Raw genomic sequence first — 144,179 nt, 5'->3', positions numbered from 1 at the left:
ATATGTGAATTTTTCACAAAATAACTCCCAAATTATGAATACCCATCAAAAGCCCTGCATTTTTCAAAGACTTTCTGGCACCAGGAAGAAATTGCTAAAATTAGTCGTTGCTACCTTTTAGAAGAAATATAGGACACATATATGGTGAGCATTTAGGCCAGATAGATGACAGCATTTTAACTGCCACAGCTGGATGCTATGAGATCCTGGGATTTGTTGTTTGGCAAGACACAGAGGAACCCTTTGGCAGAGATGGGAAAAGACCTTCTCAAACTCCAGCTTCCATGATTTCATAGCATTGAGCCATGTAAGTTAAAGTGGTATTAAACTGCATTAATTTTGTAGTGTAGCTGGACCTTGAGAGTCTAACACAGTAGTGAACAGCTGCCACTGGTATAGGTTAAATTTCTAAAGCAATAAGCATTTATTCTAAGCATGTTCTCCAAATGTAAGCAACTGTTTGTTCTCTTCCATATTGCATTACAATGCCGTATTGTATTGAAATGCTTTTAATGTGCCTCCTTTTGAGCCTCCTTTGTGGAGAGAAAAAATGGGGTATAAATGAACTTAATAATAATATTAAAACTCCTTAAAGTCATAGCCAAACATCACTTTGATTATGAGATCCCTTTGGGGAATAGGTCATATTGACAATGGTGCAAACATGTCATGGGCACATCAGATTCAGTTGTTCCTGAAGAACATAAATGCTTGGCTTGTTAAATATTGCTAGTTGCAAAAAACACTCACCACCTATTTCCCGAAAATAAATTGGTGAAGCTAAAATAGAAAACAACAAGTTGCTGAAAAATCATCTGCACAACAGAGGAAGACGATGAGTTCCAAAAGACAAATCTGCATATTTTTGCACTTATACATTTCTACACATTGCTTCTTTTGGATGTTTCCTTATTTATTGCTATGTTTTCTCTGTTTTGGAGATAGATTTGTGGACACCCGACTTGGAAGCCTGGAAGAAACTTCTGTGTGACAATTCCAAAGTGCTTCCCTTGATATTATCATGGAGAGGCCCATGAATGTGAGCAATTTGGTGGCTGTATGAATCTGGTGGAAGGCAAAAGGAAGAGAGGCCGACCAAGGGCAAGATGGATGGATGGCATCCTTGAAGTGACTGGACTGACCTTGAGGGAGCTGGGGGTGGTGACGGCCGACAGGGAGCTCTGGCGTGGGCTGGTCCATGAGGTCACGAAGAGTCGGAGACGACTGAACGAATGAACAACAACATGAATCTGGTTTGGTTTTGAAGCCATGAAAGCTTTTTGAAAGCTCTAGACACAGTGATGTTTTTTGGATTTTATTTCATTGTTTAGCTATCTGTCATCCAGAAGTGCGATGTTTACTTAAGTGCTGCAAGTTCAATGTTGCAAATTAACAAGCACTGTCGTAAATTAGAAGCTTTGGTTTTAAATGGTTGAGTTGAATGTTATAATTAGAAAAAGCTCAACAAATTTTTGCTCTCTGGGATTGGATTCATACACGTATCTACATTCTCAACATACCAGGGTCCTCAAAGATATAACAAATGTGTACAATGATAAACCACAAAATGTGTTTCCAAAAATTGTATTGTTTGTAGTGGAGAGGATAAAAAAGTGATAGCAATATTGAGTAGCCTGAAGAAATGAGACCAATGTTGCAACTATTGTCCTGCATTTTTCTTTGAATGGTAGAAAATAGGGGATTTTACAAGAAGTGTTATTATCAACTATTTTACTGTCCAATCAAACAATCACATATATGAGGGGCATTCAATAAAGATTTTCCCTGACCCACTTCTATTTATCACAGGATGCTGAAATTGCACATGTGTAATGATATAAGTCTCTATAGGTTACGTGGCAATGTACAACTCAGAACTGATGAGGGTCTTGATTTTACAGGTGCTGAAGTGGTGTGAGGTTTGATAATGGATCCAGCGGAATACAGAGCAGCCATCAAGTTCCTTTACTTGAAAGTCCACACACCAAAGGAGATGTTTGATGAGACAAAAGAAGTTTATGATGATGATTCACCATCATATGATGTAACCAAGAACTGCCACCATCAGTTCAGATGACTTCAGACTTCTATGCAAACAGCCCAAATTCCAGGGCAACCCCACTCTGTTATTGATGAAATTTGTGTTAGATTTTAGTTTGTTCTTGTAAGCCGCTCCGAGCCCTAGGGGAGTGGCGGCATATATGTTTGAAATATAAATATATAAAAAAACAAGTAGGGTTGCCATTTTGGAAAATTATCCTGTAACCATTCGCCACCTAGCCCAAAATGTCAACATTAATGTAGGGTCCATGGAAAAAATCATCCAAGACCATCTTCACATGCATAAGGTTTCTGCTCACTTAGTCCCCCAGCTGCTCACACCTTTCCAGAAGCAGGAATGAGTTGAATGCTCTCAGGCTCTATTAGCAATGTACCATGGAAACTAGGAGGACTTTTTCAACAGATTTATCACAGAGGATGAAAGCTGGGTCCATCACTACAATCCTCAGACTAAAGTCCAGTTGATACAATGGAAGCATCATGACTCACAACCTCCAAAGAAGGCATGTGCAAAACTTTCAGCAGGCAAGGTCATGCTCACAGTATTTTGGGACCATCACAGAGTAGTATTGATGGATTCCCTAGCAAAGGATACCATGATCTCTGGGGCAAACTATACCTCACTGCTGCAGAAATTGTGGGAGGCCATCAAAACCAAGAGATGTGACATGCTCACCAAAGGTGCCTGCCTTCTGCAAGATAATGCACCAGTTCACAACCCTCTAGTTACCCAAATGGAAGCATGCTCCTGTGGCTTTGAAATTCTACCACATCTCCCTTATTAACCTGACCTCGCACCGTTGGACTTCCAACTCTTTCCAACAATGAAGTTATTTTTGAAGGGCAATCATTTTTTAGATGATGAGATTTCCAAAGTCACAATGTGGCTTTTTGAGTAACCTATCAACTTCTACAAGCAAGGTGTTTACAGTTGCTTTAAAAGATGAAAGAAATGTGTGTCCCTAGGTAGCACCTATGTAGAGAAGGATTAATAACTATGCCAAGCTTCATTGCGCTCAGTCCACAGGAAATGGGTCAGGAGAAATCTTTAATGAATACCCCTTGTATCAGTTCTTTTGAACCCTGATCAAAGAAAAAAATGTACTGTGACACAGATGATCTGTAAGGTAACATATTGCTATCAGCATTGAGAGGTATGTGAGAATATACCCTTTTACCTATAATGTGTGTTGCACTATATGGAATATTTACATACTCTCTTCATAGCAGTCCAGAGTATATCTACATTGAAGAATCATTACAGTTTGAAACCACTTTAATTGGATCAGGAAGGTGTCCACGGACAATAGGCTCTTTGGCATGGAAAATGGAACAACAGCACATCCCCGTGGCCGGAGCTGAGCAAAGCCATTGCCTCCGTCTATGTACTGTCTGCCTTTGTTCTTAATTGTATAACAGCATTGAATGTTTGCCATATATGTATTCTGTAATCCACTCAGTGTCCCCTCAGGGACATAGAGCGGAATATAAGTAAAGTATATTGTTATATTATATTATATTATATTATATTATATTATATTATATTATATTATGCCATGGCTCAATGTTATGGAATACTGTAATTTGTAGCTTGCTGGGGAACCAGCACTCTTTGGCAGAGGGGGTTAAAAACCTTGTAAAACTAAAACTCCCATAGTTCCATAGCATTGAACCATGGTAGTTAAAGAGATGTCAAGCTGCAATCATTCTACAATGTAGATGAACCCTAAGAGGGCTGCAGGAAAGAGTAAGTCTTGGGTTTGGATCAGACATATGTGAAAAAATCATTGAAACATTTCACCAACTAGTGCCCCATGATGTCTAGGAAACATCTAGAATATTAAATAAAATAAGCAAGGATATGCATTTTCTTCTTCACTTACAAATTGTGTTACATGTTTGAGACTGTGTATATTTTTAACTTTTATTTGGTGCACTTAAATTTAATGGGTGGTAAAATCCATGGTCATTCTCACTCAGCTCCTGAAGAAATGAATTCCATACTCAGATTCTCCAATTACCACACTTCAAGTTAGCTATAAATTATTATGGCAAAATTCTTGGTTTTGGTGGATGAAACAGCAGTAATTGGCTTCAGTTAACTGATAATACTCAGCTTAAGAGCCAAGTTATTAAATTAAATGTGATTTTGAAAAAGCACACACTGCATTGACATTCCAAAAGGTTGGCTTGACACAAAGGGTTATGGCAAAAGGATATTAAAGCTTTTGCCACTCTGAGAAATATGGACTGCATATTCCAGCAGGTTTACATTTTCACCATAATCTTTTAAAAAAATCAGTAACACAAACAATTTGGAACCCAGAACCAGTATTAGAGACAGTCAGGTATTTGCCACTGTCTTATCAGAAAACATTTGGATGGTGCAACCATGTCTATTACACTATATCCCTCCAGGGCATCTGTAATCTCAGACCTTCATACATTAAGCAGAAAGTATGAAGGGAAAACATTTAGCTAAAGAAGCTTATTAGTGTTCTCTAGATAACAAAGCACTGTGATCCCACTGAGTTCTCTTTGAAAGACTTTCCAACATTTGCAGATCAATAGATGGTTATTTTCCCTTGAACTATTTCATAAATGTGCTTCTAAAGGTGTGATCACCTAAAGGTGTGGGAATCTAGGATGAGACTATTGCATGCAATTTTACTGCTGTGTCTCTGTGTCCTTGGTAACTGTTTTATCAAGGAATTCCCAACTTCACATAGCTCCCTTGGATAAATAAATACTCCAGACTAGCTATACATTTTTGTTTTGTTTTATTAAGGAGTTCCCTTTTGTGACAAAATGTCTGATTCAAGTACTGTAGGATTAAAGATAATATTAAGTCAGAGAATATTTGAGTCTACAGACCTTAATAGAGCATTTATTTTCCATTTACTGGATTATTTATGCATATTATACATGATAGGATATCTGCTGGTATCTGCTGCAAGTTGGTTCTAGGACTCAGTCTGGGTACCAAAATCTGTGGATGCACAAATTTCATTATATACAATGTTATAATATAGTGGTGTCCCTCATATAAAATGGCAACATCAAATTTGTTTTATAGGTGTTTAAAAATGTTTTCAAGTCATGGATGATAGAATCTGAGGCCACATAGGATTTCTATCTTATTGGTAAAACCCTACAGTTATGTTAGAGCATATACTTTAACAGATGTTGTGCAAGGAGGTATAACATACTTCCCTGTGTAACATTGTTGCCTTCATCTCACAAGGGCAGACAGTAGGCTCAACTACTAAATGGGTTTGCCCGGTTTGGGATAGTGCCAGGGCATGTTATGGCTGCCATTGAGCATCCAATGGAGACAAAACATCCTTACATTGGTATAGAACAATGGTTCTCAACCTGTGGGTTCCTAGGTGTTTTGGCCTACAACTCCCAGAAATCTCAGCCAGTTTACCAGCTGTCAGGATTTCTGGGAGTTGAAGGCCAAAACATCTGGGGACCAACAGGTTGAGAACCACTGGTATAGAAGCCACACCTTTCTTGCTGGATGTTCCTAATCAACCTGAACATGCACAAACACAGTCCTGAACTTGATCAGAAGCAAGGACAATAACTGTAACTGGTCATTCTTACATGTTGAGGAGAAAATAGTAATAGAGCAACTGTTTCTACTCCTTATGGTAATGGCGTGAGTATGCTAGCACATTCTCCATCAGGATTCTCACAGGCTGTAAACCACTGGGAAACAAAGATGGGTTTTAGGGTAGTTTTCAACAATTTCATCAATAGTATCATGCTTTGAAAAAGGAGCTTATTATTGTAGTACTATCACTGCTCAGATTCACCTCTTAAAATGGAAGAAAATGAAATGTGTAACAATTACATGAAGGGCGTCATTCTTCTTCAGTTTTCTGTTTAAGGTTCATCTTGTCTTGGTAGGAAGTAATCGCTTTTAACTAGAGTTTGGAACTTTTTTTTATCGTGTCAGGAGCGAACCAAACAGTTGTATTGCATTAAAACAAACAAACAAACAAACAAAACACATCAGCTCAAGGGGATGCAGGGCTTTGAACAAAAACACATTTTTGGGAAAGGGAAACATGGGGCTCCAAAAACATAAGGTTAGCAAACAGTACATACAATATCATGGGGACACAGGAAGCATGCAGGAGAGACAACATGGGGAGTCTTGAGAAGTCTGATACACATTTAGGAGATATAATTTTCCCAAGCATGTACAGATATCCAAGCCAGGCTCTCTTGTAGGTAGATCGAGGCACAAGAAATCGGTTGCTGAATCTCGCCAAAACTTATTTTTATGAAACATATAACCACAAAGACATGTTAATTATACACAAACAAAAGGGAGAACATATAAGTCCCAGGTTCCAATAGTTATGAGGAAGGGAAAATACATAGAAATATTACAATTCTATATTGGGGAAATGGAAGCATGCCGAATGAGCTTTTGGGGGTCTTTGGAACAGAAAGGCAAGAAGGTTACATATTGCAAGGATGGGAACAGATAAGGAAAACAACTTTAGAACATATGATTATTCAGCAGGTAAAGAGTTCTGGGTGACACAGTTTCTCAGGCTTGGAAAACATGGTCTTCAGAATCCCTGGGTTGAGTTAGGTCTCAAAAGAGGCCAGAGAGTGTGCTCTGAGACAGGGAGGGTGAGTACTTTAGATAGTGCTAATGGAAATTTAAATTAAAAAATACAAGGGACAAAATCTAAGTAAAATTATTAACTCTCCAGGATTTGAGGATTTAATTAATTGGAGGTTCCAATTAATTAAATCCTCAACTTAAATCTATCAATATACGAGTTTAACCTAGCTGGCATCATGCAATATTTTTCTATCTCAGTGTTTCTTTTTCTATCTATTTGTCTCTTGGCTGGATCGCGCCATATGTCTGAAACATCTGCTTCAACTGTTTTGAACAAGAGGTCAATAGGAAATACAATGTTTCCTGATTTGGGGTATTGGACTGACTAGTATTTTGGCATCTGCATGAGCTTACATCATTTCATCAAGAAAGACTAGCAAAATTCTATTTTGGGTAATATGAAAATGAAGTATGATGGGATTTCCTCTTTCTTTTGCATCCTATTAGATACAAAAGCTCTCCTAATTCAGAAGTTGTTATGCTCTGATTGTGACCTTTTCCTGTTCTTTTTCTGGGAGTCTTTCTCAAATCTTCCAGCTTTTCGTTTCTCCTCTGGGCAACAGATGATACCCAGCTGTCATGGAAGACTTAGAGGATACACAAGTCAGGAAGCTAGATGAGAACATAATTGTCTCCTTTAAACAGGAAAAGAACAACAAAAGAATACTCCAAACCCCAGCCATCTACAACTAATTATTGTGCCACCTCGTGGCTGAAGGATATAATGATACTATCTATTCACCAGTGAAATCAATTTACACCTGATCCTTCCACTGGAGCAGCTTTCCTAACTATCAGTAGTACTGCAAATTAGTATAAAACCCATCCCTATTAAGACAGCTTTTGTCTTGATTTTGTCTTGAATGTCTCAAACCTCAAGTTCTAACCCAACCTGAAGGATTTTGTGATTCAAAAATAACAATAAAGTGAAACGAAACTCCCCTCTCTTCACATTGGCTGCATTCAGTGGGTATAGCTATTCTCAAGACTACAGAGAATTGCTATACCTACCTTACACGCAATCACTCAGTTTAATTCAGAGATAAAGAGGTAGTAACCCTAATTTGATTTGAGCATTGGTCTATGACTCTCGAGGTGAAGGTTCCAATGCTAAATCAGTCATGGAAACCCACTGGATGACACTGGGTAAACACTTTTTCTCAGCCTCAAACGCAGGCAAACTCCCGCTGAACCAACCTTGTTCATGTTTGGGTGGATGATTAGAGGAGGTAAGTGTTTCTTTTATGTTCTCCTATAAAAGACTTAGCTCTTGTCATTCACTACTCTAGTCAGAGATGGTTCATTTTTTTATAAGAGCTAAGGTAGAGTACTTATATCAGTGGTTCTCAACCTGTAGGTCCCCAGATGTTTTGGCCTTCAGCTCCCAGAAATCCTAACAACTGGTAAACTGGCCAGGATATCTGGGAGTTGTAGGCCAAAACACCTAGAGATCCATAGGTTGAGAATCACTGACTTACATTGACATATGGATAAGTTGACTCAGGTTTTTGATGTTGATTTTTTTCTAACATTGCTAGACTTATGTATGAGTATATACACTACAGTTTTGCTTCACTCACATTTTATGTTTCTTATTTAAAAAACCAAGTTCTGTCCATCCAAAATATTTTTTTAATTGTGATTTCAGTAAATTATCCACTTATGAAAATGGAAATGTAATTCTTAACCACCACTTGTCCTATCTGTCTGTGAATGCAGGACAATGAGAACGAAGGACAATGGGAACTATAAAATATTATTGTCTATAGTATACATATCGACTTTGGCTATTGTATTACAGGATGTATGAGTGTTTTGTGTCTTGTCTTAAAGAAGAATTGGATCCCTGGAGGCTTCTGAATTTTTGACTACAATTTCTAGACTTATACATGAGTATATAGGGTAATAGAATTTGTTGGTATTCTTCAGATGCAGGTTATTCCTAAAAAACCTGGGCAGACTCAATTTGAGTACTGTACTTTGAGAACCTTATCACAAAGGGAAATAACCAGTCTCTGACACTCTTTGCATATGAGTGCCTAAGACTATGATCATATGACACACTGCCTATCTTGTCTGAAACCTGTAGGGATTTTTATGCAAAGAATATTAATCTAGTAGCTTTGTAAAGATGGGTTGGAAATTGTCTTCACCAGTCCTTTTTGTTTCTGAGTGCATCAGAGGTGTGACTTTTGCTGTGTGGGCAGACTCATAGGAAACTGGATGACGACAGATTGTGTGGTTGGGCAAATCCAAGCACCAGTTACATAAGCAAATATTTCCCAGACAACAGAAGAGTCAAACAAAGTCCCAGTATATTAACAGAAAAAGCTCCAAATGCTAGAGTCCAAGGTATGAAAACACACAAGTCATTGAGGATGAGATAAAACCAAAGTCCTGAGTCCAAGTTGTCATGATCATGTTGAAAGAGTTTCAGAGTCCATGCAGGAACAAACATAAGTCAGAAATTCCAGCGCAAAGTCCACAAAGCTGGCAGTCCAAAAACTTCAGAGCCAGAAATTCAAATCAGGAACCAAAACTAATAATCCAAAGAGCATCAGAGCCCAAATTCACACCCCAAAGCGAATACATTGTCTCCCACATTCTCTCCCTTTTCTTCTATGCTCTCAGATATTACGTGTGTTGAGTCTTTCTCTGATAATTGTACAGACCTATGGGTCTCTGTATGCAGTTGTCTGTGTTCTAAAAGGGACAGTGCATTTAGCCCTTCACCCGCCTGCCCTGGTGTTCTAGGTTCTGCTTGCTGTGCTTGCTGGGAAGTGGTGGCTACTGCTGAAGGCTCTTCTGCAATAACTAAGCGGGGTGCTGCTGGTCTCCCAACTTTACCACTGGTCCTTCCAGCAACCCCACATCTTCATTCTCAGAGCTAACCAGGGCAGAAGCTGAATGAAAGGAGAGAGTGGAGCTGCTGGGGAGGCTGAATGAGAGATTACTTTGTGGGGAGAAGCTAGATAACAGTGGATGTGGGGAAGGTGGATGAGAGGGGAACTGTGCCATGTTAGTGCTTATATCTATGGTCTATGTTTGAATTTGGCTCAGAGGCTGCAAAGTTTCATGTGACTCACCCCCCCCCCCCCAAAGGAAAGGATAGTGACGTAAGTGCACATCCTACAGATTGGGAGGAGTCATCTATCTGCAGTGTGATGAAACAAGACACATTATTTTATTTACCTTGGGAAAGAATGTGATCTGGCTCACCTGTATCCTGCATGTATCCAGTCCTAAAAAGGCATGGGTTGCCCACTTTGAGTGTAATAAGATCCTAACTCTTATTTTAATAAAGGAAACTTTCCCTTCCCTTGGAGGAGTGGCAAAATGCAAAAATTTAGTTCATCCTGGGAGAATTTAGCAGAAGCATGGTCATCCACTTCTCTCTCTGCTGTGATGCCACTTTTGGCCTTTGTGAGTACTTGGCCGGGAAAATGGCAGAGGTTGAAATAGCTGGCCCCTGAGGCAATATTGGCACTTCCCCTTCTCCATGGAATGATCTTTGGACATCCATGGGTTATATTAAAATCCATACATTTGGTCCCCAAATGTGTCCTCAATGTATGCATGAAGTTGACTTATACACGAGTATATACATTACATAAGGAAAGTACTGCAGAATTTGTCCCTTATGTTTAAGTTATCAATGTGAGCTTGATTTGAGACAGACAGCAAATGAGAAACATGCATACCATGTTGTGGTGGATGTGGTGTATATTAAAATGCCATCACTGGTGAGACTTCAAAGATAACAATTCATTCCCAGCTCACAAAAGCATTACTACGAAATGGCACTGAAATCCCACTAAGGCAGTCACTATTTTGGAGGCGGAGGGTGAGACTGGGGAACATGAAATGGCTCTTCTGGCAAAGTTTTCTTAAACAGCTCGTCATCCCTCTGTTGCAGTTAAAGACTGTTTTTGGACAATGTAATCTTGGTTCAATGAGTGAAGTGTGTGAATGAGACCTATTGGCTGCCCTTTTTATGCCAGGAGAAAATAAATTAAGAAATCCTTATCGAAACTTAGGTTTCCACTTCATCTGAACTGTAGCAATGCAGAATATTAAACCATGGGGTGAATACAATTTGAGGTCACTTTGATGGCTTGCTTAGAAAACACCAAAGTATCTTGAGGAAAGCACTATTGAGAATCAAATCAATTTAATTCTATAGTAGTGATGGGCACCTTGGAAACTTTAATTCAGAAGATGTAGTAGAGCTCTCTTTCAGAATATTGCAAATATCCAGTCCAATTTCAAATTATGAGAAAGGCATGACTGAGTGACTGATACAGCTTTGTAATGCAGGCAGAGTTATGTTCCATATTGTACTGGACCAAAACCAGAAAATATGGTCATCCAAGTCAGATTTGGGGTTCTAATTTCATGCCACAAATGGTGCTTTGTGTGTGGGCAGAAATCTCATGGTTATTAAGGCTATGATCATAAAAACTAGCTCGTTTGTTACTTGCTAATTTTGTTTGCTTAGATGGCATAATCCTCCAGCTGTATGCCATACACTGTCCAGATTTGATAAGGATAGTTCTTGAATTTGTCATCTCACTTTCCAGCTGTGTTTGTCCCAGTTTTTATTTCCCTCATTGTCCTCAAGGTATTTCCACTACTTTTGTCTGTGTCAGGAGTGACTTGAGAAACTGCAAGTCACTTCTCATCTGAGAGAATTGTCTGTCTGCAAGAACGTTGCCCAGGGGACGCCTGGATGTTTGATATTTTACCATCCTTGTGGGAGGCTTCTTTCATGACCCTGTATGGGAAGCTAGAGCTGACAGAGGAAGCTCATCCACCCTCTCTCTAGATTTGAACCTCTGTCCTCTCAATCTTCAGTCCTGCCTGCACAAGGGTTTAACCCATGGTGCCACTGGGGCCACCATTTCCACTACTGCAAACTATTCAAAGGGCAATGTAATTTGCACTCAATTAACTCAGCAGGAAGGAAATGAGAGGTAGGACATTGCCCTACCATGGATTCTGGGGAAGAATCAAACTGCTGCAGCCTCTCTTAGGTTGGCTGCTCTTCCTCATTGGTAACTTTTGCCATCTTGATTAGACTACGATATTGTTTGACTACTTTGTCCCAATTTGCATCTGTGAAATGTTGGAGATTGTGACCTTCCTTACAATTGCTCAGGCTATCCAATAGCATCTGTAAGGTCACAAGAAACAAGAAATGAAATCAAACATGAACTCTCCAAAGAAGCCCACAAGGCTACTGCAAATTGAAATTTGCATTGCTATGACAGTGGGCTTTGTTACTTTGAATGCTTTAATCATTCTTTTAATATTTCAGTATTCTACCTGCTCTGCCTAATAGAAGGGCTAGTCTGAGATTTAGATACAATTACTACAATATGATTTAAATAACAGTGCACTACAGCACAGTTAGAAAGACTGTGACCAGATGACAGCGTGTCTGCTCAGATTGTTCTCCCTATGCTGACTGTTGATGTTTTGCTTGTAGGCACAATGTTCAATTCAATGTGCTGCCAAAGGAGTACTTCTGTGAATTTCAGTTGCCCATGCAGTGGGTGATAATGCATGGGCAATAGCATCAAATACACAGTTCTGCTTTTGTGACTTTGAACTGATTCCAGACATTGTTCATTTAGGAAAAAAAATCTGACTGCTTCCATTGGGGAAGCCATGCACACTTAAGAGTCTAACAAGATTTTGGCCTTTCTTTTGAAACCAGACTTGGACTAGGTACCCTTCAAACAGAAGAGAGATACAGAGGCCTCTCCTGTGAGTGGCACACAGCCACTCAACCAATGCAGTTAGATGCTCTGAGATCTGAATCTGCTATTGAGCACATGAACCACATTATGCCACTAGTGGCTTCAGTGTGTCTCCAGCTGTTAGGGTGTTTAAAACTAAGGTTGCGTTCTTACTTCAATCCAGTGAAGTTGAAAGTTTCACAAGTTTATTTACACAGAAGTCTGTGCCAGAGAAGAAAAGCAATGAAAATCACCTCGAGAAAGATGTGAGAAAACTTTCCCACCACAACTCCTTCACCAATCAATGACTTTTAAAGACAGAGTGAAGCTGTGTCTGAAGGTACAATTAATGTGGTTTGACGCCACTTTAACTGCCACAGCTCAATGCTGTGGTATTACAAGGTCTTCTCTGCTAAAGAGTGGCTGTGCCTCACCAAACTACGAATCCCATGGCAGTTAAAGTGGTGTCAAATTGCATTAATGTTTGACACCATTTTACAGTACAGTGAAGTTGAACCCTGAGTCCATCCAGAGGTTTTAGTGCTGTCAAGCTTACCGCTATGCAAAATTTGGATAATTTTAATTCTACATTTGGCCTTCCCTTAGTTTTAATTGTGTGTTGTCTTATTGTTATGTTTTGTTATTTTATTGTCCATGTTTTATTTTAATTGCTTGTGTTGTTGTTGTTGTTATTGCTTGTATTGTTGTCTTTGGGCTCGGCCTCATGTAAGCCGCACCGAGTCCCTTGGGAGATGGTAGCGGGGTACAAATAAAGCATTATTATTATTATGTAATATAAATCAACATGAGGATTCTAACCATAGACAAGGGAGGCACGGTGGTGCAGTGGGTTAAACCCTTGTGCCTTCTGAACTGCTGACCTGAAGGTCAGTGGTTTGAATCCGTGAGATGGGGTGAGCTCCTGTCTGTCAGCCACAACTTCCCATGCAGGGACATGAGGAAAGCCTTCCACAGGATGGTAACCCATCCAGGCATCCACTGGGCAATGTCTTTCTATATGGCCGATTCACTCAGAACAGAAGCAATTTGCAGTATATTCTCAATTCACTTGTGACATGATAAAACAAAAACCAGAGACAGCAATCATATGGATACTTACTTGGCGTAAGCTGCTTTGAAATAAGCGAGCCCCTTGGCTCCATTGTAGTCCAAATATCCCCTTATGGAGAGGAGTGAGAAATCATGTTCTACAAAACGTTGTTGTTGTTTATTTTTTTTAAAAAACACATTGGTGCATTTAAATATGTAGGATGTGTGCTTAGATGCAAATCATAAAATTCTGGTGTCATTTTCCTTCTTCTTTAAGGACATTTACATTTTTGAAACACTATTCTGGGTTTTTTTTTATGGTAGGGGCTGGGGGCAAAAACTCATGTTTTTAATTGCAGTGTGGCTATTCAGTACTCCATATGTGGACAATGGATAACAATCGCTCCCAAACCCATAACAAACAGGCATTTTGAATAATGTTTTCTTTACATGAACATTACCAAAAAAATATAGTTGTCCAGGAGGCATTTACAGCCCTCAGAGCTGAAATTATGTTTGACAAATGGGTAAGGAGAGACAAAGGACGAGGGCTTTTGAAAACAACCCCAGAAAATGTAGACACAGAAAGATCAAAGCTCAAGAAATATATCCATTGCACAAGCATCAGGAGTTTGTGTTCTTTTTTCAGAACTTGAACATGTGTGGCAGAATGCGGTTAGGCTTCTAAGAAAAAAACAGAGGACTGTTTCCAAATACTACATCTACCGTGGAAGACAATCACACAGAGTTCATTTTGAAGAAATACAGACCTAGCAGGGTCAAAGTAATGCAATCCTCAGTTGTGTATAGTCTCCCTGTGCGTGCCTTCAAGTTGTCTGTTGTCTTATGACAATCCCATGAATTTCAGAAGTGATCTGGCCAATTCCTTGGTCTCAAATATCGTCTATAGCACCTAGTATACGTTGACATTCTCCCATTCAAGTACTAACCAGGGCTGACTCTGCTTAGCTTCCAAGATCAGACAAAATGTGGTGCCTTCATCCCTTGATATTTGCACTTTTTGTCTTATCTTTCTTCTATATTGGAATAGGCTACATCTGCAAAGGAATTCTGGAGCTTGGGGACAAGAGCCCTTAAAATGTTCCTCTTAGGTGGGTCTTTTGCTAAATCATCCATAGTAAAATGGACTCTCAATAAACTGGAACTCAAGTAATCAGAACTCTCAAATAACTGGCAGACAAATCAAAGAAATAATACTTTAAATAAAAAGCTTTTGTTATGATGCCATAAAACAACATAACTGAGATGCATTAAGTTTGTTTCTATTTGTCTTAATTTACTTTTAATTACTGTACTTCAATATTATTACCACATTAATTGATATTAATATAGTGTGGAGTATAGCTTTAGGCTTGTTTTTAAATAGTAACTCTCAAGCAACCAGAAACTACATTTATCCAACAGCTATCAATCCCCATGGGTGCAGATTAGATGAGAATCTACTGTATTTATAGTAACACTAAGGTTGGACTCCTTTTGAGGTATTACACTAACACAAAATTAATTTTACTAGTGGTTGTGCTTTTTTTAAACCTTGTATAAGTGTGGTCTTCATTGCAGTCAAACATTTCACAAATGCACACATATTTTACCCAGTCTTGACTTAATGGGTGAGATGCCATTGACCATTCCGCAAAGATGAGTTCAAGAACTTGGTATCCATTGTGTGCTCAGTTTTACAGCTATGGGGTGCAGTTGAACTACACTGGTGTAAATTGATACAATGTTAACAAGGTATACAGCATTGCCCTGTAACCTGGCTTTCAGGATAATTTTCCTTTTGACTCATAGAGGAAAATATCTTGCCTTTTCCATCATCCTCAGTTTTAGATGGCACAAGCACCTGTGGAAATAATTGGTGTTCTACTATAGACTGCAGTCTCCATAGCCATGCTGTTTTCTTTTGATTGTAAGAAAGTGCTCACTGGATGGAAGAACCACAAGCACTCAAGTGCCTTAAGCATTGAGCCCCTCAATGATTCTCCCCTTGAATTTTAAATATAGTGTCTGAAGAGAGTAGATTTTTGAGAATAGAACTGTGACAGGGAGAGAAACTGAATGAGTCCATATCATTGCACCTATCCACAATTCCCTGGATAATAGACAGGAAAGAAGGGAGGATATGGAATGGTTCAAATGACCTTAGCTGCATCCTTCTTGGGTTACTGTGACATGAAATACAAGTACACATTTCATGTATTGTTTGAAATGCAATTGCAAATTTCACCTAATTACATGCCGTTCATATTACTGTAACATCCTGTACATGGAGCTGCTCTTGAAGGATGTTCGGAAATTTCAGCTGGTCCAAAGAGCTGCAGCCAGATTGCTAATTGGGGCTGGTTACAGGGACCCTACAACGTCATTACAACAGCAGTTCTAGCCATCAGCCAGCTCCTGCATATTCAAATGATGTCCAGTAACTTCTGGTCCTTAATGTGGAGTAAGCCAGCTTACTTTGGACAGAGAGTAGTAAGCAGACTGGCTTCAACATGAAGTAGTCTGCTGTCTACATGGACATTGTCAACACAGGGAAAAAGGAATGGATGAGGGCCATGTTCTCCCTAATGCCATGGAAAAATATCTAGAGAGCTCTGGCCATTCCTGGCCATTGTAGGGTGCCTTTGCTGGCATCCAAAATGTATTTGGTGACAGCCAGGAGCTCTACAGAGCTCTCTTGCCATCTGCCACAGTAACATGGGTGATACAAAAGATAAGGATGACAATCCTACCAGGTTGTAACAGTTTTGACCCAGTTGTCCCAGGCCCCACTGTTGCTGCTGGTTATGGCCAAAGCATCTGAACACTCTGATTCTTCTAAAGCTGGTCTAGAGAATTTCTGCCCTGGACTAGCCACAAATTTTGGTAGGTGTACATGAACACAGTCAAATATGGTAGAATGACTGTGATCTTGGACAAATGAGATTATCTAGGATTGTAGATCTTTCCTTATTTCATAAATTTCATTATTAAAGATCATAAAATAATTTAATTTTCTTCCTGGTTCAAGAAAGTTTTCAGAATAGTACAATTTTTGAAAACTATTTGCTGTTCATATCATAACACATTTAAGAGCATTTCTGCACAGAGTATCATGTTTCTCTGTAGGAAACACAAATTATACTGTAGAAAACAATATTCCGGTACAGGAAATGCTGTTGTGCATGTAATAGCCATGGAACACTTCTCACACAATAAACTCCAAACTGCAAATAATCTCTCCTGCAGGGTTTTCTGACACTCAAAACCCTTGCAAAGACCCATCCTTTCTTAAAATGGAGTAGTTCAGATTGCATTGGTTGGATGTGCTTGAAAATTGTAGTTCTGTTACCCAGAGCAAGAACTTTCCCACCAAATCGCATATGATATGACTTCTGTATTTATAGAATCAGGCTTTCAGCTATTTATAAATTAGTAGGTGGATAAGGTGGATAAGGATCATTCTTGGTTTTGTACTGCAGTGCTAATCGTTTGACTCTATGCACAAGCCAATTTCTAAGAAGTCAACAGCAAGAGTGTCTCTAGACTCCAGCAGTCCCATTCAGCACAATACAAAAAGCAACTTAAGGTAAGGAAATTACAAAGAGATGTTCTTTGCAAACACATAGTGCCAAAATCACACCGCCAGCTAAGCAAATGGCTGCAATAGATTTTGGCATCAAGGCTACTCAATCATGGTTTCCAAACATGCATAGTTCACACTGTTGAGACTGAAGATAGGTAAAGAAACATTATTCTATGTTGTTGTAAAAAAAAAAAATCAGAATGGGAACCATTGCATGTTACTTGAGATGTTCTCATTCTTCTACATAAAAGTGAGGCTGGGAGCCCCACACTGCTGACATGTTTATGGCTCTTCATTCACACATGTGTGGATTTTGGCCCATAAAGGGAAGCTGTGTGTGTGTGTGTGTGTGTGTGTGTGCGCAATTAATCTGGCTTCTGGTAAACAAACAAATAGCTGTTCCTGTGGTTTTATCCCTTGGCTGCAATCCACAGGTGCAGTGGACAATGAGGGAGCCATATCGGCTATATAATGGATTATTGACTTTCCCCTGTTGATAAATAGATCTCTGACTGCATTCACTATGGAGACAAGCAGGAGTTGGAAGACAAATTCATTATGTCAAAAGCATGTGAGAAATGGAGAGTGTTGAACTATTAGGCCATCCATTTCTGTTGTAACAACTTGCTCAGGGCTCAGGTACAAATGAGTCATACAAGTTCAGGGACTTGTGTTAGATATGAATTGCCACATGGAGCATTTTTAGCAGAAAATAAGACAAAGCTTGGTTCCTTCTCTTTCTTTTTTCTCCCTTGCTCACATTTTATTTCTTTCTTGTTTGGCTCCTCAGGTTGATTACCCTTTCAAGAGCCATTCCTGCTGGAAAAAGAGACGTCACCCCATAGATTTACAGAGGAAAAGGTGGAGCTTAAACAATGTTTAAAGGTTTCCCTTGAAAATGGGCCATTTGACCTGAAATGTAGCAGTAACATTTTCAAGTGTGAGGTAATGGAGTTATTTTCATTCAGGCCTGAACCTTTCAGCAGTACAGCTGGGTTTTGTACAGCATATCTCCCAGGCAACCTCCTTCTCCAAAGGGGATAGTCCCTGCCAGTTTAGTAGCTCAAGGCCTCTTGTTTCCATCCAAACTGATGAGATGAATAGTAAAGGGAGAAGGACTGGTGGAGTCAACCTATGAACTCCCCTAAGTTGAGTCAGATCACAGACCCACTTCATCCAATATTGTCGACTCCAGTGGTTCTCAGTGGTTGGTCCAGCACATGTTTTAGACTTAAGCTCCTAGAATTCCCAACATGCAAGCTTGACACTTTGGGGAAACAAAGTTCAAAACATTTAGAATGTGAAAAGTTGAAAACTAAAGTTCTCCTCTAATTGGCAAGAATGTTTCAAGGTCTTGGGCAGAGTAGTCCAGTTCAGCTTTTTTCTTTGGTAATCTTTTCATTGAAGAAGATGAAAAGCAAACTGTAAAACCCTACTTGCTCTGCCACTGATCTCTGGATTTCTATCCTGCTCAGGATACTGTCATTTCTGTTGAAGATGGTTGACCACCCGTCTTTGAGATATAATATCCACTTGAAATGATTGCTTCCATGTAAATGGTAGAATAATAGTTGTAAGGAACAAACGACATTTTGGATCCCAGTGCATGACTGATAGGTGAGCTTCCAACAAAACAATATTGAAATTGCTTTCTGAAATTCTACGTTTTGGTGCCTTCCTTGATAGGAAATTAGATGGCATATCACAGGACTCTCAAGTCTGGGAAATGGCATTTTGTACTGGAAATGCAATATTTGACATTTAAAGGAAATCCACATGGAAAACAAATGTTCGGAGCCCAGACACACGCCTACTGATTATTATCATATTGGACTAGTCATCTACAGTTTGTTTATTTTAGGGGGAAGGTACAAAGAGTCAGTCACATGTTATTGTCACACAGTAAAGCCAGAGCAGAATAAGTTCAATGTGTCTAAAATTGAGTGAAAACCACACTGGCCAACAATAACAGCAGAAAGAAATTAGAACTGATCTAGGACAGCAGAATGGGGAAAGTGGCTGTCTTAGAAAGGCGCCCTTGTGGTGCTTTCATTATCAAAAGCAAAATGTACCTTCAGTGGGAGAATTGAATCTAATCCAGCCCCCTGCTGCCTCAATAGACTTGAACAAAGGAGGATTAGACTGCTATGTTGCCCCATACAGTTTTGGAAAAAAGACAAACGTATCAGACATGTTTTAAAAGGAATATACCCAGCAAACAATACTGTGGCCAAATGAGAAGTGGCGATGGTGTAAATTATTTATTTATTTAATATATATCCTTCTTATCTTCCAGTGCGGGATCCAAAGGTCACAACACCAATTAAAATGAAGCATTGTTAAAACAATGGGAAAATACAAAAGTTTATAAACAATTAATCAAACTGTTCTGTAAAGATGCTGAAAGCATGAATTATTATTGATAGAAAAACTAGCATACCTATTCAAAGATCTTCTGCAATGGGCATTTAGCAGTCAAAGGCCTGAATAACAAAAGGACTCTGCTGCTGGCAAAAAGTGAGCAGAACAGGGTTCTGCCTAGCTTCCCATGGGAGGGAATTCCATAGCCTGAGAGGACACACCGAGAATTATTTTCCTTGTGTTGACACAAAATGTACTTGAAATGGCAAAAGGACTGAAAAGGCACTTTCCCCTGAGGGCTTTATTACCTAGACAGGCTTATATTCACTTAGCAGCTGTCATGACATTAGAACACATAGGCTAAGCAATGTGCTGTGCAACTGCAGAGTGACCGATGTGCCATGGCATGATGTGCCATGGCCTACTCTACATCTAGATGCAAGTTAGGAAGTGCCTGAACTCAACAGATGCATATATTTGTATACCGAGGGCGACTCAAGGCAGTTTACAGAGGCAATATTAAATGCCTAACAACATAAAACATTTAAAAACATTTAATATTAACATATAATATATAATCATAGTAAAAAATCAATAAAACATAAAATATTTCTTTCTCCTAGTTAAAAACAAAGTCCAGTCTCATCATCCAATCATTCCATATTCCTATGTCTGTTACACTGCCTTAAAGACTTCCAAATGCCTGCTCAAACAGCCAGGTCTTAACTTTCCTCCGGAATGTTAGAAGTGAGGGGGCCGAGCTAATGTCCTTGGGGAGGGCGTTCCATAGCCGAGGGACCACTACTGAGAAGGCCCTGTCTCTCGTCCCCACCAAACATATTTGTGACGCAGGCAGGATCGAGACCAGGGCCTCCCTGGAGGATCTTAATCTCTGCAATGGTTCATAGAGGGAGATACATTCAGACAGGTAAATTGGGCTGGGGCTATTTAGGGTGTTATAGGCCAAAATCATCACTTTGGATTGTGCTTGGTAGCAATCTGGCAACCAATGGAGCTGGCGTAACATGGGAGTTGTGCACTCCCAGTATGCTGCTCCAGTTATTAACCTGACTGCCTCTCATTGGATTATCAGAAGTTTCTGATGCACACCAAAGGTGTGCATCAGAAACTTCTTTCTCCTAGTTAAAAACAAAGTCCAGTCTCATCATCCAATCATTCCATATTCCTATGTCTGTTACACTGCCTTAAAGATTTCCAAATGCCTGCTCAAACAGCCAGGTCTTAACTTTCCTCCGGAATGTTAGAAGTGAGAGGGCCGAGCTAATGTCCTTAGGGAGGGCGTTCCATAGCCGAGGGACCACTACTGAGAAGGCCCTGTCTCTCGTCCCCACCAAACATATTTGTGACGCAGGCAGGATCGAGACCAGGGCCTCCCTGGAGGATCTTAATCTCTGCAATGGTTCATAGAGGGAGATGCATTCAGACAGGTAAATTGGGCTGGGGCTATTTAGGGTGTTATAGGCCAAAATCATCACTTTGGATTGTGCTTGGTAGCAATCTGGCAACCAATGGAGCTGGCGTAACATGGGAGTTGTGCACTCCCAGTATGCTGCTCCAGTTATTAACCTGACTGCCTCTCATTGGATTATCAGAAGTTTCTGATGCACACCAAAGGTGATGTACATCAGAATAACTCAATGTGCATCAAAAGTGCCCAATGTATATAAAAAGTGCTTAGTGTGCATTAGAAATGCCCAATGGCCATCAGAAATGCCTGATGTGCATTGGAGTATTTTTGCCACTACTAAGATTCACAATTTCCTAACAGGGTTTTGTTGAGTTTCTGAAATGCAGTTATGAATTCATAAAGTCAGAATCATAAATTATGATGGAGGATCTCAGGTATGATCTTTGAAATAATTTGGACCCAAACTATGTCTGGATACAAAACCAAAAGTATTCCTCCTTCTCATTGCCACTGCTCAAAGAGACGTGTCTAGTCAATGGAAACATTTAAATAATTTAGCTATTAGAAGATGGTGAAACATAATGTTATGCATCCCACTAATGGAAAGTCTAACCTGTGTAAACAAAACTGTAGAGGTTTTTTTTTTAAATTGATTTGTTTGTGTTTGTGTTTTGTCCTATTAAGTCAAGAAAGAGCATTTTAAAAATTGTCCCAATCAGCAGACAATTGAAAAGGTATGCTGGTGAGAAGTACAGAATCTTCCCCATGGTGTGATATTTCTGGAGACAACAATCCATGATGGCTTTCATTCCAAACTTTAAAGAATTTGCCTGGAGTGATGAACCTGTTTAAGAGAATCACACCTTGAATATGTCCTTTAAAATCTGGCATAGATGTACTGCCTCATTGACACAGATGTCACCAGCCCCCATTGCAGGATAATGTGTCAAGTTTTTATCCTGCATGTCTGATCTTACCTGCAGATTTCTTTTATTGTTAAAATTGGTCCATATCTTCCTGTTTCTACATAACCCAGGCCATTTTCATATTGAAATGCAAGAAACTCTGGCCATCACATCTGCTGAAGTGTTTGGAATCACTAAAGAGTTCTAAGATCTTTGGCAATGAACATGTATCACATGTAGATTGATGACCATTGTTGATTGGTTAGACTATCTCATTTGTCTGAAAGTCCATGTAAATTATGTGCCTGGAATATGGTTTTCTGAATGACAGCGCATTTATAAGGCAGTTAACAGTGATATATGACTTCTGCAAACAAAATCTCAATAGCGTTACATTGGTGCTTTCCTCAAACATGCCTTGTCAAAGATGTTAGGAAACTGGTCTTTTTCTAGTAACTTTCCACAGCAGCTCAAGCATAGGTTGTAGATAGATAATTTTTCAGAAACATGTGATGTAACAACAAGAAGCAACATTCCAGAGAACTGGTAAGGATTTTCCCAGGGTCCCATACCTCAAATCTTGGATGGGATCCAGCACCATAGACTTATCTTTAATGTTCAGACTTGAGCATTTACATCATCTTACTGACCTGTAAGAACTTTCAAAGGAGCGGGGTAATTTCATTCTCCTAGATAATTTCAGTTGCGAGAAATACTACTTGTAGTCCGGGGTGCTCTCTGCAAATTTCATGCCTCTTTGTGCAGTAACATTTTTAAAATAGTTTTCTGTGCAGAAAATTTCATACCTCTTTGTGCGGTAAGTAGCACTTTCTGTATAATTTTCTGTGCAGAAAATATTGCAGTTGGCGACATATTCTCAAACATCTCACACATAATTTTTTTAAAGAAATATTTTCTGGACAGAAAAGGCTGTTTTCTGCACACAGATGCACTCACAACACATGCACAATATAGTCTTGAACTGCAAAGATTGTCATCAGTCCAGTTCTTTTTAGACTTTCCCAACATTTATTGAATGTTGAGAAAGGTGTGCATATGCCACACCTATTTTGGTTGTTGTGGAAATTGAAATTTTCTATTGACCTCTTGCCACAACCAACATTCTCCTAAGAATCTCATTTTAATTGTCACAGGTCCACCATCTCCAAAGATCCTGGCAAATGTGGCCACCATTCTGTGTCTATAGGGCTACAGTCAGATGTGCCATGTATGTATCTTCTGGGGTGATTTGAGAATTTGGAAGTGTCTGCACATTTCTCCTTCTTAAACAAGGCTTGGCAATAGCCCTTGAAATGTGGAGACCAAAGAGAGCCCGAATCCTAGAACAGTGGGGTGTCACAATTTTTCCAAGTCTGGCTTTCAACAATTGCATCTTCTGTGACTAAATATGATCAGGCTACTGCCTAATCAGTTCCAACACTCCTCATGCTACATTTCTTTCTTGGGCGTGAATGAACAAGCCTTGAGCAGATGGTTGCTAAATTTTATTTTTTCCAAGACTTAAGGAATCAACCTTTCCTGTTTCAAGTCACTAATGAAGGCATACAACATCACTGGACCTTGAAGGAAAGAATGGGGGGATTCAATGGAAAAGGGCTATTTTGATGTACAGATTTAACTGTGTTTTCTTGAGATCATCACTTTAAAAAACATTCTAGCTTCAACTAAGCAAATATTTTTTCCAGTTCCCTATTATGGTTTATAAAGTTGCCAGACTGAGATTAACCACACTCTGACAATCCCTTGGATACTTTATCTTGGAATCCATTGTTTCCACATTTGTCACAAACATTTCAAGTAAGCAGGTTTTGTTTTTCCAATGAAACCTAACGTTTTCTGTTGGAAGTCAGAACTGATACAAGTAGCCATCCAGATGTTGCTGGGCTGCAAAGTCCAATGTTTCTCATCATTGGCTATGCTGGATCGCACTGCTGGTAGTCACATTCAATCAGCATCAGGTATAATTTATGTGAGGTTGCATTTGAAGACTGTTCAGAAGCTTCAAGTGGTCCAATGGGTGGCAGCCAGACTTCTCACTGGAGCAGTGTACAGAAAGCATACAACGTTAGCTCCACTGGTTGCCTGCTGCTACTGAGCACAATTCAAAATGCTGACTTTAGCCTATAAAGCTTTAAACAGTTCCAGCCCAGATTACCTGTCTGAACACATCTCCCTCTATGAACCACCTCAGAGGTTAAGATCATCTGGGGAGGCCCTGTTCTCAGTCCCACCTCCTTCGCAGGTACGGTTGGTGGGGATAAGATTCTATGCCTTCTCAGTAGTGGCCCCTCCACTATGGAACTCCCTCCCCCTTGATCTTCAAAAAGAAAGTAAAAACATGGTCTGAGACAAAGCCTTTGGCAAGTAGTATAATGCAATAAGTGAGCTTGGAATATATACAATAACGACCAGAATGGCTTTTGACTATTACTTGGGATTGCATGATTTTAGTAATGGTTTTAATGTTTATATTGCTTTTTAATTTATGTTTTTAATGTATGTATGTATTTATTATATGTTTGTTGATATGGCATCAAATTGCTGCTAATTGCAAGGCTGCTCTGAGTCCTCTTCAGGGTGAGAAGGGTGGGATATAAATACAGTAAAGAAAAAAAATAAACAAACAAATTATTATTGTTGTTGTATTTTTTACCCGCCTCACCTCATGGCTCGAGGTGAGTTACATCACTGTTAAGACACATAATCAAAACACATACCCATTTAAAAACACTCCATAAAACACACATATTAAAACATATTTCCATAAAATACATATTAAAGTACACAAAATAAAAGTTATTCAAAGAGTGGAAGTTGATAATTCATCATTAAAACTGCCTAGGTAGGCCTTTCCTTTTGTCTTAAAATCCCAAAGATGATACATAATACTTGATTTATACTTTTTTAATACTACAGCAGACCCACTGAAACAATGAGAAGTTTATAAGTCAGCCATCACTTGGAAATCGTCCCAGGACACACATACACCCGATATCAAAATCCATAGATGCTCAATTTCCCACACTGACAAACAGAGGCGAAGGGGACACTTACCCACCTACCCTCATTATGCATTAAACACCATAGGAAGAAACTCAAGAGTGGCTCCCAGGCCTCTACCAAGCTGCAACTAATTGAGGATCCTTTCTTCCTCTTTTTTGACCTCTATCCCACTCAATCTCAGCTGCTGCTTCACCGTGAGCAGAAGAGTGTTGCAGAACAACTTTCACCATGTATTGTCGAAGGCTTTCATGGCCAGAATCACTGGGTTGTTGTAGGTTTTTTGGGTCCCTTTTGGGGAGATAGATCGGAATATAAATAAAGTTTTTTTATTATTTATTATTGTATGGCCATGTTCTAGAAGCATTCACTCCTGATGTAAACCTCACAAACTCTGAGGATGCTTGCCACAGATGCAGGCAAAACATCAGGAGAGAATGCTTCTAGAACATGGCCAAACAACCTGAAAATCCTACAACAACTCAACTTTCACCATGGTCCCCTTGCATAGCCACCATAGAATGGGTGAGGCAGGGAGAGAAGAGACACCCCCCACTGTTTTTTCTTTGTTTTAAATGATGTACAGTTGATTGATTTATGGATATGAAACCTATAGATATGGAAAGCCGACTGCAATAGAATTCAGAACTAAGTACTGGATGTAGGACTGCATCAACCAGCTGTCAACCAGCTTCTGAACGGTTTTAAAGAGCAGTTCAAGCATACCAATAAAACAAATAAAATGAATCCCAATTTCATTCCTTCTCATAAATGCTTCATAAATAACTGTTTTGTGCAATGCACTAGATGTTGTTTTATCATACAGCCACCAAACATTCATGGGTAGAGCTATATAACATGAAGGCATTGACTCCTTAGCAAGAATTCTGTCCTCCTAAACCAGAAATGGGCAAACTAAGGCCCGGGGGCCAGATGCAACCCCCTGGGTGCTTAACTCAGGCCCTCCTCATTTTCCCTGTCCTCTCAGCATAAGGATGCAGGGGCCTGTCACATCCTTATGCAGAAAAGGCAAGGGGAGGAAGGCACCCAGCAGTTGAGTGCCCTCTGGAGCGCTCTCAGGAACTGCATGTCTTGCCCTCCTCCGGGCATAATGCCGAGAGGACAGCCCCAAAGGTTGGGAGAAGAGGATCAGGGCAGTTGCCACATGACTTGTTTTCCTCCTAGCATAAGGATGGGGCAAATAGCCCCATTCTTATGCCAGGAGAGCAACCTGTGGATGAGGCAGCCCCACCCTTTCCCAGGCCCATCCCACCCATCTCAGCCACCCTCTCTCCCTGCCCGGCCCTTCTGGCCAAGGCCACAATGCGGCCCCAAGGCAAAAAGTTTGCCCATTTCTGTCCTAAATGAAGGTTCATTTAGTTCCCAGTAACTTCGCACTTTAGTTGAGAATTTAGAAATGTTTTCTAGGCATCCAAAAGAAAGGAGAGGGGGCAAGCAACGTATCTGAGGCAATGTGAACACAGCAAAGAGAGGTTCTAGGTATGAATGGTTTTCAGCATCTCTTTCTTCACGATGCTAGAAATTGAGGATCAAAGAAAATTTCATTGGGGGCAGAATTCTTACTTTGGGGCAATGTCTTCATTTTGTTCTCCATAGTTATACCTCTTGCAAAGATTTCAGTGGTACTTAGTATAATATTCTGCTGTGTGGAGGAGGGAAAACATCTGTATTCCACATCAACAAGCTTTCTATGGCAGAGAAATGGAGAAACAAAGGGGTTCTCATTAGCTTCCTTCAACCTCTTAGCAAATCTAACTGCATGGTATATATTTGGAGAAGGAGGTTATTTTATTTTAAAGGAGAATATAGCTTCCTTTTTCAATACCAGAAAGCCTCCACTCGGTCTGATATTAACGTTTGATGGTGGTTTAAGATCACACAATAAAAGTCAGGGTGGGCTCCATCAGAAAAAGTTGCATTTCGCAGAACATTTGCTATTGATATGTTGGGAAAGTGGCAGACTGGGCGGGGAAGGGGAGTTGGGAAGTGCTTGCATGATCCATTAATAAGAAACAGTTTGGCACAGTAGATTACTCAAGCATGGCTAATCTTCAAGCCAAAACCCACACGTTTCTTGTTTTTGTTTCCCAGCCTTTTAGAAATGGTAAATGCGTACAGTATAGAGGGACTGGATAATTAAATCATTGAAAGGAAAGTTAGCATTTAGACATTCTGAAATGGGATAAAAGCACAGCAGACTGGATCTGTACAGGCTCTTCTTTCAAATTGGCAGGGAAATAATCTAACACTTGCCTTTATTGCAACAATATTTTCTAGTAAAAATATTATGGTATATTGGTGTACATACATTCAGTCTATTAGCTATCTATCTATCTATCTATCTATCTATCTACCTACCTACCTACCTACCTACCTACCATCTACTTACCTACCTACATGTATATCAGTGGTTCTAAACCTTCTTAATGCCACAAGCCCTTAATGCAATTCTTCATATTGTGGTGATTATTTTCATTGCTACTTCATAACTGTAATTTTGATACTGTTATGGATTGTAATGTACATATCTGATATGCAGGATGTATTTTCATTCACTGAACCAAATTTGGCACAAATACCTGATATGTCCAAATTTGAATACTGATAGGATTGGGGGGGGGGGGTTGATTTTGTCATTTGGGAGTTGTAGTTGCTGGGATTTATAATTAATCTACAATCAAAGAGCATTCTGAACTCCACCAACAATAGAATTGAACCAAACTTGACACACAGAACTGCCATGACCAACAAAAAATACTGGAAGGGTTTGGTGGGCACTGACCTTGTGTTTTGGAGTTGTAGTTCACCTGCATCCAGAGAGCACTGTGGACTCAAACAATGATGGATCTGGACCAAACTTGGCATGAAAATTCAATATGCCCAAATGTGAACACTGGTGGAGTTTGGGGAAAATAGACCTTGACATTTGGGAGTTGTAGCTGCAGGGATTTAAAATTCACCTACAATCAAACTGCATTCTGAACCCCAGCAATGATAGAACCGGGCCAAACTTCCCACACAGATCCCCCATGTCTTGAAGGGACTTGCTGGCACAAGACTCTCTCCAGCCTCACATGCTCTTCCTTGCCTGCACATGCACACCATACTGCCATATGCCTGTTCTCCTCTTCCTGCTTAGAGTCTCAGAAACAGCCCTCCCCTTGGCTGAGAGGCCAGCTGAGAGGCTGCCCAATCACAGAAGGAGGAGGTCTTTTGGTGGAAAGATTCACTGCAAAAAGGAAGAGAAGGACAGGTGGAGAGGTATTCAGTCTTCTCTGTCAAAGGGAAGGGTCTTTGATGACCCTTCTGAACCCCCCAGGGGTCCTGCCCCCCCCCCCCAGGTTGAGAAACACTGATCTATAGCATGTGTACATATGTCTATTATCTCCATGCCTCACATGTCGCATGTTGACCCATGCAACATTTCACCAATTTCCACTGAGTCTTCTTGAGCACTGAATCACAGTCAGTCCTCAAGTGTTTTAGCAATATTACATTAGTTAAACATTAGAGTGATTTTGTTTTGGTACAAATATTCCACTTCCTTTTGCTTGATATCTGGTGAATCAGCATCCTAGTTACTATGTTTACTGGAGGTAAGCATCATAGCTTCTTCTTCTATTATACAAACAGACCGCCAAGTAGAGATACATTACATTTTGGAAAAACACTGGGGATTGATCTGGGAAGCCAAAAATGAAAAGTCTCTGCCAATGCCAGGGGTTTATAGGAAACATTTTGGGATGAAGAAAACATCATGTGGATCTTCAAAATAAAATTGGGTTGCGTGGAAACAAAACCAGTGACTTCCGGAGACTTTTACTTCTTGTCTGAATGGCCTCTTAGTCATATATATTTGCCACCTATTCTCTATTTACATCTGTCTTTTTCCTGCAATATGTTCTTTCTATCCAGTCAGACTGCATCTATTGTCTCTTCAAAAGACTGGAATTACTGAATGAATTTATTTGCCTCAGGAAGTTGAGATTCCAAGAAGCAGCCTTCAAATATTTCCAGAAGCTTAGTTCTGTTTCACTGCCGAACCAAAAATGACCATGTCTTTTGGCACCTTAAAGACTAACAAATTCTTGAAGGCATAATGTTTTGCTGATTAAAGCTCTCTTGGTCAGACTCCATGAGACTCTGGCTTATGGTTGTTAGTTTTGTAAAAGGTGAGAGCATATCTTGGTTTTTCTTGTGGGTCAGAATTTGAGATATGTGTTAAATTGGAGAGAATTCTGGTAGGCCCAAATCAGATAGCTTTGTGGGAAACTGCTCTGGCTCTTCACTGCCTCTCCCATTTATATTTCCTGAAATATTAAATCATGGAGCTCATGGATTGCTTGTGGCAGAAAGTGTGGCTCATGAACAGACTGCAACATTGTCCTGCTGAGGTGGTGATGTAATATATTTTCCAAATACAATTTTGGATAATTTAAGGCTTTCTTCTCTTCTTTTGTGTATGTGTGTTTTTGGAGAAATTTGGCTTTTCTTTTTTCAGGGTCTGGGGATAAGAAGCACAGCATTTTAAGGCCAGGGAGATAAGTTGCCACAAAATTACTCCTTGCGACTACATTAGATGGTAGATGGTTGGTAGATAAATAGATGATTGATAGATAGATAGATAGATAGATAGATAGATAGACAGACAGACAGACAGACAGACAGACAGGCAATAAATAGAATGGGTGGATTGTGCTAGGAGCTGGAGAGGTCCACACTTAAGGGTCTCAATGACCACATGGAGCCTACAAAACACACTTTGCCCTAGTAGAAGCCTCTAAGAAAAGCAGCTCAGTGTTTAAATGGGCTCTAGCCCACCTCCTTCTTGAGTGTTTATAATAAAAGTACCAGTTTTTCAAAACCCATCATGGATTTTGATTGGAGAAAGTGGGATTTAGGTTCCTGGTCAGAAATATTAACTTAAGCAAAAAGCTCTCACTTCTCCTCAATGCCATATCTCCTATGCCCCACACAAAGAGAATCTGCTCTATATCCCTAGGTTGTGCCTAGTTTGATAAGGATAGAATGTAGAGAACTGATAGCACCAGCATTAGCTGGAATTGAACTGGCATAGTGAAGCCACAGATAAAATTCTAAACTTCGATATGGTTTTGTTCATTTCCTTAGTAAAATAAAAGCTTACATCCAGATATAGGGCTACCACGCTAATAATGCAGAGATAATTAAATAAAGGAGAAGTATGGGATGTGCCTAGGTTGCTTACCAAGTATGCATGTGCTAAGAAACATGATCTGCGTATTATAGAATCATAAAATTGGAAGAGAGACCACAAGGGCCACCCAATCCAACTCTCCTCCATGCAAGAAAATACAGTCAGTTAATGATATAGCTGTCATCTACTAGGATAGTGAAGGTAAAGGTTTCCCCTGACATTAAGTCTACTAGTGTCCAACTCTGGGGGGTGGTGCTCGTCTTCATTTCTAAGCTGAAGAGCTGGCGTTGTCTGTAGACACCTCCAAGGACATGTGGCCAGAATGACTGTATGGAGCGCCATTACCTTCCCACAAAAGTGGTACCTATTGATGTACTCACATTTGCATGTTTTCAAACTGCTAGGTTGGCAGAAGATGGTGCTAACAGTGGGAGCTCACCCCACTCCCTGGATTTGAACCATCAGCCTGTCAGCAAGTTCAGCAGCTCAGCGGTTTAACCCACTGAGCCTTATAATTACAAGGGTATACCTTGTAATTTCCATACAGAAATGAATAAATGATTCATCCTTCGTCTTGCTCGGAGTGTCTGTCTGTTTTGTGGTTTTCAAACCCTAGACACATTTTGCTGAAGCTAAAACAAACCTTTGTGACCCCTCACTCAATTTTCTGATTTGGGTGAAAGTGTACTGAGAACTGAACACTGTTTTCAGGGGCAACAGTTTTCCAGCTACTTCTGGTCCTTTCCCACTTGGGGTTTAACATTTTGGCCAGTCCATGCAGTCCCTGAAATATCTCAGGTGCAGAAATCCCCAAATCCACCAATTGTACAGCTTTCGATTGACACCACCTGAAGTACTTAACCATGTCTGCCTTTTAAAAAAGAAATCATGACTAGTCTGATGGTTTTCTCCTAGTTTAGCACAACAATTAGTATGCATACTGAAAGATCACACATAAGTACTACATATTGAAGTATAGGATCTTAATATTCTTATATAACTGTATTGCAAAGAATACAAACAATTCATTTTGCTTCACATTAATGCTTTAGTGGTCTACTAGTCCCACATATTTTCTGGCGTGTCTCCTTCTGTGAACATGCTTTAATTTTTTTCCTTATTGTTCATTTTTATGTCTTTTTTAAGCTGGTTACAACAAAAATTCCCTCTTGACCAAGTTTATTATAAGTTTCTTGTTTAGTTTTTTTTTTCATTTAACCTGCCAGAGTTTATGCTTCCTTCTGTTTTCCTCATTTGGACCTGGCTTCCAGGTTGTTTTTTAATTTGCTCTAAAATTTCTAGTAACACTTCAATTTTCCTGCTAAATGACATCTTTCTAGACTGACATAAATTGGTCCCTCTCTCCCCACTCATATAGGTCATTTCCCCAAACAGGCCATTCACTCAGCCTTCCCTAATGTTTCATTTGTTTTATTCCTTGAGAGGACTGCAAAGAGCAATAAGCAAGAAAACATAGGGAGAAGCACAGACACACACAGAAAAGGTGAAGAGGGGTAAAGGGGGCAGACATGTGAGTTCTTGCAATGCTATGGTCTTCTGGGGACCAAAGTCAATACCTGGGTTTTCTTGATTCAGAAAATTGTTAAGATGTTGTTAGGACTTGGGGCCTTGTGTCTCCTTACATTGAACGTTTTAATGTAAACTGGAGTTTAGGTATTTAGTATATGAAGGTCTCACAGATATGATCCATTTGTCATGAAGGTCATAGTTTGAGGGATCTCCCCATCTTGGTCAGAACTTGTTAATTGTACTCCATTCTATGCAAATGACCACACAATACATTTTGATATCCTCTGTGGTTTGGTTCTCGGACAGTGGTTCCCAACCTGTGGGTCCCCAGATGTTTTGGCCTACAACTCCCAGAAATCCCAGCCAGTTTACCAGATGTTAGGATTTCTGGGGCCCCACAGGTTGAGAGCCATTGTACTAAGACATCCACACGTACCTGTGGATACCAAAATCCATAGGTGCTTAAGTCCCATTACATACAAAAGGAAATTAAATAAACTACCAAAGAAGCCCAATAGGGGAAATACTAAACAGGATAATCTCCTACTATGTTTGTCTTGCAAGAGAAGCTGCACAAAGAGGCAGAAATTCATTGCAGCTGGTTGGAACCATAAAAAGATTCACCTTTATTTTGATGCATCTTTCATTCAGACATTGTCTTAAAAACTTAACACAAAATTAAAAACAGATTCTTCTTGGTTCAAATTCATCTCTCTACCTCTCTTTGCACTACACTAACTTTTGATGGATTTTAAAAGAAAACAAATTATGAACATTTCCTAGTTTTAAAAAAGAGGAAAAAAGCAATCAATTCCTTGTAAGGAGAAATCTAGCTTGTCAAGGAGCAGTGTGGTGAAATGTTTGTGCAGAAGAGAATTCAGTAGGGCTGTTTCTGATGGACCATCTGGTGCCCTCTTCAGCACTTATTTCTTTCTGCAACCAAATCTAAATTATACAGTGGCTCAAGCTGTTTAACTAGAATTCTGGAGCCTTAACATTCCTCTTCCAGAATAGGATTTCCTGACCTGGAGGGTGAATTCCACAGAATAACACCACAGCATCTGTTTTAAAAAAAACTTTGCAAGGTATTATTTCTTACATATATTTGAAGAAAAGATGGCATTCCATATTCCCAGCAGTGCAGCGAGATTAGATCAGAACAAATACAGACATGATTACCTTCTAACGGGAACAGCTGGAAACGTTAGCAGGAGATCCTACCCAGATGCAGACAAACCTCATACCAGTGAAGATGGAAGAGTTTTGAGAGAGGGAGGGAGAGAGATCTACTGTAGCAGACCACAGGAAGAATTACCTGTATTAAGTATAAGTTGTTAGTTATTCTGTCCATTTTGCTTTACCTGTACTGATACTCAACAAGCAGATTGCCAAGGCTTTCTAACTTCCAGTTAATGAATGATAATAGTCTATGTATGCATGCATGCCTTCATAGAATCATAAGATTTGGAAGGGACCACAAGGACATCAAGTCCACCCACTGTCATGCAGAAATACATATTCAAAGCACTCCTGATGGATGGACAACCAGGCTCTGTTTAAAAATCTCCATTGAAGAAGACACCACCATGCTTCAAGGCAACATATTTCACTGTCAAACAACTCTAACCATCAGGACATTCTTCCTAATGTTCAGGTGGAATCTCTTTTTATGCAATTTGAATCAACTGAATTGTGATCTAGCAACAGAAAACAAGCTTCCCCCTCTCCTCAATATGACATCCTTTCAAATAATGTATATTATTGAGTATAAACAAAGTTTTTCAGTCCTTTTTTAGGCTAAAAAAGCACCCCTTGGCTCATACTTGAGTCAAAGTTATTTATTATTTTACTTTGTTATTATTATTAATTACATTTATTAGTTTACTCTTATTATTATTATTATTCTTGTTACATTATACTCTAGTATACTCAGTATTTAAATATGGTTATACTCAGTATTTAAATATGGTTATCATATCCCCTCTCAGCCTTCTTTCTCCCAGGCTACACATACCCAGTTCCCCAAGTCATTCCTCGTATAGGGATTTGCTTCCAGACCCTTGGCTATTGTAGTCACCCTTCTCTGGACACTTTTCATCTTGTCAGGATCCCAATATTGTGGTGCCAGAACTGAACACAGTATTCCAGCTGAAGTCTGATCAAAACAAACTAAAGTGGCACTATTACTTTCCTCAATCTAGACACTATATTCCTATTGTTACAGTCTGGAATGGCATTGGCTTATTTAGCTGTTGACTACGTTTAGCTTGTGGTCTACTGAGACTCATTCAATTTACCTGTCAATTTACAGTGACCACAGATTATATAGTATTTCTTAGGCAAGGAATCCTCAGAGGTGGTTTTGACAATTCCTTCTCCTGAAATATTGCATATATTATTTGTTGGTAATCTCCCATGCACATACTAACCAGTAGAGGTGACCCTACATCACTTTCAGGGTAAGACAGGATCTTGTACCTTTGGGGCATTTAGGCCCTTCCATTTAAGTACTGAAGTACAAATTCAGGCAATCCATTGCTTGGATAAACATATGATTCTCATATTCCTTCCATAAATCTTACACATTATGACTGGGGATGTGTAAGGAATCCACCATATCACATTTTTAAAAACGTTCTGTTCCAATATGAACTACCAAGAAATGAAAATGGACCAAAAACACTTTACATTCAGAAATATACACATTCCAGGAAAAGCATGCTTTGAAAAGCATGCTTGGTTAAGTATTTATACTATGAAAGTGGACATAGAAAAATGTACACATTTAAAAGATGATCACAAAAATAAGTCAGTGTGTAGATGCATGCATGCAAAGCATATAAAAATACATTGAAAATCCACTCATGAAAAATGTGATTTGGGCTATCTCACAGCCTATTTCAGAAGACATGGTTTGTGAGCTCCAGGCATCTCCGAAAGTGCAGTTTTCCACATCTCCAAGCATCAAGTCTTCCAAGTACCAAATAATTTTTTTCACAAAAGTTTTTGGCTAGCATCTTGTTAGTCCATTAGGACTGTTGTATTTCACTTATCCAGGCACTGAAGAGGTCAGAATTCTGTACTGACTACACATTGACCACAATCCCCCCCCCCAAAAAAAACCCTTCATTTTCTCTGCTACAGCCCCTCCTTAAATATGACTATTTCCTTGCTTATCTGTTTGGTCTTGAAACCAGTTTGGTTGATGAGGTTTAGTAAAAAAAAGTTTCTGCTCCAAGTCAAGCAGCAAATATTTGTTCTTTTCTGTCTTTATTGATTTCCTTTTGTAAAGTTGCATTTGAATAATGTATTCTTTGCCTTTGAGATGTCTTTGATTTTCCCATTCTTGGAATCCAAATGTTCTGTAAATTGAATTCCCAATTACAAAAAGATCCAGCCAGTTGCATCTATGAGATGGTTTCACTGAGACTAGATTAAATTAAATAAACTAATATACTTCTTAGCATTCACCAAAATAGGCTGTAAGTCTCCAGTTTTCATTAATGCCAATGAACAGCAAATTCACTGCGTATGAATTTCCACATACACAGATAGTGCAAAAAAATAATATTGTTCTTATTTAATTGTAGTGTTATTGTTATTTACAATAATATCTTTAAATCACATTTTGTTAAATAACACTTTAATTATACAGTTATTTAACTAATAGCTGTTATCAGCTTGCGTACTACAAACTGGTGGTAGCTTGTAGGTTCCATGTCCATGTGGTTGAAAATTTGCACTGGAGCTATCCAAGGTGCTGAATCCTCCTCTAAAAATATTGAGCACCCTGAACAACTCCTTCAACATTTGGACTCATTTACTGCATCACAGTTGTGCATATTACTTACCATCACTTGTCCATGTAGGTTCGTGGTATTTTGGAAGGTATGCAGAATTAGCTCTACTTGGTACGTGGATAGGAGACAACCAACAAGTGCCATGTGTTCTAGACTATATTTCAGGCAAAGGAAATACACTTCTAAGTATTTTTTTTAACCTATGCAAATCTGAAGGCATTGGAACATGATGTTGCCTTTGTACATCTGACCACATAGCTAGATGTGTTGCAGCCATCTTCCACTCTCCACCAACTAAGAACTTGTTCTCTGGCATACTCCGAATTCATATGTGACATTGGGCTTAGATCCTGCTTAGCCAAAGTCCTGCCATGCCAAAACTATGACATAGTTTTCTCCCCCTGCTCTTGCAGGACTCATATTCATATAGATGCCTGAATAAAACATAATATCAGTATGAGGCCTTGCAGAAGAGAAAGAAAACTGTTTAAGACAAAGAGGAATGGATTTGGGACTCAGGTTCTTCCTGCAGCTACTCCACATGGCCATGCAATAGTTGGTGGAAAACATCTAGCTATGTGGTCAGATGTACAAAGACAAAACTATGCTCCAATATCTCCAGATATGCGGAGGTAAGAAATATTCAGAAGCGTTTTGCCAATTCCTTTCCCTGAAATATAGTCTACAGCACATGGGACTTGTTGGTCATCTCCCATCCAAGTACCAAGTGGAGCTGATTCTGCATACCTTCCAAAATCTGGCTGGATCTGATGCCATTGACTCTTTTCTAACTAAATTATACTGCTGAAATGAAGAAAGATGTCTGAAGTGTCTCATTTTGTTCTGGAACTAAAAAATAAATCCCTGTGCTTCTTAAAGGGCTGATGTTATTTAATTTTAAAGATGTTATCAATGCTATATAGTTACACTACTTTAATTAACTTTGGTTCTCTTGGATTGGGTATTGCAATACTTTAATTCTGTCATGTTGGCTACCAATCAGAATATATTTTGAATTGCAGTATAAGAGTATAAATTAGAGAAGTAGTTCTCAACTTTTGGTCCTACATATTTTGGACTCCAAGAAATCTTGGGAATGTTGAGAATGATCAGAAATCTAAAGCTCGACGTATCTGGATGATCAAAGATTCAGATCTACTGAATTACAACTGTTTATCAAAGAACATCAAATGAATACAAGTCCCAGGATTCCTTTAGATCAGGCATGGGCAAACTTTGGCCCTCTGGGTGTTTTGGACTCTACCTCTCAGAAATCTATCCAACTTACTAGCTATTAGAAATTGGTTGTACTCCAAAAAAACCTGAAGAGCCGAAGTTTTCCCACACCTGCTTTAGATGGAACCATAAAAATTAAAGTAGTATGAAAACCAGGATTTGAATCTCTACTTGGCCTTCAACAAGTCACATTCTCTCAAAGGACGGCAAGAGCAAAATCCCTCTGAACAAAACATGACAATAAAACCCATGACAAGTTTGTTTTAGGGTCACTATAAGTTGGAAACAACTTGAAGGCACACAACAATAGCAATAGTCCAAATCTCTGAACACCCTAGAATGGAACTACAATAAGAATGGAAATATTCTTTTACTGACTCTATTTTACCTTAGGCTCCATTCAAAGATCTCAAGGATTTAGTAACATTCCAAGCCAACAAAACTGAGCAGATCCCAAAGCTCTAAAATCTATCAATCCCTGTGTACACAATCCACCAAAGACTCTTTGCACTTCAAGTTTTACCAACACATTTCCATGTACCCTTCATTCCATTGCAAATCTGGGTACAATTTCCAGATGCCTGGATGACCTAGGTGCAAATACCATGCAAGAAAGCATTTCTGATCTGAGAACCCAGGGCCCTTTCTTCCCAAATGTGTTACATTCTTCAACAAAGCTGTAAAATCTGCTCTCCTGCTTAGAAAAACAAGGATACATTTTCCCTGCCTTCAACACTTTTTTCTGTCAGTCAGACTCCTTTCCACTCATTCCCAACACTACAGGGCAACTTTGAAGTAAACATCAAAGACTTCAAGGAAAGTTTGTTCCAATCTCAATCAGAAACACATCAGAGCATCCTTTGGAACTTTTCTTCAGGCCCATTCACACTACACAATTGTAGCAATTGATCCCACTTGAACTGCCATAATTGTATCCTGTGGTTTGTAGTTTGTTGAGGCACTAGACTCTGTGGCTGGGAATTTCAAACACTCCTCCATAAACTGTAAATGCTGGGATTCTGTAGGATGGAAACATGGCAGTCAAAGTCCAATCATGGTGCTATAATTATGTAGTGTGAAAGGACACGGGAGCTTTCCAACTCCAAAAGGGTCCATCATCCTTGCTTTGTATTTTTTCCCCTATCTCATGTCCTCACCAAGGGCACATTTGGATGCCATGAAGGCAAATTTTGCCTTCCCCAATTTATAGTGTCCATGTAGATATACCATAAGTGAACCTATGTCTCTGGGCACTCTGGCAGTCTAATAGTGGGAGAGACAGCAGTCCAGATACTCTGAACTCAAGACTTATACTTTATAGGGAATGAACAGCATTTTGAATTGTGCTGGAAACAAACTGGTGGCCAGAAAAACTGTTTTAGCATGGAAGTTGTATGTTCCCTTGCTAAAACAGCTTCACATTAAAGTTCAAGCTAAAACCTAAAGTGGATTAACCAGCCAAATAACCATGGGGCTACCAGACATCACTGGATCACTGACATGAAGTAAAATGATGTTCTTTTGCTACTAATAGAAAACATTGTCCCCTTCTTTCTGCCTTTCCCTTCATAATGGATTTCCCAGATGCTCCCATGCAAGGCTTTTACTGGGGAAGTCATCCTGCCTCAGTCACAGAATGTTAAACCAGCCTTGTATTTCCTAATCTTTTTTCACACTTTTTTTCTGCGAAGAAAATCCAATGAGGAAGGAGAGACAGAAAATAGATAGCTCCAGGAGCTAATCATCTAAACATCTTCTATGGTGAGAGAAAGATGAAAAGAACCAGAGTGGGCAGCATGAAAAGGTGACAAGCCAAAGATGCTGTTCTGTGAACTCTTGAGAAATGCTCTTTAAAAATGTCAGAAGCATGACTTGAGAAACTACAAGTCGCTTCTGGTGTGAGAGAATTGGCTGTCTGCAGAGACATTGCTCAGGGGATACCCGGATCTTGTGGGAGGCTTCTCTCATGTCCCTGCTTGGGAAGCCGGAATGGACAGATGGGAGCTCACCCTTTCTCATGGATTCAAACCACTGACCTTAAGGTCAGCAGTTCAGCCTGCACAAAAGTTAAGACCATTGTGCCACCACGGCTCCTATGCTGTGAATATGCAATTACAGAAAGTCCCCAAGTTACGAACGAGATAGGTTCTGTAGGTTTGTTCTTAAGTTGAATTTGTTTGTAAATCAGAACTGGTACATTTTTAAGTGTAACTTTAGCCTATATATATATATATATAGCTTTGGATAGCATAGGCAAGGGTGAACATGAACACCCCTGTGTTTTGCTGCCTGTTCAAATGATTTCAACTCAATTTCTGTCTCTGTGATAATTGGATTTTGAAAAATGTGGCTTGTTGTGGGAACAACAATTGGTGAGAAAGCTTTAGTTGAGGTAGATTTTCCCCATGATAACTCTTTCAGGAGTGAATTTTCCTTCCGAGGTATAGAGTTCTCTCACTTCTTGTTGTCTCACCTCCATTTTTAACTATGAGTCATTTTTAAAGTCAGATGTTTGTAACTCAGGGACTGCCTCTACGCCATTGCTTGGAAGTTGTCAGCATGCATATATACATTTTAAGAAATGTTCAGAATGCAAATCTCTTGAAACAGTAACTTGGTCTTTTGTACTCAATACAATCCTCAGGGCCCCTGGCAAACCAAGCAAATCAATGAAGTGCTTCCCATAAAGACCACAGTTTCTTGGATGTAAGACTATTATCATAATACAATTCAGCTGACTCTGGTAATCTGTGCTAAGTATTATTTTTTGCTTGTTTGTTTGTTTATATCCTACTTTTCCCTCACAGGTGGGACTCAAAGTGGAAAACAAATGGTTAAAAATCAGAAATGACATAACACAAGAGCACAACATCACCCCTCCAACCCAACCAAGTAAACAATAAACAAACACATTGCATAAACACATGACATAAACCATGTGAAATAAGCATAAAAATTAACATTTATTATTATCATTCAAAATCCCCGGGCTTCTGGCCACTGAGGCTGTCTTTAAAACATTATATAAAAAATCTTGAAGCTCTGAATCTTTGGCCATGTGAATCTTACCAGACCAAGATAGCCTTCAGTGATGAATCTTGGCAATAATCACTGGCTGCATAGTCACAGCTTATTATGGGTTGTTGGGGAAGGCCTGCTTGCATAGAAAGGTTTTAACCTGGGAGCGAAAGGCCAGTAACAAGGAGGCTGACCACAACTCTTTGGGGAGGGAGTTTAGGAGCCATGGGGCCACCACCAAGAAGGCCCGCTCTATCATTTCCACCAACCATACTTGTGACGGTGGTGGGATTGAGAGAAGGGTTTCTCCTGATATCTCAGGATTCGTGTGGGCTGATGTGAGGTACATACAAATCACTAGGTCAATGAGACTGATCAGGATTTTGGTATGACTGTTATTTATTAATATTTATTTATTTTCTTGAAATATTTCTACTCTGCCCCATATCAAAAGATCTAAGAGTGGCCTACACATATAATGAAAGCAGCAGCTTTAAAAGTTTTTAAAAAACAATAAAAGAAATTAACTAAGCTAAAAGCAGGTTAAGCATAATAATGAGCTAAAACAGACTTAAAAGGTTTAACAAGCTGTTTAAAATTATGTACATCAGGATTGGAGATGAGTGAATGAGGCCCAAAGGCCTTGATAAACAGCCAAGTTTTCACTTGGCACCGAAATGAAATAAGTGTTGGTGCCAGTCAGGATTTTGCGTAGAGCATAATACTCCCTTTTGCAACAGCTCCACTGGCTGCTGGTTGGTTCCTGGACATACTTCAACATGTTGTTTATGACCTATTAAGCCCTATGTGGCTCAGGTCCAGGCTATCTGATACACCATGGGTATATTTGCACTGTAATGTATGCAGTTTAGCAACACTTTAACTGCCATGGGATAATGCTATAGAATCCAGGGGTTTGTAGTTTACAATGGTTTTTGCCTTCTTTGCCAAAGAATGCTAGTGCATCACCAAACTACAATTTTCATGGAGCCATAGCATTGAATCATGTACTCAAAGTGTTGCCAAACTTCACACTATATCTTCCATCCATGAACCTTCTCAAATGAGATCTTCTGGGGAAGTCCTTCCCTCGGTTCTGTAACTTCCAGGTTCACCTCATGGAAATAACAGGATGGACCTTCTTGGTGGAGGCTCCCAAATGCTGAAACTCCCTTCTTAGGAAGGCTAACTTGGCAACTTCTTTATGATCCTTCCATAGGCAAGTGTTCCAGTATATATTTGAGAATTGATGAGGTAATGGATTGAAGAATGTGCAATGTTGTCCTTATTTGTTGTTTTCTTTCTTTAGTGGCCATGCTTTTATTGCTTTTGATTTGATGGATAGTTGAATTTAGTTTTAACTTTTGTATTAGGGATACTTTTGTTGTTTCTGTTTTAACTTTTGCAAGCTGGCTTAAGTCCCAGGGCTGGGAACAAGGTTAGATATCAACACAACATGCAATATACAACTTGCTGACACTCTCAAATTGGGTCAAGTGCCATGGAGAGATTATTTGAAGTTGAGATTAAATCCGAAAGCAGATTCACCCTCCATCCCTCCATACATGGGAGCCACTAGCTGACTCCATGAAGAGGGATAGAAGAAATGTAGATCTAATTTAAATCTAGCTAATTATATCAGAAAGTAAATTAAGATCTACTATTTTGTTGGAAGGGGAAGGAGTGTCACAATAGATAAGTACTGCAAACCTTCCTATTTGTTTAAGAAATGAAGAAAAGATGGGACGTGGGAAGGGACAACATCAGACATGGGGTTTCGAGTGTGGAGGGGCCATGAGCTCTAGTCTGTTCTGTTTGTTGTTACTGAGTGTCTTTAAATCATTTTACAGCTTATAAATATATATAACTATACAGCTAAAATGAACCTATCACAGGATTTTCTTGGCAAGATTTGTTTGGAAGAGGTATACCATTGCCTTCGTCTGAAGCTGAGAGAGTGTAATTTCCCTAAAGTCACCAGGGTTCAATTTCTCACTCGGCCTTCAAAATCCACTGGATTATTTTGGGGGAGTTACATACTCTCAGCCCCAGAAAATTTCATGCTGGGGTTACCTTAGGAGTGCCATAGGTTTGAAATGACTTAAAGCTCACAACAACAAAACTAAGCTGCCCACCTGAATCAAATGTTAAGTGGCAAGACAACACTTATGAAGAAACACAATCTACAAACTATCTACAGACCCACTAAGAGAGTCCAACAAATGCTACATTCAGCAAAAGACAAGAGGGATCCTCTCACTTCTGCAGGAGTCTACCGTATTCCATGCAGCTGTGGACAAGTCTACAAAGGGACCACCAAATGCAGTATTGCCATAATAAGAATCAAGGAACATGAAAGGCACTGCAGACTAATTCAACCAGAGAAGTCAGCCATAGCAGAGCATCTGATGAACCAACCTGGACACAGCATATTATTTGAGAATACAGAAATGCTGGACCACTCTAATAACCACTATGTCAGACTACACAGAGAAGCCATTGAAATCCACAAACATGTGGACAATTTCAACAGAAAGAAGGAAGCCATGAAAATGAACAAAAACTGGCTACCAGTATTAAAAAACCCCTCTAAAATCAGGGAAATAAATAATGAACAACACTAAAAAAAGCAGGGGGATACCAGACAAGAATCAGTCAGGGTCAGCTAACACCTCCCAACAAAAGATTCCCCCAGGCAGCAACCAGCCAGACTCTGAAGCTTCAAGCGATTAAATGCTAATCAAGGTGGCCAATTGCAAAATTCACACTTGTTTCAAACAGACAAGAGTTCTGTCTCCCACTCTGGACATTCCACAGATATAAACCCCACTTGCTTTTCCCCCAACAGACCCCTCTGAGGATGCCTGCCACAGGTGTGGGCAAAACTTCAGGAGAGAATGCTTCTGGAACATTGTCATACAGCCCGGAAAACTCACAGCAACACAGTGATTCCAGCCATGAAAGCCTTCGACAACACATTGAACAACAAATCAAGTTGACCAACAAATCAAGTGTTCAGTCCCTTCGCAGGCATGGTTGATGGGGACGAGAGACAGGGCCTTTTCAGTGGTGGCTCCTTGGCTATGGAACTCCCTCCCAAGTGATATTAGATCAGCCCTTTCCCTCCTGACTTTCAGAAAAAAACTGAAAACATGGCTTTGTGACCAAGTCTTCAGCAACTAATACATAAATTACTTGGATTTATGTATAACAGTCATTGGAATGCCCCGATCTTGATTGTGGATAACATGATTTTATAGCTGTAACTGGTATTGTTTATGTTTTAATTGATTTAAACCTTGTTTTGATGATTAACTAAATGTTATTTAATTGTTGAATTGTTTAAGGCATTGATTTTTGCCTCCTCTGTAAGCCGCCTTGAGTCCCCTTCAGGGTCGAGAAGGGTGGGATATAAATATAGTAAATAAGTAAGTAAGTAAATAAATAAATATGTAAATAATATTTATTCTGTATCTACTCTAGTTAGGGCTAAAATAGGAATCAGGGTGTTGCCTGCTGAGTCAACAGTTATGTAACTTGTATTTATTTTGTGGGTCTACCCCAGTGGTTCTCAGCATGTGGGTCCCCAGGTGTTTTGGCCTACAACTCCCAGAAATCCCAGCTAGTTTACCAGCTGTTAGGATTTCTGGGAGTTGAAGGCCAAAACATCTGGGGACCCACAAGTTGAGAACCACTGGTCTACTCTATTTCGGGCTAATAATAGGATCCAGGGCATTACCTGTGCCTTCAAGTTGATTCTGGCGAATGGTAACCCTTTCTGAGGAATTTTCTTGCAGGATTTGTTCAAAGGAGGTGGAGGAAATTGGTCTTCCCGAGGTCACCAAGTGGGCTTCCATGACTGAGGGCCCACAACCATATAACCCAGAATATCAAGGAAGAATAACCCACAATATCTGCTTTGAACTGGGTTATCTGAGTCCACACTGCCATATATTCCAGTTCAAAGAATATAATATGGGATTTTATTCAGCTGTGGGCCTCTATGGGGATGTGAACCCTGGTCTCCCAGGTCCCAGAGCAATAGTTAGACAAGCACAACAGATGGAAACGGGTGTCTCTGGGGAAGAGCCTCTCCCCAACAGATGTGTCCATCAATTCTGTCGTCGTTTGCCTTTCTTCTCCCAAGTCTTTCACCTGCAACTGCTCTCTTAAGAACAAGTCGGAGAGAAGGAAAAAGAAGGCACGAAGAAATGGGAGACGGGGAAGAGGAGGAAGAGGATCTTGTCCGGCAGAGTGGGAGAGGACACGTTCGGATGAGATCTCCATTGAAAGCAGGGATTCCTAAACTCCAGGTATTTTGGACTTCAACTCCCAGAAGCCTCAGCTGCCTTGACTATGTCCAGGGATTCTGGGAGATGAAGTCCGACACACCTGGAAAACCAGTTTGGGGAACTGTTCGAAAGCAAGCGAATCCAAAACCCAGGGAAAACACCTGGGTGAAAAGTTTGCAGCCTGTGCTCTTATGGGCTCCTTCCTCGGCTTCCCATCCGACATCGCAAGATCAGGAATGACTGATATCAATCTAGAGACGATAATCCGCTCTTCTTAATTGTCTTCCTTCACGTCGGTTCCTATGTATGGATTGGGTTGGTTAGAGCGGGGTTTGCGTTTGTCTCCTTCCAAAGCTGAGAGAGAAGTAGTTCCCTACGGTCACCCAGTGAGTTTCCATAGCCGAGCGAGCGATGCGAATCCTGGTCTCAGGGGCCGTCTACACTGTAGAATGAGTACAGTTTGGCACCACGTTAACGCCATGACCCATTGCTATGGAACAGGCATGGGCAAACATTCTAACTTGGGGGCCACATGGTGGGAAAAGACAAGAAACGTTTGGATCCCAAAAAGATTGGTCAGGATGAGATGGTGGACGGGAGATAAAATGTGTATCCATTAGACCCCGCATTACCTACTCCTGATATAGAATCCTAGAATTGGAAGAGATCCCCAAAGACCATCCAGTCCAACCCCCTGCCATGCAGGAAGGCACAATCAAAGCACTCCCAATAGACAGCCTCCGTGGAAAAGCCTCCAGGGAAGACTCCACCACACTCAGCGGCAGCCTATGCCACTCTCCGACAGCTCTTACCATTGGAACCCATTGCTGCCTTGTGCCCTGGTCTCTAGAGCAGAAGAAAGTCAGTTTCCCCCCTCCCTCCTCCTCAATGGGACACCTTTTTACATCTGGAAACATGGTTCTCGTGTTCCCTCTCTGCCTTCTCTTCACCCAGCCAAACATTCCCCAGGAGGAAAGGAGGAAGGAGAAAGAGAAGGAAGAAAGTGAAGGATGGAAGGAAGGAAGGAAGGAAGGAAGGAAGGAAGGAAGGAAGGAAGAGAAGGGAAGGGAAGGGAAGGGAAGGGAATGAAGGGAGGGAGGAAAGAGAGAAAGAAAGAAAGAAAGGAAGGAAGAAGTTAGGAAGGAAGGAAAGAAAGACAAAGGAGAAGGAAGGAAGGAGAAAGAGGGAGAGAGGGAAGGAGGGAGGTAAGAGGGAAGGAAAGAAGGATGGAATGCAAGGATGGAAGGAAGGGAAGGAGAAAGAGAGAAAGAAGGATGGAAGGCAAGCATGGAAAGAAGGAAGGGAAGGAGGAAGAGAGAAGGAAGGATGGAAGGCAAGCATGGAAAGAAGGAAGGGAAGGAGGAGGAGAGAAGGCAGGAAAAAATGGAAGGGAATTGAAGGAAGGAGAAAGAGGGAGGGGAGGGAGGAAAGAGAAGGAAGGAAAGACGGAACGAAGGAAGGAGAAAGGGAGAGAGTGAAGGAGGGAGGTAAGAGGGAAGGAAGGGAAGGAGCAAGAGAGAAGGAAGGATGGAAAAGGTGGAAGGGAATTGAGGGAGGGAGAATGAGGAAATAAAGAACGAAAGACAAAAGAGAAGGAAGGAAGGAAAAAGAGGGAGAGAGGAACGAAAGAGGGAAGGAATGACTAAAGGGTAGAAGGGAAGAAAGGATGGATGGAAGGAGAAAGATGGAGGTAAGGGAAGGAGGGAGGGAAGGAGGAAGGAAAGAGAGAAGGAAAAAAGGATAGGATGGTGTGAGATAGGAGGTCCTGAGAAAAGAGCCCAAGGGGCCGCAACCTCCCCAGGGTCTGGGTTTGTCCATACCTGCTATAGAATCATGGAAGTTGTAGTTTGGTGAAGCACTAGCAGAGGAGGTGAAACACCCAGGCTCCCATACCATTGAGCCAGGGCAGTTCAAGGGGTGCCAAACTGTACGACTTATATACTGTAGATCAGGCATGGGCAAACTTAGACCCTTCAAGTGTTTTGGACTTCAACTCCCACGATTCCTAACAGGGCCTGAGGCTGTTAGGAATGGTGGGAATTGAAGTCCAAAACACCTGGAGGTCCCACGTTTGCTCATGCCTGCTGTAGTGTGACCGCACTTTAATGCAGCGAGATCCCACTCCAAGTGCTATGGCTCAATGCTTCGGGAGTTATGGCTTGGTGAGGCACCTTACAGAACGAAAACTCCCTAGTTGAGGCGGGGAAGTTCAAGCGTCGTCAAACTGCGTTAATTCCACCGTGCAGAGGGGCGGAGGAGCGGTGGGGAGTGGGCGCTGGGGAATGAGTCAGCTTCCTTTCGCTGTCACTCGGGGGCGGAGGGAAAACGGACTCCGGCGGGTGGGTGGGAAAGCTATATAAGCGAGTGGGGCTGAAAGAGGGAGCGGGAGAGAGGAGAGCCAGGCGGACGGAGGAACGCGTGGCCGGGTCCTGTGGCGTCTCGCTGGCATCGCCCCCTCCTCCTCCTTCTCCTCCTCCTCCTCCTCCTCCTCTGTCCTGTGTATCGCGACTCTCTCTCCTCGGGATGCCCAGGACCAAATCCCTGGAGGACCAGGGGGCGATCCGTGCCCCTTTCTAGGAGACAGAGACGCAAGCACACTGAGAGGGAAGTTTGCCCGGACAGCCAGCGCCCCAAAGTTTCTCTGGGACTGGATCTGGTTTGAGTTTGGCAAGAAGAAGAAGGAGAAGAAGAGGCGGAGGAGTGGGAGGGAAGGCGGGGAGGGAGGCGGGGAGGGAGGGAGGGTTGGGGGCGAGCCGTCCCTTCTGCCTCCCTCGCCTCCTGGAGCCCCAGCGGCGCTCCTCGGGTGGGCAGGCGCCTTCTTTCCTTCCTCGCCTCTTTCCTCCGCAGCCGGGCTCTTTTTGCCTCCTGGCACCACTAGGCAAGACCACCGAGGACCAGGAGGCTTCCAGGCGGTGACCCGCACCCTTTGCTTCTGCTTCCGAGCTTTTGGGGGGTCTTCAAGAAGCGCCTTCGAGTCGCCCGCCTTCTCCTCCTCCTCCTGCTCCTCTCCATCTCTCTTTGCGCCTCTCTTGCTGACTCGGGAGGCGCAGAAGGAGCGTCCCCGTCCGCGCCGTCCGCCTTGGGTCCCGGGGCCGAGGGGAGATGGCCACGCGGGGCAAAGGGAGCCAAGGGGCTTCCCCGCGCCCGCTCCTCTTCCTGGCCGCGCTGCTGGTGGCGGCGGAGAGCTCCCAGCCGGAGGGCGCCCAGGCCAACTCCATCAAGGCCACCCTCCTGGGCGAGGCGCCCACCCAGGCCACCAACAGGTCCACCCCCTTCCACCAGGGAGGAGCGCCCGGCAGCGGCAAGAAGAGCAAGCTCTTCAGCCAGGGCGGCAAAGGGCTGAAGCACTACCACCGGCAAGGAGAGGTAAGAGGAGCCGGCCTTCCCCTCTCCTCTCCCTCCCCCCATTCCCTCTTCCTTCGCACACATCCTTCAGGAATCTAGGGGAGCATCCACACTTCAGGGGAATGGATGCAGCTGGACATACATCACTTTAACTGCTGTGCTGTACATTCAAAGTCTTTGCCAAAGAGTGCAGGTGCCTCATTCAGCCCCTCGTGGTGCAATAGGTCAAACCAGTGATTCCCAACTTTTTTTTTTTTTTGACATTAGTACCAAAATAGGTTTTTGGTCAACTTTACATTCGGTTTGGTTATTTGGGGTGCTGATTCAGAAAATTGCATTGGATAGACCACAGACCTCATCCCACTGGAGGATGAATCCACTTTAAATACAGTTTCTGCCTTCTGCAGAATTCTGGGGTTTGTAGTTTAGTGAGGCTCTTAAAGGATCCTCCCTAAACTAATAAATAATAATAATCGAACTGCAAAGGCTCTGGCACAAGCCAGTAAAGGTAGTCCCAGTGGTGATCAGCACACTGGGTGCAGTGCCTAAAGACCTTGGCCTGCACTTAAACACAATTGCCGCTGTATTGTCAAAGGCTTTCATGGCCGGAATCACTGGGTTGTTGTAGGTTTTTTCAGGCTATATGGCCATGGTCTAGAGGCATTCTCTCCTGATGTTTCGCCTGCATCTATGGCAAGCATCATCAGAGGTAGTGAGGTCTGTTGGAACTAGACAATTGGCAAAATTACCATTTGCCAGCTGCAGAAGGCCACCTTACTGGGATCTGCATGCATTATTCGCCAATACATCACACAGTCCTAGACACTTGGGAAGTGTTCGAGGTGTGATCCAATCCAACAGCCAGCAGAGTGGTCTTGTCTGCCGTGGACTCCTCTTGTTGTGTTTCAAATAATAATAACTTTATTTTTATACCCCACCTCCATCTTCTCAAGGGACTGGGATGGCTTACATGGGGCCAAGCTACAAACCCCAGAATTCTGCAGGAGGTAGCAACCAGATTTAAAATGGATTCATTCTCTAGTGTGATGAAATAGCACATCAGATCTAGTTTCTGATACAGAACCTATACCATCCAGTAGTCGCCATCTGCCCACCCAGAGAAACCCATACTTATAAGTTTTGGAATTATAAGAGGGTTTCGTGTGACCAGTCACTCCCCTTGTAATGGTGTAGTAATGGTGAGGCCACAGACATATAGTTCTTGTGGACCACTGGTGGTCCATGGATCACGGGATAGGAACCACCGGGTTAAACCTTTGTGCCTGCTAAACTGCTGACCAAAATGTTGGTGGTTCAAATCCGGGGAGTGGGGTCACCTCTCATCTATCTTTACTAGCTTCCTATGTGAAGACATGAGAGAAGCCTCCCACAGGATGGTAAAATATCAAACATCTGGGCATTCCCTGGGTAACATCCTTGCAGACAGCCAATTCTCTCACACCAGAAGTGACTTGCAGTTTCTCAAGTCGCTCCTAACTCGTAAAACAAAAACAAAAAACCCCCAATACTATAGTTCCCAGGATTCTAATCGCATTAAGTGCTGTCAGACTATATTAAATCTACAGTGTAAATGCCTAGGTCTCAAGTGTCATGGACCTTGGTATCCACTGGGTTTGGATTCAGGAGTGTGGACACCGAAATCCATGGATGCTTATTAAATCTAATTAAATACAATGGCATAGCAAAATAGTGCCCTTGATATGTAATGACAAAATCATGGCTTGTGGGTTGTTTTTTTTGTTTTTGGTGGGATATATTTTTGGGAGAATGTTATTTTCTAGTGGCACAGCGGGTTAAACTGCTGAGCTGCTGAAGTTGCTGACTGAAAGATCGGCAGTTCAAATCTGGGTAGTTGGGTGAGCTCCTGCTGTTAGCCCCAGCTTCTGCCAACCTAGCAGTTTGAAAACATGCAAATGTGAGTAGATCAATAGATACTACTTTGGCGGGAAGGTAATGGCACTACATGCCAGCTATAATAGCCTTGGAGGTGTCTATGGACAACTCAGGCTCTTCGTCTTAGAAATGGAGATGAACTGGAAATGGAAATAGGTTGTAGTGTCCTGACATTCCCAGCTGGGAAATGTATTCAAGGGTGGTCTTGTGAGCTGACCAGCAAGGTACATACATACATATACTGAAAAAAGACACTCAAGTTCTGTACAGGAAGAATATCTGCTGGCATTTTTACACCATGGTTGTAAATAAGTGGCACTTGTCACCTTGATAAGTAACATTATGGCTAGCATTTTGAACACCTTGCTATGTGTCATGTAGAATTTAGTGTGAAGGGAAGGTGTAAAAGTTCTGAAGGAAAGCACAGTGTTGGCAGTAAATGAAAAATACCCCGGGGAGATCATAGCTAGGGCTTGGTTCCCAGCACGCCTGTGATCTAAAGCAGGATTAACTGAAGTCAGTGGGACTGATTATTAGAATTGAGGTCTAAATGTGTTTCAGATTAGTGGAACAGTTGCTTCTATCCCAGTTCTGAATTAAGAATGGCAATGGGTGACCCTAGCAACCAAATTCAGAGTACAAGTCCCCCTTCCTGCTTGATTCAAATACACTTGCAGGGGAACAACAAAGAGGAACTGTCTCTGCTTCTTCCTTTCAGTGACTTCCCCTTTGAATGTGTTGCTGACCAGGGATTTAGTGTCTGAACATATGTGATTCCAGAGACTAGCTGTCTCTTCCCATCTTCAAATGTCTGCAACTTGAAAGGAGCATTAGAGAACAAGGAAAAAATTCAGAGAGGTTGGGCAAGACAGTCCTTGGTGGTTTGCTGAGATATAGTGTTTCCTAAATATCTGGAATGACTATCTCTCTCTATCATCCCTATTGATCATGATCATGACAAAATGATTTGATTACTTTTCTGGCCACCAAAGCTGTTCCTGGGAGAAAGACACAGGGAAAAGTACAACTGCATCTTTCCCATCCATCTGTCCAGAAGTAATTAGAAAAATGGCGGGTTAACCTTTGCTCATTCTGCACTACAGAACAAATAAGGGCCTTACCTCTCCAATAATGCCCCTCAAATTTTCTTTTAGTTTCCACATTTTTAGCACTGCTGAGAGTGAAACATTGAAAACTGTTCACATTTGCTATGTTTGCCTATCTTTGGTAACTTTACCTGCTCCTTTTCTTTGGGTGTCTCAGCTAAGTTTTCAGGAGCCCCTGGTGATGCAATGGGTTAAACCCTTGTGCCGGCAGAACTGCTGACCAACAGGTCAGCAGTTTGAATCCAGAGAGAGTTGATTGAGCTCCCTCTTTCAGCTCCAGCTCCCCATGCAGGGACATGAGAGAAGCCTCTCACAAGGATGATAAAACATCAAACATCTGGGTGTCCCCTGGGCAACATCCTCGCCGACGGCTAATTCTCTCACACCAGAAGCAACTTGTAGTTTCTCAAGTCACTCCTGACATGAAAAAACCTGTGTTTCCAGATTTTCAACTGATTCTTTAAGATACTACAGTACTAGACATCTGGTGACTGAATGAAAATTTAACGGGAGGGAATGCCCTCTCTCTGATCCAGCTATATCCCTGACTACTCTTGTTGCAATTTACTTTCATCTTTCTGTCTCCCTGTTTTCCTTGTCTTAAAAGGGGGAAGGAAATGAGACAGTCTGAAGATGAACCTCCTTTAACAAGTCTGTTTTAGCTGTTCATCTTTTCCTGGCACCTGTGTTGGGTGGCCATAACAGACCTAAGGATAGGGAAGGGTAACTGATGGAGGAGCTGATAAATCTGCTGGGAACTTATCCAGTTTGCTTGTCAAGAAAGTTTCCTTTTTCTTTGCTCCTCCCTTTTCTTGCTTCTCCAGATTTGATCTGGAAACAGCATTACTCTGGACTCAGTAGAGATTTGGGTTATTTTCCTTCCATTGTGACTTCAAGCACTTCTGTGCCTTCCAGAAGGAGGAAAGAGTGAAGGAGACAGTTAGGCATTTTTTGTCCTAAAGATTACAGTAGGGATGGAAAAGGGAGAGGAGAACAAAGAAAAGATGAAAGAAACCCATGGATTGCCATACACACAGACACCCTTAGACTGGTGCGATCCAGAACTTTCATATGAACAACAACTAGGCAGACAGTAGTGTTGCAACAGGAAAAAACAACATTTAGTCATCACTGAAAGGCCCTCAGGAATCCTTCCTCCAGATCTCAAAGAGATGTCTTTCAAAATGGACCAAACGCTTGCAAAGCCATTGAGGCTGCCTGTCAAATGATTGGACTGTCAAGGTAAAATAAAATAAAAGCAATTCATAATAATATGCATGTCATAATTTTGAAGCACACACATTCTTAGAGCAATAACAAATGATATTGGGAAAGGTGAAACCTACCGGTCCATTGTTTGGCTTTGAAATCCTCTTCCCAGAAGGGTATCTTTATTATTATTTTTTGGCACAGTAGTGGAGACATATTTTGACATAGTAAATTGAAGTGCATCACAAAATGGAGATTACTGTATATGATGAGATCCTCAAGAAAAAGGTTTTCAGAAGCCTTAGATCTGAAACCGAGGCTAGATGGAAATAGGAGATAATATTAATCTTTTGTGTGCCTGACTTGCAATGGCAATTGAGAGTGCAATAGGATTAATGAGTGTTAATGCTTTTATTCATTATGATTGGCGCAAGATGGTATGGACAGTGGTGATGATCATGATGATGATATTTAAACAAAATTTGGAACTACCCAATTTCAAGTCAACGAAATTGTCATCCTCTTTTTGAGATACTTCAGTAATTTTGTTTCACTGTTGGACAGAATAGCAAAAACAGATCAAGGAAAATACCTTAATGGCTGATGCACAAGATATATTATTCTAATTATATGTATTATGTCAATGGAGTTCCCACGGTATCTCCATCACACACAATACAATTAAAGGGACAGTCTTCCTAATCTGTCCCTGACTGTGACTCTCCCTCTCTTGGTCTTGTTCTCCCACCTTCATGCCTTACACCATGCTGCCTCATGTGGTTGGAATGATTTGTCTTACAGGCAAATGGCTCTGGAATATGCAAAGCTGTGTTATGCTATATCTGTCTATCAGTCTGCCTATTCCAGTATTGTCTTCTCTGTCTATCAGAAGGATGACAAGATCCCAGGTAGAGGTCTTTTAAAGCTCTACAACTTATTACCTTATCATTAAATAGGATTTTTCATGCACTTATTCATTACTTTTTTTAGTAAAGCCTTTTGTGAAGTTTGATCTTAACTGTAACTTACTATCTTCACTTCTACTTAACATTCTGCTATTCAGTGCTCATAACTCATATTCATCTTTTCATTGCTCCCACCTTGTCTTGTTTGCAAAATACCTGGATGTGAGGGACATGAGGGTGGTCTAGGGATAAAGGGTGCTGTAGTGGGCACCAGGCCAGGATAGACTGGGTTATATGTTCCTTATACCTCCTATATGATTTTGATATCATATATCCAGTAGTGGTGACAGTCATGATAGCCGTTACAATCAAAGTTATACTTTTTGATAAGTCAGTAGTTGCCTTTAGTAGAAATTTTTATTTGTTCAGGTAGGACTTAATTTATAGGTAGCAGTGGCTGTGGGGATAATTTAGACTACTTACCTGCAAACTGATATATTCAAAATGTGTTGGACTACATTGCCCATAATTGTCATCTGACATTCATACTAGTTACAGATTATGGGGGTTATTCTCCAACTCATCTGGAGAACACCAGAGTAGGAAAGGCATATTTAGCATACAATCTTAAGTCATGCAGTACAGAAAAGACTTTGCCATTAATTTTTTGTAATGTGCGCATTGACCCTTAATGCTTTGAGTTAAACATTTGTGAAATTCAAGGAGGCACAGAAGCTGAAAAAGAGGAAGATTTATCTATAATATGTAACAAAGGAATAAACAGTGATATGGTACATTTTTTCTGGTTAACATGTTATATATGCCCAGACCATTGGCTTGAAAATAAAGTTTCATTTAACTGTTTTAAGGATAAGAAGCAAAGAGACTTCTCAGTGTTGCCCATGTTGAAGGCAATCATATGATTACTAAAAACTCATTATCACCTATGGAATTTGGGGAAATATATTCTACAGAATGAGTGTTGATTCCAGAAAATTTAATTTGGAGGAATGGAGAGACAAAGAATTGAAGGCCAGGAATGCCAGTTGGTAGTAGGAGTTACCTGAGAGGAACATCTACTTCATGTTATACCTTGGGAATATATGGGAATATTCAGACTTGCTCTAATTCAGCCTCTAGTGCAAATACTTTCAGGCATGATTTCTGCCAGGCTTGTTTGCAACGACAGTGGTTTTGACTGCCTAGAATGCATCATTTTGTGGATGGTTTACCTCAGTGGCATTTTCATAGTTTTGGAGCTGCTGATTTACTAGTTTTCAGAATAGTGGAGTTGTTGAGTGCCCTCAAATCATTTCTGACTTAAGGTGGTTCTAAGATGGCCCCACAATTGTGGTTTATTTTGGCAAGGTTTATTCATAGGGGGCTTATTGTTGTCGTTCTCTTAGGCAGAGAGAGAGTAGGACTTCTTCAAAGTCACCAAGTAGGTTTTCATGGCTAAGCGGAGAGTCAAAACCTGGTCTCCTGAAACCTCAAGCTCCTACACCATGCTGGCACTAAGTGACTATAGATCCTGAATAATCCACACATAGTGAATTAATAATTCTATTTTAAACAAACTTTAATGAGATTAATAGTAATTGATGTGTTCCAGCTGTAAAGGTTTGTTCTGAGGAGTACAAGACATTTCTTGTTGAAACCAACTAGCTTCTTATTTTTCCTTCCTTTTTCCTTGTCTCATCATGTCCTTATTTCTTTTACGCTTTGCTTTATAGTATTTTATTTTATATAATTACATCTTTCAATAGGAAAAACATTTTAAAATTAATTAAGTAAAAATAACGAGGCATTTGTTGTTTAAAAACAAGGAAAAATAAATCCCAAACAAAGTCAATAAAGCTTTGTTGCTTTTAGAAAGTTGCCAAAAGCGATGCTATTGTGGATGGATGGAGTATAGCTGGAATGATTCTAATCTGTGCCTTAAAATACATCCAGTCTGCATGAAACATCATTGTACAATGCACACTGAATTAAACTGGTGAACTAATTTGCATTCCGAACTCTTCATTAGTATATTTGGGTGTGTTCAGCAATATTTAGACTGCAATCTGCGACTGATAATTCACCTAAGGATGGGTCACAATTTACAGTGCATTCTATTATCTGTAACAGGTTGCGGTGCCGTTTCATGTATGTGTGTGGTCCATTTCACACCCTGTGCAGCCAGTTTCATATTGTGTATGATCTTGACAGGGAGCTATAGCAGACTCCGACTCTCTGGCAAGTATATCTGTATGAACTAAGCATTTTCAAATATTTCTTTATCATATTTATAAATTACACTTTAGATCAGTGTTTCACAACCTTCCTAATGCCGCAACCCCTTAATACTCTTCCTCATGTTGTGGTGACCCCCAACCATTATTTTTGCTACTTCAGAACTGTAATTTTTCTACTGTTATGAATCTTAATGTAAATATCTGATATGCAGGATGTATTTTTAGTCACTGGACCAAATTTGGCACAAATACCCGATACACCCAAATTTGAATACTAGTGGGGTTGGGGGGCGGGGTGATTTTGTCATTTGGGTGTTGTAGTTGCTGGGATTTATAGCTAACCTACAATCAAAGGGTATTCTGAACTCCACTAACAATGGAATTGAATCAGTCTTGGCACACAGAACTCCCATAATCAACAGAAAATAGTGGAAGGGTTTAGTGGGCATTGACCTTGAGTTTTGGAGCTGTAGTTCATCTACATCCAGAGAGCACTGCGGACTCAAGTAATGATGGAGCTAGACCAGACTTGGCAAAAATACTCACTATGCCCAAATGTGAACACTGTTGGAGTTTGGGGGAAAATAGACCTTTACATTTGGCTGTTATAGTTGCTGGGATTTATAGTTCACCTACAATCAAAGAGCATTCTGTACCTCACCAATGATAGAATTGGAGCAAACTTCGCACATAGAACCCCTATGACCAAAGGAAAATACGGTGTTGTCTGATGGTCTTTGATGACCCCTCTGACACCCTCTCATGACCCTCCCCCCACTCAGGGATCCCAAACCCCAGGTTGAGAAACACTGGTTTAGTTTTACATTTTAAAATCCTAGGTATATTTGTAAAATATAACATGCATTTCACCCTCATAAGAGCAGCAGCAGCAGTAGCAACTCTGGGTTGCTGTGAGTTTTCCATGCTGTATGACCATGTTCCAGAAGCATTCTCTCCTTGGCCATGTTCCAGAAGCATTCCCTTCTTTACATTCTCGCCATACAGCCTGGAAAACTCACAGCAATCCAATGATGCCGGCCATGAAAGCCCTCGACAGTAGCAACTCTCTCTCCTTTTTGGGAAAGTATCTGAATTTTTTTTTAAAAAAAAATTAGCTGACCTAGAGTCTGGGCAAAAATCTTGCACTTCCCAATCTTTTTCCATTGTCCAGCCCTATCATCCTAACACTGACAGCCTTTTTCTTTACTTAAATAGTAAATTCACACTGCTGCACCTGTGAACTTGTTCACCTTTTAAATGCTGTTTGCAATTGTCTTTTAGCAGCTGTAAAACTTGGCCACACCACAACTCTGTCTCAGTGTCCTTCCATTTTTTCTCTCTGCACACTATGTGAAATATATTGGCTTACGTGTACATTCAAGGATATATGCTAAACAGAGCACATCTGTATATCTAGCTGCTGGTCATCTCCATTTGAGTTCTCTCTCTTTCTCTGTAAAAGAAAATATTCCACAAATTTTGAATAAGGAAATGCAAAATATATTTGTGTGTGTGTGTTTGTCAGGAGCAACTTGAGAAACTGCAAGTCACTTCAGGTGTGAGAGAATGGCTGCCTACAAGGACATTGCTCAGGGGATCCCCGGATGTTTTGATGTTTTATCATCCTTGTGGGAGGCTTCTCTCATGTCCCTGCATGGGAAGCTGAAGCTGACAGAGGGAGCTCACCCATGCTCTTCCAGATTCGAACTTCTGACACGTCAGTCTTCAGTCCTGCTGGCATAAGGATTTAACGCATTGCGTCACTGGGGGCTCCAAAAGATTAAAGCCTGGAAAAAGATAGCTTGGTTTATAAAGAAATTTTCTCTCTGTATTTGCTGTACAAAAGCACACTCAATCACTAACTGGAAAATTTACTTGACAACTGGTCACAGGTCAGTATGCAACATTACACTGTCACCAGAGCAGTTTAAAGCATTTAGGGCAAGCTGTATGGCACACACAGAGATCTGTCTGACATCAGTGACTCTGGAGGAATGATTGAGCGGCTGTCATAAGCTACCGGAGGCTGTTTCCTTATCCTGCCCAATAGAGGACTGGTTCTGTATAGAGCAATGGTTCTCAACCTGTGGGTCCCAAGGTGTTTTGGCCTATAACTCCCAGAAGTCCTAATAGCTGGTGATTTCAGGGAGTTGTAGGTCAAAACACCTAGGGACCCAAAGGTTGAGAACCTCTGGTACAGAGAAACTAGGTGCACCTAATTCTGAATTAAACAGGCATGAGAGATGGCTGCTTTCTTAGCTGATGCTATTGCAGTCTAATTAGACACATAATATTCATAGCCATATCTCATAGGGTTACTACACTTATTTCGTCAGATTCCTTACAGTGAGTCAAAACATCTTATTGCATCAATCGAAAGTCAGAGCAATCCTTGCCAGAGGCAGAGGTATATGAACAGAGCTAAAATACATTTTAAAGGGCCAGGCTTGTATAGACTGTGCATAAAGCCTTCTTTATTATCTTATTTCTGAGATTCTCACTAGGTCGACCTTCTAGCAGGCATGGTGTCTTGCAAGTTAATGTGCAGTTAACCCCTGCAAGGTGATAAGTTCTTTTCTGTGTATCTGTAAAGTTTATTTGGCTACCAGTTCATGAATTCTTGCCACTGACTATTCCATTGCCCTGCTTTAGCTATTTGAAAATAGTTACTTTATAGTTCTCTTGGTAGTCTTGGATGAAGTTAAGTTCAGGGTTGGTGCAAAGGTATAATGGTTATACCTATCTCTTCCAATTAGTGTCCCTCCCAGAGCCCCTGGTGGCACAATGTAAACCCTTGAGCCAGCAGGATTGCTGACTGACAGGTTGGTGGTTCAAATCTAGGCAGCGGGGTGAGCTCCCGTCTCAGCTCTAGCTTCCCATATGGGGACATGAGAGAAGCTTCACACAGTATGATAAATCATCAAACATCTAGGCATCTCCTGGGCAATTCTCTCACACCAGAAGCAACTTGCTGTTTTTCAAGTTGCTCCTGACATCAAAAAAGTGTCCCTTCCAATGGTATGCTTGAAAGATGAGCAAAATATGCATTTAATAAAAACTCCTTGGTGTTCTGGGGGTGTAGAATGGGTTCTCACTACATGTGTATATTTTATCCTCATATAAGTAGGTTTGGGGGTCTGAAAAAGCTTGTTTCCCATCTGAGGGGGTTGCTAGGTAGGCAAAATTGCTATAACTAGGTAAGTAAGACATATTTTATTTCTTCATTCACTGATCTGTGAGGATTTCTTTGTAGTCTTTGGTAGTTTCCATATCAATGAAATATTGAGTCCATTTTGGGATTTTATACCAACTTTATCCAAGGCATCACACCCTATCCTCCAAACAGTTTCAGCACCTGAGATAGCTTCATTAAAGTTTGGTCTAAAATTGATGACATATTCATTGTTTACTGATATAATATAATCAATTGCTACAGCTCTGAATTAAACAGCAAGGAGTAAAAATGATTGCATAAAAGCTGAGTAGATTCCTCTCTCTTTTATTTTGGCTCCTCGGCTGATTATTCCCTATTAGAGAGAAATATATTGAAGTGTTCAGTTTGCAGGCTGTAGTCAGGAGATATAGGTCAATGGTCAACATTAAATAAGAAGGTCAATGAGTGCCTTCTTTCATTGTATCTAATTAAAAATCAATGAATGATTACCAAAACAAATATTTAGGCAGTTGGGCTCTCTGAAATCTGTGGCTTGATTTGTGATAACCACAAGCCACTGTTTTAAACAACCCCATGCCATTTCAGCACTGGTGAGAGCCCTGTTTTCCAACATATCAGAAGACAGGAGGCAAGTTTAGGAGTCTAAAGAACGTGTCAGAGACACAGTTGTATCTTCTGTAAATCTCCAATATCTGTTGCCTCACTCTGCTTAATGTTTTACCCCAAGGCAGGCTCAACTCACTGTCTGAGATGAAAGGGCCCATAAATATCACTTCCATTGTTACTGCTCCTGGTTCTGCTTCTCTTACTATGCACACCCATTGGTGAAATAATATATTTTCAAGTACTCTAACCCTTACAACTGGTGATCATTGCCTCTCATGCTCTCCCTCTGTTTGTTTTACATTATTGGCAATCTCCTAGGGAGTAGAAACCACTCCATGCCACTTATGTAACCATTTGAAGCACCATACACACAGATGGGAAGTAGTAAGAGCAGCAACAATAATTTTCCATAGCCAGAAGCAAGGCTGATGAGTAGAACAATAATGGAAGCACTACATATTGTTATCCTTGGAGTGAAAGGTTCTTTGATTTGCTGCCTGGCAAGTCTGATGCGCAACCCTTTGATGCTAACATTGTTCAGATCCCCTTCATCTTGAATGCTATAGTTGATAAAGTCCCATTAGATGTTCCAACTTTGGCTCCTTTCAATTTGTACACAGCTTTAGGATATTGACAGTTTTCCTTGGATTGGTGAAAACCACTACATGTGTGCTGGATCTTTGGTCTTCCTGGGTCAGAGGGAGACTGACTGAATAGGTGAAGGAGTAGCCAATGACTCTTCACAGTTTGGCCTTTGTTTTGTAAACCATCAATGAATCTCAGTATAATGAATAGATCTCCCTGTATCCACATACAATTTTTGCATAAGTTATTAGAGCATGTAGTGGTTTCCCAACTCCAGTGACTTTCTGGATTTAGATCCATTTCAATGTGGTTTCAGAACTGACTAACAACCTCATCACATTGATGAGATTACCGATGCCCTGTGCCTTACCTCACCTGCACCAAAGCTTCCTCATCACATGTGGGGTCACTGTGTAGCTTCCTCCTGCACTGGCCCCATTGTCCCCAACAGAACACGGGAAGCCTCCCATATTCTGGCCACAATGTCATAGGATGCTTGCACCCCAGTTGATTGACGGAACCCTGCTGGATGTCAGCATGCATCGTGTGGTGGGCGGTGTGGGGCTCCGTGGATCAACAGGGGTGCAAGTGGTCCTATGACTTGCAGCCACCTCTGTGATGAAGTCCTATGGGACAGAGACAGCTTTGGTTACCTTGGCAGAGACCTGGACAAGAGGAGTGTGTTCCTATTGGTTTTGATGCATCTCTTGGTGTCTTTCAATATCTTCAACCATTGTATCTTTCTGGGTTACCAGAACTAGCTAAAAGACAGCTCATGATCATAACAATATTAGGGTAATAGGCTTAAAGATTGTGCCTGGCCCAAGGTGAACCACACATGGATGTGTGGATATTTGACCAGATACTCTGGAAACTCCAAGTCACAGACCAGGTCCTATATTGATATCATTTCTCCATGCAAGTGGGAACAGACTTGAGTCTGGGCCCCTCCACACAGCCATATAACCTAGAATACTAAAGCAGATAATCCACAATATCTGCTTTGAACTGAGTTATATGAGTCCACACTGCCATATAATCCAGTTCAATATGGATTTTATACAGTTGTGTGCAACAAGCCGCTGGCATTCCCAGAATGTCACAGAAAGTAACAGTTTCATCGGCAATACATAAAAAAAATCAAACCCAAATAAACTTGTTCCCTGTCTAGTCTTTAGATCAGTTCACACTCCCACATATGGGTGTGATGTGCTGTGGCATAACGGGTTCAAAGTGAAGAATTATTCAGTTGGAATGAGGGCACATGGTGGTGAAATGGACACCAAAAAACAGTGTTTGTTGATTGGAAGTAGGGAGTGATAACTTCAGAGGAATAAAAGTTGACATTAAAAACCTTAGGAGGGGAACAAAACAGGGACAAAGATCTTTTAGATGTTTGTTACACAATCTGTGACTTTTTATGTGAATCAATTTCTTGATTATTTTAAGTGTTTAAAATCATGTATTCACTCAGTCACTAAGTTCTGTGAAAACTATATTGGGTGGAGAATTTAAATCCAAACCAGAATGTTTCCATTTGGAAAGATCCTTCCAGTCATTTGCATACCATTTTTTCCTGAGCTGGAGGTTACCATTAAAATGGAAATTGTAACATCCTTCGAACAGTCACTAGATGGTGTTTCATACCAGTGGGCAAATAAAACTGCATGACAGGAAATAATTGACCACAGGATTTTGGGGCACAGCCATAACAGGGCTTTTCAAATGCTAAACATGTAACCACAGTATCTTAAATAATTAGTGGTCCAGAGAATACCAACCCTTTAACCATGGGAACTAGGCAAACTTTAATGATGCAAGCCAGAAACAATTATAGTTTTAGATGGTGAGTGTGAATTGCTCGCCATTGCATTTTGCCTTATAAAATATAGGTATTTATTATGAAACTTTCTTGTTTATTTTTGGCATTTGTGTTAATTTTTCCTCCTGTTTCTCCTTGTCATAAGGAGTCCCCCTTTGATTTTTAATATACTAACATGAAAGGGATGAAAATACCATTATGTATTTTATTATCTCTACAATAATAAGTACCAGCCTCTTGTCAAGATCAGAACCCTACTTGGCTAAGCACACTAAGTTGAGATGATCTGTGATTGGATGTTCTTGTAATTTGAAGCAGGATGCTGTACAATGACTGAAGCACTAGTATGATGATACTTTCTCTTTTTAAATTGAACTCCATTTTTAGGATGTAATGCTTCCATTGTGATAGGATGGCAGTAGGTTAGTGGTTAAACACAACAACCTTCATGCTCTGATTTTATGAAGTGTGATAGTTTTGTGACAGTTTCCAAACCCGCATTTTAGATCACCATTCAAACCACTGAAGAAGGTAGACTCAGGCAGTGTGACCCATAGACCATAGAATGATTGGGATTCTTCTCGCCCTTGGGCAGACTGATCACCACTCATCTATTCTAGTAGAGATATAATTTGGGGTTTGCCATTTTTGCAAAAACATACAAAGTAGGTTTACTTATAGATGCAAAAAGTTCCATAACATTTAGCATTTTATAGATGCTAAAAGTTCCATAACATTTCATGATTACATGTGATCTTCAAAAATAGAAGAGAAGAACCTCAGATTACAAAATGAAGGGAAAGAACAGATTAACAGATGCAGGACAAAAAAGGACGTGGTTGAGATCAACAAACAGGAAACTTGAATACAGCATGCTATGCTTAAACTCTTTAGAGTCATGCAAACTACCAAGTACTGAGTGAAGGCAGGTTAAAATTTTGCCATTAGAAAGGAAGACATAGTATAGACCTTTAAAGAGAAGCTATGGATCTATAAAATCAAAGAACAAGAGAAGAACATTACATCCATCCCAGTGACTGAGTGCTTCCCTTCCCTTCCATGAACTGACATTTGCTGAACAGACATTTGAAGATGTGGTGCCTTTGCCTTTGTTCTTTCCTCTTCTGCCCTGTAGGATTGCTGTTCCATGGGGCACAATAACATCCCTTTCAGATATTATGAAACTTTATGTGTGTGGAGGTTATGTTTACTTCTGCTTCCATCAATTCCCTTCCTGCCCCTAATTGTGATGATCTGAGTACAGTTGTCTTTGGCTGGATGTGCTAACAGGACTCTCCATGAGTTGATTGTGTTTGGTTGCTGACAAAGTTCAAACATAATTTTGGAGCACACCTCCTAAAATCCATTGTCCAGTGGAGTATTGCAAAAACAAAGCAACTCCTCCAAACTCTGGGGGAAATGGCAAACATCACCTGCACATCCAGCCAGCGTTATCATTAGGTGGACAGTGATTATAGCCAAAACTGCATCCCTTTAGTATATAGTAAGTGTCTGCTGGCAGAGTTATGTTGTGCAACCTTTTTAATGAATACTAACATATTGCAATATAGGTGGATAAATGGTTAATGTGTGAGGCTGACCACCCACTGTGCAGTTGCAACAAAGGCAATCCAAGGAAGGCAACATATATTGATATAATATATATACAACATATATTGGTATGACTTCTGTATCCATGGGACCAGTACCTGCGATTTCACTTAGACATGTCCAAGACAAAGTAATCTCTAGGCATTATCTAGGAAAATCATAGGTAGGTGATAATCTTCACAATTCAGGGTTTATTTTGTGAGAAAATTCTTATGGAGTTTGGGGTTGTATCTCTAGGAGAAAATGGCATATTTTGTGCTGAAAACAATGTTTCTGTACACAATAAAATTTTCTGCTCAAAAAAAGTTTTTGTGCATAATCTAATTTTTGCATGAACAATTTTTTTCTGTTTACAAAATGCTCTGATTTTTTTCACATAACATCTATTGACATGCAAATAGTCCTAGGAAACTTCTGTTTTGACAACTTTCTTGCAGCAAGGAAGAAATGATAAATTTATTTATTCTTATCTGCAAGAATGAAACTTATGAAGACCTTCCCAAGAGATGTAAAGGATCAGTATAGCAGAATGTATGCATTCAAATCTTTTTGTGGGTACTTTTTAGAAGCAGATTTGTTTTAGAATGAACAATGAAGTTTTGCTAAAGAGTTGTACTGCTTTACAAATGGAGTGAAAATTGAAATGATGATATCGTACATGTCTCTGTTCTATTGGAGCAGAAAGACACAATTCAAACCAGACGAAGGTCAATCAAAGGCCATTTTACCCCCATTTGGTATTCTGTGTATCTGGCAAAGCATTACATATCATGCAAGCATGGACTTTGGTTGCTATGTTGGCAACTTTATATGGATAACAAATGTCTCCACTTATAGTAGAAAGGGGACTAGCCTAGTTCACAATAGAGCCCTCTTAAATTTTTAGATTCAAGGCATGAAGAAGGATTAGTTTCTTCTGCTCTAATGGCAACATAGTAGACAGATAATTTATGTGCTAAAGTAGTTCAATATTGGTAATAAAAGAAAGTGGTCACTCAGCTGAGAGTTGAGAGTTGGACTTCAACCAAAGCTTGAGAAATGTACTTTTGTGGACTACATTTCCCAGAAATTCCCAACTGGCATGGCTCTAACTTTAAGCTGATATTAATACATATATGTTGAATATATACATGTCCCTCCCTAATCTGTCTCCCAGCATTTATATCTGACAAAAGGAAGGAGCTATAAAGACATGTGAGGTGTGTCTTAATGTGTACAAATGTTTACAGACACTTTACTAAGCAGGTTGATGAACAGTTTTCATCAATAATTTCATGTCCAGTGGCCCACACAGGGCAAAAACAGGTCCCATCACAACAGGAGAATATTTAGCAAATATTTGGCTGTATATTCTTCAGGGAGCTGAATGTGCTTTGATAACACTATCATTGCTATGTAGCTCTGAAAACCTGTGGCAGATGCTTAACCAGAGATAAAGAGGAACAAAAAATGAGTGTGTGCATGCTACATGCAAATATCAATGTCTTGTATTACTTCCAGCTCTTGAAAGCTATTTTTTGCAGTCAGAAATGAATTCACTGCTTATTTATTTATTTATTTATTTATTGTGTCATCAGCAACCATACCATTGTATTACATTTCTAACAGAACAAAACAAACAAACAGATTAAAAAAACCAAAAAAAAAAACCCAAACACACAGATTTTGCCAACTTGGTAGTTGGTTAAATGTCCTTTGACCAGTATCTGGCCGCTTGAAGTGCCTCTGGTGTTGCCGCAAGAAGGTCCTCCATTGTGCATGTGGCAGGGCTCAGGTTGCATTGCAGCAGGTGGTCAGTGGTTTGTTCTTCTCCACACTCGCATGTCGTGGATTCCACCCTGTAGCCCCATTTCTTAAGATTGGCTCTGCATCTCGTGATGCCAGAGCGCAGTCTGTTCAGCGCCTTCACTGTTGAGAAATCCTCTTTATAAAACAATGTGAGAACCCCTACTTGAAAAAGAAAAAGTGGATTTGAGAAGGTGCTCAAGTTATCAATCTGTTTGAAGCACAGCTGAGCAATCTATGGCTGATAGGCCTCAGACTATAGAAAGCATTGCTGTTGAAGCATCAGGAACCAAGCTACCATGTCTATTTAATTACTTATACTTTTTGCTAGTTACTGTAAGTTTGTATTGATGTGTTTGTTTACTGTTTTGTTTTGTTTCTATTGTTTATTATGGCATTGAATGTTTGCCATCTTTTGTTGGAAACCGCCTTGAGTGCCCCTGGGGAGATAGAGTGGGTTATAAATAAAGTGTTATTATTTTATTATTATAAGCTGAGCATTACATTGCCTAAGGTGTGAAATGCAAGCTTGATTTACATGGAGATGGGGGTGATGCAGAGGTAACTCCTATTGACCTGCATATAAACTCATGATCTGCAACTGTATACTGAAGAAACACAGGTTCACGGGGATAAAATTATCTTTTGAATAAAAACATGTAACAAAAAGAGAGACAATATGTGTCTTGGGGAAGAACTGTAACTGATATGTGAGACTGATACAGAGCTTTAAGTAGGTTTGGTAGGATGGCTCTCCAAGGAGACAAACAATCCTGAATGTACTGCAATATCAATTCATAAATACATCCACAAGTAAGCTGGCTGATTTCATTACATTGCTGTTGCAGGATAATATTATTAGTTATGTGTGAACATATGGAAGGAGGCCTTCAGGTGTATAGATATCCCAGATGTCTTGCAACAAAAAAGCACCCCCCCCCCCCAACACACACTTTTGGCACAAATATTTATTTAGTGTGTTGGAAACTGTTCAGCCAGTCAATATGCAAATGTTAGGCTGTGTGATTTTGGTAACCAATTGGATCACCCTCCAGGTTTCACTCCACAGATAGATGACATAGAACAGTTTATTATCCACTTAAGGACTGAACTCTTTTTCGTCTTACAGTTTTTGGGGAATGTGTGCCAATAAGACATAAAACAGTAGAAATCAGGATGTGGTCATGAAGGAGCTAGGGAGTCCATTTGCAACAAATGTTATTTAGAGGGAAATTGTTCAGTTAGTCTAGCAGTATTTGTGAAAGTATTTTCTAGGTTATATTTACGATATGTGTTTGTATGGAAAACCTTTTTTTTTCCTGAAGTGGCTTCTATTGTTCTCCAGGAGGAACAACAAAGCAAACCTGGCCACTGGTGTTCCTTTCTCCAAATCCCAGAGCAAAACTTTGTGATGCATTTTACCTCATGTGCATCTTGTTAATAGGCTAATGTGTTCACTGAAGTACAACAGCTGTCTGTCAAACATTAAGTTCAAAATTCATTGTATATTAAAATGTTCATTGGAAAGACTGTTTCTTAGCTCAGTGAAAACATTTCTGCCATTGTTTGAATTAACATAGCACTTCCAAAGAAGTTCTTGTAAAATTTGAGGCTTGTTTTTTTTCTGTTTCCAGGAACTTCCCTAACAAGGAAATGGCTATTTAAGCAGAAGAATCCTCTTGATATTATAATAATTTTTCTCCTTAGGGGATCCTCAACATAGCAGCTGTAACAAATTGAAAGTGAACTTTGGTCTTAGTTTTCAAAGATGTTAGCTATATCAGTCTCCTGCAGCATAAAAAGGAGAAAGGAAAGTGAGTGGAAAGGAAGGAAGGCAGAAAGGGCAGTACCTTTTTATTATTATTTTTATATGATCTTTCATGGATATAAATTCACTTTATTGGATACAGTACCAAGTGGTATTAAGGCCCCAGGTATAAAGCATAAAGTTATACAGTTGTGGGAGTGGGATAGATAATAATATGATTCAGAAAGATGCAAATTGTGTCACTTATCCTAAGTTTTCAAAGGACTCGGCAAAGTTGTAAAGGTCGTTCAGATCATTACAACTGTCAGTCTATGTCAGTGTTTCTCAACATGGGGGTTGGGATTCCCGGAGAGGATTGTGAGTGGATATCAGAGGGGTCACCAAAGGCCATCAGAAAACACAGTATTTTATGTTGATCATGGGGGTTCTGTGTGGGAAGTTTGGACTATAAGTCTCAGCAACTTCAACTCCAAATGTCAAGGTCTGTTTTCCCCAAACTCCACTGGTGTTCACATTTGGGCATCTGTGCCAAGTTTGGTCAAGAACCATCCTTGTTTGATTCCACAGTTTTCTCTAGTTTTCGAACTACAACTCCAAAACTCAAGGTCAATGCCCACCAAACCCTTCCAGTATTTTCTGTTGGTCATGGGAGTTCTGTGTGCCAAGTTTGGTTCAATTCCATTGTTGGTGGAGTTCAGAATGCTTTTTGATTGTAGGTGAACCATAAATCCCAGAAACTACAACTGCCAAATGACAAAATGAATCCTGAATATAACTGATCTAAGTTTTGAACCAAGGACATAACAATTTGTTGCTTATTCCCTGTTCCTTTCCAGAAGTAAAACTTCATTTTAGAGAAGAGGGGGAAATAGCAGGTGGTAGAGGGCAACATATGGGTATGGGAGATTCACTAAGCATTATTTTCCTGAAAAAGCAAAAAAAAAAAAATGATGGGAGAGCTCCCATCTCTCTTCTATTACCTTATATTTCATTTCCCTTCCTAAAGTGTGGCGTGACATGAATCTTTTATGAACAATATACAAAATGAATGCAATGTTCATTAATAGATTACAAAACATAAAAATAAATGCAGCCTATGTAATCACAATGTTGCATGTGTGTGAAAGTTCTAAATGGTCTTTGCTTTTCTCTTTTATGCTCCTTTTCCTTTCCTTTGATACATATCATGCTTATTATAACTCAGGAGTAACAAAGCTCAATAATCTAATCTCAGTTTCAACATATATGTCTTATGACTGTTTGCTTAGAGTTTAGAAATATACACTAAAGATCTATCTCATAAGCATCAGGTTTCACCACACATTGTGATGAATCTTTGGGATCCCAGCAAGTTGTGTGGAGAACCCATCAACCCATTCCCCGCATTGCCTAACTTATCTTTGGCACCATTACACAGGGTGAAGCATTTGCTGCCCAGGCTTCCCCCCATTGTTGCAAATTGTTGCCACTTCCTGTCCCCTTTTGCCATGGAGCTCCACCAGAAGTAGATGTATGTTGTGTAATGGGAAGAGGAACCAGCGTACAATGGGCAAATTAGCCCATATGATGAGGTCATAACATTGAGCATGCTTTCACAAGATCTCTAGATCTCATTTCAGCTTTCCTTTCATTGTAAAACTATAATGCTCAGCATTAGCTATAAACCAACTATTGTGTGTGCTTTCCTTGGTGTTTCAACTATGTGGTTATACTATTCTCTCTTAGTATAACTTGGTGCTGAATTATTCAAATGTCCTGAGTAATTTATATATAGAAACTACAGCCTTTTGGTCACGTGATCTAGAGAATTGCTAAATTGAGACCTTGAGCCATACAGTTTGATCTGAAAGGCAATTGCTCTGTAGGATGCATTTCATCTGCATGAAGTATCCTTTTCACTAACACCTCCTAATCCTTTATTCCTACATTGATCTAATGCTTTCTATATAAAACTGGACAGGGATGCAAGGATGTTACAAGCCAAGTTGCGGCTTTTCTTTTACTTTAATGAATCCCTTCCTGGCTCTGCTAATGTTAAAAAGACAAACTGGTGCCTCATATGTTCTCCAGCTGGAAGAGCAGTGCCAATTCAGACAGGCAGCTCTCTGCGTCTGTTTTGATTTTAGCCTTCCAGAAGCTTTGGCACCGAGTTGTTCTCCAGAGAAGCATCTACGTGGTTTCCCATTGACCAGCAATACAGTGCTAGTGGTAGAAGCAGTGTGTGCGGTGGAACTCCCTGATCTGAGATGAATCAAATCTTCTGAATATATAAGAGGCTGATTTATAACGGACAAATTTCTGGTTTTGATTTCCTTTCTTTTGCTGCATAGTATCTCTATGGCTCACTTTTCAGCAATCAATATTTGCTATAGAGGGCAAAGGGCTAGCAATAAAAACACAGAGTTCTGGAACATCATTTCTAACCAAAAATTACTGTAGAATCAGTCTGGTATATCATACTATTATATAGATATTTGGATCCCACTAACTTAATGGTACAGGGGGTCCCAAAATTGTCCCAGTGCTCCCCCCACAGATTGAAAGCTGATCTTTGCAACATATTGACTCCCAAACACTGTGATTTGTAACTCTGATTTGTCACAGAAGACTATGGAATGTTTTTACATCCTGTAGCTAAAACATGAAAGATGATGTTTCCTTCATAATACCAGGCAGCACTCCAGCAAAGAAGAAGCTGGCCCTCACATCAGATGTTGAAAGATCCTGGAAAATCTGCTTTAAGTTCTTAACCAAAGTCCATGGAGGGGAGGTCTACAATATTGTGGCAGCAAGGCACATTTATCTGTAAAGGGAATGTGCTATGCTTCCTACTAAATGAAGGAATGTGCCAATTATTCCTCCTTCTCTCTTTCACTCTTGTAACTGTTGTACTTAAAGTGTGTGTGTGTGCTCACAGTGACCCCATAGTTTCCTCAACTTCCAGTACCATGCTCAAAAAACATACCAGACTTGTTATCTCATCTCCATTCAGAGGCATAATCTTATTTCTTATTTATTTATTATTAGAGCATTTGCATCCCATCCTTCTCAACCCCCGAAGGGGGACTCAGGACGGCTTACAATTGGCAGTCATTAGATGCTGACAAAGAAACAGTTAAAGCACAAAAATTAACATAAACAGGTCAACAGCAATAAAAATACACTAAAAGGCAATACAATACATTAAAAATATTGGCCCTGAAATATTATTTCTTCTAATGCTTTAGACTTACTAGTATACTGGCAAAGGAAGATATCTTCTGGCATAAGAGAATATATATATATATATATATATATATATATATATATATTCCAAAAGTATGATTTTACTGCTGTTCATTACAAAGCTTTGATATATTGCTATTGTGTGCCTTCTAATCATGTTCTGACTTACAGCGACCCTAAGGCAACCTATCATGGGGGTTTATTGGCAAGATTTGAGGAGGTTTTTTTGCCTTCATTAGTGGCTGAGAGCATACTTTGTCCAAGGTCACTCAGTGGAATTCCATCTTCTAGTTAGAATCTTCAGAGTTTAGGATTTACTCTGCACAAAACTCACATAGTTGTTTTGTTTAGAAAACATTATTTTCTTTGCAGGGAACAGCATTTTCTGCACATAAAATTTTTGTATATAAATATCATTTTCTTAATAGAAAATGCTGTTTTCTGCACAAATGTTAATTTTGCACAGAATACATCCTAAAATGTAAATAGATCTCAAAAACTGTAGTTTTTTGATGACATTAATAAGTGCATCCCAAATTCGCATTGGGAAATTTTGAAATGCCTGATGCTAAGTAATGAAAATATTGCTTATCATCTTTTTGGCTAGTTGCAACTAGAGTAAAACTGGAAGGTCAATTGTGGACTGCTAAGTTATCATATGTGTAAATTCTATTGATTTAATGGCCTACTCTAGTCAGAATTAGCTATACAATGGGAAAAAGCATAACTGGACCCAAACCTTTCATTTAAGCCAGTGGTTCCCAGCCTTTTTTGACCAGGGACCACTTGACCAGGGACCACTCTCCAACATTAGTAGCAAAAAAGTTACAAGTCAGTTTTTGGTCAAATTTAGATTCAGTTTGGTTATTTGGAGTGTTGATTAAGAATGTCATTGGATAGACCACATCAGCTCTAGTTTCTGATACAGAACATATGCCATTCAGTAGTCACTATCTGCTCGCTCACAGAAAACCACATTTAATAAGCTTTGGCACTATAAGAGGGTTTTGCAAGACCAGTTGCTCTCGTTGCAATGGGGTAGTAATGGTGAAGCCATGGAAAATATTTTAAAAACAACTGATTTAAACAAAACCTACATGTGGCCCTCAAGGCTTTTTCTATAGATCTCAATCTAATAACTTTTCCAGATTTTCTTTTTGCTTAGCAAAAAGAACAGGTAATTTACCACTCCTGGAAGTTTGCAGGAATGGCAATTCAGTTTTTTAAATATGTCAATAATGCCACCTTCCATCATTTTTATTTTTGCTTTTCAACGGTCTGTTCAAACTTTGGAGGTCCCAGGGCAGAAAATTTACATTTAGTCACACCAATTAGCAGATCGCTAACTTTTGGCATGAGGAAGCCAACAACTGTGTCAACGATCTCATAATCTAGTAATTCAAAGTGCCATTAATAAAAACAGTCAGTAAATTGGAAACCTGCCAGCTAAAAGGCAGTGAATCGGATAAAAGAATTGATCCACCAAAAACTGATTTACCACAGTTTAATTTAAAAGGGGAAACTCTGCTTAGTTCTAAAAGGATAGTAACAAAGGGGAATCCACGTGGACATTTTGTTGGAGGGAATTTATTTATTTACTTAATTTATATCCCATCCTTCTTAATCCCAAAGGGGACTCAGGGTAGCTTACAAAAAAGGCACAATTCGATGCCACTTTTACATACATAGATCAAATAAGACATATACATTAAAATCAATAGTAAAAACACATGATCATCTTAAAAACAGTTACATTAAAAACCACGCTGTTCAAAGCTATATTCCAAGAGCCATTCCATAAACTGCACTATTCCATGTACATTTACATAGGTATAGAAATCTTTCATAACTCATGTACAAAATATCCACTCTGAAAACCCTAAAACAAAAATGGAAGCTAAACCTTTCCTATGACAGAGGTAACTAAAATATGTCATCACACATTTATATCACTAGACATCATTGCTATTTTGAGATGCAGGAATGAAACTTTGTATAAGAAGTCAGGAAAGTGGGGGAATCCAGGGGGGAAATCTCTCATTTGTCTTGCTGTATGTACACACATTTTTGAAGTGACTTTGCTCTTTGCATGCATATTGGCTGGAAAATCAGGACTTAAAGTAAAACTGATTGTCAGATGAACGTACATCTGAATAAACAATTGAGGTCCCTGGTTTCTTCTTCTTTCTCTTTTCTATATTTACCTTGGAAACATTTTGGTATGCACTCCAAGAAAACTGATTAGAATTTCAAGCACTTAGTCCTGTAGCGAATGCAGAGCATGTGCTTGTCTTCCTCTGGTGAAAAACCTATGAGAAGTATTTTGAAAATTAGCAATAATGATCAAGATGTACCCAGCTTAACATGAAATTAGATTCTACTATTATCTCTATAGCTGCTGGAAAAAAATGCTTACATGGTAGTATTTGTTCATTCGTTCAGTCGTCTCCGACTCTTCGTGACCTCATGGACCAGCCCACGCCAGAGCTCCCTGTTGGCCGTTACCACCCCCAGCTCCCTCAAGGTCAGTCCAGTCACTTCAAGGATGCCATCCATCCATCTTGCCCTTGGTCGGCCCCTCTTCCTTTTGCCTTCCACTTTCCCCAACATAATTGTCTTCTCTAAGCTTTCCTGTCTCCTCATGATGTGGCCAAAGTACTTCAACTTTGTCTCTAGTATCTTTCCCTCCAGTGAGCAGTCAGGCTTTATTTCCTGGAGGATGGACTGGTTGGATCTTCTCGCAGTCCAAGGCACTCTCAGCACTTTCCTCCAACACCACAGCTCAAAAGCATCGATCTTCCCTCGCTCAGCCTTCCCTAAGGTCCAGCTCTCACATCCCTAGGTGACTACAGGGAATACCATGGCTTTGACTAGGCGGATCTTTGTTGCCAGTCTGATGTCTCTACTCTTCACTATTTTATCGAGACTGGACATTGCTCTCCTCCCAAGAAGTAAGCGTCTTCTGATTTCCTGGCCACAGTCTGCATCTGCAGTAATCTTTGCACCTAGAAATACAAAGTCTGTCACAGCCTCCACGGTTTCTCCCTCTATTTTCCAGTTGTCAATCATTCTTGTTGCCATAATCTTGGTTTTTTTGACGTTTAGCTGCAACCCGGCTTTTGCGCTTTCTTCTTTCACCTTGATTAGAAGGCTCCTCAGCTCCTCCTCGCTTTCGGCCATCAGAGTGCTGTCATCTGCATTTCTGAGGTTGTTAATGTTTCTTCCAGCAATTTTCACCCCAGCTTTGCATTCATCCAGCCCCGCATATCGCATGATGTGTTCTGCATACAAGTTAAAAAGGTTGGGTGAGAGTATGCAGCCTTGCCGTACGCCTTTCCCAATCTTGAACCAGTCTGTTGTTCCGTGGTCAGTTCTGACTGTTGCTACTTGGTCCTTGTACAGATTCCTCAGGAGAGAGACAAGGTGACTTGGTATCCCCATACCACCAAGAACATGGTAGTATACCATCCAACAAAAATCTGAGATGCAGGCATAGAATGTTTATTTACTGTAATTTATTTCCTGGAACCTCCTACCCCCAAAAAACCAAGTTTCCCAATTCCCGGGAAACATGGTCAGAAAGAATAGCCCAAAACTCAGAAATTATTTCTTTTTTTTATTTAGCGTGATCAATGTACAATGCAGTGTGTACAGTTTTCACCTGGTATTCACACATCTCAAATTGTGTCACAAAATTATTTTGCACACAAATGTATGTGATCTTTTAAAGCACAAAATATTGTGCACACTTTTGTGCACAATACCCAGGCATTTTGCATAACACCCCCTTCCAATTTGTGCAAAACCCACATTATAAGCATTTTCCACATTAAAAACACGTGTGCTTCTGAAAATGTCCATGAAAAACACGAGGTTTGCACCACCTCTACTGCTTTTGTGCAAAACCTCCAGTGTAATATATCTTGAAACATTTCTGAGTGTCTGAATATGAGATAGAAATTGTACAGGAACGTTATTTTTTCTTCCACAATGGGGAGAAAATTGCACAAGATGCAAGTGCAAAACAGTTGAGCGTTTAGACCCTTATTCAAAAATGAATTTGATGAGGTCATGGAACTGGAGCATTTCTCCTGAAATTTCTAATGAAGTTGTTGAAAGCTGGGAGTGATGTGTCCAGTTGCCACTCACCATTTTTTCACTGCTGTTTTTCCATTGATAATAGTGGCAAGAAATGAGGGATCTCAGTGACAGGCTTGCTGATGGTTGAGATAATCTTTCATCTCTCTCAGTCCAAGTGGAAATGCTGCTGGGGTGGTATTTTCAGTGCTGCAAATAGAAGCACTAAAACAGTGGGGCTTTTTCTGTCACCTAGTTTTTCAGATGGGTAGTGTAGGGAAAGAGTGAATGGGGGAGCATGCTGGCAGTGTCAAGGGCATTGTGCAGCCTTTGGGCCATTGGTTGAGCACTTCAAGAGGTCACATATGTAGTTTTTGTTCAGAGTTTTTCTGTGAGAACATAGAAAGGCTAGGATATGTGGCCAAGTAGTAACAACCTTCTGTCATCATTCTTATTGCATGCAGGTATTGTGAGAATCAGGCATGTAGCCAGGGGGGGGGGGGGCTTCAGCCCCCCCCCCCCGAAATTCTCATGGTGGTTCGCAAAAAGGCCTTACTGGTACATTATTTAAACTGTTATGTTTATTCATATCATGATCTGATCACCATACTCAATATATCCCATATGCATGGCAGTATTGGGGTAACAATACAAAAGGTTGGCTAGGGTAGACCCTCTTTCACTCAGACTCAGCCCCCCCTGAACCAAACTCAGCCCCCCCCCCCCCCGAATCGAAATCCTGGCTACGGGCCTGGTGAGAATGGGATCTGAGATGCTTCAATGGGGTAATGAAGATTCCTTTATTTCTATATGATGTCAGAATTTGTAGATTGCATTATGCGTATTACAAGAAAAATACAAGAGGGGAGGCACATGGAATAATCATTTAGTTTTCAGAAGAGATATGAATCTCCAGGAAACAAATCTGGAAAAATAGATGATAAGCAACCCTCCCCACAATTATTTCCAAAGCCTCTTATTGCTAAGAAAAATGGAAAAAACAATGGATTATAGAATAGTAACAGTTACAATAAAACACATAAACAAGGTGTGCACATTTTGGTGTTTCAAAAATAAATTCTAAAATCTAAAGTATCAGCGTCCATACAAGTTGGGAGCTGACTTCTATAAAGTAAGGTCTGCAAGCTCTTCCTGTTCAATCCAAATCTCTGCTTGAGGTTCCTTATGATTTGAACTAAATGAGTAGATTGGAGGAGACAGAAAGATATTTAGTGAAGGGGGTGGGTGGGGGTGTTCCTGCCTTGAAGTCAAGAGGCTGGACTGAATGGACTGAGTTCCAGGAATAGTATTCCAGGTTTTTCTTTTGTGTTTTGCTTAAAACGTCTAGAGCAAGCATGCAGGAAGTTTAAGAATGCTAATAAAAAGTTACTATGGATTTGAAGTAGACCTTTGTCCACTTTGATGTTGCATCAGAAAGGTCTGGCTTCCTATGCCAGTTGGAAGCAATTCCCTCCCACAGCTGTAGTTTCCTGTTACAAGTTGTGATTTAATAAATATATTTAATAACCATATTACACACACATCTCCTATGCCCTTCTCATCCCAGCTGGAGTCACGATAAATGCATATGTTTATTTAAAAGAGAAAAGAAAAAAAAATCGGCATTCCCCTTAGAATCCTTCTCCCTCAGCCTCCCAGCTGCAGAGTTGCAAACCTGTGGCATTTCTCTTCCCCATTTTTATTTACAGAAATACATTATTGACAAACCTACACTCTTCAAGCCTCTCTCTTTCTCCCAAGACAGTTGTGTTGTTTCCCTGCACTTCTTGTAAGTGCTTCTAAAAGGGGCTGATTCTAAGCCATTGCTGAAAAGATTTAAATTTCCTTAACAAGATGCCCCAAGGAATTGGCTTTGGAATGGACAGAAATTTAGAAACATAGCCCCCTGATGTGAGAGCAAAAATAATGGTGTTACAAACTGTAACAAATGTAGCAAAAGCCACATCTTCAGTGTCCTTTGATGGCCATAACTCATGGTTTCTATCAAGTGCATGAACACATCCCTCCTACATCGCTTTGAATAACACTGAGCTTTGGCTTCTTCTCTGCCATAATAGAAAGAATGTGGGCTGCTGACTGCCTCCAGTATTTGTCTCTATGTGGGGAATGTTCTGCTATACTGTCTTGTGTTATGGATATATCCCCTGCTGTATAAGCTAAAGGCAAACCTTTTGTAGATCAAAACATAAAACATCTTGTTTTAAAAATTACAAAATATTTTTCTTTACCTTATGAATACATTATGAGTATATCTGTTACTTATTGCATAAAAAAATTTGTTGTCACCTGCAGACCAGAATTTCCTGGCAATTATTTTCTCTCATCGTGAGAAGCAATTGAAACATTTTTGCCCATTGGCTCCAGTTGTTTCTTTCTTTCTGAAATCTTGACAATGACCAATAGCTAATGGTCCATTGGTCCAAGGATCACCATTTTTGTGCCCTTCCACACAGCCATATAACCCAGAGTACCAATAATCCACAATATCTGCTTTGAACTGGATTATGAGTCCACACTGCATTATGATCCAGTTCAATGTGTAGAAGGAGCCCTTGAACAGCATTTATTCTAAGTGAGTTACCCCTGGTATTGTAAAGCATTAAGAAAATTGGGATCCTCTGGAGAAATCTACAAGAAAAAGAAAAGATGGACCTCAAGATGCTCCAAAGATGGTGACTAAAATATAGCCTTGCAGCTACACATTTATAAACTAGGATTATGAGTCCATGTTTGGTTCATGTTTACTGTGTATTCATAATTGTGGCTCTATGGGAACAATAATAACTGTCCCTCAATCCTACTTTAATAGTCACCAGCTGCTATGAGCAACAGAGATCTCTTCTGTTGTTATTTGAAGTTACAGCAGATTGATATTTTCATTCTTCTCCCACCAGCAATCTCCAATGGGATGAGACGCGATCACAGGGTCAAAGTTCCATGATTTTTAATTTTATTAGCAAAGGGGGTGTGTGATTGCTATTCTCCATTTTCCCACTTAGTTTAGTTCAATGTGGATTTTCCTAGTAAAATATACTGGTATGGGTTGAAATCGAAAGTATTTTAGGTGGCTTGGTAATAAATGGGCAAGATTCATCAGCTTTGCAAAAGACCTATTTCTGGGACAGCTGAACATTATAAGACATATAACTGCAAACATACTATCTGTAGTTTTGGATTTTCTATGAGAGTATTGTTATAGGGATTGCGATAATGAAGGCTTGAGCTTAAAACATATAGTAATTTACATGAAAGTACATGATCATTAGCAGCATTCAAGTCAAGTTCAACTTAATCTCACCCTATGAATGGGAGACCTCCAAGTTCACCTATCCTGAACAGCTCTACTCAGATCTTACAGATTTAAGGACATGGCTTCCTTGATTGAGTTGATCCAACTGGAATGTGGTCTTCCTCTTTTCCTGCTGCCTTCTATTTTACTAAGCATTATTGTGAGTCATGTCTTCTCAGAATATGCCAAGAACAACAACCTCAGTTTGGTGATCTTGTCTTTCAGGGAAAGTTCAGGCCTAATTTGCTCTCATTTCTTTCTTCTTAGCATGGTGTCTACAGATCTCTTCTCCAGCACCTCATTTCAAATGAATTGAGTTATATGTAACTAGTTAATTTCAAGCTCAATATGTTTCAAGCTGTCAATATGTTTTTAATGAATGGGCACTTAATAATGATTTTTGTGACCCATGGATATATTTTTATGCTGGGAAAAACATGTGAAAGATGTTTATATATTTGAACTCAAGAGCTTGTAGTAATAACAGATTAAGAAACAAATATGAAATACTAATTAAAATGTAATCCTATCCAATTAAATGTTTTAAAACATAACAAATGTTCAAACTACTGCTGGCTTAAGACAATTTTCTAAAAACAGAATGAGACATACCAAATACCAGTGTTCGAATAAGTACTTCAGACTACACTATTGGACAGGTTTTAGACCAGTGGTTCTCAACCTGTGGGTCCCCAGGGATTTTGGCTACATCTCCCAGAAATCCTTGCCAGTTTACCAGCTGTTAGGATTTCTGGGAGTTGAAAGCCAAAATATCTGGGAACTCACAGGTTGAGAACCACTGTTTTAAATGCAACCACAGTGTAGCAGCAAAGTTGGCCGTTGTTTAGTTATGTTTCCATTTTAACTAATTTTAAAACTATCTGGCACTATCTGGATTTGGTGCCTTTGCAATGAAACACATTATGCCAATGTTCATGTCAAAACAGGTCAAAACATTATTATCTCTTTGTCTCAGCAAACCCTAAAACTGGATGCAACTGTCAGCCATCCTCAGCTGTAATATCCTCTATTTTTAACAAACTTTAAAAATGTTTTTAATTCTTAGATTATCTAACTTTTTTTAAAACACACAAACATTACTGATGTTTTATATGTTTTTAATTGACTCTTGTTTAAATATTAATATTAAAACCAGAGTCAGCATGTGTTGTGATTTGAATCTTTGCTTGGCCATGGAAACCCAATGGGTGGTCTTGGGCGAGTCACACACGGAAAACCCTATTGTAGGTTCACCTTAGGATTGGCATGTCAGAAATATCTTGATGGCACATAGCAACAAGAAACAGCAGTACCATGTTACATTTGCACTCAGGGCTTTCCCCACAATCCTCTTACAACAACCAATGACATAGGTCAGTTTGCGAGCAAGTGAGTGGCCCAAATTTTCCCAGTGCATATTATGCTCATTGGGACCTCGAATTTGGATTTCTTGATGCTCTTTCCATCACAGCATTGCACTACTTTGGTTCTTGCATATTTCTGAACTCTAAAATTATTCATTTTTAAAATATTAATAGCGTTTTGAAACTATCCTGGAAAAATGAAAAATGCTGACACGCATATTATTTTAGTGGGTGAGCTGAACAGATGTGTGTTCAGCTCACACACACCTATTAATACTATATTAATAAAAGTATATTAATAAAAATGTTAGAAATTATGGCCCATATTTTATATGGCCCTGCTTATTGTATATACTCTTGTACGAATCTGGAAGTTTTAGTTAAAAGTCAGCCTGAAAAACCAAGGTTTCCTTATTTATGAGTCAGTAAACATACTATATTTAACTCTTATCAAAATAGAAAACATCTCTGAGTAAAGGCAAAGGTGAGAGTTTATCAGCCCCAGGAGAACCTGGAAAAAGCTCTGATCCTCTCTGTTCGTTCCACTCTGGTGCCATTTCCGACCTTTTTGAATTCTTGTGTGGGAAAATGGCAGTGGCAATGGCAGCTAGGGATTAGTGGCCTAGTGTGGTTTCCTCGTCTCAGAGGAATGGCCCACTACTTACAATCCATGGCTCATATTGAAATCCATACTTTTGACCTGCAAATGTGCTCTTGACTTCTAAATGAGGTCAGCTGATACATGATTATATGCTACAGTTATGAACACTATAATATCTCCTGGCCTAAGCTGTTTTACCAGGCAGCAGCTGTTCCAAAAATGGAGATCTACTCAGCAGATATTTAGTGTGTGGAAGGATGATGTTTCTACTCTCCTCCTACCAATGTGGAAGGCTTCAACAGGGGCCCTGTTTCTGATTGTTGCTGCCTCATTCAGTGGCAAAGGAATTAGAGCAAGGCTTATCTCAGGAGAGGTTCAAGGCAATCATAATATAACACATCATCATGCTGGCTTTTTGGTGCTTGTGAACAATTGTGGCAGTGAGGTTTAAAATTCTTTTCCCGCACTTGCACATTTTCCTAGAATCTGCTAGAGGGAGCTCATGCTGAACTACTAGGGAGAACACAAGTCTGAGAAAGCAAACCAAAAGATGACCTAATTTCTAAAGTTCCTAAACAAGTTGGTTGAAAAAGAACTGTTTTGAGGGCAGCAAAAAAAAAAAAGAATATTAATAATCATTGTACTGAGGATGGAGGTGATGCAATGTGCAATGATGGCAGATTACCAGAGTGATCAAAAGGTTGGTTGATTTTGTGACTCATTCTCCCAGGAACTTAAGGCAATATAGGAAATAATGAATACAGCGGATCCTTGGTATCTAGTGAAGTTTGGTTCCAGAAGCCATCGTGGATACCAAAATCAATGGATGTTCAAGTCCTGTTATATAGCTTTATTTATTTTTACACCCCACCTCCATCTCAGCTTACAAGAGGCCAGGCCCAACAGTACAGTTAAAATGTAACACATTAAAATGTATAACAACAATATAAAATAAAACAAAATAGAACAAGGACCAATAGGAAAATTCAATGTGGTACTTCCTTCCTTCCTTCTGATATTATGCTCATTTTGATGTCCTGTTATATACAACAGCATAACAAAATGGTGCCCATTACATAAAAGGCAAAAATCCAGGTTTGCTTTTTGGATTTTTTTAAAAAAAATGTTTTTGGATTTGTGTATACAAATTTGTGTATATGGAGAGATGACTGAATTCCATTATAAAAACAAATAGAAGCATGTCAAATACAAAAATAATACATATAATATGCATCAAAACCCAACTAATAAATCACAAGCCGAATATCCTGCATGGCAGGGGATTGAGCTGGGTGGCCTGTATGGCCTCTTCCAACTCTATGATTCTATGATTAAAGTGATAAGTAATGGACTCATATAAAGCTTTCTAGAAGTTTTCCTGAAGAGAAAAATGTATAAGACAGAAAATATTTTGAGCTGAAGGTCTTCCTATTGCTCCCAAAAAGTGACAATATATAGGCCTCACTTTGCTAGCATATTGTTTAAATTCCACCTATTTCCCAAAAAATTGAATCCATACCCAACATGATGGTGCCATAACTATAAAGGCTATACTTTGATCTCTCACTACCTAACTTCCTTTGGAAACATTATAGAATGAGGCAGAAGAGTACAAGGCCAGTTGTTTAATCCACAGCAGCCATTTTTCTCTTTAATTATTTTATTTTCTACTTCACCCTCTTTGGTCTTCTCCATCTTTGGGTTTGTAAAGAAAAAAGAAGCCATTGGATTATAGTTACATATGGCTAGGGTGCAAACAATCGCAGACTTGCCATGCAACAGTGATAGTGCATCTAATCATTTCATTGAGAACCCAAAGGACCATGTTTCATGGTTGGTTACATCTGGTAATTTCTGCTTATTGTATTCATCCTATCAATGTTGCAGTTTAGATATAGAAATTCCCTCTTCTCTCCCTTCCTTGTGGCACAAACAGGGGGCATATTGGTGGCCTGACATCTAAATCACCATTGTAGTGCTCATGTCCAACTGCATTAAATTTATGAGATAGGTTTTCAATCCAAAAATAACTCACCTAACGGAAATCTCTGTGCAGATTTCTGCAGTATACCAAATTGGTGGCATGAGATGTCTCCATCATAAAGACATAACTAATGGGCCATTTCCTTCCACATAACAATTATTACATGTGTTGTCGAAGGCTGGAATCACTGGGTTGCTGTAAGTTTTTGAGCTGCATGACCACGTTCCAGAGGCATTTTCCTGATGTTTCACCTGCATCTAAGGCAGGCATCCTCAGAGGTCTGTTGGAAACTAGTTACATAGTTAAATCCCATTGTCACTCCCAACTAAAAATATTTTCTGAATCAGAGGGAAGTTGGTAAATCAACATTTGTAAGTTCTATTCATTCAGTAGGGTTGTTATAATTGGACATAGACTTTTGCATCCTAAGCCAAGGTCAGGTAGTGGTTTGAGTATTGGACTGGGATTCTTGGAATCCAGGTTTGAATCCCTGCTCAGTCATAGAAACCCATACTGAGGACCTTCTCTCACGGTAAATTATTTAAAGCAAACTCACATTATCTGATGGTTCCCATCCCACAATGCTTCTTCCATACCATCTTTAAGTGAGGGGCTCAGTTCCCAAAGGAAAACTGTGCTTTCCATTTTCTTTGTAGTTGATTTTGAACAGGCTTCACCCGTCTCCAGGCATATCAGCACCATTTTATTTGTTGTGGAATGGGGAAATCACCATTAATTGTGAGTACCCAAGGTGTTCCCGTCTTTGTCTCCGGGCACATAATCACCATTTTATTTGTTGTGGGATGGGGAAATCGCCTTTAATTGTGAGTTTCAGTGGTGTTCCCATCTTTGTCGTCAGAATGACATGTACTTGTAAGCGGTCTCCAGTCGGTACCCTTTTTCCTTTATTCTGTCATCCATCATTACACATAGGACTAAATCAAACTGTTAGTCTCAAGTAGACAGGAAACTGATCAGTCAACACTTACACATGTTCCTTCATTCAGTGGGCCTACACTACTTGGAACAAGCAATTGAATTCAGACCAGAAATTGCAGACAGCATCCATGTCAACTGAAAATTAATACTTGCTGACCATCTGGTCTCCATGACCTAACAAATCAGTCTGTCTGTCTGTCTGTAAACTGGAATTGCCCCTTAGCCTGAAAACATTTTCCACCAACAGTTTTGTACCAAAAGCAACATGTAAATAAATAATAATTGCTGACGCTGAAACAGGATTAAAAAAAGCCTGCATATTGCCCAACATTGGCAAAGCCATTCCATCCTTTCAAAAAAAGTTTAATGAAATGGTCTTTCATTTGAAAATTGGATCCAGACCTTTTGCTTGCTGTGAGGTCTGGAAGAGCCGTGTCCAATTCAGGGACGGCCTTTGCAAAGAGCGGTTGCCTCAAGGTGAGACTTCATGTTCTATGCAAGCAAAACCATAGCCCTGGAAAAAATAAAAACAATTTGTTTGTGAGTGCCTATCAGAATCTTAACAAAAATTGTGGGGGGAAGATGACTGTTTTCCAGCTAGTTCAGAATTATATAATTCAGGACAGATTTATTTGGCCACAGAGGCTTTTGAAATCAACTATTTCATTTCTTTGAAGAATGGTGGGAGAGTTATCATGCTCTGAGTGCAACAAAGAGAGAAAAAAAGAGAGTAAGCATACAGTGAGATTTTCATGAAATCAGATGTTCCATTTGCTCTCTTCCCCCATTTAAGTTTTCTTTGCTACTGCAATTTGTCTTAAATCTGATGTTGATGATAAAAAGCATTTGCCTCCAATATGATGCTTTTAAAGTGATTTCTTGGCATCTCCTCAAGTGTACTGCAAGGAGAGAAAATGGAGTCTGTCTCCAGTGACTGTAAAAGTATAGCCAGTTGATGATAATGGGTATGATTAGTCAAAACTAGGCAGATTTAACTCCCATTGATGTCAATCAGAAAGTTAAATGTGTGCTCTCCCCTTGAAATCAACTGGGCTTACAATAACATAAGCATAAAGCTGAAGCGGTCTGGCAGGATGGCAAATCCCATCTGTCCTAAGCAGTGGTGAGTAATGCTGGGAAATCATATCTAAGAACATCTGGAGGATTGTATTTTTCTCACCCTTGATTTAGCACAGCACACAACTTTGTTGCTGTAAGAGATCCAGAGCAAAGGAAATGCCCCAGCAGATGGCTGTTCAGCTTCTGCTTAAAGGCTTTCAACAATGGACAGTTCCCCCTATCCACTTGCCTGGGAATAAGATCCCCTGCAAAAGATGACAGCCACGATTCTACATTTAGGTTGTGTAGCTTCAATCTGGACATGTAGAGTTACATGTGAATTGTACTGGACAACCCTTAATTGAAAGGCAAAGTTGTGCAATCAAATGTACAACTGAATCCTAGATGCTTACAACATGGGCATGGCCATATATCTGATTCACATATGCATCTGTGGGCATGGTGACACTATCTCTGACACTGTATCATCTACTAGTAAAATATATTTACTGTAAATACTCATGAATAAATTCAAAAGTTTTAATCAAAATATTGACCCTATATTTTATCCATAGGTCAGTATAAGTATTGTATATTAATTATTATACATAAAAAGGAACTTAGTCTGTCCTTGGAGAACCTGAGAGAAGCACCAATACCACTACTTCACTCTTGCACCACTTCTGGCATTTTTAATGCCTGTGTGTGAAAATGGCAGTGGCGCTACTCTTACTTTCTGTCCCTATGATAATTGGATTTTGAAAAAAATGGCTTGTTGTGGAAACAAGGATTGATGAGAAAGCTTCGGGCGAGGCACCTTTTCCTCATAACTCTTTCAAGAGTGGATTCCCCTTCCTAGGGGTAGATTTCTCTCACTTCCTGTTTTCTCACCCCCATTCTTAACTGTGAGTCATTTGTAAGTCAGATGTTTGTAACCCGGGAATTGCCTGTATATATTACTTAACTATATAAGTTAAGTATATATGTATAAAAATCCAAAACCAAAAGTGAATCTTTGGCCATTTAAAGTTGATTACAATGTTGTTCACATTCTTGACAGTTCATGTTGTTTCTGGGGCAGACAATTAGTGCCTGCCTGCATGCAACCGACATCCCATCCTTGGTTTGGGGGGCTCAGGACATGCGTGTTGTATGTAGTTCTGGTGTTCAATGGGGAGAAACAGCTGAGACATCCAGGGGAACAGCTGGGAACCTCCCGGCACAGTCCCCAGCAGCTGCTGCCTAAAGCACTCACCTCATCCTGTCTTCCGTTATAGCCCTGTTTTGCTATGATTAATCATATGAAATGCTGAACAAAACCAGCTGAACCAAATCTTTACAAATTATTTAAGCCAAAAAGCTATGATCATGCCATGCGTGTTTATATCCTCTATCCACATTTAATGATGGATGATCTGCAGATCCAATCGAAGGGTTGTAATTTACTATAATCCCTTGTTATACCAAAACTCAAATATTTGTTGGAACTGCGGCTTTCTATTTTGCAATACTTGACTGGAAAAAATACATAGGGCTGGGGGACATTAAATATTTTTGTTTTGTTTTACAAAAACATATCCTAGAAATTCTGGTCAATGAAGTCAATTGGACTTTTAATTATTATTATTTCCCCATAACAGGTCTGGATTGTTTTGACAGGTGCAGTTTTTCAGTCAAAAAAGACTATAGTCTTAACATAAAACTACAGTATTCCAAAATCAATGATAAGCGATAGATGTAATATTGTAGTGATGCAAAGAAGTATTATTCTCAGGCCTCTTTGATCAAAACAAGGGAGAGGGCCTTTTCGGTGGCTAATCCCAGACTTTGTGAATCCATCCCCCAGCAGATCACAAGGACCCTTTCCTTGTTTCTCTGCCAACAACTCAGAACATTTTTATGTTGTCAGACTTTTAGAAGGGGTCCAGGATGGGTTTCGAAATGATATGCTGTAGTGTTTTTAACTTTTTGAATTACTTTGATATCTTTAAAGTACTCTTCACTGATGTTTTTGTATAGTTTTTACTCTGTTTTGTTTTTAACATGTTGTAAGCTTGAGTCCCACTATTGAGAAAAGACTGGATATTAATGGATAAAATAATGAAGTAGAGAACATGCATAACAACTGGAGTAATGCATTGGTAACATGTATATACCTTAAAGCTATACCAACAAATGAAGGCCTAGATGAATGTGCTGGCCAGGGATTTGGAAGATTCACATTTTTTTCTAACTGATAGCATAGCCTAATAGATCACATCCTGATATATCTCAGTGGATTTTGGAGGCAGTAAGGTTGAAATGACCGAGCCAGCATGATATAGTGGTTTCAGCACTGAACTACAGTTCTGGAGATCAGAGAAAACCCCATGATCTGTTCACTTTAGGCTCACAGTGCCTTGCTAGGATTAGAGGGATGTATATATAAAGAAGATAGATAGATAGATAGATAGATAGATAGATAGATAGATAGAGAGTGCCGTCATGCCTGGGGGCTATAGCTCTTAGTGAAAGAGGCATGGACGTGACATCTTTCCCCAGGGGATTGCTTCTTGCCCTCCTTTAGGAAACTGGAACTCTCAAAGACCCAAACACTGTAGATACCTCAAAATAAGTTTTATTGTTCACAAAGTTATCTCTTTAAAGCAATAAACTGGAAGTTTCAGAGGGGTGAAGGAAAATATGCATTACAGTCTCAGTTAGTCCTGGGTCCAAAGAGTTTGCAGCTGAGAAGCCTTTCCAAGTTCCCTCTTTTCTCAATGGCTGCAAATGCCGGAGCAATCCACAACCCCAGTCCAGATAGCCTATTTTTGAAGACTCAGGGTCTTCCTCTGGTGCCAAAAGAACTGGTCTGAAGGCGCTTGAGACTTCCCAACGTCATTCGGGTTGGTCTGAACATGAAGCATAAGTCTCAAGGGTAAAAACCTCAGAATTGGTGCTGAGATGTAATTTAATCAGGGGCTTTTAGAGCCAAGTGTCTTACTCACGTCCATCTGATAGAAACTCTGATGGCAGAATGAAAAAGAGAAGCACTCCCCTCCTCCAGGAAGAGGTGGAGCCAAACAATTGAGCTGAAAAAGCAATTCAACTGGTGCAAACAACACTGATTGACAGCTATAAATAACCAATCAATCCAACTATACATAAGCAAGGTAAAAAGGCAGGATTAAGCATGATACAACAGTTTAAATCTTACAACTAACAGTTCTACACATAGGTGGCGCCACCCGCACCATCACAGAGAGACAATCACAACCAAAATCTTGAATGTGCAGCCCTTTAGATGTTCATGAGTAATTACTGAGTAATTACATCACCATGGGAGGTGGAGTCCAAAAACATCTGGAAGGCTACAGGTTCCTCGCTCTTATGTGTACAACTGCTTATATTTACCCAGTGTACTTAAATTTTTTAAAGGGCATTCCATGTGTGAAGGGCCTAGAATAGAATATAGGCATATCTCTGTTAACAAAGCCTTTGATAAAGAAGCTCCCTTATTTATTATAGGATAGCAAAGAAGGGTTTGAAGTATGCCAGTTTGCAGTAGCATATACACAGTAAACAATGCTACCCATCCTGTTAGCTGATGCTGTTACAGTTATCTACTACAGCATATGTTAACAACAGCTGCCTCCTGAATTTCCTTATTGAACATTTGGTGAAATACCATGAAATAACAAGACCAGAAATAGAAAATTGGGTTTAACGAGGGTCATTTATTTTATCTATTTAAGTGAGTGTCTAGGGATGAGCAAAGAAATGGAAGGGGGAACCTGATGTGGGAATAGCTGAGGCCAGGTGTCAACATGCAACCACTTCCTCAGCCTTCCTTGGGCAAAACATCTGATTCTGAGGGCAATCAAAAGCTATGGTTTTCTCACACTGGCCAACTTAGGGCACCAAACTCTTATATTCTCCCCACCTTCATACCTGTTTTTGACAACATATTTAACAACACCATCCTTAAGCAATTGTCCCAAATCCCACAAATACAGTATGGGGTTGGCCAAAAAAAGGTAAAGGAGATAAATTTATTTATTTATTTACTTTATTTATATACCATTTTTCTCACCCCTGGGGGGAACTCAAAGTGGTTTCCAACATATACATGGCAAAATTCAATGCGTTACAAAACATGAAAACATAACATAAAACAACAGTAACATAAAACTATCAGTTAAATCATAAAACGTTTAAACATTAAAACAAGGGATTAAAAGCATATTAATATGAACATTAAAATCACATGATCCAAAAGCATGGTCCAGGCCATTCCAGTATCAAATAACAATTGCACATAATCCGTGTTCGTTTCTTGTCCTACTTACTGCCCAAATTCTTGGTTCCGCAGCCATGTTTTTGCTTTTTTTCTGAAAGCCAAAAGGCAGGGCGCTGATCTGATTTCACTGGGGAGGGCTTTCCATAGATGAGGGGCCACCACTGAGAAGGCCCTATCTCTTGTCCCCACCAGTCGCCCCTGCAAAGGAGGCAGGACCATAGCAGGGCTTCCCTGGATGATCTTAGCCTCCAAGATGGTTCATAGAGGGAGATGCATTTGGATAGGTAAGCTTTTCAAACCCCTGGGAGGACTCAAAGTGGTTTCCATCATATTCATGGCAAAATTAAATGCCTTACAAAACATGAAAACCTAAATTGGTGCTAGGCTGCTTTAATCCTCCCTTCATCTGTAGTGCCAGTCACTCCATAGTCTTAGGACTATAATGTGAACAACAAAAGATACAACCCCCCCCCCCCCCCCCGCACATTGACACATAGGCTTGCATTACTAGCCAACCCAAATATGTTTTTGTAAGAAAACAGCTGTAATTTTGGCCTCTAAAATAGAAATTATAAGGAAAGTGGATGGCGATGAAAGAAAAAGTCATCCCTGAATGCATTTTGGAAGAATCTTTCAAGTGGTCTCTAGATGGTTCAAAATGTTTTGATTATTTATGCAAGCCTTACCTGACCTGATTGTTTTTTTTCACATGTGTGCATTGTTAGTTTTTTTTTTTTGGGGGGGGGGGAAGCTTGCTGAAACATGTTCAACTGCTCTTCTTTTTTGTGGTATAGAAACCTATCCCTATTCTTTCCATATGATCTCTGCCTCTGGTACCAAATTTTCTGTTAAGTAATGCCCAGGAACACATCTGCTTTGTTAACTATGGTATACTTGTCCTATTAGCAATCTCAGAACCATTCCTTGGTGCTGTGGGAGGACCCATGGGAAGATTTTTCTTTCTAGGAAGGTGATGGAAAAGGGTTGGCAGTTGGTGTTTTAAATTAAAACCTCATTTTTGTGCTGCCATATGACTAAATGATTTAGTCATTGAATAAATCATTTCAAATGTGGTATTTTAAGCATTTTGTTTGAACTGGAATTGTGCCATTTTGTTATTTGCACCCTGCTTTGAAGGTTTGGTTGAAAAACAGGCTATGTGCCTCTGCGACAAATAAGCATATCCTCCAATTGTCCCAATTTGGTAGTGATACTGCTGATTATTTCTCTGTCATCCCACTTTTTATCTGCTTTCAACATGTCTGTTTCTGTTTCCTCCTCCCACTTTCCCCCTTTGTTCTCAGTTTTAATTGCTATAAAGAGAGTTTAAAGTATTTTGTACTCAGGTCACTCAACAGGGAAGAAAAGATAGGAGGGGGCAGAGTCTTGCCTTTCTTTGTGGGCTCAAGCAAAAGTCAACTTCTTCAGTCTCTCCTATCTTGCATGTTCTTTTTCATTAATATATTTGGCCACGGTGCCATATTCTGATGTTGCTTGACTACATGTATGCAACCCCTTAATACAGTTCCTCAGGTTGTGGTCACCCCCAATCATAAAATTATTTTCATTGCTACTGTAGTTTTGAATCGTAATATATGCAGAATGCATTTTCATACACTGGACCAAATTTGGCACTAATACCCAATATGCCCAAGTTTGAATACTGGTGTGCTTGGGGGGGGGGGGGGAGTGATTTTGGCATTTGGGAGTTATAGCTGCTGGGATGTATAGTCAACCTACAATCAGAGAGCATTCTGAACTCTACCAACAATGGAATCGAACCAAACTTGGCACATAGAAACTCCCATGACCAACAGAAAATACTGGAAGGGTTTGGTGGGTATTGACCTTGAGTTTTTGAGTTGTAGTTCACCTACATCCAGACAGCACTGTGGACTCAAACAATGACGGATCAGGACCAAACTTGGCACCAATATTCAATATACCCAAATGTGAACATGGTTGGAGTTTGGGGAAACTAGACCTTGACATTTGGTAGTTGTAGTTGCTGGGATTTATAGTTTACCTACAATCTAAGAGCATTCTGAACCCCGCCAACGATGGAATTGGGCCACACTTCTTACACAGAACCCCCATGACCAACAGAAAATACTGTGTTTTCTGATGGTCTTTGGTGATCCCCTGATACCCCCAGGGGTCCTGACCCCCAAGTTTAGAAACACTGTCTTAGGGCAAGAAGGCATCTGCTCTTTTTCCCATGTACAGAAGCTGGCTGGATAGGCAGCTATAGCTTCCTCTGGCCCTAGCAATAGAATAGTATCCTACAATGCAGATGAAGACTGCAGGATAGCCTAAAAAGCACAAGCTATGCTATGTGACATACACTTCTCTATCCCCCAATGAACTGAAGCAAATTTGTGGTCTAAGAACAGTGTCACCAGACCTTCCTCTCCTCTCAATCCTCAGTATTTGCCACCTTAGGCATCACCTCAGTGTGTCTAATGGTAGGGCAAGCCACAGCATTTGGAATGGTCATGCTGGCTGAGGAATTATGGGAGGTGGAGATTATTATTTTAATTCCAAACTCTGCTCCATTCAAAATGGTGCTTTTGCATGCAGCCACATTTGGCAATCTCCTTTCTATTCCAGTCAAATGATATTCATTGCTCTTCAGTCAACTCGAAGAGGAACCAAAAGATTTTGGTGGATACTCTTCTGAAAGAATGTGGTGGATGCTTCTTTTGCTAGTTCAAGTTAACATGGGGCACAGAAGGAAGCCCTGACCTTTAACAAGGTCACTTAAATGCCCTATTGCCAGCCAGCTAGTTTTCTCCTGTCTCACCTACTTAAATGTTCAAAAAGGCTTTTTACGTACAGAATGTGCTCTGGATCATACTTGTGCCTGAGCCCTCCTGACAGCTTTCAGAGATTGCTGGTGACTCCCAGAAGATATGTAATTCTAGAAACAGCAGCCTGATGCTAAACATCCCCACCTGTTCTCCATTATCTTCCTTCAAAAGAAAACAATGTTTGGCTAAAGTTACAAACTAATGGAACCCATTTTCACTAAATAGGTACGTTTGGTCATATGTAATTTGGTAGCTCATAAAAGAAAGAAAAATACATAGAAAATGGCTTCGAACAGAGAGGAGGAAATGAAATAATTTTTTTCCTAGGGCTGTGATCGCCATCCCGTTTACCTGGAAGAAAGATCATACTATAGTCAATAGGAATTCCAAATGCATGTGCTTGCAATGATGATGAAATTAAATTTAACCTGCATCTAATATGTAGAGCAGTGACGGAAGAATGAACTCATTCAGGCCAGGAGTCATATTGCTGTACATACTTTCATATTCCAATGATTGAGAATCTGTGTCCCTCTCTCATTTCCCCATCTACTACATATATACAATGTCTTAACCTGCATATCTCATGAACACTTTCTACAAATGTAGTGAAAAAGGGTAGTGTGATACAAGAAATCCCAAATTACATATTTGAAAGGAAGTGACCACAATACTCCCTCCAGACCAATGGTTCTTAACCTGTGGGCCGCAGACCACCAGTCAGCCGCAAGGATGAAAATCTGGTCCATGAACCTCCTTCCTCATTATTTTATTTTATTTCTGCTCCTTCTCACTTGCCACTCCTTCCCTATCACTGATCAGCCCTGACCCCTTGGATAGACCACATCAGCTCTAGATTATTAAATATGGTTTTCTGTGGGCGAGCAGATGGCAACTACTAGATGACATATGTTCTGTATCAGAAACTAGAGCTGATGTGATCTATCCAATGCAATTTTTTGAATCAGCAAATAACCAAACCAAATCTAAAGTTATCCCAAACCAGATTCATATGCCTTTTGGTACAAATGTTGGAGAGTGGTCCCTGGTCAAAGTGGTCCCTGGTCAAAAAAAACATTGGGAACCACTGCTCCCTAAGCATTTCACCAGTAAGTAGCAATCAGATCTTACATTACAAATCCAGAAATCCTGACAGCTCTATGTGGAAAACATACAAAAGACTCAACTCCATGACTGTTGGATCATGGTCCAGCTCAGGTGTATGAATCATGTAATTTTCCACATAGTGCTGAACAGGAAGTCCCAAAAGCACTGCTCAGCATCAACTATGGTTTAAAATGCTTAGGATTTGCAGTCCAATAACATCTGAAGGCTATATGTTCTAATAGAACATTTATTTCTTTGCATAAAGTCACAGATTCATTGTATGATATTTTCATTCAGAAAGACTGGTTGCAGATTTTAGAAAGGCATCAAGGTAGATGGCACTGGGTCTGATTCAATATAAGGTTAGTTTTCCAGGTGAGAATGGAGTTGCCATCCCTTTCACCTTAGCACACACCTACTCATCAACATATAATCATGAGAAACTATATGAAAAGAAGACAAAAAGTGAGCATGTATGGTTGTTGTTGTTATTTGCTATCAAATCACCTTTGACTTATAGTAAACGTATTAATGAGAGGGCTCTAAAAGCTCTGGTCATCAATACCCTTTAAGTGTTCTGATTTGGCAAGGTCAATTCCTGAGTAATCCTCTGTTGTCTGACTTTTCCAGTGATTTGTAAAATGTCCTAGTTACTCTCTCTTCCTTGTCCTTTCTCCCTTTGTCTTCAGCTTTCTTCAGTTGCTGCAAATTGAGCTGAAAATAGTTTGCATTTAAGTTGGGGGCAAGATGGCAGGAGGAGGAGAAAGAAGGGGCAGAATCTTGCTTTTCCATTTAGGTTTAGGCAACAGTAAACTGCTACAGAGTTTTCTATCTTGAGTGTTTCTTCTCATCAGTAACTTTTTCCATCTTGGCCACAATCTTGATGATAAGAAACAGGCCTATGTTTTTATCTGTGATATGTTGGAGGATATGCATTAAACAGAGCTTGGAAAAGTTGTTTTTTGGGCTGCTTTTGCTAGATTCTAGCCATGGTCCCCTCAATAATAGCATTCCCAGTCTCTGGACATTGTAATATGTAATATTTTATAGTCCATTGTATAAGCAGCCATGAGTGAGCTTTACGTGAACCATTAAAAACTGATTAACTATCCAACAGAAGCCAACACAAGTGGTCACATTAGGTACAGAGCGTGACTTTTTAGCCTTTTCCAGCTCTAAGTAAATTAATCTCTTAGTTTTGACTTTGGCAGGGAGAGGTCTTTTGTTGGTCATTTCCAACATTTCCATTCATTTGCATCATTTTAATTCTACTGGGAGAGATAATAAGTACTGGATTGAACACACAGAATAAATTATTTTGCAAGGTTTCTGCAAGTATTGAACTGCTCTGAATACTAGCTTGCAGTTATTCAGGAAATAAAGAGCAGCTCTAAATGGATTCTCATTAAAACCACTGTTTGCTGTTTTTCTTTTGAGCTTCTCCAAAGCTATTCTTAAACTAGATGTGATATTGCTGATATGGACACTACTGTGCATTCCTCAATGAATATGTAACCTACAAAAAAATTCAATGTCCACATGTGTACAGAATACAATGAGGTGGAGGGGGGAATTTAAAACAGGAAATTTCTTTACATTAGTTGGCTTGTTGTAATGGATATAGAATGAAGAGCTGTGATTTTGCAGTGCTGAACCACATATGGGAGACACCTTTATGGCAACAGGGTAACAGGAAAACTATTCCAGGGAAACATGTTGTTATTGAACCCTATTGGCTGCCATCCCATGGTCAGTTTCCATTAAAGAAAGAAATGGTTTCGGAATGCATCTACACTTACCCAAATAATTCAGGTTACTGTGTTCCAGAGCTGTCCCAGTGCAGCAAGGCCATAGTCCTTTTGCTGTCCAGAAGGAGCCTGAGCCAAGCATGCACTAAGCCCATTACCACTGTTTTGTTGGCCAAAAGCAGTTTCCCCACAAAGTCTTGCTTGCAACATTGCTTCCGCTTATTATTTACAGCTTTTATATTCCGCCCTTCTCACCCCGCAGGGGACTCAGGGAGGATTACAGTGTACACATATATGGCAAACATTCAATGCCAATTTTGACATACAAACAGATACTGACATACACAGAGGCTATTTAACTTTTTTTCTGGCCGCCAGGGGAGCTGTCGCTTTCATCGTCCATCTGCGACACTGATGAAGCACTTCCGCATTCCGCACATGCTTCCCTGCTGGAATGCTTTGCTGGAGTCTTCTTTATGGCCTCATAAATCTGTTAATTTAGCCTCCCCACACTTTTAAGGTGGTACCTTATTTTCCTACTTGACAGATGCAACTGTCTTTCGGGTTGCAAAGGTCGACAACAGGCTACACACAATTGGTTGGAAACCCACTCCAACCCGGGCTGGCTTCAAACTCATGACCTTTTGGTCAGAGTGATCTTAATGCAGCTGACACTCAGCCAGCTGCGCCACAATCCCGGTGCCTCTGATGAGGTCCCAGCCATGTGACCAGCAGAAGTAACATCATCGGTGGCTATACCAGGGAACAACTTCTACTCAGAAACATAGAGATGAGTCTGTTGAGTGTAGACAACTTCTCTATACCACAAAAACACTGGGGTTATAACAGAGCTTTCTAAAAGCTCTGGAGTAAAATCAATTTCCCCTTCTTATGAATTAACATCTGGAAGCAATGCTTCTGCTGCAAAACCAGTCATACATCATGTTGTAACAGTTGCAAGGTGAGTCTACTTAATTTAACTCATGTAGAATGCCTAAATCACTGGACATAAATATGGTCCCTGGCATACGGAGGGAGAAGAGGAATAATATAATGATAATGATAACTTTATTTTTATACCCCGCCTCCATCTCCCTGGAGGGAATCGGGGTGGCTTACATGGGGACGAGCCTGAAACAAACATGGTTAAATATAATACACTAAAATATAAAAAACAGCATAAGACAGAATAAAACAACAACTTTATAACAGAATATAAGAGCAACCATCAAACCAACAACCAATGAACCTGCAATAATAAACAATTTCTCAATTGTAAGGATAGGGCTGGTGGGTAAAGTGCATAAGTCAAATGACAACATTAGGGATAGCGGGCAGTATAAAATGGAACATTATGACTTTGGGTACAGAGCAGTAGTAAAGTGCAAGGACGAGATTTTGGGTCCTGGTTGGAGCCAGATTACCTGGGGGATTGTATAATCGAAGGCACAGCAGAATGCCCTGTTGGTTCCAACATCAGATAGCTGAAGAAGCACTGCTCAAAGCCACTGTATGGCAAATTCTTATCATGTAGACAATGACAAATTTAAGAGTTTTTTTTGGAGCCAGACTCAATGGATTTTGTATCTTGCCTCAACTCCACTCACCCCCACCCACTCTTCAAAACACCTTGCTTGTAAGACAGAAATGTAGGACAAGATGGCACCTTCCTCCACACACATTCACACCATTCCAGGCTGGCAGTTTTATTTCTCCACTATAACTAAAGGTAGCAGATTACAATTGAGAATGTAAATTAAGCTACATTGCACATCGTTATCTCATAATTTCTTCTCTAAGACTCAGCATCTACTACCAGGAAACACTCCGACACACACACACACACACTGTGCAGAATGGAAGGTCAAGTCCTAAAGAGATTATATGACATTTCTTGCTTTAGCTTATGCTTGAATAAAGATCATTCTGTTTTTAGGATCTTACCTGTGTATCAGGTGGCTCTTAGCTAGTTTATCAAAGAAGCAAAGGTGAATAATGCCCACGTGTTCAAAGCAATCAGAGCTTCACATTGTGTAACACATACAATATGAGGCAGATGTCTTAAACTATAACAAATCATAACTAATGAATCATGACATCTGACACTCAGTGCCGAAGAAGGATTTATGTATATGCGTCTTAGAAGCAGCAGTTTCCTGAATTAGGCAGAAGTTTGACTTTGCAGCAACCATTGCCCTTCCTATGAGTGCCCCAAGGGTATAAAACTTGGAAATAACAGTGTTTGGAGGGAAGCTATCAACTGGAGTTATTCCTTGGGCACTGAAAGTGAGAAGTCAATGCTTCTCTGGGGTTTACGTTCCACAACAGTTTTCAGAACCGGCAAGAGAGTTCATAAGCAGTTGCATCAAACTGTTGAAAATTTATACTTCTTTTTACTAATCTCTGTAGGAAGTGTTAGCAAGACTTAGTAATCTAGTCCTAGCTTTTCTCCACCATATGATTAGGACAGTATGTCTTAAAATTATATTTAATATCGTACATTTAAGTCTTAGTATCATTCCTGCTTTCATTATCAGCATATGCTGAATACAAACCACTCCAAAGTTATAATATTACTATGGATGGGAGTCTGTAGAAAAACCAATACATCTGCATTAAAATCTTGTTCACATACATGTCAATTCAAAATCAATGTAGGTTTTTTGAGTGAAGAAACCCGCAAATAATATGCCTAATTTTTAGCACTGATGATAATTTGTTGTACAATCAGCCTTTCACATTTGTGAATTTAACTTTTCTGGATTCAATTTTTCACAAATTTTATTGAAATGTTATATCTAGGAATCTTTAGGTCCTCCAATGCATAGAGGACTGAGAAATTTCTCGAGAGAATACTCTGGAAATTTGTAAGTCCTCCAGTCTGATTCTGTGGTAATCTTCCTACAGATGTTGATCACAGAGCTGTGCTGGAAAACCTAGAGCAGTGGTTCTCAACCTGTGGGTCCCCAGGTGTTTTGACCTGCAATTCCCAGAAATCCCAGCCAGTTTACCAGCTATTAGGATTTCTGGGAGTTGAAGGCCAAAACATCTGGGGGCCCACAGGTTGAGAACCACTGACCTAGAGTAATCGGCTGGATCTAGACTTCCATAGAATGCTCTTTGGAACTGCAGTACATGGTCATTGTAGACCCATATAATGCAGCTTAACTGCAATGAATTGCATTATCTATGCTGACCTTATAATGCAGTATATGCCATTATATGGCAGCGTAGATCTAGCTTTAGAGGGCTATCCTCTCAGGAATTTTTTAATATTATTATTTCTCATGATTGTGCTGTCAACTATTTAAAAACAGTGCTTTTGTATTGCCCAAGGCCTTCATGGGCAAAATCACTGGGTTGTTGTGTGTGTTTCTGGGCTGTATGGCTATGTTCCAGAAGCATTCTCTTCTGACGTTTTTCCTGCATCTATGGCAGGCAAGTTCTGAGGATGCCTGCCATAGATGCAGGTGAAATGTCAGGAGGGAATGTTTCTGAAACATGTCCATAAAACCTGGAAAACACACAGCAATCCAATAGTTTTTGTAAACTATTTTAACTTAATCTTGTTTAAAGGGAGCCCCCGGTGGCGCAGTGGGTTAAAGCACTGAGCTGCTGAGCTTGTTGATCGAAAGGTCGCAGGTTCGATTCCGGGGAGCGGCGTGAACTTCCGCTGTCAGCCCTAGCTTCTGCCAACCTAGCAGTTCGAAAACATGCAAATGTGAGTAGATCAATAGGTACCGCTCCGGCGGGAAGGTAACGGCGCTCCATGCGGTCATGCCGGCCACATGACCCTGGAGGTGTCTACGGACAATGCCAGCTCTTCGGCTTAGAAATGGAGATGAGCACCACACCCCATAGTCAGACATGACTGGACTTAATGTCAGGGGACTACCTTTACCTTTTTACCTTGTTTAAAATTACAGTAAGTCTACAGTAAGACCCAATCCTGGGAGAAGGACAGTGTGTAAAAAGCAAGCAAACAAATAAAATAAAATTAAGCATGTTTTTGTCATGTTAGGTTCTGACTTGTAAAAACAACAAAAGAGCAGGAAGGAAAAGAAGAAATTACTTCCTAGAAGGTAATGCTATCTGTTGGAGAAGAGATTGCTTTCTAAAGTTTTTAGGCTAGTAAACATCACATGTCAATGAAATTGCATCACAACAACCTGTCTTTGGTTAAACAAACTACAACAGAAAACAGTGTCAAGTTATTTTAGACAGCTTTATTTGAACAATGGAGAACACACACAACAGAATGAATGGACAATTGGGCCACCCACTTGACAAGAAGGTTGACCAGTGTAAATTTCTTCTTCTTCTTTTATAAAGAGTCAGATTTTAATGGATATTTATTCTACAAAGAAGCAGACTTTTGTTTCATGTTGTGCCAAACCCAGAGTGAAATGAAAAGAAGTGATTTAACGCTAACTAGTTTTCAAAGCATCCAAAGGAAAGAAGAGGCTTCTACATGAAACATGAACTGAATATTGTTTCAAGAAAGTCAGAATGCCAAAACTGACCAAAAGACTTTTGTAAAACAGAGCAAAACATAAGCTTAAGTATATTGAGAGATTCATTGCACTGGGGATAAGAATGCGTAGCTTGTTACCAGTAAGCATTTATGCATTTTAATTTACTGAATGTGTTTTAAACATCTGCACCAGGTATGGAGAATGTAAGGTTTTCCAGATGTCGTTGGTTTTCAGTTCTCATCATTCCTCACTAATAGCTATGTTAACTTGGGCTGATGAGAGTTGCATGCAATATCTGGAGGGCCACACATTCCCCAAACTTGCTGTAGGGAGGTATGGATGGACCAATGATGTCCTTAGAACAATGATTTAAAAAACCCTAAAATAACATGCGACTTTAAAAGAAAGTGATCAGCAAAATACAACAATAATAATAGCAGCGGCAGAAGAAGAAGTGGCAGCAGTAATAGTAGAGCTGTAGCATTATGAAAACATCAGCGATGGCATAGAACAGTGTAGAGAAGCCCTGAACGTACAAAAATCCCCAATCATTTAGCACTTTGAAGACTAAATCCAAGATCTTGAAAAGCAACCCTAAAGGATTGGGTAGGCTTTTCATTTAACTATATTACAGATTATAGGACTATTATTTATGTGAGAAGGATTGACCTGAGAAAGCAAAACACATGGACATCTCTAAAAACTTTCTGCAGATGGTGTCAAAGTTAGAAATTTGATTTTGCTGTTTTTATCACTGAATTCTTAATGTGTAACTCACAGAAGGTTGAAATTTAGTTATAGTCAGGTGTTTAAGCACATGACTTAATTCCTGGCTTTCTAAATGGCACATCAAAGGCATCAACAAATTGTCATTCTTATTAGCAATAATTAATAGCAGTTAATAACAACGACAATTTGTCAATGCCTTTGATGTGCCATTTAGAAAACCAGGAATTAAAAATCATATGCTTAAAGTTTACTTCAACATATGGTGATCCTAAGAATGAGAGAGCCCAGATCCCATTGTTCTGTTGTCAACAGCTCTGGTCAGAGTGACTCATAGTCTTCCATGAGCTATACAATAAAAGGCTTTGCTGTAATAGATAAAGCACTGGCTTTCAACCTGATGGAGACAATCATGCTGATTAGTCCTAGCTAGAGCCATTTAATCAGCTGTTGGATAATGAGTCAACACATAGATAAATCCAATTGATTTAATGGCTGTACTTTAAATCAGGGTTAACAAAATGATTTAGACCATGTGAAATGGTTACATTTGGGAACTTCGCTTAGAGCCACTGCAAATTAGCCTCCTGCGAGAGCAAACTGTGCCAGCACGTCCATAACGTCATGAGACTCCGCCTCTCTCTGCCTCTTTCTCCGCCTCTTTCTCCATGCCAGTGTGGTTTTTCCTTTGCTAGGGCAGTGATGCCAGCATACTCTCGCTGTTGAATTCTGCCAACAGCGAGAGTACACTGGCGTAGCTGCCCTAGCAAAGGAAAAACCACGCTGGCACGGAGAAAGAGGCGGAGAAAGAGGCGGAGAAAGAGGCGGAGAGAAAGGCGGAGTCTTATGACGTCATGGACATTCTGGCACAGTTAGCTCTCGCAGGAGGCTAGTTTGCGGCGGCTCTTAAACTACCATGAACTGAATACATCCACTACACAATGGACCAATAGATAATATAACTGCATGTGTATGACACTAATAGGACTCTTGTACTTTTAATTTGTTATCATTTATTTGTTTTTCTAATCAAGACTGTTTTGGCATGCATTTTATTGTTCTTATTTACACTGAAGCTCTCCTTCATGCATGTGGAAGTACAAGGTTAAAGATGTAAATGAATTAAAAAAAATAAGAATTAGTGGTCATTGGTGATTCTCCTTGGTGTTGTTGCCTAATCTTGTTCAGGCAAGGAAATAGTGAGAAGAGCAACCAGATGGAGTGGTCCTGGTGCATAGAAATGATGTGCCTGGGGGGGGGGGGGGATTTTATTGCTGGCATAAATGTTTTTATTCAGGCATGGGGACTTTTTAAAAATTGGTTTTATTCCTGAAAATCATGCAGGTATCTGTATGGGTGTGGGGACTTAAACCCACTTTGTTGTGAGTTTAATCCCTATCTGGAAGCATCCCTAGTTTTCTGAGAGGTGATACTGATTAAGGATCGTGAAGATATTTTATACTTATACTGTTTTTCCTTACAAGGGAACATATTGTTAAAAAAAAAAAGAAGGTCCCAACTTTGTGACATTTGATTAAAAAAACCAGCCAGAGATTACATTAGAAAAGAGCTGGCAGACAGGGGTGGGAAGGAGATGAAAGACAAGTGAGACAAAAAACCCTGGATGGAGAACAAAGTGTAAGAACAAACTTGGTCTTTAAAGGAGCCTTTGGTGAGGCACTCAGAGATGACATAAAATCAAGTGATAAAGTCTTCTTGTCACAGTGGATGTTTTCTCATGGCCTGATTAATGTTCCTTAATGCATGTGCTGGTGACAGTGTTGGTGGGAGTCAAACTTTTGACAACAGGGATAGCATAGACATATTTGGACAATGCCAAAAAGAAAGAAAGAAAAATAAAGATTTGGCAGTTCTATAGAGCTGCAAAGATTAAAAAAAACCCTTTAATACACATTTTCTAGAGTTAAGGGTATGGCATTTGATCTTTAAAGAAGATTGATTAGAATATTTTGTGGGTGATCTGAAACAAAACTGAGAAGTGGATTTAGGGATGGTGATAGATAATTCCTTTGGGCAGATAATAGGGTATAAAATTGAGTTTCAAAGTTATTTGTCAGTGGTTAGATTGGTCAGGTTAGAATCAGTCAAATTATGACAATAGAGGTCAAGACAAGATGGACAGGTTGCATGTAGATAATTCAGTTCCAGTCAGATAGGTCAAGTATCAGGCTGAAGGAAATCACTGACCAACAAATGCAATTGAAGAAAGTCTGTGTACTATTGGCACACCCACAGTAGTTTCTAGTGAGGACCGATGAAAATCTCAGATTAGCTGAACTCTTAAGAAACTCACCTCAAAGAACTGCAATAATATGGAGTTATTTGTCAGGGCTTTAAGAGACTCAGGGTAGTTCTACACAGACACTAGAATGCACTTCAACACTGGTCCAAGGGCAGGATGTCCATAAAATGCACACCCAATGCACACTGCAGCATGCATCAAGCCAGAAAAGGTGTGTTTAAAAAGCTCAACAGAAAATCCAAAACAAGCCAGATAATCAGCTAATCAAAGTGTGTCCCAGAGAGAACTTGAAACTGGGATATACTCAGATCATTTGCAGCACAACAGCATATCTCATTGGACTGGTCAAGAAAAATCTTTGCCTTTTCCAGTCACCAACTAGCCACTGATACGAAGGCTCCTTGGTCATGTTGTGAATCTCAGTCAGAGGACACTTTGGCCACCAGTCCACCCTTGAACAGGTTTCTGGGGGCATTTATGTAGGTGCTGCAAAATGAATCCAGTTTGTTTTACTTTACTGGATTATAGTGTCTGTGTAGAATCAGCCTCAATAACTTAAAACTGATGCCTGCAAGTCATCAAGGATCCTTCACATGGTCCTGTATGGCTGTAACTCTGACAGATAACTGGGGAGGCCTTTCCAATGATTATTATGGGAAAGCAGTGTTGTCAGGCTAAGATGGCCCAATGATGTGACTTCACTACAAGCTAATCCATGCATTGAGACTTGCTAGAAAAATATGGCAGGCTGAAGATCCGAAGACCGCAGGTTCATATCTTCAATGGGACATGAGTTCATTAGTATCATTATACTACCGTGATCTCAACTTATTTTGGATGCTAAGTAGGTTGTACCTGGCTATTGTTAGATCGTATCTCCAAGGAGGGCTGCAGAAGAGTCCTTCCTAAAACTTGGAAAAGTACAGCCAGTGAAAATTGACAATGCTGAACAGGAAAAACCAATAGTTTGAATGAGCAATAGACAGCTTCTTAGGCAGGGAACACTACATTGACTTTTTAATGTCCAGCAACCCATTACATAAATTCATCCCTAATTTGAGGGGTATAAATAAACATAATCCTAATTTTCTCTGTTTTTTTTCCTTTTGGAATTGCAATTAGGTCACAGTAATGGACATCGGCGTCCAAGTAATTATCACATGCTGCTAATAAGAGCTGGACTAACCACAATGATTTCCATTCAGTTGCAAACCCACAAATGAAGTATGTTATTTCCATATATCCAAAACAGGAAATAACTGCATTTTATCAGGAGCTATGTATTCTTGTGAGAGGAATAAATGTCCACTAGAGACAAGACTGAGATCACCAGAGTCATTTTCACTTGTTACTTTTACTTAATCAACATTTTAACTCTGGTCTCTAGAGCCCCTTAAGCACCACCTGCTCTTCCTTTTAATAAGACACTAATTCATTATTACTTTCTTTAAAATCCCTTTAAGCAAACCAACCATTAAGTTATATCCAACACAACAGTTTTGGATACTACTAAAGAGAAACAGAAAAAATAAACCAAAATATAAGATTTATTGTACAAAACATAGCCACTGGTCGTGATGGCTGGTGAAGTCCAAAACAGTAACATTTCCAAGGCCTTGTCTGGGTGTTCTTAGGAAGCCTCAGGAAAATCTACCACAAAAAGAAAATACTTGCACACTCCTAACTATCTGACTACTTCTGCTCAGCTGGCACATTTTAATTCATCGGAGCTGAACTTGAGTTGGTCCTCCACATTTGCAGGGTTGACTTTTGTGGATTTTATTATTCATGGATTTTATTTAAATGTTCTCTCTAGGAATCTCTAGGTCCACAGGAAAATCATCCAAAAGCTGAACACAAAGTCATATTAGAGTACTTAGAGATTCCAAGAGACAAGACCTTTCTAGGAATCTTTAGGTTCTCCAGTGCAGTCTATGGTCAGCCTCCAAGAACATGCTAAAGGACCTAGAAATTATCTCAGGTTATAATGCATTTTTAATCTTCCATCTTCTCATGATTTCACTGGGGTCCTGTACTCCTAACTCCAGCAAAAGTGGAGGGCTGACTATATTTTCACTTGAAAGACTGATACTGATCATGGATTCACATAAACCATCTCACTACTTAATGATGGAAGTTACATGATGTATTCAGATGTTATAATGTATAAAGATGGAGGGGATACTGTCTGGGGGTCCCTTCAAAGCACAAATTATAGTGCTATATTCCACTGCCATGGCAACATCCTATGAAGGACTAGGGTTTGTAGTTTGAGGAAAATGTGGAACACTCTAAGAACTTCTCCCCAAAGGCAATTTCAAGGATTCTATGGGATGTTGCCATGACAATAAGTGAAATATAAAGTTATCATTGTGTAGGGTATATGGGCCCTTGATCTTTGACCTCTCTTAGAATCAAACTGGAATATTTGAAGGGAGGCTGTAATCACAGCCAGATAAATGTGGCAGCAGTCCATACCACAGAACATGATAATAAACATTTGATTTAATAGGATTCCTAGTCATGTACATGGCGGTCATTGTGTTAAGTTGATGCAGTGGCCTTCTTTCTTTGGTTTTTCCAGGGCTTATCTACACAAATGAGAAAAAAATCTGTTAGGTGATGCATTTTTCCAAATCTAATTCATCCTATAGTGATCCCATTAACACACATCACACACTTTGCAGTGGGATCGCCATAACTGACTACACTTTCCCCTCTGCAAACTCACCTTGTATTTCCAACCCTTCACGTCATTTTTGGCCACACAGTTACCCCCATCATACCTGCAAATAAATATCCACTAATAATGAGATACAGATGTGATTATTCACACACATGGACTGTCTTTGAAAAAATAAAATAAAATTCAACCTGGGAAAGAACCACTTCCAACCAGCCACTAACTACTTTCCATAAATACACAGTGAAGTCCAGATTTTCTGTTAAATTTCAGTGTGAAAGGCAAGGGTTTTATTTTAAAAAATGGATTAAAGCCCAGAGAAATGTATTGCAAATGAATGCTCATGGATATTGTATGTCAAATTCAAGCTTCTACAAGTGATTAGACTTTTTTTAGTCCATGTAAACAAATTCCCAATTTGGATTGGCTCAGAACCTTTTGCTGCCATATATAGTGAAGCAAATCAGAGGGCACAGTAATCAAAGTCAGCCAACTTATTCTGGCATATGAAACAGAATATATATCTCACAATCTCACTCTTGATAGTGAAAGTGCAATAAATTAAATAACAAATAAGGTCATTCCATTCCACAACACACCAAACCTAATGTCAAAAGTATCTATCCTATTCTGCCTACTGGTAAAGTCAACCCTGTTTTAAATTCAACCCAGAAAAACTGGTGTCGAAGTTTTAAAATAGAGCCACACTTATATCCTTCCACATGTACGTGTTATAAGACATAAATAGTGCTACTATTAATTTAGGTGTGGTTTTTTAACAGTCTAATTTCTGACTAGGTATGGGAAAATGTGTAGGTTTCACCTTCTTGCACATTCAAGTTTTGGAAACCTCACATTCTTTCCGTTATAACTAGGAAGAGATTTCTGAATTCTGGCAAGTTATTGAAAATTAAATAGAACAAAAATGTTCCACATTGCACCAGCAAAATTTAATAGGTTCAGCTTCTGCCACTGTGAAAGGACTCCATTGTGCCTGCTTGCCATCTGATTGATAAAAGTGCAGTGTCACTCAGAAATAGTTAAAATGGTAATCCCCATTCAGCACTAACAGGGTTGAATGCAAAAGGAATGAAATACAGGCTTTGGAATTTTAAAATAATAAATACTTATGAAAATATATTGATATGGAACTTTCACTCATCTTAAGCTGCAATGAACCTTTTTCACAATCCACATAGATCCAATAGAGTTAAATCATATAACTCTACCTTCAATTTACACTATGGGTTAAATCATAGAATTTTAATTTACAGTATGTGGCACCCACACAACTGAAAAGCATCTTAGCATGTTGCAAGCATTCCCAATGTTGCAATAGCAACAAAACATTTTTAAACTATAGAGAGATATGAAGTAAAGGCTTTTCAGAGAGTCTCTTGAGAGTGTTTCTCTCATTCTGTGCCATGGCATGTACTTCTTGGACAGTTCCTCAAGGAATATAGTGTGCCAGCCAAGTCATGAGGAGCCTGGCCATAAAAAGCAGTCCAAAAATAGTATCTTAAGTTGTGCCTGTAATACCAAGGGCTTTGAATGAACCATATAGGTACCCAGGGGAAATTATAAAGTCATAAGGAAAAGCCAGAAGTCCTGGATTCAAGCAACAGTCGGTCTGGAGTGAAATGAACCAATCTATTTTCCATTTTCAAATACTTGCAGTAACAGCACTTGGATATGTTGGAAAAGATCTTTATGGAGCTCAAAAGCTTAGATGTTCCCACTAGCAGAACTTGTAATAGAACTGGTTTCCCAACACATCTGTCTCACAAATATCTGTTTCAGCAGGAGTTTTATCTTTCCATAAATATTTCCAAAACATTTATGCCAAGTGATCTGACAGAAAAGAAAGATAGGCCTCCTGGAACATTCCTCCACTGTCAATATTGGTTATACAGCAGCAACAGATTTTGAATAATCCCAAGATATTTCATTGCCACCCGACACAATTTCCACATGCAACAGCTGACAGATCAACCTTTCTTCAGTACCAAAGGTAGGACAGCCTATCCACCTAAAGACAAAAAACTATCTGAATGAAAAGTTGAAAGAAAACAAAGCTCTGTTCCCTACAGAAGGCAAGCTACATTGCCCATTCTTCCTGAATTCTACTGCCTAAATTAAAGACCTTACCCTCTCTAATGGTAGGCTATGCAAATGGAAAAATATCCAGAAATTGTCAAAAATACATTTTTGAGAATTGGGAAACCCTGAAGAGGACAATCCTGCTTTGAGAATTTTCGCAATTTGAGATTTATTCTGCACAAAATTCAGACACTCTCTCAAAGTGGAAAGAAAATTGCAAAAGTACCCATTTCATCTTCAAAGCCGAAATTAGCAAGGAATTATATACCTATAGTAGCTCCAGTTCTTTTTGAAGAAATTGTTATTATTTTGGACACACAGAATGAGACATAGAGCAGAACTGTACACAGAGATGAGTTCTGTTCAGGCACTATATCTGGCTTAAACCAACATGAGGTACATGTAGGTATAGCTATTTCTTTAAGCTTTTATCAATCTCTAAGCCAAACCAAAAACATGTACACGGCAGTTGATATGCCTCAAATATAAAGATCATCTCTTTCTCTTTAGTTCTTCCTAAATATGTTTCATCTATGCATTTTTAAAAGAGGAAAAGAAAAGATTTGTTTGTCACTGACCCCTAAATTTCATACATAAGTTATGGCAAAAATCCATAATTTTGGCTCTGGACGTGTACATGAGGCCAACTTAGACTTGAGTATGTGAACCCAGCAGATGAAAACAAGATAACTCCTGATAATTTATGATCAGGTTAAAAAATGAGGGAAAAAACTGCCCTTCATAAGATATGTAATTTGGATGGATGGCCTGTGATTTATAGACTGTCTTCTTCTGCCACATGTGGATAGCAAGACACTTCATAAGATACATTAAATATGGACCTCAGAAATTAATTTGATCCCAGTAGTTTTGGATGCCGGGGAGTGGGGAGCAGCTGGCTCTCTTAAATTTAGCATCTACAGGCAGATTATTGGAATATAAATCAAATCCCACCCTTTTGGGGGTGAGATAAAAAAGAAGATAAGGAAGAAAAGAAAAGAAAGCATGAAATGACACACAAAATGGAAAATTGAGGATGTTTTTCCAATATTCTTTCTGTCTCATACAAGGGGTTTTTATGTTAAAAAAAAAGGAAGAAGAAGAAAGAAAGAAAGAAAGAAAGAACTGCAAGTTAAAAAACACCCAGTTTCTTGTCATTATTTAATCATATTGTAACACATACTCCATTTTGTACATTTTCACATGGTTGTACTGAGCATCTTTTACACACCCCAGTAGTATTTCCTGTTATCCTCAAATTAAGATGTGCCCTACTGGGAATCTCAAAAGCAAGAAGTTTCCCATTCCAAGTTTCCTAGATCAAAGCGGCAGTCATAAATTCAGATAAGTGTTTCAGCTTTATCATGTGTTGCCAGAACATGGTTCCTTAGTGGAGAGGAAGATTTATGTGACAATATTAAGATGCATTTCTATCTACAGATAAAGGAGAGGGTAGATGCTGGTGCTTAACTGATTATGAACAGAGAAGGTTCCATTCTAGTCAAAGGAAGAGCTTTTAAACATTAAGCTGTGAATGCAAAGTTCTCACAGCTTGTCATGGGAAAAGATTGTTTCCCTTTTATGATTTGTCATCACAAGATGGCTCCCACAAATCATTCGGCTGGAAAAAAATGGTTAAATAGAAAATATTTATAATCAGCACCAGACCAAACTGAGCTGCCATTGCCACCATATGCCACCTGATTCATCATGCGTGTTTGGGTGTTATAATAAGGTAAAAAGTTTAAAGTTTTATGGACTTCAGAATAGATTTATGTTTTACTTTTGGGAACAAGTTGCACATGGACCTTTCTGGTAGTGGCATAGGCATGTGGTGTGGAGGAATTTGTCATAGTTCTGTTGTCATGGACCAATCCCTACCTGGTCAAGTTTAGACTTGCTGGGACTCCAAACCTCCTCAGGGGTGGAAGACTGATTAAGATGGTCCACCCCAAGAGATTTATAGATTCTGATAGATTCCTGATAGCTCTTGGGGATTTTCCTGTCACATCAGCAGGCAATTCTGTCAAAGCTCTGGCTGGAATGGGGAAATGGCCAGGGTGATGGACACAATCCCTCCTGAGCATCCCCTCTCACAGAGCAGATCCAAACCAGTCCTTTGCTTTTCCAAGGAGTTGGTGGCAATGAAGCAATGAGACGAAGATTAAAGCAACATTGGTGAAGAACTTGAAATGAATCGGTCTGAGCACCGGTTAGAGAGTATTTGAAAGTTTACTCCATGGCAATGGAGGCAGCTGAGAAATTGTTCCTTGCTGCCACCATTGCATCTGCAAGAACCATCCAGCTGAGCTGTTTCGAGTGATCAGAGGCCTACTACATACTAATCCACAAGGAGACATCCCTGACCATTCAGCAGCTCTCTGAGAAGAATTTGCAAGGCACTTTGCAGATAATGTTGCCCAGATCCGTTCCGACTTGGATGCGTTATTGATACAGTTCCAATAAATGTAACTTTGCCCCTGCTTGTCCAATGTTGATGGATCCCTTTCAATTTGGGCAGCCTGAGGATGTGGACAGGATCCTTGGAGAAGTGAAAACCACATGTATTCTAGACCCTTGCCCTTCCTGACTGATCAAACAGACCAGAGAGGAACTGGCAGAGTGATTCAAGGTGGTAGTCAATGTCTCCTTGGAAAAAGGAAAAATTCCAACTTGCCTAAAGGTGGCACTTGTGAGGCCTATATTTAAAAAGCCATCCCCGAGCCCTTCTTAATGGACAATTATTTGCCAGTGTCCAACCTCCCCTTTCTGAGCATGATCTTGGGGTGTCCGATGACTTTCCAACTACAGAAATTTCTGGATGAAATGGATTATCTAGTTCCATTTCAATCTGTTTTCAGACGTGGCTATGGAACAGAGACAGCTTTGGTTGCCTTGGTGGATAACCTATGCAGAGAGCTAGACAGGGGGACCGTGTCCCTGTTCGATCTCCTGGATCTCTCAGCGGCTTTCGATGCCATCAACCATGGTATCCTTCTGGGTCATCTCGTTGGGATGGGACTGGGTGGCACTGTCTTACAGTGCCTCTGGCCCTTCCTGGAGGGCCGTACCCAGAAGGTGGTGCTAGGGGACGCCTGTCCGAACTCCTGGCTATTGACCTGTAGGGTTCCTCAGGGTTCCATTTTGTCCTTCATGCTGTTTAACATATACATAAAACCACCAGGAGAGGTCATCCAGAGCTTTGGAGTACATTGCTACCTGTATGCAGATGACACCCAATTCTACTACTCCTTTCCATGTAATGCCAAGGAAGCTGTCCTGACACTAAACCAGTGACGGTCATCAGTAATGGATGAATGAGGGAAAACAAATTGAAACTTTATCCAGGCAAGACAGAAGTACTCCTGGTCAGCCTGTGCTAGATGGGATTACACCCCCCACCCCCTGAAGATACAGGTTTGCAATCTGGGGTCCTCCTGGACTCAGCACTGAACTTGGAGGCCCAAGTATCTGCGGTGGCCTTTGCACAATTACAACGTGTGTGCCAACTGCACCTGTTCCTTGAGAAACCAAATCTGGCTGTGGTGGTACATGCCTTAATTACATCCCATCTGGATTACTGTAATGCACTCTAAAAAGGGCTGTCTCTGAAACTTCAGCTGGTCCAAAGAGCTGCAGTGAGGTTGCCCACTGGGGCTGGCTACAGTTCAACTGGCTGCCAGTCTGTTTCAGGAACAATTCAAAGTGCTGGTTATGACCTTTAAAGCCCTAGTTGGTTCAGATTCAGGCATTTGGCTGACTGCATCTCCTTGAATGAACCTGCCCAGGCCCTGAGATCTTTTGGTCCCACATCCATCTCAAGTTTGGTTGGTGGGAACAAGAGAGAGGGCCTTCTCAGTGGCTGCTACATGACTCTGGAACTCCCTGCCCAGGGAAGCCAGAATGGTCCACTCCCTGCTGTCTTTCCGGCAACAGGCTAAAACCTTTTTATTCAGGCAGGCTTTTAAAGATGAAGGTGTTTAAGATCTAGTAGGGGGTGCTGTGGTTTTTAACAGTTTTGATGGTTTTTAACTGATTTTTTTTAGTGCTACATATGTTTAATTCTATTTTAATGTTTGCAATTTTGTATATTTTATATTGAATGCTAATGCTTTTATATCGAGCTGCTTTGAGTCCCCTTTTACGAGACAAAGCAGAGTTTAAATAAATATAATAATAAATACAACAACATCAGGTTGTATTGTGCATACATCATGTTTTTTGTGGTTTTGACAATGCACAACAGTTGTATTCAGTGGAGTTGTGTGTGGGGGACCACTGCAAATTAAAATACACTGGGTAGCATGTGAATGCACATTGCTTGTATATATTGCTTTTGTGCATTGCAATTGCAGAACAGGTTTCAGGCATTGTATTAACCAGGATGACCATCAATCCAGGATAACTCCACACTGAAGCAGTGCTTTTCTCTATAAAGGTGCCCCTTTCAACACATAAAACCCTTTCACAAGCTGTTTTTATAAATACCTGACTTACCAAAAAATAATAATAATAACATGTACAAAGAGTTATAGCCAGTGCAATGTTATTATATGTTTTTGTGACTGGACTCTGGAAGATAAGGCTAAGATAATAAAGTTATGCTGAATGAGCTGAAAGTCAAAGTGAAGATAGCAATGAAACACTGGCCTTTGAGGAAAACAGCATAATTATATAAAATTGTTCCTTTTTTAACCATTCCCTTTTTCTAAGGAGTATTATAATCTTCTGAATTTAAATGATAAAGATTAACTACCACCCTAGTCACATGTGTGGTGAAAGTCTTGATTTAATTAATATGAGATAACTTCATAGATATTTGCTTATGTAATTGAAAAGATAATTTAATAAACACTAATCATATGCAGCAGTGTTCAAGAACTGCAACTATCAAGCATCCAATGGGGTTTTTTTAATGGTTGTTCAGGAAATATCAACTTTATTACCAGTTACAGTGTTGAAAGTGTGTATTTGGGTGTACAGATAAATGTGTATGTCAAAAGTAATTGGAGAAGGACTTTATCTGGTGTTCAATGTTTTTCACGAAACACCATGGCTTGTCAATATGATGAAAGCAGTATAAGCAATTCACAGTTTAAGTTATTTTAGCTTGGATTTTCTTCCATGTGTGTATAAGTAGGAGTAGAAAATAAATGTATTTTGTGTGCAATTCCCTGTAGGAATATCCATTTCATAGTTCCTGAGATTGCCAATAGAATGAAGTTCATCTTGACTTGGAAATGTATACTTTTGAGGGCATATGTTTTGGACATTTTTACATATTTTTCAGGCTTGTGATTTGGGAATGTGTCTCATTGCTGTGCTTGTGATGTGTCCTAAGCTAGGTCAAAACAGACCAAATAATGTGTACTCACTTCTCAGCTTATGTGGAGAATACACACAGTGCATGGCTGAATTTGCAAAAGAGGTTTTGCGTTCAACCAATGCAATTTAAGAGGAAATATATACAGGAAGTTCCATAGTGAGCCTGGAGTTTCAGAGACATGGACAGCTGGATCTATCTGGATCCAGGTTAGACCACTGTCCTATGTCTAACAGTTCCAATGGCACCTTGGCCTGATTGGCAACGTGGATGTCCATAGGTGATGCTCCTGGGCTGCACTGGGTCAGCTCCCATATTAATCAGGTAAGTGTAGACATGACCCTGGAGAGGAAAATGCATCCTCTACAAAAATGTGCATATTCAAAAAATATACACTAAGATGCTTTGGTTAATGGAATGCAAAATTGTGTACAAAAATGACTACATTGTGTGAACCTCCACAGCAGATCAAGATCATAGTTTCAGCTGTAGATCACAGCAGATCAAGATCATAGTTTCAGTTTCAGTATCAATGGTTGTTTGTCATTTTTGGTATTGTAGCTGCAGTCAAATGAAATAGAAGCTTCCATACTCTCCCTCATAGACATGCCAGTGAAAAGAAGGGAACATGGAAGCTCAAATTTTACTGGACCTCATGTCATGACCTTAAAGAAATGTTTAGTACAAAATATTAACTCAGCTAATGTCTGAGATGTGATTTTCATCTTCAAGGCATAAACCACAGGGACTGACAGTCAGAAAAGCCAAATATCCATTTTACATGGGTTTGAAAATCACTAAAGGACACCCATAACTTTTAAGAATACACATTACCAGCATCCTGGACAAGGACCCATCTACTTCTGAATTGTTTCGTCTTCCAATTTACATTTTCATTTCTCAGATTAACCTTCTGATATACGGAGTACTTTTGTGTTGTAGTTTTTGAACAATGTTGATTACAGACTTTTGGCACAAATATAGTTTTGGAAAGTTGGGTTGATATGTGTGTGTGTGTTTTTAAGGTAGTTATTTATGGTAAATTAGAACCATTACTTTCATTTTAAAAGTAACTATTTCAATTAATTAAAACCTAAGCAGCTTTCAGATTTAAAATCACCACTGTTTGTATATTTCCTTGTTTCGTCCATCTCTTTCACTTCATCTGCAACAGAAAACAATCAAATAATCCCCTTTCTCTTTCCCTTTCACCAGGCTTATCCTTGCACCAATGACAAGGAATGTGAAGTTGGGAAATATTGCCATAGTCCCCATCAAGCGATATCTGCCTGCATGATTTGTAGGAGAAAAAAGAAACGCTGCCACAGAGATGGAATGTGCTGCCCTGGAAACCGCTGCAATAATGGTATCCACATTACTTATATGCATTGTGTCAAATTTAAATGGCAGTTTCCATGGTCCTCAAAATAGTAACATTGTTGTTTCCTATAAATAAGAGTAATGCTTTAGAATGGATGGTCTTATAATGTAATTGTACACTGGAGATGACAAGAGAGAGTGAAGATTTGATCCACCAAAACATGAGCATTTGAGGGGTTTAATACCACAAACATTTTACAGGTGAACACCAAGATATGTGTAGCCAGGTAGGAGGACATCAAAAAACACCCATCCAGAATAGGAGTTGATGGACAGGTGGATGCAAGAAGAGTCTAGCAGTATTATTGGTGTGATAAGAATGCCACTATTAACAAGTCCTTTAATCACTTTCAGGCTGTGTGATAAGTTTTCATAAGGAGGAGAATCCCAAACTTTTTCCTACCAAACACTCATAGGAATTAAAGTGTTTTTCCAATGTTTAATCATTGTCATTTGAACAGCAACTTCCCGAAGTTCATCTTTAAATCCATCCAGCTATACCAAAGGCAATTGTTCTGAAGTGTTGACAAGCAAGATGCTGAAGGACTCTATGGGCCCTTCCAGACAGGGATCAGATTCTGGGTCCTGTCGGATTTTTACTGGCGATGTCCAAATGATGCCTCAGGCAAAAGCAAAGTAATCCTTTGAAACTCGAATAGACCCAGGCCTTCTAATGGAGTATAGGGTCCTGTGGGAACTGACTCCCGGGTAGGCCTGGGACTACCGAGGGGTCAGTCCCCACACCCATTTCACTTCTTTGGGCTTCCAAAAAACATGAGAAAGCAAGGAGAGCAACTACCCCCCCCCCAAACCTTAAAAATAAAATAAAACTTACCATGTTGCCATTAGGCCTCCCTGCAGGCCTCCTGGAATGTACCAATGATGTGCTAGGAGGCAGGGTGTGGGGGTGGCAGGAGCAATTTGTTTTCAGGGTAGCATGGGGCAAGCCCAATAGGCAAGCCCCCTTTCTTCCCTGTGATGTGGAGACTTAAACCCTCTCCAAAGTGGGTTTAATTTATGTCTGGAAGTGCCCTATATCTAGCCTTTTCCAGGCCATGAGCTGTGGTTTGTCAACCAAAAGCTGGGACCCCTGCAGGGGACTGCCCCATTTTTAGAGTACAGCTGCTTGTTGGCAGGAGGGGGCTGGATCTGCTATCTTTCAGACCCTCGATCACCAGTGTTGGAGAACTGCATTCCTTGGTAGGGCTGGCTGAAATTTAAGGTGGATTTCAAGAGCATTTATGATTGTGGCAATGGTTCTACTATCATAGATGCAAGCAGGAAACAATAACAAGGTTGAAAACCTAACTACAACAGTGTAACAAAGAGGATATATCTGCTAATTTCTTTTTTGTAAAACTTCTCCCTTGTTTTCTGTATAAGAAAATGTCATTTTTGTGTGCATAGAATAGCTTCCAAACTTCAAGTAGCTTTCAAAAATGGCACAGTTAGTAGTAAAAAAAGCGGCCGGGGGGGGGGGGGGTAAGTTTCCTATATTTCAAGCATCGACTGTGTCATGGTTGTAGGGAGGGGTTTCTGCTTGGCGGAGTATAAATACAATCCCAAGTAAGTTTTCAAATGTTCAAAAATGAACAATGTTATTCATAGTTACCAGTTATCGTGTCTGGTTGATACTGACACGATAAATAATTCATAGTTACCCATGAAAATGAATTTTATGAAATTTTACATGCTCACTTTTGAATAAATGTACATAGGATTATTCTGCTAAAAATATGAGCTGGGAAAATCTTGATTCATTTCAACCTTTGTCTTAGCTACAAGCAGTCAAGGTTATCATAGATAATTCTCATTCATTGCAGCTGCAAGTTAGGAAGAATAATATTGCCCCAGCGTGACTGAAATGTCAAATACTGTATCAAATAGTCTGATAAGAATTCATTTTTTTTAGTGAATGAAAAGGCCTTTTCCTATTAGTGAGATATGTGTGTGTGTGTGTCACATTTTGCAATACTGTGGTTCATTCTGATTCACTGTATTTATTGATCTAGGTATTTGCATACCAGTGACTGAGAGTATTCTCACGCCCCATATCCCAGCCCTGGAGGTACCTCGTAACAAGAAAAATAATCACTATCCTACCAAGGACTTGGGCTGGCAGAATCTAGGGAAAGGACAAACCAAGCTAACACACTTGAAAGGTAGGAATGCATTATAGTCTGTTGTGGTATTCTTAAAATGGAATGCAATGAAATGCTTTGCAGCACTGCCATTGTAGAAGACAGCTAATACACCAGAGTGCCTCATGAATTAGGCATTCACTTTGTGGAGTTGAAATTGTTGTTGTGTGCCTTCAAGCCATTACTGACAAATGGCAACCCTATCATGGGATTTTCTGTGGCTGAGAGTATGCAACTCACCCAGGATCACCCAGTGGATTTCCATGAGCAGGGAACTGAAATTTGGCCTCAAGAATTTCAATCCAACACTCAAACTAAACCCCTAGCCCTATTCAGATGTTTTCTTCTATATGTTACTAAAAAGGGAACTGGAATATGTTCAGAGAAGAGCAACTAATATGATAACAAGTCTGGAAACTAATTCCCGTGAGAGATCGCTTGGGGGAGCTTGGTATGTTTAGCTTGAAGAAAAGAAGATTGAGAGGTGAAATAATAGCCATAATTAAATACCTGAGTAGATGCCATGAAGAAAATGGAGTGGGCTTGTTCTCCTTTTGCAGAGTTTACAGCAGAAGCCAGTTAATTCAAATCACAAGAAAATAAACATGGAAGAACTAGTTGACCCACAGTGCTTTTTAACAGTGGAATATATTATCTCAGTGGGTGGTGGACTCTCTATTATAACGTTTTAAACAGAGGCTAGATGGGCATTCTTTAGTTGCATATTCCTGTGTGATAGTAATTTGGATTAGATAACTCTTGTAGTAACTATTTCCCCCTCTCATTGGTTTTGTAATTGAGTTTAATCTATCTTTATATCTTACTGTTGTTGCTTTGAGTACCATTTTAAAAAGAAAGTTGTGATACACAGGTAATAAATAAATCTATATTAACTAAATCCCTGTGGTTGTTTTTCCTAGGTCATGAAGGAGACCCGTGCTTAAGGTCTTCTGACTGCAGTGAGGGATTCTGCTGTGCCCGTCACTTCTGGACCAAAATTTGTAAGCCTGTGTTGCACCAGGGAGAAGTGTGCACTAAACAACGTAAGAAAGGGTCCCATGGTTTGGAGATTTTCCAGCGCTGTGACTGTGCCAAAGGACTATCTTGCAAAATCTGGAAAGATGCCACCTATTCTTCAAAAGCAAGACTTCATGTGTGCCAGAAGATCTGATGGTGATTTTGGAGAATACCAGGCCATGAAGATCCTGGCTCAATAAGAACTGGCTCCTGTAAATAAGAATTGGGTTGGCCAAATATCCACTGTGACAGAAAGAAGCATCATCCCAAACAACTGTCTTTTCTGCCCTGAAAACAATGGCAGCTGATCTTCCTTGGTGACTTGGTATCATTCTGCCAGCTGTGCCAAATGTTTTTGGGAAAGCTTCTAATAATGAACAATTATGGCCTTGTGACTTCTCCACATTAGTTGTGGTCAGATTCTCCTATGACAGTTGTAAAAATAATGCCATAGAATTTATTTGCAATACAAAGCAGTGCTTTGCCAAAGGACTATACTATCTCTACACATTGTTGGATACAGAACAATAACGAAAAGAATTCCTATTAAACTGAAGCTGTTAGGGATAAAAAGTTAGTGTGCATATATCTACCCTGTTAATGTTACCCTTTAACAAGGGTAACAGGCTGTCAGTTGAAAGAGACATACTTTATTGATTAAGTGCTATATTTTGCAAGATGAAGTTGATGTGGGAAAATCTCAGATGCACAGCAATCCCACACATCCTGCAACCAAGAGAAGTGTTGACTTCAATCGAGGCACGGAGCAGAAATGACACTCTAGTTTCAAATACTAGTATTTGGAGTACAACACCTATATCATTTCCTCTTCATTTACCATGGTCAATGACTTCTGTTTCTGAGCACACAGGGGACTTAACAGATAAAGCAAAATATCCATGGATTTATCCAGAAAAGAATGGTATGCTGAGCTGCTAGTTGTACATACTGAGAGTTTGTATTGTGGACACTTTTGCTTTGCTTCTAAAGAAAGCATATGGGATCCATTGACTGTATTATTGCTAAATAACAGTGTCTAAATAAATAAATAAACAGGGTGTTTAGTACTGCTCTTCTATGGTTTGGATGCAGAGAAAATGAAATGAACAGAGAAGATATCAGGATTAATATGGAGTTGTGTTAGTACATCTCACCACAGGATGAACCATAATAACATGGAACTAGTGAATACATGACCTTATTTCAAATACATCTTAGGAATTTTTATGGTATCACATGATCTCATTGAATTTAGTGGTTTACTGTTACCACAACATATTAATAGACTGACAACAATGAATGATGCCTTTTGTTATCTAGCTCTTTCTCCTCCTAGCAGCATGACTGCATTTTTTTCTTGCTATATTTACTTATTTTCAAATGTGTTATTTGTTTTTTAAGAAACGGAAGGGTTTCATTACTGTCCAAGCAATATGGTTGAATGGAAGTAAGAATGGTTATCTTTCTTTGTTTAATGTTTGTGCTGGTCTGAGCATGGGTTCAGACTATGGCTTTTCCCCCTGCCACAATGTGCCAATCACAATCCTAAATTGTAACCTCCTAGTGCAAATCTTGGTGAAAAGGCTGACCAGAAGCTGTCAAATCTTCATTCATTAATACTATTTTTAAACAGAGCATATTTTGTCCCTAAATGGCCTCATACTAGTAGATTATGGCAAAAGCAGACTAGGTATATTTTATCTCTGACTTGTTTGGCAGATTAATATACTTGGTTTATTTTAGTGCCATGAAAACCACAACAAAGGCAGCTTGGCACTATACTGCAGCTTGGGAGGAGTTTCACTTGTTTCAGTGATTAGACTGACAGATCCAGAATTAATTTGAGGCCAGAAAGACACAGAACCTGGCCTCATTCCACTGGGCCAATTTCTTCCCAATTTTCAGTTGAGATGCATGTTAGTGCTTCAGGTGCATATGGTATGGAAAGGAAAAAGGGAAATGACAGCTAAAAGTGTATGTAATCAATTCACCAGGTGCCCCCAGTAATAAAATGGGTTAAACCCTTGTGTCGGTAGAACTGCTGGCCAAAAGTTCAGCGGTTTGAATCTGAGGAGTGGGATGAACTCCCATCTGCCAGCTCCAGCTTCTCATGTGGAGACAAGAGAAGGCTCCCATAGGATGGTAAAACATCCAAGCGTCCCCCGGGCAACGTCCTTGCAGTTGGTCAATTCTCTCACACCAGAAGTGACTTACAGTTTCTCAAGTCGCTCCTGACACACACACACACACAAATCAATTAACCCTCCCTTGGGGCACCATTTGTCATCCCCTATTCTGCCTTCTATAATGTGCTTCAGGAGGGCCAAGTGTCTACAAAGCACTCTGCATCGACAGAGATGATTTGGCCCTGGATCTGGGATACACTGAAATCTGCTGTGGCACATTATTTGTCTTAACTTGGGCTTTTCTGTAACTTTTAAAACGTGCTGTATGCCCTTTAAACACATACTGCAGCAAGCATTGATGGCATGTGCTTTGTGGCCATAATGGTTTCAAGTTGTCTCAAAGACACATTATAATGTCAGTGTAGATGGGGCCTAAGACTGAAAAAGTGCACAGTTTCAGTAAGGCGTTTTCTTTTCATGGATGCCCAACTGTATTTAAATCTGTTATGTGCACATCCCAAATCCTTTTGCCTCTGTGAGACTACAGGAAGAAATCTCCCACCCATTCAGCGGAGATAAAAGTTACAAAATGAAGCTCCCCACCGATTTAAATGTTATCTGATAGCTTCTGCATGTCCTTTCTCTTGTCTTCCTGAAACAAGTATTTGAAGTAATTTATTTACAGGAAATGTTTAATAAGATGTATTTTCTTATAGAAGATATTTCATACAGAAAGCTTTGTAGCAAACTATACTTGCTAACTTGTTGACTTTGTAATTTAGAAAGAAATGTACAATAAGATTAAATATATTAAAGTGTCCATTTTTTCCACATTTCTCCTTGTATTCTATGTTTATTTCTTTATATGTAGAGTGTGAGGAGGAGGAGAGAGCTATACAGCAAGAGCAATTAATCTCCTCCATTTATTCATATCCCACTTTCTTTCCAGTAGGTAAACGTAAAAGTTTTCCCCTGACATTAAGTCAGTCGCGTCCGCCTCTGGAGTTAGGTGCTCATCTCCATTTCTAAGCTGAAGAGCCAGCATTGTCCATAGACACCTCCAAGGTCATGTGGCCAGCATGACTGCCGTTACCTTCCTGCTGGAGCGGTACCTATTGATCTACTCACATTTGCATGTTTTCGAACTGCTAGGTTGGCAGAAGCTGGGGCTGACAGCGGAAGCTTACATCACATCCCGGTTTCGAACCTGCGACCTTTCAGTCAACAAGTTTAGCAGCTCAGTGGTTTAACCCACTGCGCCACCGGGGGCTTCTTTCCAGTATATGACTCAAAATGGTTTAAAAGGTAAAGGTTTCCCTTTGACATTAAGTCTAGTCAAGTCCGACTCTGGGAGGTGGTGCTCATCTCAAATTCTAACCCATGAGCTGGCGTTGTCCATAGATGCCTCCTAGGTCATGCAGCCGGCATGACTGTATGGAGCGCCATTACATTCCCGCTGAAGCTGTACCTATTAATCTACTCACATTTGCATATTTTCAAACTGCTAGGTTGGCAGAAGCTGGGACTAACAATGGGAGCTCACCCCCTCCTGCAGATTCGAACTGCCAACCTTCTGGACAGCAAGTTCTGCAGCTTAGCGGTTTAACCCGCTGCACCACTGCGGGTTAAAGATGGTTTAAAAAGGTTTGAATAAATATAGCTACCCATAGAAAAGGTAAATTTGCAGCCACTTTAAAACATAACCATTAAAAACAACAAATATATGAGTTTTTCCTACTTAACTTGCTTTACCATGCTAGGTACTTTAATTTTGTGACAGTTGTTTACATTGACTTTATTGTCTGCCTCCTTGAAATCCTTGAATATAGAGTAGGATAAATAAACACATAAAGAAAACTCTGATTAGGTCAGATAACACAGCTTCAGTATCAAGACAGTCTTTTATCTCTTTTCCCCCATAACAACAACAACAAAACTTTATTTATATACCTCTCTATCTCCCCAAGGGGACTCAGAGCACTTTCCAAGTAACATCATCAATACATACAAAGTAAACAACATAAACATAAAATTAACAAGACAATGTAAGCATAAAAAATCACAATATCACATATATATTTAAAATAATCCTGCCTATTCAAGGCAATTAAAAGGCCCGGCTGAGGTTAGTGCAATTTGTAGAGGGCCCAGGAAATTAGGTAGAGACTACCTAATAGCCATATCTATTGTAACAATTTGTTTAATTGGGAAATTTCAGGATACCTGGATATTTCACAACCTTGTTTACAGTTTTACATATACTTTCTCATTGCTTTTTTGGTTTTGTCTTTGAAATGTATTTATGCTCACTTAAACCATTAAACTTGTAACCTCTATTGAAGAGGAAAAATATAGAGAGCTTGGGTTCCTGTAGTCATTACAACAGACTCCTAATCCTCTTGTGGTTAATATATTTTCTATCCAAATACTAAGTGCTTCGTGAATAATGACCACCCAACAGAGTACAAGAATCCTATGTGAAAAGTCATTTCCGTGTAGGAAATTGCACAAATCCCGCATGTAGATCAACACATGTGATGATTGTATGCACACATGTCCACAGTGTGTGTACACAGTGATTTACAAACATGTAAAACATGATGATCTTCTTGAGGGAATTTATACAACTTCCCAGGTGATTTTTGTGATACGTAAACTGGCCCAAAGCCACTACCTGTAAAGCTCTTAATCGCCTACTACAAACAAGTTCACACTCTCTATACACCTAAAATTGTAATTCAACTATATGTATATTTACTTTACATTCCTACCTTAGTCAATAAGTAAGAATACATAAGGTTGGAGGATATGCAAACAAGAATACATAAGATTGCAGAAACTGAAATTACTTATAATGAAGGCCACAATTGTTTCTAATTCACAGAAGAGATAAGTTGAAAAAACTATTTACTGCAAAAGTAATTTCTCATCTTTGTTATTGTCCACTAGAATACCTTGGTAGTATATTGAACAAATCTAAATAGGAGTTGGCTGCATATCTGTCCCTTCCCAAATTCTATTACAAGTATCCCTACTTATTTGGCAGGTTAGGGAACAGAATACTGGCAAAAAGTGGAAACACCTGAAATGCAGAATTTATATATTATAAGCATAAATATGGTGTTATCATATCATATCAGTATTCATATAAATGTATGAATACTGTGAAGTATTATATGAACAAATATGGTATAAGAGAAGCATGATCGTGGGACTGCAAATTGGCAAATTGGTACAATTGCATGACTGAAAAGAGGTGTAATATTGAAGATACTGAACCCAGTATTTACCTGCAATCAATTATAGCACGACTGTAGTAGAATAGCAGGTTCATGTTATAAAGTCTGAAAACTGATGCTGCTGGCTTCTTTGCAATATCTATATTCTCCCTGAAAAATTATACCTATATAGTATATTCATGTATAAGTCTAAAAATTTTAGTCAGAAAATCAACCCAAATAAACTTATCTTAGGATCAATGTGAGTAGTAAAGGTAAAGGTTTTCCCCTGACATTAAGTCCAGTTGTGTCTGACTCTGAGGGTTGGTGCTCATCTCCATTTTTAAGCCAAATAGCCAACATTGCCCGTAGACACCTCCAAGGTCATGTGACCAGCATGACTGCATGGAGCGCTGTTACCTTCCCACTGGAGCAGTACCTATTGATCTACTCACACATGCATGTTTTCAAACTGCTAGGTTGACAGGAGTTGGGGCTAACAGTGGGAGCTCACACCACTTCCCAGATTTGAACCAGCAACCTTTCGGTCAGCAAGTTCAGCAGCTCAGAGGTTTAAACCCCACTGCATCACCAGGGACTCCAATGTGAGGACTGCACTTTAACTCTTAGGAAAAAATGAACTATCCCCCTTCTCTGAGTAGAATGACAAAAGACAGGGATGCAGTCTATCCCATGAGAACCTACAAGCACAGACCTCTCCGCTCTTTCCACCATGGCACTGCTGCAGTGCTTATGGCTTTTTTGAATGCCTGGGTGGGAAAATGGTGATAGCCAGGAGTGGCCAGATCCCTGGCATGGCATTAGTGCTTTCTCTCTTCATGAAATGACTCTTTACTTATCCACAAGTCATATCAAAATACAAAATTTTGACTCCAAAATCTCCCTTCAATTTATGCCCGAGGTTGACTTGTACATATGGTAGATCCTCTAATCCCATCACCACTGAAACTCAACACTATGTCCAAGAGTACATCCATCAATTCACGTTGAACTTAACCATGTGAAAATCAAAGCTAGGGGAGTTGTTAACTGCAAGAGTTCTAGACTAAGCAGAAGTTTAGCATGATCTTCTATGTCTCTTACACAAACTGGAAGGGTTCTTAAAGTCACTTTTTCAAGATTTAGTCTTACATCCACCAACAGTTGTCTTTCTGATTCAGTCTCTTTCTGTTATTTATTCCAGTTCATTGTTTTTGCAGTGGCTTAAACCCTTGATTCATATTGAGCTAATCTTATGTTTTTAAAAATCTTGGGCTGGACAATTCAAATGTCATCATCATAATGGTACGTGTCAGGGAGCCAATACAAAAAAGGGCTTCTATCCAATGTTTCAAATCTAATCCACATTTTCCAAACCTGATTCAGGTTTCTTTCTGGTTTCTGGTTTCATGAAGCAACTCCCAGCAATGACAGGACTGCAATATAATCCTGTCTAATCAAAAACCTGCAAGAAGAAGTGTATCAAAATGATGGAAACAAAATGGGCCTAGAGAGAAGCATATACTAGATGCTCCCTTGGATTATGGAATACAGACAATTTGGCCTGAGCATCAAACACTCCTGGACCTAAACACTTTGGATTCAGTCCAAAGAGAAAAGAACAGTGTCCAGAAATAGGCTACTGTGCATTGATCTCTCCTGGAGAATTTGCAAGAGGCTACTGTGGGCTGGGAGAGACACTGACCCACATCCATCATAATAGTGCTTTATCTTTTCTATAGTACTTCAGAGTATTCAGGTTGCCGGTGGGAGCTAAACATGCCTCTCTCTTTCCATAGTTTTGAATCTTCAGGTTGTGATGTGCTCTTTATTAAAATATTATGTCTTGGCCTATATCCTAAGATTTCTGGCTAGTTTATAATACATTAAAATAAAAATTAATTTGATTAAAATGATGTAAACATGCTAAAAACACTGAGCTTTTCAAAATTTTCAAAAGTGTCAAACCATGTATATGCACAAATTTGGATGAAAACATTATTCTCCAAAGTCTTTACTAAAAAGCCAAAAATTATTGATAATTTTTATATTAAGAAAAAAGAAACAGCTAAAGTGGGGGAACATGATCTTTGTAAATAGAAAAGGAGTAGAAAGACAGAATCGGGGGGAAAAGAGAGGGGGAAGAGGGGGAAAAGGGAGTCCCAATAGGACAAAAAATAAAAATAGAAAATAGATAGTAAATCCAAATGGGGAAAAATGAGTAAGGGAAAAATTGAAGAAAAAAATGGAAACAAAGCCAAATTTTGACTTGAACCCAGAAGGAAACCCGTGTTGGCTATGATTCAGCTTCCAAAAGGATGGCATTCCATAACCAGTGAGAATCTCATTTGCACAAGTAGTGTCCCTTTATCATTGGAGCTTGAGTTGGATTAGGCACCCAATCTTCCTGATGATGTAGGAACAGCCACCCAGAAAGACCTAAGTGTGCAGGGCAGATTGTATGAGAGAAGGTGATCCTGAGATAACCTGGACCCAAACCATGTAAGCCAGTGTTTCTCAACCTTCCTAATGCCATAAGCCCTAAATACAGTTCCTCATGTTGTGGTGACCCCCAACCATAACATTATTTTCGTTGCTACTTCATAATGTAAATATCTGATATGCAGGATGCATTTTCATTCACTGTACCAAATTCGGCACAAATACCTGATATGCCCAAATTTGAATACTGATGGGGTTGGGGGCAGGATTGATTTTGTCATTTGGGAGTTGTAGTTACTGGGATTTATAGTTCACCTACAATCAAAGAGCATTCTTGACTATACTAACAATGGAATTGAACCAAACTTGGCACACAGTACTACCACGACCAAGAGAAAATACTAGAAAGGTTTGTTGGGCATTGAGCTTGAGTTTTGGAGCATCCAGAGAGCACTGTGGACTCAAGCAATTATGGATCTGGACCAAACTTGGCACAGATACTCAATATGCCCAAATGTAAACACTGGTGGAGTTTGGGGAAAATAAAGCTTGAAATTTGGGCTTTGTAATTGCTGGGATTTATAGTTCACCAACAATCAGATCATTCTGAATCCCACTAATGATAGAATTGGGGCAAACTTCCCACACAGAACCCCCCATAATCAACAGAAACCATTGTGTTTTCTGATGGTCTTTTGTGACCCCTCTAACACCACTCATGACCCCCCCAGGGGTCCCAACTCTGAGGCTAATGTAGGGCTTTAAAAGTCAAAACCAACACTTTGTACTTTACCTGGAAACTAATTGGCAACCAGTGGAGTGACTATAACATAGGGGTAATATGCTCACTCCTGGATGTTCCTGTAACTAGTCTGTTTGCCGTGTTTATAACTAACTGGAGTTTCCAAACCTGGTACAGAGATAGCCCAATGTAAAACACATTGCAGAAGTCCAACTAAGTTAGCCATTGTGCCTCTCTGTATTCTCACAGCTTCAGATATTGTATTGAGCTTTTAGCTGGAAAAAAAATCACCAGCTGTGGATGGCTACAGCTGCAGACTCCACTGTCCCAAAGGTGTCATTTGTGGTTGTTTGCCATACATTTTGGCCCCACTCAGTTTAAAAGGCCTGGCACCAGTGGAGAGCTTTGAGGATCAAGCTGTTGCCGAATTCTTAACGGCCTCCATTCCCACCACATGACACCAGATGCATTTAATGTAGCTGGGAGTCTAAAATGCTCCTAAAGTGCTGCTGTAATTTAAATTACATTTGCTGGACCAGGCAAGGTGGATATGCTGTAGATGGGACTTCCAGCTTACATATTTTAAAAGAAATGATCCATGACAGTCATATGTTAAAGATGGTTTGGAATATCACTCTTATGGCCATTGTCTGGAAAATGTAAGCAATCCAGTGCAAACTCTGCTGAAGAAAGTCCAAGAGGTTGGGAATGAAATGGCTGTCAGCTGAGAAAGGGTGAAGACAGGTGCAATCTTGACCTGCCAGCTGTGCAAGGAAGAAGAGCTGTGTTTCCAAAGGAGAACACATTTTTATCCATTAAGATGGGGAAAAGTAATAGAGTGGTTTATAAAAAGAATGGGTGGCTTTTCACTAAGATTGTTCTGGTCTGAATCCAGCCTTCGTCAAAGGGACTATGATTTATTTCTGATGATGTGATAGCAAATTTTCAATGTGTAGTTTTGTTCAGCACAGGGCTCAGTTTCCAGAAAAAAACAAAATACAATTCTTAGTATGAAGTAGATTTAGTCCAAATAACAGAACTGTGTTTTATTTTTGAAGGTAAATTTGGAATTGAAAGCAAGGACTAGAATAACATAAACTTGCATACGTCATTGGTTGGGCCTCAATCTGGAATGACGGGTGAACAACATATAGCTAAACCCCACTGCTTCAATGAACTGACTAAAACAACCAGGATTCAAGGTCCTAATTTTCTAGGCACTCAGATATAGAAAGTTAGCTACATTTAAGTCCCATTGAAATTAATGACATAAATGAACACAAACACAATTGATTTTTCCTATTGATGTCAATAAAACGTAAGATTCAGTAGCCAAAGTTTAAATAGTTTTACTTCATTTAAATGACTAGATTTTGGTTTTGAAAAAGATCCTACTTTGATGTAGGATTAGATAGAGCTTGGAAAAGTTACTTTCTTCGGCTAACATCCCACAGTCAATATAAGTAATGGTCATGCTGTTGGGGAAATCAACAGTGACAAATGCAAGATACTCCACTTTGGCAGAAAAAAAATGAAATGCAAAGATACAGAATGGGGGATGCCTGACTTGACAGTAGTACATGCAAGAGCGGCTCAACCCATTACACAAAGTAAGCATTTGCAGTATAGTTGATTTTACCCAGGGGCGCTCTTGAGGCGCTCTTGGGGGAAAATAGACCTTGACATATGCGAGTTGTAGTTACTGGGATGTATAGTTCACCTACAATCAAAGAGCATTCTGAACTCCACCAATGATGGAATTGAACCAAATATGGCACACAGAACTCCCACGACGAACAGAAAATATATATCAGTGATTGATTGGGGGGGGGGGGGATACTGTTTGTTTACGGTTGAAAATTACTTAGGGCCGCCTCTGAGTACATGTGAGAAAGATCTTGGAGTCCTCATGGACAACAAGTTAAACATGAGCCAACCATGTCATGTGGCAGCAAAAAAGCCAACGGGATTTTGGCCTGCATAAATAGGAATAATAATAATAATAATAACAACAACAACAACAATAATAATAACTTTATTTATACCCTACCACCATCTCCCCGAGGGAACTGGGGATGGCTTACATGAGGTCAAGCCCAACAATCACAACAAAGCAAATATGCAACATAAAATAATACATTAATAAAATATAATGAAAATAATAGAGCAGTACAAAATAGGCACACAATACAACATAAATCACAATAATTGATCATGATGGGCAGGGCTGGTTGCAAAGATCAAAATTTTGCAAAGATCAAAATGAGATAAGTAATGTATCTAGAAGGAAGTTGAAGTGTGGACAAAACAATGGGGTTCAATTGCACTAGAGGGTAAAATAAAGTGCATCCAAAGGCATTTGATGCCAGGGTTTTAGGCTCTTCCTGAAGCCTGCCAGGGTGGGCACTTGCCTAATTTCTCCTTGGAGCGAATTCCAGAGCAAAGAGGCCACCATAGAGAAAGCCCTCTCCCTTATCTCTACAAGTCGCGCTTGCAATGGGGCGGGTCTGAGAGAAGGGCCTCTTCGGAAGATCAAAGGGATCGTGTAGGTTCATAGAAGGAAATGCGGTCACAAAAGTAGGCAGGTCTCAAACTATTCAGGGCTTTGGAGGTAAGACCCTGTACCTTGAATTGGGACCAGAAAATAAACGGCAGCCAATGGAGCTCCTTAAACAGGGGGGTAGACCACTCCCTATTATTCACTCGTTAGTAGCCTGGCTGCCAATTGTTGGACCAATTGAAGTTTCCAGGTCGTCTTCAAGGGCAGCCCCACATAGACTATAGTGTCTAGATCCAGGGAAGTCATGCTACCCCTCTATTCTGCCTTGGTCAGACCATGCCTGGAATACTGTGTCCAATTCTAGGCACCACAATTTAAGGATATGTCAACTCTAAGCTGGAATGTGTTCAGAGGAGGGCAACTAAAATGATCAAGAGTCTGGAGAACAACCCCTATGAGGAGTGACTTAAAGAGCTGGGCATGTTTAGCCTGCAGAAGAGAAGGTTGAGAAGAGACATGATGAGGGCCATGTATAAATGTATGAGAGAAAGTCATAGGGAGGAGGGAGCAAGCTTGTTTTCTGCTGCCCTGGAGACTAGGACGTGGAACAATGGCTTCAAACTACAGGAAAGGAGATTCCACCTGAACATTAGGAAGAACTTTGGTGATAGCTGTTCAGCAGTGAAACTTTCTGGCCAGGAGTGTGACGGAGGCTCCTTCTTTGGAAGCTTTTAAACAGAGGCTGGATGGCCATCTGTCGGGGGTCTTTGAATTCAATTTTCCTGCTTCTTGGAAGGGGTTGGACTGGATGGCCCACAAGGTCTCTACCGATTCTATGATTCTATGACTCATAGGAATGCAGTCTAGAAAAGTATCTTTTAAAAAAATATGGCACAAGATTCATGAATACTAGAAGATACTGGCCTGCAGCCTCGAATGGAGAGAGATGGAGCACCTAGCATCCCAAATCAAAAGTGAAAACCAGGTTCTCACAAACAGAACATTTATCACTCTGCAGAATGGAATAATTTCATTTATGGCCACTACAACACAGTCCACAAGGAAATGTGATGAATAATCTGAGACATTCTGTTTTACAGACCAGTTGATTTGACATTATGGGGAACACTGAGCCCACTATAATATCTCTTCAGCAATTGCACACCTGCATATTCCTAGACAGACAGGGCTATTCTGTGATTTTAACTTAATATCTTGTCTTTCATTCAACCTTTGCTTGCCAATATTTGTTATTGTTTCTTGATTCTTATAAGCATTTCCACAGATGCATATTTTTCTTTGCTATTATAAACCTCTCAATAAACAATTATTTGTAACGCAAGATTACACCTAATTTTTATTTTTTATTTTTTTAAAGTTTTAATTCATAATTTAAAATTTGGTATTTTTTAGTCATGGAAAAATCAAAGTCCAAGTTGACTTGAAAGAGAGATTAATGATCATACTGCCTGATTCTGAATCTGCCATCTGAACTGGTAAGAGAATTTCACAATAAATCAGATGCAGATGTGCAGTAAAAGGTTATTTGTGTTTTCCACTATGGCATGTTGTAGATTGGAACTCGAAATATCTGAAAAAGTAACCATCTGCAACATATGTAGAAACACAGATGAATTTGTATACACTACCTACACTTTTCCAAGACGTGTCTACCAAGAACTATTTTTCAGGTACTGGTCAAAGGCTGTGGCATTCCTTCACCCAAGCTTTCAGTAGCTGAGCATGTTGCTTCTCACACTTTGTTTTGGCCTACATTGGATAGGGTAGAACATCCATTATCTGGAATTGTACAATCTGAAATATTCTAAAAAACAAAATTGAGATAGTGAAACCTTTGCTTTCTGGTAGTTCAATGTATGCAAACTTTGTTTCATGCACAAATGTATTAAATATTGTATAAAAGTATCTTTAGGCTATAAGGTGTGGATGAAAGATAAATGAATTTCATGCTGAGACTTGAGTTCCTTCTCCAAGATATCTCATTTATGTACATATATGTAAATAATACAGGTATTCTAAAATTTGGGGAACAAATCTGAAATCCAAAACACTTCTTGTTCCAATTATTTTGAGTTTTATTTATTTAGCATTTTGGATCTGTATGTATGTTATACATATTTTGCTCTTTTCATGGATATCTGATGCATGCCCTGCAATTCTTAATCCTTTTTACATGGCCCTATATCCTAGGATCTGATACCTGTCAGTGTAGACTCATATAATCCAGTTTAAATAAGATAATCTGGGATCAGATCCTGGGATATAGGGCAGTGTATATTCAGCCTTAAAGACAACACCTCTTGATAACTCTATAAACCCACCAGCAATTCAATTTATGGTGGAAGATGAAGACAGAAGCACCCTAGAAGACCCAGCGATTCTTAGGGAGCTTTTCTCTCAGGTCAAAAAAGTAGCATTTTCATTTGTGGTTTTTGCATTTTCTTATGGTCTTTCAGCAAATATGGAGGCCTGACAGTATTATTATTTAGTAGCAATAGTAGTAGTAGTAGTAGTAGTAGTGACAGTGCTGGTTGTTATGCTACATATGTTTCCATCATTTCCCCATTTAGAACAACCAATTATTTTCACAGTTTTGTGTATATTGTTAGGAAAGTGCCAATTGTTCTTTCTCAACACAAAATTATATGTTACATTTCCTTGACCAAGTCTCTGCTAATTTATTTATTTATTTATTTGAAGTATTTGTATCCCGCCTTTCTCAGTGTGAAGACGACTCAAGGCGGTTCACAGTCGGCAACAATCCGATGCCCGAGCAGACAAAAAATAGTTAAAAACATTTAGCATACAACATAAAAAACCATACAAAACCAATAAAAACATGGGTCTTGGAGCATGTTTTTGGAGCTTGCTAGATCAGCCAAAATACGCCGTTCTTATTGGCAATAGCATGATAGTGTTTGGAGAAAGCATACCCTATTCAATCTTGCTTCAGAACATTTTATTAAGGCCAAAGCTTTGACATAAGCTATTGATGCCAAACATTATTTAGAAGTTTTATCTGTATGAATAGTTGGGTCTTCTTATTTCTCAATATCTCTGCTCCCTGGTTCTTTCTCATATTGTCATAAGAATCTCTTCCCTGTAACATTACCTGCAACTGCCACAGATCTAGCCAGTTTTTTTTGTGTGTTTTTGGTTATGTTGCAGAACTTCCCTTCATTTTAGTCCTCTTCAGTCCTTGATCAAGAGCTCCCTTATGGTTCTACATCTAGATAGCTGTTTAACTTCTGTCCACAGCATTTCACATTCATTAGTCAAGTCCTGGATCATGGCCATTGGAATATGAATTTTTCAAAATGTACAGTTCCTCCCATATTTTCCTCACCCTCCACATCTGGAAGACAGATAATAACTCCCCCAGCGTCTTGCTTCCCCTTATTTCTACATTAATTTCATTATGAGGTTAAGCTGATAGCTTATTCCTGGCAAACGACTTGAAGAAAGCTAAATGGGATTCATTTGATTCATTGTGAGGTGCTTATTCACAGAAGGACTTGTGACAGTTTAAGTGACCACAACATGGCTTCTGGGTGGCACATTCTAAGTTTGGTCAAAGAGCAAATTGTGTTGCCAAGCTCTTGAATTTCCTTCACAATTGATAGCTTTGGTCATTTCCAGTCTAAATAAGTCAGTCCTGTGACAGCCTGAATTACCTGTAAAATAACTGCTGGCCAACTTTTTGTCGTTGCAAACTTCCATTACTAAAGCCCACTAAATCCCTAGGTTTCCTAGCCTCCAGCTGCATTGCCATAAATAAGGTTCTTGCACTCCTGAGGAGCTCAACTGTTAAACTCATCTGTAGGTGCATTGTGCCTTCAACTCATCACTGTTATTTCACCAGAGTCCATCTCTTCTTCATTTCAGATTATCTCAAGTTTCTTCTCCCAAGGGAGGCATAACACTTCCATCTCTAACTCCCATTTTCTAGAGAGGATGCTTGGAGACCAGCACTTATAAAAAGAAGGAAGGCAGCCAGTGAAAACTTCCAACCAATCTACAGCTTCTCCCCGCTGTCAGTAGCAAAGTTGAGAGATTGTTGTCTTGGTTGAAGTGTTTGTTTAACATTCTCTCAGCAGCAGACCTTTCCGAAGGCTTCTTTCACATTCTCAGGCCGTTCATCACACAGGATTGCCACATATGTACAAAGCATAACATATGTTGTTTCATTTTAAAGGTCTTTCTCAAAGACATTTGTCTTTCTCTTGGTGAAATCTGTCTCCCTTTCCATGATGACATTTACAGCAACTCTACTTTTGGGTCACAGGTCACACCAAAAACTTAAAAAAAGCAGTGGACAAGTTCAGCAGGTCCAGGTACCAATTCTGTTCTGCTCTGGATCTTGCTGTTGTTGAAACACACCTTGCTAGTAAAGCTTTCCTAAAGCACATTTTCCTGCTAAAATTGGGGTTTTTATAGAGGAATTATGCTCTCCAAAGCCTCCAAAAACATGCTCCCCAGATGTTTTCAAGTATAAATCTAAAAAACATAGTCAAACATAGATTCCCCTCACCCCCACCCCCCAAAAAAACAAAACTGGGAAAAATTAAATATGGGTCAATGTAAATATTGTGCTTTTTTTCAGTCGAAAAAGGAACAATCTCTGAGTGCAGAGGCTAAAGGAAAGTGTTCAATCTGTCCCAGAAGAACCTAAAAGAAGCACTGACTTCACCTACCACATCATCGTACTGCTGCTGGTGGTGGCGCTCCGCTTTACCATGGGGCATAGGGAATCTGGTGCCCCACACCTCGCATCATGTGAAGGGAATTGTGAGCATGCAAGCACCTCTCCCATGTTGCTCTCCTGTCGGCATGCACTAGCTCCACCCTCCTTCACCTACAGAGCCAACACAGTTTCATGTAATGGGAGCCAGCTGGCTCCATGGGTGATCTGGGCAAAAATCAGCACAAGCCACCAATTTTAGCCCAATGTGATGAAGTCTCTGCTTTCTGTACCACAGAACCACTTCTAGTGTTTGTTTTTTGTTTGTTTGTTTTTTTTTAAAAAAAAATCTGGGATGGGAAAATGGAAGCGGCAGTCAGAGGAGGCTGGCCTCTTAAGGCAGTGGCGGCAGAATGTCTCTAAACTTATCCATGAGTCATATCAAAATCCTATATTCTGTCCCCTAAATCTCTCCTTGACCTATGCATGAAGTCATCTTATAAATGAGTATATATGGTACTCCCTCATTCAGCATCTCATATTTTGCTTTAAAGAAATTAAAATCAGATGGAATTTCCTTACAACCATTTCCTTGCAATCATACTCTCTATGCCCCACCAAAGGCACAGTTTTATATTGAGCCCAACTTTCTGTAGTCATCTGAGCATCAGTGGGGAATGAGCAGTTTTATTGTGGTAGAATTTATTATCATATATACCAGGCATGGGCAAACTTTCTAGCTTGGGGGCTGCATTGGTGAACCGTAGCGGGGTGGGCAGGCCAGAAGGGGGTGTTCTCCCCAAGACCCCTCCCTGCCCTTTCCTCCCCTTCCTCTTCTCTTTCAGAGGCAGAAAGTGAAGGAAAGATTGCAAACCTTTGGATCCCAAAAGGGTTAGCCTTGGTCAGGATGAGATGGTGGACAGGAGAGATAAAGTGTATCCATTAGACCCCTTATTTCTTACTCCTGATATAGAATCCTAGAATCTCAGAGCTGAAAGAGACCCCCAACAGCTATCTAGTCCAATCCTCTGCCATGCAAGAAGGCACAAGTAAAGCATTCCCAATAGGCAGCCTCTGCAGAAAAGCACCCCACTTTGAGACAGTCTTTGCCACTCTCTGTCAGCTCTTACTCTCAGGAAGTTCTTACTAATCTTTTCAGTCAACTCTTTTTCCCTGCCACTTGAAACCACTGCTCCCTTGTGCCCTGGTCTCTAGAACTCTAGAGTTTTCCCCTCCTCCTCAATGGGACACCCTTTAAAATCTTGAAACATGATTCTCATGTAGCCTCTCTACCGTCTCTTATCCCAGCTAAACAACCTTAGGAGGAGGAAGGAGGAAGAGAAGGAATGATGGGAGGAAGAGAAGAATGGAAGGAAGGGTGGAAGGCAATAGAGGGATGGAGGGAGGAAAGGAAGGGAGAAGGAAGGAAAGATAAAAGGGAAGGAAGGAAGGAAGGAAGGAAAGAAGGAAAGAAGGAAGGAAGGAAGGAAGGAAGGAAGGAAGGAAGGAAGGAAGGAAGGAAGGAGGAAAAATGGAAGGAAGGACGAAAGAGTGGAAGGTAGGGAGGGAGGGAGAAAGACGGAGGTAAGGAAGGTGGAAGGAAAGAGAGAAGAAAGGAAGGAAGGAAGGAAGGAAGGAAGGAAGGAAGGAAGGAAGGAAGGACAGGATGGTGTGAGAGAGGAAGGCCTGAGAAAAGAGCCCAAGGGGCCACATCCAGCCCCTGGGCCTGGGTTTGCCCATACCTGATATATACCATTGGAAGGAAAATTGGAAGTCCGCTTTTAACTCATGCACATTTTTCCTATAATCTGTGTACAGTCTTTTTTCTAGTGCTAGTTTGTACTTCATACTTTGTACTATGTGATGCATGTATGCATTGCATTGTGTTCTTTTATATTGTTGTATGTAGATTGAATGAAAAATGAAAAGGATTTATACATTTATACAACTGCATTTATCCAGGAGAAAATTGCTTGTGTTTTTAATTCTTTCATTCTATGTCCTTCAAAAAGAAAAGTGCATTCTTGGTTATTATTAAATGAACAACAAAAACATTGAAAAAAGTATACAATTAGAAATAATTTTAAATTTCAAGAATAAATGTTACAACCCAGGATGGGAGCTTCTGTCATGTTGTCATATTTAACAATAGAGAGAGCTTGCAATGCTGAAGCTAATTATATTCAGATCCAAATTGGGTTTTAATCACCAATGTTAGAATGGTTAATTTGATTATAGATTCCTGTGTACATGACACTGTGTTCATGATCCATGAATTGTGGTGCAGAGAAGGGTCAAAGCCCTATTGATTGGCTGGGACTATGACATCATCTGCTAGCCCACCTGGACTCCCCTGTTGCCTATTAGTTTAGTTTTCAATCCCACAATAACTGGAAGGGAAATGGATTTTTCTAAACTATGATGTATCGTTGTGAGCTATGTCTTTTGTAATCTGAAGTATGTGGGGATGGCTCAATAAAAGACCTGCTCATAGTAGAGACAAAAAGTCTAGTATTAGTTTCTAATCCAGATAGTCTCCTGTACCTTTAGATGTCTTTGGGGGTGTTGCAGCAAAGATTGGTAATTGTCTTTGCAAGTTTCCTTTGTGTCTGGCTCTATACAACCCAGAAAGAGGTACCAAATTAGCATCCCATATTTTACATAGCATCAGTTATAGATGCCTTCAGTATACCATAATATTCAGTCTTCTTAAAAGCAACTCTCTATGCATTACAATGCATTTTGCTTTGGTGCAGATATAGAAGTGAAAATGTGCAAGGCAACTGAAAAGTAAGGAATGTAGAACAATCAAAGCTACAAGTACATACAGTAAGAAAACAAACAAGCATTTGAAAAATATCACTCTGAAATACTTGGTGGAAGTTTATTGAATAGTTTTGAAATCTTGATGGCTGGGTTTGATCTTGAATTTAACTTTCTGAAAATTTACTATATGGCCACTAGGGGTCACCCATTTTGCTTCAAGCATTCCATTACATCATTCAAGAGAAATAGTATACATTAAGTACAAAATTGGGTATATTTTGAAACTTCTATTCAGAATGTCAATTGCTATAATTTCCTAGTGAGCAATTTTTTAAAAACAAAATGCTAAACTACTAGCAACACTTTTCTGAATAGTGATAACACAGAGTTATGAATATGCTAATTATAATGTAGAAACAAAATTTTCAATATTTGTACAACCAAATCTTCTTGGCCCCCTCAATGTTCACATGGAATATGTGAACAGAGAATCAATGCACTAAATGGTAAAAGTGAGAAAATTTGGGTTAAACTATGCTTAATGTGTTGCACAGAGCTGTAACTCATTTTCCTTAATTATCATTGCCCTGGTAGCGCAATGGGTTAAATCCTTGTGCCAGCCGAACTCCTGACCAAAAGGTTGGCAGTTCAAATCTGGGGAGTGGGGTGTGCTCCCATCTGTCAACTCCAGCTTCCCATATGGGGACATGAGAGAAACCTCCCACAGGATGGTAAAACATCCAGGTGTCCCCTGGGCAATGTCCTTGCAGACAGCCAATTCTCTCACACCAGAAGCAACTTGCAGTTTTTCAAGTCACTCCTGACATGAAAAAAATGCACAATGGATGACTACTCTTGTGAGAAAATGGAAGTTCATTACATCTTTCTGCAGAGATAATTTGAATAAGAGTCCTTCCCACCGAGACATGGCTAGAAGCTTTTAGGAAATATTCCCATCACTGTGTGCCTTCAAGTCATTTCCAACGTACGGCAACTCTAAGACCAACCTATCATGGGGTTTCTTGGCAAGATTTGATCAAAGAGGGTTTACCTTTACTTTCTTCCGAGGCTGTGAAACTGTGACTTGCCCAAGACCCTCTCAATGGCTGTCAATGGCAGAGTGGGGATTTGAACCTTGGTCTTATGGAATACTAGTCCATTGCTCAAACCACTACATTATATTGGTTCTCTTTGGTACCATGCATTATTCTAATGTACAGTTTAATGTAATTTGGTGCAAAGGGAAAATAAAATATGCCATACGAGATTTTTGCACAGTTGCAATATGATATTTTGTCATTTGTTAAATAAACAAGAACAAGATGAAGAAATGTTTAAAATGAAATTAGTACTGTCACTTATCAGTCTTCACATATCTATTCGAATAGTAGATTATTAAGGTCAAGTATCTTTTCCATCCATGGCCAGGGAGGGCACATGCTTAAAGGTGTGTATTGTCAGGTGCATCTCCTTTTGCAACCAGACTGCAGGATTCACTGGCACCTAGAATATACTATTTTTTCATTTTCACTTTTGTAATACTATATCTAGACACTGGCTAGGAAATCTGGAGCACATCAAGTGCCCTCTGTGCATTAAAAGTGGTCAATATGCATCTGAAGTGCTTAATACAAATTGAAGCACTCTTGCTAGTGTCTGAACGCACATCTTTGCAATTCACTAGCAGAGTTTCATTGCATTCTTGCAACCTAGCCTGCAGATTTGCAAAGTTATGAAATTTTGACTGTGAAGTAGGATCTTGGCCAATGATTGTTCCAGGGAGATAAATAAATTCTGTCCAGTCTTTTTTGGAATTGTTCTCCCCTAAAGAAAAATATCTGGCTTTTTATGATAGGCTTTCCATAAGTCAGCGCTGACTTGAAGGCACACAGAAACAACAAGCCAGCTCAGCATAAACATAAAAGAGCACTGCTCAGTTTTACACTCCTTGTTCTCCAAATTCAATGTCATCTCTGAAAACAACTGGAATAGGCCAACAACAATAGAATATTGTGAACCAAAGGGGGAAATTGCACTCAGTGCTAGATCCTTTCCAGTTCTATATGAATACGTATTTTACATACATCTCAACATATGAATTAAAAGCTAAGCAAAAGTTTAACTGTTGTCAGCCTTGACTACATGTAACTCATTAAATCAAGTGCATTTTTCTTGATGTTGACTCAACATACAACGTTTAAACAGATCTACTCTAGAACTAACCAAGCACGATGGGTAGTTAGAGTGCCAAGTATTAAAAGGGAAATGATTTTTTTTTAAAAACTGAAGGTTGCATGGAAACACATTTTCCTCATACTGGCATTTACTGAGTGAGTAATAAGAAACATCTGAATCCACTGTGGAGCCATGAAGACACTTTACACAAAGAAGTGTAAAGCATTTCTTTGTCTCTGAAGCATCATCTCATTCTGGGCTCGTTCTCTGGATGAGAACTGACCTGAGGCCACTTGGGATGTTTTGTTTTGTTCTGTTTCCTGAAATGTTGGCCGCTCAACAAACCTCTATAAAACAAAGTAGGCAATGAATACTCTGAAACCTGGCCAATATAGGTCCAGCAAAAGGGCCTCTTCTGACTTGGTGACCTTTCTTTCCTTTGAAATAAGTTCTCTTTGCCTGCCTGGACATCTTCAAGAAGAGGCTGGGAAGTCATTGATGGGCAGAGCTATCTTAAGGTAAAGGTAAAGATTTCCCCTTTATATGAGTCTAGTCAAGTCCCACTCTGGGAGTTGGTGCTCATCTTCATTTCTAAGCTGAAGAATCGGTGTTGTCTGTAGATGCCTCCAAGGTCATATGGCAAGCACAACTGCATGGAGTGCCATTGCCTTCCCGTAGAAGCAGTGTCTATTGATCTACTCACATTTGCATGTTTTCAAACTGCTAGGTTGGCAGAAGCTGGGGCTAACAGCGGGAGCTCACCTCACTCCCCAGATTTGAACTGCCAACCTTTCGGTCAGCAAGTTCTGCAGCTCAGCAGTTTAACCCACTGTGCCACTGGGGCTGAAGGACTGTCTCACGTCTTTGGATTTTTTTTCCAGTAATTGGACTAGATAGCATTTGACAAGGGGATTCTAGTGGTTTGTTTAAAGCAGGCATGGGCAAATGGGTCAGATGCAGCCCTTTGGGGTAGTTCTTTCACCCCTGGGCCCTGGAGCCAGCTGCATGTCCTCTTGGCAGAAAGACATGGTGGCTTACCAGGCCTAGGCGGCCATATCTTCCAATGCCAGCAACAGAAAGACAAGGCATACAAGGAATGCCAGCAACAGAAAGATGCCAGCAACAGAAAAACAAGGCATGCGGGGAAAGCAGGCAGCAGAGGGGAAAGGAAGTGAGGGTGGGAGGAGGCCAGGGAGGAAGCAAGCACTGTAGCAGCTGCTGAGTGTGTTTTTGCTCTCTTGCCCCTCCTGCCTTGTGCTTTCTCTCTCTTCCTCCCTTTTCTCATTTTTCACGCTCCCTTCTTTCTCTCTATAATAAATAAATAATTTAAAAAACCATTTTTATATTCCACCCTATCTCCCTGAAGGGACTCAGGGTGGATTCCAATCACAAAAAGGCAAAGATTCCATGCCTAAATATGACAACCAATAAATACATAACAAAAATAGCAACCCAAAAAAACAAATTATAACTTAACATCTAAAATTAAAATTAAAATAACAGGCAGTGGAACACCAACAGTGGAAGAATGGAAAACAAAGCTCAAGGAACTATCTGAAATGGACAAACTGTCCAGACAGCTACAGAATCAGGATGTAAACACTTTAAAAAAAACATTGGGAACCATTAACCATCTACTTAGAAAATCTAAAAATACCAACATCTGGACAACAATTGATGGAAAGTATCTTCCAACATTATTGAGAACACAAGGTGGAGTTGCCTCTACCAACAAACATCAAGTTTTCAATCTTCTTTTCTATTCCTATTTTTAGTAAATAAAACAATATATTGAAAATAAATTATCTATCTATGATCAAGATGGCAAACAATGCTTTGGACAAGAAGATTTTTTATGCTCTGCACTACAGTGTAATTCATCTTGAATTCTTGAAGCACTGTTCAGATGCCATGGAATTACCAATTTGTTCAATTTGTTCAAAAAGCAAGCATATCATGGCTGGGAATCATCAATATATCTTTTGTTGTACCCATCATAAAGGATTATTTTAACTTTCTCCAATATTTTTGATGTTCTTTGCTAAAGCTCTGCTCCCCAAAGCCACAGATTTATAGAATATATTCATTGTTTATGGCACGAGCCAGCACAGAAATATGCAGAACTAAGTCCCACTGAATTCAAAGAAACCTACTCTCAAGTAAGGGTGCATATTATTGCAGCTTTTGTTATAATTGACTGTCTTATATGAACATGAACTGCTACCACAGAGACCATGAAGTTAATTGGATGATTCAATTTGGCAAAATCTCTTCTGTGGATTTCCTCCCATAATGAGCAGATTCCCCATTCTCCTCATATGTAATAAACTTCGAGCAATGGAGTAAACCATCCCATGCCAGAAAACACAGATGTGCTGGGCTCCGTTCATGGATTCTCAATACGGAATCCATTGAATATGTGAGCTATGAACAGGTACCACACCCATAAATGTTTACTGAAGGCTATGCCTACCCTGAAAGTAACATTACAATGTGGTGGACCTTCACAACATTGGGGTCGCATGCATTTTGAAACTACAAAAATCAACAAGCAAACTGGGTGAAGATATAATGAAAATTGTTATGTGAATACACAATAGTAAGCGCACAATTTCCCTCAAGAAGCATAGCCATGTAAAAGGCAGCTCATATTGTTTGTCCAACAGCCATCCTTGTTCTCTGAAATGACATACCCAAGTTCCTGTTCAATATGTTCAAATCAAGGTGTTCAAAGTTCTCTCACCATCATAGGTCAGAAGAGAAGTTCTCTTCCTATTGCCCCAATTTACACACTACTGCTATCATCCCCAATGTATTACTTTCACACATAGAGAGTAATATCCGGCTCCTCAAGCCACTTATTATAGAGCATGGTTTCTGGACCTTTTACCATTTTATTCATGCTCCTCTGGGCATGTTCCAGCACATCAACATCTTTTTTTAATTTTGGAGTCCAGAACTAGAAACTGTATTTCAGGAAAGATCTGACCAAAGCATAACACCAAAGCTGAACATCTCATGAACTATGATAGAACTCTAAAGTTCAAAGAAATCCTAGATAAGAAACCCTGGTGTAGAAAAATGACAGCTTCAGAAAATGACTGCCACTGCTCTCCACAGAGCCTGTGAATTTCCATGTTCCTAGCTCTGAGAGGTACATGCTCAGAGACAAGAATTTACAGGTGGGATGACCTGAGAGACTGCCAAGGCTATAGAAACCAGCTCTAGAAAGCATGCTCCATGGCAGCATATTTGAGGCTCTTGGTTTTCTGCCACCTCAGGCAGTTGCCTCATGGCATCCAATGACTATGGACATTATTGATAGAGGAATTATACATATCTGCTCAGAAATAAGCTACATGAAATTCAGTGGACTCGCCTCACCTTCTCCCATAAGTGTTATAGGAACTTATGCAGCTCTACAGCTTCAGCGCAATATGGTACTATGGATAGTTAATAACACTTGAATACCCAGATTGTTTCAGTAACTCAGACGTCAGCATAACTCAGTGCATTTTAGAACAGAAGTTTCAATGGTTTGGATGAAACTGAAGTGTGACGGTCTTGATCATAAACTGTTTTAGTGTTTCCTAGGACAACTAAGACAACATTTTCTGCACTACCATAGCAACATAAACGTATTATATCATAATGTAAATACATTTGCTGTGTAACAAATAAATAGATAAATGAGTAAACTTGAAAAATACAGAACCATAACAATAACAAAGAATAACTGTTCAGATATAATAATAATAATAATAATCTTTATTTATACCCCGCCACCCTCTCTCCAATGGGGACTCGGGACGGCTTACATGAGGCCAAGCCCAAACAACAAATTACAGCAGAATAAAACCAAAAACGCAAACAATAAACAACAACATCGTAATTACATAAAACATATGAATGCACAATGATATAAAATTACAATAAACACAATCACAGTGACAATGGGTGGGCTGCATGTAATGATTAAAAGAGAAACTAATTTAAAACTAATTAAAAACTCGGGTGAGATAAAGGAGAAGCAGGTTATTTGAGAAGGAGGGCTCATTAAAATGGGGGTTGTGGAATCAAGCTTTCCCACAAAGGTGAGGGGGGGAGCACATTTGATGTCTGCATACATGTGTGTGTGTGTGTGTGAAAGAGAGAGAGAGAGAATAACACCACATTAATACTTCAATTCAATTCACCCAGTTCAATTTTATTTAACACTTAGGCCATAGGTCTTTCACATACAAAATAAACAAGTAACTACATAAGATGATGATGATGATGATGATGATGATGATGATGATGATGAATTCGACAACTATCGGCCAGTTTCCAATCTCCCCTTCTTGGGCAAAGTCTTGGAACGTGTGGTGGCCTCACAACTCCAGGTATTCTTGGTAGACACGGATTATCTAGACCCGGCACAGTCTGGCTTTAGGCCAGGACATGGTACCGAGACAGCCTTGGTGGATGATCTGCGCCGGGAGCTCGACAGGGGGAGTGTGTCCCTGTTGGTGCTGCTGGACCTCTCAGTGGCCTTCGATACCGTCGACCACGGTATCCTTCTGGGAACCCTCGCAGGGATGGGTCTTGGAGGTACTGTTTTGCAGTGGCTCCGGTCATTCCTAGAGGGTCGATCTCAGAAGGTGTTGTTGGGGGACACCTGTTCAACCCCACAACCATTGTCTTGTGGGGTTCCTCAGGGCTCAATATTGTCTCCCATGTTGTTTAACATCTACATGAAGCCGCTGGGGGAGATCATCCAGAGTTTCGGGGTACGGTGTCATCTGTACGCAGATGATGTCCAACTCTGTCACTCCTTTCCACCTGCTACTAAGGAGGCTGTCCAGGTCCTGAACCGGTGCTTGGCCGCTGTGACGGTCTGGATGAGGGTGAACAAATTGAAATTGAATCCAGACAAGACAGAGGTACTCCTGGTCAGTCGCAAGGCCGAACAGGGCATAGGGTTACAGCCTGTGTTGGATGGGGCCGCACTCCCCCTGAAGACGCAGGTTCGCAGCTTGGGTGTGACCCTGGACTCATCGCTGAGCCTGGAACCCCAGGTTTCGGCGGTGACCAGGGGAGCATTTGCACAGCTAAAGCTTGTGCGCCAGCTGCGCCCGTACCTTGGGAAGTCTGACTTGGCCACAGTAGTCCACGCTCTGGTTACATCCAGTTTAGACTACTGCAATGCTCTCTACGTAGGGTTGCCTTTGAAGACAGCTCGGAAGCTCCAACTAGTCCAACGCTCGGCAGCCATGATTTTAACAGGAGCGGAGCGCAGGGAGCATACAACCCCCCTGTTGCGCCAACTCCACTGGCTACCGATCTGCTACCGGGCTGAATTCAAAGTGTTGGCGTTGGCCTTTAAAGCCCTAAACGGTTCCGGCCCAAGCTACCTATCTGACCGCATCTCTGCCTATGAACCCACCAGGACTTTGAGATCTTCCAGGGAGACCCTGCTCTCGATCCCGCCTGCTTCTCAAGCTTGGCTGGCGGGGACGAGAGATAGGGCCTTCTCGGTGGTGGCTCCTCGGCTGTGGAACGCCCTTCCTACGGACATTAGGCTAGCACCATCTCTAATGGTATTCCGCAAAAAGGTGAAGACCTGGCTGTTTGAGCAGGCGTTCGAATAATGCAATGATTGGTTAATGAACACTGGAAAGGAACAATGGATGACAAATCTGGAACATGTTTTTGATGACGAGACGACAGTGAATGGGTATTGTAGTAACTGTTTATTAATTGTGTAATGTGTTAGGTTGTTAACTGTTTCTATACTGTAGCACTGAATTTTTGCTGTTCGTATTTGTTGTGAACCGCTGTGAGTCGCCTTCGGGCTGAGAACAGCGGTATATAAGTAAGGTAAATAAATAAATAAATAAATAAATAAATAATAATAATAATACTTTATTTGTATCTCCCCGAGAGGACTCAGGATGGTTTCTAATGTAGGTAAAACACTGGACTTACATACAGACATACAGAATATCCATTAAAAACATTAAAAAACAAGATATCATACTATATAACAGATGTACATATTTAAATTTAAAAGCTACTAATTATAAAGTTATAAAATACCAAACAGTGCAATATTAAAATATTACATAAATTAGCTATTGCATAGTTAGAAGCCAAGTAAAATTCAATATTATTGAAGACTTAAACAAGAGATCTTTGAATATACACTAATCAACCACACAATAGTTAGATAAAAGCATCCCCAGCACAGATTTGGTGAAAACATACCCATCTTTGTGTCTCATGTCATCATTTAAAGACCCTGCCCATGATAATAGATTTCACAACATATCCTCGTTTCTCTCTTCAGCCTTATCTCAAATACTGTTAGACATTTCCTTCTGTCATTACAAAGTTCATGTTGAACGTCATTACAAAGTTCATGTTGAATGTGACTTTTGAGGCACATTTATCCAAATATATATGGTGTCGTGCACAGTTTTCTTGGTTTATTCTTCATTTGTTTATTAAAATTATTTATCTTCCACCTTTTAGCATAAAAAAACAAGACAGTTTACAAGGTTAATTACTTAAATGAGAACATTTCTAAAGATAAAGAACAATATAGCTGAACTACAATAAATCTGGTACTAAAAGTTACTACTACCTGATTGAGGCTAAATTTTATTTTATGTTAAGTCAAATTCCAAGTGATAAAGCTTGTGGGATGGAAAAACACAATCCTTTCTAAATTCTTTATTATCTGAGACAAGTTCAAGACAATTTCAAATTTAAGGTAGGTTTTTGTCCTTGCCTAGGAGTTGTTCAGACTTGTCTAAATAACCACAGTCTTTGGCTCACACCATTTTAATAAGACCCGGGTGTATTAAGTCAGATTATATGACACATGTTAAGGTTCATGTTTGATATCAAATTAAGTATCTGGATGATTTATGGGAAAGACTTCACCTCCCCCCCCCCCCCCCATGAGTTTTAATACTAATCTTCAACTAGATCTTCCAACACTTTCTGAATTTAAACCTTCCCGACTCAAAACTGTCAATGTTGTTTTTAATTTCACATGAGATCGATACCCAGCCACGCATCTGTTATTATTCCCTTGACTTCCCTCTCTGGGAGAAAGTACGATCCCAGCGTATATCAATGTGATTACTGGAGGCTGTTAAATTCCTACTTTTTTTAAAAAAGAAAAAAATGACTTTCCTCTGTCTCATAGCAGGATTTGATTACACTATTACTCTATGCATTAATGTGCTATTTGGCTATAAAGGGAATTGCTGAAGAGTTTCTTTTAAAATTCTCAATACATTCCTTGAATATATGAAGACACATTATTAGCTTTTGCTCCAAAGAACAGGCAATTCAATTCATATTAACATCAACAAAACTTCACCTAGGTTGTGTTTTGTTGACAGCGGTGTAACTTCCACCTACCAGCCTTGCCCTTATGCAAGGTTGTTTTACTGAAGGAAGTCCAGTTGAGTTGCATACGATCTATTCATTCCTCGGCTTTGTTATTTTAAAGTGGAAACATTCATTTTAAAAAGCCATCTGTGGAAATTTAATATTTCCACATTTCAGCATGCTTGGTAATTTCTGAGCATTTACTATTCCTTTCAGATTTTACTCGCTATCTCTTTGTACTTTATGCCACTTCCCCAGTGAACAGAAAACAGGTGTAGGGTTTTCATCTCCTTCATTCCAGGGGCTTTCTCCCGCAATTGTGCCAGAGGCCCTTTTGGGGCTTGTATAGGATGTCTTATTTTATGGACTTCCTCGCAACGCACACCCCTACCTATAATGAATATGCAATCAACTCTAAAATCCACTGAAAAATGTTTCTGGGTTCAACATATGCTTTTCCAGACATCCATCTGGATGTATGTCTGGACTCATCCACATCCTATTGAAAGGAATGGATTCTCTTCTAATATAAAAGCCAGTGCAAATTCCTATTGAAGTGCATTAGGATATACACATTTGTTCTATACATCACTATGGACCAAACTATGTAGGACACACTGCATGTCCTTTCCAATCACAGTTAAGAAGAATTATATAGAGAGAGTTCTGTTGGAGGACCTAGAACTTCCAAGAGAGGTATCATCTCTACAAATCTGCAATGTCCTCCAATGCAACTGTATAGTAACTTCCAGGAGAAGCATACCATAAAATGCCAGAAGGATCTAGTAAATTTCTATAGGCACAATTTCCTTCCTGACATGGATAAGTGAAACTACAGAATTGAGTGGCATCTTTATTCTTAGACTGAAATTTCTTCATCATAATTTGGATGTTGACATCATAGTTTAGAAATGGCACGTTTCAAAATCCTTACCCGTTCTGTGGCCTTTGTTAAGTATTTGGAAAACTGCTAGCTGTTTAGAAAATGTTTAGTCCTTAGGGTCTATAAATATTATCAAAACTATTTCAGTAAACAATGCTGTAAGAAGTCTTTATTCTTTGTTAATTTCCTGTTTAAAATATGCCAATCACCTTCTAAATGAGTAGAAACAATACCATTTAGCAAAACATTAATAACAAGGAGCAAATGGTATCAAGTAAACATTCTTAGACAAAAAGAATTGTTGTGAAAATTAATTTCACTGGGTATTTAGCTAATAAACATGAACAAAGGCGTATTCAAAGAAAAAGATGATGATTTCTGTAAATATATAAGAGAGAAATTGTAATTAAACTTTATAGTGATTGTTTGACTAGGTTTTTTGTTATGTCATTTTATTCTTTTGTGTAAACTCACAGAAACAGAAAGAAAATATAAAGAATACCTATCACCATTTCCCTAGCCAAAATGGCCATTACTTTAGTAGATTTATGTAGAGGGTCTCATCTGGGTTGATGGATGGTAAAATAGCACCAGCTAAAGGTAGTGAATGCCTAGAGGAGGTAATGAGCTTGATAAGGATAAATAAACTAAAACTGAACCTAGACAAAATGGAAGTCTTAACTGC

At 39.8% G+C, this 144,179-nt stretch overlaps 1 protein-coding gene across 1 annotated transcript; it reads left to right on the top strand.

The window, feature by feature from the left end:
* Positions 1 to 46,615: 46,615 nt before the first annotated feature.
* DKK2 (dickkopf WNT signaling pathway inhibitor 2) lies at positions 46,616 to 117,513 on the top strand. Its single transcript, XM_060779122.2, has 4 exons — positions 46,616 to 47,241; positions 111,232 to 111,382; positions 113,409 to 113,558; positions 114,458 to 117,513. The coding sequence occupies exons 1-4, from the start codon at positions 46,978 to 46,980 to the stop codon at positions 114,706 to 114,708; spliced, it is 816 nt and encodes a 271-aa protein (XP_060635105.2). The 5' UTR covers positions 46,616 to 46,977; the 3' UTR covers positions 114,709 to 117,513.
* Positions 117,514 to 144,179: the final 26,666 nt, after the last annotated feature.

The sequence above is a fragment of the Anolis sagrei genome, chromosome 5 (genome assembly GCF_037176765.1).
Source record: "Anolis sagrei isolate rAnoSag1 chromosome 5, rAnoSag1.mat, whole genome shotgun sequence".
Lineage (NCBI taxonomy): Eukaryota > Metazoa > Chordata > Lepidosauria > Squamata > Dactyloidae > Anolis > Anolis sagrei.
The sequence above is the reverse complement of the archived record's forward strand: the minus strand, read 5'-3'. Positions and strand labels throughout refer to the sequence as shown.

Excerpts from the sequence above, each read along its gene's own strand:
- DKK2 (XM_060779122.2), top strand. The coding sequence starts at position 46,978 with ATGGCCACGCGGGGCAAAGGGAGCCAAGGGGCTTCCCCGCGCCCGCTC. Across the intron at positions 47,242-111,231 it reads ACTACCACCGGCAAGGAGAG|GCTTATCCTTGCACCAATGA; the intron begins GTAAGAGGAGCC and ends CCCTTTCACCAG. Across the intron at positions 113,559-114,457 it reads CAAGCTAACACACTTGAAAG|GTCATGAAGGAGACCCGTGC; the intron begins GTAGGAATGCAT and ends TGTTTTTCCTAG.